This window comes from Epinephelus lanceolatus, chromosome 14 (genome assembly GCF_041903045.1).
Source record: "Epinephelus lanceolatus isolate andai-2023 chromosome 14, ASM4190304v1, whole genome shotgun sequence".
NCBI classification, from domain to species: domain Eukaryota; kingdom Metazoa; phylum Chordata; class Actinopteri; order Perciformes; family Serranidae; genus Epinephelus; species Epinephelus lanceolatus.
In genome coordinates, this window is record NC_135747.1 from 14185678 (window position 1) to 14329856 (window position 144179).

The following is a 144179-nucleotide window of genomic DNA, read 5'->3' on the forward strand; positions in this document are numbered from 1 at the left end:
CGGCATCAGACTGCATGGTTTGAGAGAACAGTCTGAGAAATGCTTCTGATATCCTTGGAGGAGTATTTCCAGAGGGCAGACAATATGCTTATTATATTACAACAGTAAAGTCACAATATGCACTCACTCACGGTCCAATATTTTATGTAGAAAGGAGGTTACTCATGAAGATTTCATCCCAAGTAATACGCAACATTAAATTAATGGCAGAAAGAAGAAAGGTTGGGAGAAGGAGAAAGGAGGGAGGGAGTGCTGGATGTTGAATTTAGAGATTCATTAGTTCACACTGAACTTTGATCGTATTGACTCTAGACGGCAGTAAATTCAGGACTTGGAAAAACCAATGGTAATCAGCCAGGGGCATAAAAAAGGCAGCTTCCTTGGCTTAATGTTATTTGGTTTATTTGGATCTCCTTGGTGACCCCGGTGGTCACAATTAACATAGCCTTGTTGTGCATTTACTCTGTTGCATTGTGGGGGAGGCAATAATGTCCAACCAGCAAGTGACCTCCTTTAAGCAGTGGTCCATTGCTTTTGGAAGGAAAAAAAGCCCTCTCTGGTAGTGTAAAATGTTAATACATTAAAGCCTGATGACAAACTTATTGATAAGTAATTTACATTATTATCCATTGGACTCTGATTGTTTCTCACATCAACCTCAAACACATCTAAATGAAACTGACAAAAGCAAGATCTGAACAGTTTTATTAGCTTATTTATCTACTGTCAAAGCACCTCAAGGCCTTAACTTTCCTCCTTTCAGACCAACCCTGTTTTTATTGGCTCCACAAGCTGAATTTGACTGGCCCCTAGTGTCTGTGCCACAGTATATAACTGCACCAGCTACATCAAATTCCAGTGGCAGTGCCAGTCATGTCAGCCAAGTCTGAATTTTGTGCTAAAACTTCACAGTCACAAGACATGACTTTGAACATTTTACAAAGGAGACATCACCAGATGTAAGAGACTTTTTAAAATCACGTAACTATGACATTAAATATGGATTCTTACCATTTAAAAAACAGTACAGCTTTGTACTAAAAGACTTTCAGTAAAAAGTATATTTTTTATTATTGTGCTACTAAGAGAACAGGCTGTGTGCAAAATCAAACGGATGAATTTTTCTTCCAGCAACCCGCATGACACTTCATCTTATGACCATTTACAGGTGCACTGTTTAAAGTGTTCCTGGCGGAGGTGCCACAACCTGTGTGTGCTTGGACCTAAACAGCATACTAAAAACTTTTCGAAACTATTCAACTGGCACCAGAACTATCAGATAGGAAACAGCCCAGTCAGCCACACCTGAAAGAGACTTATGCGACAAAGTTGCAGGAAAACAGCAGGTTATCAGAGACAACACTCTTCCTGGCCACAGTTTATCTCGACTGCTGCCATCAGGACAGCATTATCACACCATCAAGGCACACACCACTTTCCAAAGACAGCTCTTAGCCATTGGCAATTACTTTTTCGACAGTCAGGGACGAGTGGCCACGTCTTTTTTCCTCATTCTCATCATCATCATCATCATCATCATCATCATCGTCATTCATGACTGCTTTCATTTATTTGACTCATGCTTTGACACGGTTTGTTTGTTAGTTTGAGAGAGAGAGGCCACCATACTAGACAGCAATGATTTCACTAACAGTTATGCAGCTTACACTTACATGTTTTTGACTTTATTGCCAGCAGCACTACGGTCCACTGCAGCTGATAAGATTTTGGACAGGATGTGAAATCCCCTACGGAGAGTTCCCAAACTCATCCTGCTGTTTGCAGTTTCTTCATTTTCCTGATCACTATGAAACATAATGTATGAGGGGTTCTGCTTGACGCCTGAGGCATTTATTTTGAAATGAGTTAAAACCATGTTGCTCTATTTAGGAATGTATTTGAACAAAGTTTGGGCAAGCAATATAATAGCAAAATGATAATGTAAAAATTCAAAATGATACTGAACCAACATAGTTTAGGATGCAACATGTATAGTCTTGAATTACTGTACACCAGCTTACTACATTTTATAGACAATTTGGTATAAACATGTAAAATGCTATTAACTATGCTAAAGGAAAGTATAAAGTATTATGTTTGCATTACAACACATTTATTTAAAGCATTTATTTAACGTCTGCATTATTAGAGTACATGTATTTGTTTATGTATCTGTGTCAATTTACATTTAAAGTAAATATAATTTCATTTCTCTAATGCAAGAAATTGCTCCTCAGTAAGCAAAAGAACCCCAGAATAAGCGTAGATAAACATGTAATTCTCTAAATCATCATCGCATAAGGAAAACTTATTGTAAGGGCAAAAGTTGTGAGTAATGTTTCTATGATACATTATATTTTATAATTTATTATCAAGCTTTTATTTATCAGTAAAAAGCCATCACTAAAGACAACTTAAATATGTTCCTCCAGCGCCCTCTGTCTTCTTGTTGTAATGCCATCTAACATCCATGAGATGTCACCAAAGACTACCCAATCTCAAAGCACAAGCAGCGTGCTCCCACCTCCCCTCTGCCCCCTCTCTGTTAGAGTTCACCTTTTAGTAGAATGTTAATATCATTATGATCTTTAATAAATAAAACTCAACTGAATGTTCTAAGTGGCAGCTCCAGCATCCATCAAATCTAAAATAAATAAAGCAAAACTTTAAAATAAATGTTATATTATAAAAGTTATTCAATCACTCAACCCTTATTTTGCTGAGGATTATCTGGCACAACAAGGATCCATTCAGCCAGTTGTGCTGATTTGCTGCATCACAGTTTGAATATTACAGGTTTAGCAGGATATGGGATTGTGCATTGTACAGTTCCAACTCCCACTGAGGTCTGAATATCCACTGGGAGGCTGGGACTCCTCCTTCCTTTCCCAGCCTGCAGAATGGTGGGAACCGGGTACCGGGCAGCCCAAAATGGTATGCTATTTTTACCACTCTGTGCTCAATCTAAGGGCTGCTCCCTGGAGACCTGTTGCCGGCAGCTCTCCCCAAGCCGCGGAATTTAACCCTAGGACAGCTCTCCCCAGATGTGATGGAAAACATCTGGCCAGCTGCCTAACTACAAGGCCTGGCCGTCCAGCCTCAATGCTGGTAACCCCCAAAAGACTTTTAAGTCCTGGCTAACCCCCTGTTGATACCGCTGATAAACAGCAACCGAGGCCATCGCAGAAATGGAGGATTTAATAGTCTGATGGTTGATTCCAACTGCTGCCTGCACACTGAGGGTTACATGAAAACACTGTTCAAAAGGCTTTGCAAGCATTGCTTGAATAAATAAACTGACAATGACATGTCACGGAATCCCAGAATAACATTTATTACAGATTTTTATTTAATTTAAAAAAAAAGATTACTTGTAAATGTTACACTGAGTTCTACTGAAACATTTCCATGTTGTATCTCTCAGCACAAGTTAACATTAGGCACACAAGAATGCAGACATCATTTTTGCAGCTCTAGCCATTGTTCAAATACAAAACAGAGAGGAGGGGGAGGAAGATGTCATCTTAGCAAAACTGCACTGAAACTCTGCAGCGCCAAGGAAGAGAATACATCAAAACTGGCATACAGCTCGATCGTTCCCGTGCGAGGGACAGTGACAACTAATTTCTCAAAGTCCCTGTGTCATGTGTGACATTAAAAAAAACCCCACAAAAACATACAAACCCAGGTACCCTGGATTGCAGAACATGACTAGACCAAGTTTGGCTGTGTTATTCCCTCACGATCACCAGAGAAACATCTGGTTGGCTTAGAAATCAACAGTACAAAACCCACTACCAGTACATCTAAATAAAGATTATAGTCAACATACCTGAAAATATAGCACTCTTATCACTTCTTTGATGATCAAATTTGGCTTGCGTGTAAATATGTGTGTACCAAATTTGTACATTGGTGTACTAGAAGGTGTAACTGGTTGATTGCTTCAGATACATCAAGACTCTATGGTCACATGTGCTTAATATTTGGTCTTTCCCCTTGAAAAATACACATTAGGCAGAGTGGGACAAGCACTACGATAACTCAAGCTGCAGTGGCAAGAATGGCTATTTCACAAACACAGCAATAAAAAGTAGGATACTACAGAAACCCTTTGTCCATGCCAGGGCCACAGCCTATGTACAGCTTATAGCACAGTGAGCGCGACTGCTGCTGTAGGTTCAAACTACCGTTTTGTTGGAAAGTATTTTATTTATTGCACACAAAAAAAAAGATCAAGGGTTTTGTTTTGCACCACAGAACACTTTGAATCTGGTGAAGACATGATGGAAGGTGTGGGTGCCTTTACTTCGCGTGGTAGGGTACGTTTCCTTCCACTGGGATGTCCGTTCTGCCTTTGTCACTATCTTTTATAGCGTCCCTCATAAAGCAAGAGGATCTTCTTTGATTCATACATGACATTCTATGAGTTAGGGATATGAATTTAATTCACAAGGACTCTTTGTAGATGAAATAAAGCTCACAAGTTATACTGTGCTCGTAGAAGAAATGGAAGTTGATCACATGTGCAGTGCTGTCAAAACTTACAAGAAATTCCCCTATGAAAGATCCCCTATTCAAACATTTTTTTGGCAAGGATGTTGTCAAGAACAGGGTCCATCACCTACATGGTTTCTCTATGTTTGTATTTTGCACACCGACACATGACAAGTCATGGGACCTGTTCAATGGCACATACAGGAGGATACAAAAAAGTGGTTTTACAATTATCTAGCAAATTACATTTGACTTCTCAACAGCCCACTGTTTTTGTTTCAGAGAAAATAGATATATAGAAAATACAACAACATACAATCAAATTCAGCTCATCCTCTTTTGGTTACACCGAGGCGAAAACAAGTGCAGTATTTAAAGTTCTTCAGAGAAACTAAATCTGACAGGCCGAGCCCAAAAGTTCCTGGTTCATCTCAAATTCTAAGCCTTCTGCTTAAAGCAGGAGGTGTTTAAAAAATAGATGAGTCAAGGCCAGTTGAGGCTGAAGCTTGTCACAAAAGTTTTCATGACATTTTCTCTGAGGACTAATTCAACATACAGGCAGAACAATCATTATCACCACTGGTATACAGAAGTCTCTTGTGCCCCACCAAGACTTTTTTTTTTACATCTATCTCCAACTCTTTATCCCCAGTTTTACAAAACACCAGTGAAACATTTTACCAAACTCCTGTGGCATGTAACCCAGATAAGGGCTTTCTTTGCCAAAAAAAGGTGGCACATGGTTACAGCTAAAGTGGTGCCATAGTAAATCCGATAAGAAGGAAGGAGAAACAACAACACAACAAGCCAAATAACTGCACTGTCATTTTTGGGCTCAGGGTGGGCACTGGGGTGATGGTTCTTGAGACAAGAGGTTTTGGAGTGGATGGTGGTTTCGGTGTTTAATCGCGCCCCCCCTCAGTCTGGCGAGGGAGCTGCACTACGCTGTTGCGGGCACCGACACCTCCAGCAGGCGGTTGTTCTTGCGCTTGCAGGACACACTGTTGCCGTTCTTGGGGGCTCCCTGGACGAACTTCACGCATACTTTATCGTGCTTGAACTGCACTAAAAACCTGCAACACAGAGACATTAGCCATGTCATTAGACATCATCTAGGTAGTAGGAAAAGCAAACTGGATATAATTCTGCATGCTAGCGTACTCGTCTGAGATGTCGATGTTGAGCTGCTCGCTGTCTGCAGATGTGGCCCCGGTACGATGGAGTTTAGTGATGATCTCGATCAGATGTTCACTGCTGAGTAAGAAATCTCCTTTGACAGCTGAGGCTGAGCCCTAAATCAAAATGACACAATGACATTTAACTCAAGAATAAGCTGCACAAAACTAGGATATCTGACCAAATGTAACCTCTCCTGTTCCCAAGTTATGATGTTGAGAAATAGCCAGAAAAGTGTTTTTGCAGAACATTATGATGTCACAGCCAAATTCACTTTTGACCTTTTGGACTAAAATTGTCATCACTTCATCATTTTTCCCTATTCGACATTTATGTGAAATTTTGTCGTAACTGGTGTATGAATTCTTGAGTTATGGCCAAAAACATGTTTTATGAGGTCACAGTGACCTTGATCTTTGACCAACAAAATCTAATCAGTTTATCTCTGGCTCAAAGGGGTGGTTTGTGCCAAAGTTGAAATTGAATTGCTTCAAGGCATTCTTGACATATTTATGTTCACAAGAATGAGATCGACGAGGTCACAAAACCTTGACCTTTGCCCACCCGAATGTTACCAGTTCATCGCCAAGTCCAAGTGGGTGTTTGTGCCAAATTTAAAGATATTTCTCTTAAGGAGTTCTAGAGATATCATGTCCACAAGCATGGGACGGACAGATGGACAACCCAAAAACATAATGCCACCGGCCATGGCTATTGCCGGCGCAGAGGCATATAAATAAGTGATGTCTGAATGTTTTCAATCAGAAATCACTCAATTTAACGTAACAGGAAAAAAAGTGACCAGGCATAAGAGTGATGTTTTTGAATCAGTACTTCCTGTAACAAGAGATCTCCCACCAGCATTTAGCCAACAGTGCAATTTCATATAGACTTTCTTCCATTGTGCAAAGGACTGTTGTCTAGTGCAACTTTTCAGTTTGGTTTCCATAGATATTTCAATAACCCTAACAGCAACAACAACTTTCGTGTCTCTGCAGGCCTTAAAGGGATAGTTTGACTTTTTAGGAAATCCTCTTACTTGCTTTCTCGCTGAGAGTTAGATGAGAAGATCGATACTGAATCAAGCCTGCAATCAAAACACACATCTCAACAGCTCTCTTCTCACAACAGGTTTCCCTCACCTCTTTGAGTTTGAGAGCAAAGAAGCCGTCGCTCTGTGTGCTGACTGACACACTGGTGAGGTCTGGCAGGGGAACAGTGGCCTTCACCTGGCCTGTCTTCTGGTCAGCAAGGAGGAAGTTCTTCTTAGTCAGCAGGAAGATTCGAGCTGTACCCTGCAAAGCCAGAGTAGAAACTATTCACCCTACTGTCTGTCATTCTAATGCTGTGCAACAGCAAACACACAGACAAAAACTTCTTTTTGGTGCATTTTTTAAGCATCTATCAGATCTTGAAACTGGGACAGGTTTAAGAGTAAAACAAAACACACACGCCTCCTGACATGTCTGCTATCTGCTGGAACAAAAATAATGCTGGTTGTTAAGATGTCAAAAACATCCGATTGCTGCACAGCTGGGTGAAATACCCATCAAAACAACCTAATAGTTTTGTGCTCCAACAGGCCTGTAGGGGAAAGTGGAGCTTAACTTTAAAACAGCAGGGTCACAATGTAATCACAGCTTGTATTTTGGACTATAGGGGCTGAAACTATTGATGTGTGAGTAATCTTTCCTACCTTGCCATTGGCCCTGTTAATCTTGTTGACCACGTCTGCCAGCAGAACCTTCTCATCCACAGCACTGCTGAGTTTCTGATATTTGGGGTTCTTGGTTATCTCCAGGTAGTCTCCTTTGAAGGGCTGGCTCACACTGAAACAATGACAGTCATATTACATGTCACATGAGATGTTTGTGTTTGCCATGAAATTAAGGGTGCATTCACACTAGGATAGTCCAGGGGACTGGGTTCGATTCACACTGCACTTTTTAAAGCAGACCAAACTGCCTGGACAACATCATGCAGTTACAATAGCTGCTCGTTTGAAGGCGGTATTGCCCGAAACGACCACTGACCAGAAAGAAAAAAAAGTACGAGGAAGAAGAAAACTCAGCTCATCGATTGGCCAGGACTGAAAACAGAAATCCAATGTGGGTGGCCACAAGCAACTATGATATATAGTCCTCTGACCATATATCAATAAGCACCTGCACCTCCTCACTACTCCATGTCTGCCCATGAGACATTTTCCAACTTTTTCTTTTTTTACCTCTGCTGCTCCCACTTTGCGCTTTTGACTTTGTTTTTTTCTACCCCAAAATGCACTGCGCTCTACGTCACTTCCTCTCTTTGGTTCACTTCCTCTCTTTGGTTCGCTAGATAGTCCGTTTGCATTTCCCACTGTAAGTGAACTGCACCAGGGTTCACCTGCAAGTAAACCGAGACCCCCTGTTTTCAAGCGGACCAGGGTTGGACCGTTTGGTCCACACCAGAGTTCGAATGAGCGTTCACACCGCTCCAAACTAACCAATCTTTTCGTGGAAGCAGACCAGGGTTCGTTTAAAGTGGACCAAATAGCGCCAGTGTGAATGCATTCTAAGAGATTCACTAATCTGCTAGATATTCATCTAGATATGATTTTTATATAGCTGTACCAGGGGTCAACAACCTCTTTGGCCAAAAAGATCTCTCTGGAGCTGCAAAACATATTTGAGCCTTAAAATGAAGGTAACAAAGCCTATTAGTCTAAATTTGCCTATCAGCAATTCTCAATTTTCCAAGACTTTTCCTTTTTTGGATTTGGAAGCCAGCCTAGCTAGGGAGACCCAAGACTAGCCATTGTTGCTGAGGTCCGACAAAATCTGGAGGAAAAGCAGCCAGGCCGTAGATACGTGACACACATTTTGGCTGACTAAATGTTAAAACATTTTTTTATTTGGTGCATAGGCCACACATTCTTTATAACCGGAGAATGTAAGAATCACTTTAGGCCCGAACAATAATCAGTGAAGATGATAATGTTAAAAATCAACCTTTATTTAGTTCCATATGGGTATATTTCTTGTCAAAGTCACAGGGAGCCACTGGGGAAGGATAAAGAGCCGCATACAGCTCTGGAGCTGCAGGTTGCCGACCCAAAGAGAAAGAAGAAACAAAAGAAGTGAGTTTCAGGTACCTGCTTGGGTAAAGGGCCTTCTTATCTTTGAAGATCTCACTGGCCTCCAGCTTCTCCTCAAAAATGGCCTTCTTCTCCTCTGTGAATTGGCTCCTGTATTTCTTGCACTGAAAACACGAACACACACAAAACAACAGCAGTTCATACAAGGGTTGTTGTATTAAATATTAAATATTTCGTATTGCCTATCCAATGGTTTCTATTTTTTGGATTCTAGTGTGTTCTGTGGATCTTGTGATGCATAGCTTACGGCATTTAACGTATATATGTCATCAATAATTGACAGTCATTGCCTCGGGTGTTAACAGCACGATAGTGTGGGACTTCTCAAGAAAGGCAGTGGAATCCATAGGAATGCCTGTCTACAAGGTGTGCATGACACAACATTCACTCTGACAGTGTTAAGTCATGACATGACAGAAGACTTCAGTGTGAGTGAAGAGGACAGGAAGAAGCGAGGGACTCTGTTTATATGTGACTGACCCTCCAGAGATGGAAGATCCTCCTCAGTTCTGTGTGAACTCCATCCAGAAAGAGGTAAGGCCTGGTGGGCCAGCTCTTGTCTATGGGTGACATGGAGGGCATGGTGCTCTTCAGGCCCAGGAAGTATTTTTGCATCTGGACAAAGGGACATAAATGCAGGTTTATGACAAAGCTTTGATAAAAAAGAAAGAAGGAAAGAAAGAAAGAAAGAAAGAAAGAAACAAACAAACACTCTAGTATTTTGCTGATACAAAGGAGCAGAATTTTTAGTTTGTATGCATTTATTCTGGCAAGCAAATATTCAAGTCCTCCTTACAATTCTCTGGATGGTGAAGTCATAGATCTTCTTGCCTGCATTTGCCCTGAAGAATTTTCTGTACTCTCTGCGGACCTTTTAACAGCAATAAAGAAAAGAATGCAACTGTCAGTCACCTCTTGCCAACTAATTTGATGTGAAGCAGGAAAGAAACAGAATATGCTGACAGGATGATGACAGTGAAACAAACAGCACACTAGAACGACAGACGTTTGGTTAGTCACAGACATTGAACACCTGGAACAGACAGAGTCAACTCCAAGCTGCTGGAATTAATTAGAATCACAACAATTACTGCCCTGAAGTCAATGATGGTTATGACAATTGACCTTCATGCTGACCTCAATTGCACAAATTGAGTCCTGAACACGTGCCTTGTGCATTGTGGGGATCAATTAACACAATGAAAAGATTAACACTGCGACAAACGACCAGTATGACGACAGTTATTCTAGTCAAACCAGACGCACAAGCAACAGATAAGCACCACAAACTAGGACACACACACACACACTTTATACACACACCTAAAGACAAAGAAATAACAAGTAAAACAAATAATGTTGGGAATACAAGGAGGGGCTGCTTTATAGGGGGTTAGTTGCACAGATGCAGAGGAAGCAGACAGAAGGAGACATTTAAATAAGAACAAATAAAAAAATGAGACAGAAAGCCTCTGCCATGTCAGTCAGGATCTGATGGTTCAAATCTGAAGCATTAAAAACCGAAAGAGGAAAATCACAACAGCAGTCACAACACTGCTGTTTCCTACTAGAGAAAATGTTCTGATGAAAGTTGTGAGGGCTGTATATTATTTTGACAAAGCAGCAGGGCTTGGCTTTACTGCTTCAAATGCACATTTCTAATGCATTGTGTTCCTCAAATACTTTTGCATTCACCTACATTGCACTGGTGTTGTGGCAGAATCTCAAAACCTCTGGAAATAAAACAAAAACTATCTGCATGGCCAGACACCACTGGGGGAAATAATTTGTCTTTTGATTTATGCTTAGTTCACACGACATGACTTGAGCCCTGATTTTCCACTCGCTCTCCGACAAAAGCTCAAGACCAGAGACAAATCGGCGTTGGCTCTGCAATGGCAAATCGGCTGCCAATGAGATATCTAGCAAGCTAGGTATCTGGACCTGTTGGGGACTTAACTGGTGATCTACAGAGAATGAATGCGCAAGACAAAAGTTGAGGACGAAATAAAGAGTTGTAAATTGTATTTATTGCCTATTAATTGTATTTGTGCTTTGGCAACATGTCAAATGTTATGCTGATACAGCCTGTTTAATTGAAATATTGAATTGAGAGGAGGTGGAACGTGGACTATTGCATGCAGTGTCTCTGTATGCTATTAACCTAGTAACACTGCTTTAGCCCCTTTAGACTTTGATCATTTTTGGAAAGCACCTGCCGGACACCGGTTGTGGGTCAAACCGCACATCGCATGACATACTTATCAGTGATTCCTCCTGGCGAAAGATCTTAGAGGGCCTTTCCAAAACCAGACACTACCCACTTCCACGCCGTCACCTTCACAACTGAATGAAGCACCCTCCCTCAAGGTGTAAGGCGTAAACACAGCGGCAAGCTTTGGGACAACCTTCCCTCTCTGTGGTGGAAGGTGAAACTATTGTAACTTTTCGTAACTATGTAGAAAAATAAAGCTTAATCCAATTTTATCTTGTTCATAATTGAGAAAAATAAAACTGTCTCCCATTTTGTGTTCTTCATATGTATTTATAGCACATATACTGTATGTGCTGCTGTTTTTTAGGCCGACCTGAATTTTTGTATATTGTGTTTTTTATCATTAAAAGTAATAAATAACTTGATTAAAATAAATAAATAAATAAATAAATAGAAATAAAACTTTTGTAAACCTCTTTTGGCTTTTCATGTTGATGTTTATAAACTGGTTGTTTTTTGTGAACAGTTATTGTAAATATAAAGTAGTACAATCAAATGAACATGACTATTTTCTACAGACTACAGGAGGATATATTTTATCCTAAATACAATGTAACCTTTAAGATATTAACATCTGTATGATAGTAGACCTATAAATGTGTATCTTAATTTGAGCAGGTATGTTTGGAGCAGTAATAGTCGCCGATCTTTATCTGTATGGAGTGTCTTCCATGATGAACATAATAGTTGCACATGGTCAGTAAGTCGGTATCAGTGCCGACTGTTTGAGGGTTTTATAACTCACTTCCAATCCTCACTTGTTGGTTTGGAATGGCACTCAATGTGGCGGACCACCGTGTGAATGCGGAAATGGAGTGAAAGTGGGTAGGGAGAGGGTGCAGGGAGTGGTTTGGGAAAGGCCCACAGTGTGTGACCCCGTCGCTCTGTCAGTTGTGTCTAATAACGAGACAGCAAGTAGTGTAGTGTTAACAGTACAGTGATGTGATGTCTCTGCTGGTCATATGGTGTGAACTTGGCTTTAGGTGAACTACCCCTTTAAGATGACATCACAGCTGTTGTGTTAAATACATTTCTCTGGGCTCACTGGCATGTCACGTAAGTCCCACAAGGACTGCACTGCAAAGGGAATTGGGATTTCCATACTGGAGGAAAATTAAGGGGAAAATGTATCAAGAAAAAAACTTCTATGATTTAATTCTTCCAAATAGGAAAAGTCAGTTTGTGCCCTTGTAATCTTTGTAGAACTTCTTAATGCCGTGGTGGTGCAGCATAACTCTGTTGATTATGCATAAAACCAATGTTTTACTCGTGTCCCAGTGTGTTTATCCTCTGGGAAATTTGTGTCTGCACACAGTCTAAAACAATGCCATTATAGACAGAGTGTGATCGCAGCACTAGGCAGAGAATGGCTTCCTGTAGAAGTGTGCACATAGCAGATGGATGAGGAGGATGAAGAAGGTCAGAGGTGACGAGTAGGTGGCAGACTTGGTGATGGCTGCGCCGTGGGGCTGGTAGGTACCTTGAGTCCCTGCCAGTAGGCCCAAATCACAGCGACAGCATGCTTACGCCTGGCCTCTTCCTTCAGTCTCCTCAGCTCCCTGCGAGCCTGTTCGGGGGGGTGGGCGGGAAAGAGAAAGAGAGCGAGAACAAATGAAGCAAGAGAAGATGAGAGGAAGAAAAGGGAGACACTACTTTGCTTGAGGTCAGCAGCAAACATTAAAATACACTCACACACACACACATACACACTGCACACATACACACTGCACACCAGCCCTGTGTGACCAATGGAGAGACTGTAAAAGTACAGCTCTAATGCTCCAGACTCCACAAACTAATACAGCACACATTTATCAGGAGGACTTCTGTAACGGAAACAGACTTTTTAGTGGAACTTTGAGAGTAACTGGAGGAGAGCAAAAGTCACAACTCAGGCAGTGGAGGTCACCTCAAATGATCCAAACAGCTCTATCTAGAGAGGTACAAACAGTACTGCGATGCAAAGAGTAAACGTGCATTAACTACACAAGAGGGAAGAAGTCATGCAAAGGGCAGGCAGCATGCACTGGTGAGGCATGGACCTTGGAGGAAGAAGCTGAAAACACACCAAAACATGACATTTCTGTCCCTGGTGTGTGTGTGTGACTATTATCTTCCTGGGAGTGGGGCTGTCCATGTAACCTTGAGTCTCTAACTAGTACTTACATCAGTAAAAGAGACTGAGCTGTCAAGACAGGATTCGGTGGAAATGACCATTTTGGTTCCAGTAGTTTAACTCTTCTTTTCACTTCAGCAACCAGTGGACGAGTGTGTATGTGAGAGGCTGGACAGTAAATGCCTTGCATCATATATGAAATGTTCAGAATGGGTTGAGCAGAATGATGGGTATGTATTTTGTTCAGGGGTGGATGGGAGGAGAGGAGGGGGAGGGGTCGATGGAGGCGGCAAGTCACGGCAAGTCAAGTCAACAGGCTTCCCAAATACCTTGGTGCCCTGCCAGCCGGCCCAAATGACCGATACGGCATGTTTATTCCTCGCCTCCTCCTTCAGCTGACGCAGCTCTCTCCGGGCCTGATGAAAAGCGGTGGCAGTTGCGGGGGAGGTTAATTTCAGTGACAATCAAAACTTAATTGTCCCAGAGTGAGGTACTGTGTAGGTGTGAGGAAAGCATTGTATGAGGAAACATTGACGGAGGACAACAAAGGATGTCAAGAGACAGGACAAATGGGGCGGTTAACACTGACATGTGAGCAACTTTCAGTGCTGCTCGTGTTCTCTGCAAATCTCATGCTTTAAAGGAAAGAAATAAAACACGTCAACAGTGGGAGAGTATGGATTATTATTACATTATCAAGCCTCATAAAAGATGTCTTTATGTTTGCAAAGAACAAAGTCCGCATACAACAGAATAATCTTTAACAGCATCTATAATGAGTCAGGGTTGACAGTCATCAGCAGGCCCGTGAGACCTTTAAATAAAATATTGATTATTAACAGCTAAGGATATGCCAAAAATGATAACTCAGTTAAGTAAATGCTGATAAGATGTTACACATGCAGACTATAAAGTGTGCACAGTGGCTTTGATTACACACAACCACAGGGGCTTTATAAAGCAGCAACATATGTGCCATCATACTGACTCTATTCTACGCTTATTTTGCTGTCAGCATATCAGTATATTAAAAAGAGGCGTCTCAGCGTGAGTTGAGTAAATAACACAGTGAAAGTCATCTGTGTGGTGGGCACTGCATGGCTGAACTAATTCGATTACAGGAGAGGAGGGACACATTTTAAAACACCACGCTGGATAGAGATCAAATCAAAGACGTACAAATCCAAAACATGTGGGCCACGTTAAAGGATCTGAGATAAGCTGGGTTTCATACGTGTAAAAATACAGTTACAGATGGAAATAAAATATCGAACAACCAACCAAAACATATAAAGACAATCCTGCGTGTAATGTTTCTGACACACCAAACTGACACAGAGACGTCGCATGTGTCTTGGCCAAAATGTCGCACTTGAACACACCGCAAAGACGAAAGCCAATAGCCAAGTAGCACATACGTACTGTGCCTGCGTGAGAGGAAAGGACTCATCATACCAGCAAGTGGTGGCGGTCTGTATTCATCATCAAAAAAGGGGAACAAATTTTTTTTGCTGTTGTTTGGTGTGTATGGACTTTGGGACATACAAAACAGAAAACAGGACAAACAACAATGAGGCACATTTAACGTTTCAGCAGTAACGGAAACACCAGGTTCATTCAAAGGGGCTGCTACTCTATTAGGCAGTTTGATAGTGGGAACAGGATGGTACGGGACATGGTGAACAGGGATGACAAGACAGCTGGGACAGAGACACACTACGGCTGGGTGGAAATACCTTGGTTCCCTGCCAGTATGCCCAAATTACTGTCACAGCATGTTTATTCCGCGCTTCTTGTTTTAGACGTCTCAGCTCCATCCGAGCCTGGTGGGACGCGGTGGGCGTTAGGTAAGACAGGTTGTGAGCAGGAAAAGAATCAAGAAAGGGAAAGTGAAAGAGGAAGAGTGGTGGTGGGAGGGGAAGGAAAAGAGAAGTGGCAGTTGTGTGATCAGCATAGGAAGCAGGATCAAAAGAGAAATAGCAGCAATAACATCAAGGATAGCTTTGTTAAAGAACAGATTTTTGTAATACTGTTGGGCAATTAGGCAGGAACACTGTATAAGATGAAAAATCAAGTGTTTAAGGCGATACTGTTAAGACTTCAAGAGCAGCTTTACCCCCCAAGATGAATAAAAAGCATGTATCAAACCCAGGGTGATGCTGTGTCGAGGTAAAAACCTCACTCTCTGATATCCCCTTGCACTTTCATGCATCAGTACCTGGGTGCCGTGCCAGAAGGCCGCAATGGTGGTCACTGCCTCTTCACATCTCTTCTGATATTTCAGCTCTCTCAGGAGTTTCCGGGCCTGATTGAAAAATAACAAGCAATGTTTTAGTGTCTTTTTTTTCTGTCATGATTTTTGCACGCTACATTTTACTTTGAACAGAGAGCACACCTGCCATCCTCTAGTGTAGGACTGCACCACAGTGGTGGCGCTCTTGATCTGCTGGTATTTCTTTTGTTGCTGTGAGAAAGAAAAGGAGAAGATGGGGAATTAACTACACTTAATGCATCACTGCCATCTGTCCATTTGTTTATTTTGCTTTGTGTGTGTGATTTTAAGCGAATTTCCAAAAACGCAGCCTCACCGCATATCGGCGGTACCACGCCGCCACCACTATCTGACTCTTTTTCAGCAGCAGGAAGTGGCTGCGGCACTTCCAGCCACGGTAGATCTTCTGAATGAGAGTGGCCAGGTCTTGCAGACATTGCCTCCTCCTCTCCTCCAAGAAGAAGAGCTGTGGGGAAGAGGAGGAAATTAACTTCATGAGGCAGCAGGAAACGGCCTTATATACAGTGAGATGTTGGGTTGTTAAGGCTGGCAGATTTCAACATCAATTTTCTTTTGGCAAGTACAGCGTCTTTCTGAGCTCTGCAATAAGATAATAAGGAAAACGAAGTCATAAAAGGAAAAGAAAGGTACAGCATAAATTAAACTTCTCCCACTATGGGATCAATAGAAGTGTTTTTATCTGAGCAAATACTGATTCAGCGATATCAAGTACAAAGTCCAATCCATCTGCAGCGGGAAAAAATAACCCCTTCCTGCCTGGGCTCAGCGCAAGACAATAAAAAATGACCAATGTGAATTGACAACATTACAACATTTTATTATCCCTCAGTAAGCCAATGTTCATCTGCAGGTACACGGTATCTTGGGTCTTTTGATGTCACAACTTTACATACACATAGAAAAGTGAATTTCTCAAGGCCTAACTTTATCTCACTGTTAATGTAATGTGAGGTTAGATATGTTAACTTATTAAAGGCTCATAACTTAAATATAGAATAAATGATGTACCCCAAGAGCTTGGGTATTAAAGGGACAGTTCACCCCCAAATCAAAAATACATATTTTAACTCTTACCTGTAGTGTTGTTTATCAGTCTAGATTGTTTTGGTGTACGTGGCCGAGTGCTGGAGATATCTGCCATAGAGATGTCTGCCTTCTCTCAAATATAATGGAACTAGATGGCACTCGGCTTGTGCTACTCAAAAAATACATTCGAAAAACTCAACAGCAATGTGTCGTTCCAGAAATCAGGACCTGATTACTCAAAATAATCCACAGACTTTGTTGCGAGCAGTTACATGTAGAAACTATTTTCTATTTACTACACTTGCTAACTGAAACACTGTAGAGACGGAAGTGTGCATCTACTGCTAGCTCACCGAGCACCACTAGCTCCAACACGAGCACATACGTCTCCACAACAGGTATCTCCAACACTTGCAACTCACAATAAAACAATCTAGATTGATAAATACCACTAGAGGTCGGAGGAAAAATATGTCCTTTTGAATTAGGGGTGTAGTGTCCCTTCAACTCCATAATACTCAGCATTTTGTCTAGAAAAGCAAAAGGAGCCACATTTTGTTTCATGTTTTCTAACAAGAATTTCTCCAAATCTTGACGTCAGTTAAACTCAAAGGCGTGGCAGTCTCTGCACTGAATTAACAGCCAAAGGAAATATTGTCTGGAAAAGTGGATTACAATCCACTCATCTAGACTCTTATGTTTCACAGCTGCAGATACATAAGGCAGATATGTTGATCAGATATAAAAAGCAATTACAGAAGGAAAAAAAAAATTCTCCCACTATGAGATCATGTTATTCCAAGCTTTGTTGCTGGGGAGAAAGTCCATTCAAACGCTGCAGGCTTGAGCAGTTAAAGAGCCTACAAGCGCTGAGTAAAGAAGCTCATTTCCCATGTTAGATGGGATGGCTAAGTGAAACCATGTGTTTTCAGAGTGGCGGTTGCATGCTAATTGCTGAAGTGGGGGCTCCAAGTGCAGCCCACCCCTGCTTTACAAACATCTTACTGTGAGAAAACAGGGCAGCTGAGCACACTGGATTCAACCGTTAGACATTCAAACACAGTTTGATCTACCGACGTACACAGCAGATGTCAAAACTGGCTGCAAAACATATTTAAATGGTTTAAGCTATCTGTTTTCTACCGTTCTTGGGTTCCTGATGAAGATCTTTGAGCGGCCATAGGAAAACTCCTCAGCTGGGACCTGGAGGTCGGCCATCAGCACCTCCACTCCTTCCCTGTGGGAAGCCAGAAGGGTCAGATGGGTCATCCAAAGCATACTTGACACTTAAAGTGGTCATAAACAGCATGACAGCAACTGTATAGACATAGTGAGAAGATTTTGGAAGTGAATGAGAACAGCACTGAGGATGCAGAGTTTGAGACACAGAGAGAAAGAATGATTAAAAGAAGAAAGATACAAATCCAGAGGAACATATGGAGGGAGGAAATAAGGAAAACCACACAGAGCACTGAGGGATGGCTGAACAACAAGATACCAATGTGTGGTAGGAGAGATAGGAATCAGTGCTTTTACCAGCACAGAGGATGAAACACGCAAGTCTGGCTGATATGGAACAGAGGAGACAGATAAGGCTGAAATGTCTCAACATGTTGAGGTTCAGAGAGGGAGCGGTTTGTTTCTGCTGAAGGGTGAACAGCTGGTATGTGACAAGACGGCTGTTAGTGTCTGCGAGGTAAACTGGATACTGTATGTAATAATTAAGTTGGATAACTGTCACGAGAAAACACTGTTTCATATAAAAGATAACAAGAGAGCCTTTTCCTAAAAGTCCCATGTAGACATCTACAACTACCACTACAATGTTTTTATCTTTAAATTCACTGTACAGCATTTCTGGATGCCTGAATTGATGCTGGACAATGATGGGGACTGGGTGAGGCAACGCATCAACGTTACTCGTCTCTGCCTTCAGGTATTCATTGTAATGCATGTTTGTAGTGTTGTGATGGCTGACTGAACAAGACAGCTGAGTTGCTTTGTGGCACAGACAGTCTCATGCACTCTAAATCCAAAATACTTCCCGACAACAAATGACGATCCATATAGAAGACTAACTCTTTGCCTTCTGCTTCACACATTTGATCTTTTTTTTGCCTGACTGATCTCTGTTGTATATTACTCTTCTATCTGGACTGCAGCCGCAGCATTTAGGAACGTTTTTCACAGGCTGCCTCTGCACGCATGAAAGCTGCCATGGGTTTGTCGATCGTGTTCATTTTACTGTGGGGAAGCCAAAATTGTGATCAAGGTTAATATTTGATTAATTGTGCAGCTCTACTTCAAAGATTTCATGTCAGTATGTTTGGTAAGCTGTTACGAAGTTCAGCTGATTATTTCTCCCCTCTAAACCTTTTATTATCCAGGGGAAGCCACCCGAGCCCTTTTCCAGCATTAACCTGCTTCACATTCACACAGCTCCACACAGTCACACCTGGGAGCCGGCCACTGAACTACAGTCTATTAGCGCTGGTCACAGTCACTCCGCTGGGAGTAGTCTGAAGTTCAGTGCCTTAGTTAAAGCTACCTATGAGCGGTTCTCAGTTTTCACAGTGGCATTTTCTCACAATGGCCGAGGAGGAGATTTATTTTGGCAACCTTCCAGTGACAAGACCTCCTTCTCTGCCCCCCCCTCTACCCCACAATTAGTCACTGCTTCAGAATAAACAAGGATTACCTGGCAGGCCCTCTCCAATGGGGCCAGGTCCGTTTGCAGAGCATTTTGTAGCGTTCCAGGCATGGCTCGTAGGCCTGGCGGAAGGCGTAGCCTGCTCTCCTCACGCGGACGTTCTCCATCAGGCCCAGGTAGCGTACCTGATGGCAGACTAGAGAGTCGGTGAAGATGTGGGAGGCCTTCTTGTCATTGGGCTTGATGCACCTGGGAAGCAAAGAGAGAGGTTTATCACATCAATGTTACACTGATAACTGAACTGCTATGAACACTACATGGCTTGTCTATTGAGGACCATTTTCCTTGATGGATTCTAGAAACACATTGTTCATTTTATTGATTGGTATTACTGAATGTATCATTATTATTAGCAGCAGCAGTTTCAAGAGTTTTATTAGGTAAGTATTGTAATGGTATCATAACTGGCATTGATAGCAACAGTAAGATGAAAAGGGGTTGGGTGGATATTGCATTTTAGTCACAAAAAATGTCGAAGACTTAAAATCTCGCACATAAACTCACAATGTCCTGGACTGACAGCGTGATGACTGATATACACTCAGTATGAATGACAGGACTTTACCGGATGTAGTTTGGGTTCTTGGTCAGCAGGTTCTTCATCAGCGTCCCCACTGATGCTTTGAACTGGAATCCAGCGGTCGGTGGTCTCTTCAGGTTGACTTTGGCGGGGTTGCCCTCGGGGAACAGCTGTTTGATGAGACTGTGGTTGGCCTTGTACATGGCCTGCGACAGGTCCCTGTATAACAAGTCGTTGTTCTTGTCTACAAAGCCCTCAACACGGTACAGCACCTTGATATGAAGAAGAAAAACTGAAATAACTAAAATGTATTTTATGCATTTATTTGGATTTGATTCTGTACACAGACCGATGTCCATACCTTGCCGGCGTAGTGCTGGATTCGGAAGCAGTTGTGTGGCAGGCTGTGATCGGTGAGGAACTTTGAATTCTTGCTGAGGCGACTCTCAAAGTGCTGGTGTTCAGCGCAGATGGTGTTCAGTTTGTCCAGGAAGGTCTCATCAGTGACTGTCCCCGGCCTCAGGCACTCCTCGTCCAACATGGCCAAGATTCCATTTTGGTGCTGGAAAAAGCAAGGCCGGCATAAAAAAGTTAACAATCATAAAGTGTTCAACACTAAAAGTTATGTTTTATGTTACTCTTTGTTACTGGCCTTGAATCTTTATTCATTTAATAGTTTATTGGTCTGCTCAAACACTTTCGGAAAGTGCTACAAAGGTAGTCAGACTTGAATGTGGTTTGGTGCTGAACTGGTTTGCATGGTCTGTGATAACTGGGACTTACATTCTCAATGAGGTCACAGATAATAGCGTTGTTGAAATACTCAATGTTGGTCCACTCGATGCCCTGCAACAAAAGAAATTAAGGTCAAAGAGACAATGGCTTTTCTATCTTGAGTTAGCCAAGATGTCTTTTCCACATCAGCAAGACTCTCACAGATAAAATAAGACTCTTGAACCTGCCTGTACTCTTAACACAACACTGAGTGCCTGATCAAGCACCTGAAGGATAGTCGCCTAATCAATCCTGCTCTCACAACGGCCCTCACCAAGTACTGTAGTCCTCACAGTAGAGACCAAGAGAATGCAGCAACAACAAAGCACAGCCTGCCTGCATTCCAGTTTTATTAAACCTCACCCATTTGTGAAAGTGTGATGCAAAGTAGCCACAATTGATGGCAGCCACAACCAGAGTTCTTCAATAGCAGCTCATTCTAATGTGATGTGTATACTGTGTGGTTCCTCAAAGTTTAGGACATCTTTTGTTGTTTTACACTGACATGATCTCCTCCAGGCAATAGCATGTGTTCCTCAAGCTTTAAATATCCAAGCTTGATGAGTGATTAGAAACATTTCTTGTGCTTGTGTTCCTATTTCTGTTCATAATGTTCATTTGAACCCAATGATACTCAACACAAGAAAAAAAAAGTTCTTCACATAGAACTTACAAGCTGCTTTTTCACGTTTTTGACCACAGTCTGTAAATTCTGGCTGGATGATTGGAGAACGTGGCAACGTATGAATCTCGAATGTGTCTCCAACTCTCATCTAAAACCGCATGTTCTAAATAATTATAAACTAAGGTTATACTCAGTCTAGACACATTAATACCACTAGCACTTAACATTTACATGGGGAAGTTAGACTTAATGAGAACAAATGTCCTGGAAACACTAAATTGGCTAGGCCCCTTTAAAGAGAGTTCCTTATTTAAGTACTCTTTGATCATAAACTTTAGTGCAGTTTTTACGGATTATTTAATCAGTCCAAATGTTTGTACATCCATCCTCACAGCCTTATTTGTCCGTGCTGGGAGATGTTATGTTCCCTAAGGTTTCTCTCCTGTTGTCTGTTCCCATCCTCTGAGTGAGGACAGAGCACAAAGCCTTTTCTGCAGAGGAAAGGGAAAACATTCCCCATGCTACCCTCTAAAAAAGGCCACTGTCCCTTGAAAACCCACTTCACCGACATCTCATTCACAGCTGCTAATGGGTTGGGAACGTTGTTTCGGTTGATGGAAGCAATGTGACAGATTTCTCGAGGGGGAGGGTGCAAAAAGGGTGTGGCTTAAACTGACGGGTGACTGGCCAAATTCCTGATTGGTGGTCCTCCCTCCTTTCTCTGGCGCTGTGGTATTTTCCCATGCAGTATACTGGATGGAGGCCAGGAGTGGAATATCATTGGTGCTGGTGTTAGTGGGGATGGGGTGGGGGATGGGGTGGGGGGTGGGGGGGGGGGTCGCCACTGCACATACATAGAGCTCTGAAAACAAACAGAGCTTAAAGGCCCACAACGGGGAGTGTTTACTCTCGCTGGAGTGAGGGATCACTTCCGTCCCCGGGACTCGACAGAGGGGAGACGGGAGAGAATAAACTCAGAGTGTGATGGACGACAGTGACGGGATAGGGGACATAAATGAAGTAGAAATGCGTTTAGGTCATGGGCAAGCACGCAGATTCAGCCGAAGTAGCACAAGAGGTTGAACAGATGAGTGACGTGACCAGGTTGGGATCATGCTGCCGGGAGTTTGCCGTGATGAACTGTCAACACAACAAATTGAGTGCTGACATGTTGAATGATGTAGATGTACAGATGCAGGTGAGAGAGTGTTTCCAGGGCTACAGGCTGGGCTTGATGGGTCATTAATCCAAGTGTCCACTACCAGTCTTCTCGTGCATGGAATATATGTGTTGCATGTGTGAACACAAACCTACCTCTCTGACATATTCCTCTTGCTCCTCACGCAGCGTCAGCTCAATGAAGATCTGCTGCAGCTTCTCGTTGCAGTAGTTGATGATAAACTGCTCAAAGCTGTTGTCCTGTGGAAGCAGCAGCGGCAGAAAAAAACAATTAGCTACTGGCAACATGTGGAATCACAAAGGTGCCTGTTGTCTTACTATGCTATACCTTTTCTTTTGGACAGCAAAAAGGGAAAGCGTAACTTTTCCATATCTGTTAAATTTCAGAACTTATTAAATCTCTGAGCCTGTTTCCTGTTTTTTCTGCGGTTCATCACGAACCACTGCTCCTGCTTCGTTTTCTTGTTTCTCAAAGCTCTGACTGCATTCCTTCCTGTCTGCAAACATTCATAAGCATGGTCACATCCTTGCCAACGTTTGCTATTTAAATCAATTTCCTGCAGTGTTTTATTAAAGAAGATGGTCGTACCAATGTGCACCAACACGAAAAGCTTACAGCATGTTTAGATGAATTTTGCATGACCAAAGAAGGCTCAAGAAACTCAGATTTAGCATCAGATCTGGAGCAGGAATACAATTTGATCTGAGATCTACATCCAGGATGATGCAATCACATTTGCAAAACCTGCAAGCTCACTTCTGACCATTTAAACTAGCCATGTAAAGTGTCTAATGTCAAGTCAACCCTCCCCTGATGTCATCTGCCTGAAAAAAGGTTGTACATTTGATACTAAACTGGTAATAATCGGCTTGAGCAAACTACAACATTCTACCTTCTTTCAAAACTTAACAATCATAATCAATGTGGTCAGTGAACAACTGATACCGGTAAATGTTACTGGTGCACCTTAGGTTTATAAACCCTTATCAGAACAAGTTGCTGTAAACTGGCACAGGCTTCATTAAACATTGACGGAGTGTTAACAGTTGAAAAGCCACTACCGATTTTACGCCCCGTATTTCTCAATTATTATTGTTGTCAATTATGACCATTGAGTGGTGAGTCATGCTTCTTGGCAGATGGCCCTATTGTGTGCTGGGTTAGGATAACATTCATTTGCTAAGGACACAACAGAGGTTAGAGCAGTGTGTTTAGTCTTAGTGCTCAGAGTGAAAGACACAGCAAGGTTTCTCAGTGACCAGGAAACACAACATATCGCCTCAAGGAGAGCGACTTTATTTCCTTTTACTGTGAAACCAAAAGGTCGTCTTCTCCCCTGATAAACACACAACGCACACACTCCATAGCATGTCTACACCCAAGTGGCAGCAGACACCAGACTGAAATATTGATGAAACTGCACTGTAACTCTAAAATATTTCAGCTCCAACTGAGCTGCTTTATGACAAACCATTAACAGCAGTTTGAGGAAGCCACCGACTTATAATTATGTTTAAAGTTAATGTTCCCATTTCTCAAAGGTGTTGATTCACTTGCCCAAAGGTAGGGGGGAGTTCTTGCATGTAATATTTAAAAAGTTAAATGTTATGAGTTTAAATCAACATTTCCAGGGAGAAATAGTAGCCTGCCATACTCCCAGGGAGGGCTGGCTCTAAATGTGACTCATTCTTTTCTAAATCTTTCCTGTAGCTGAAATAAGTTCAAGATCATGAAATTACCACATATTCCTCTTGTCAAAATAAACTGGCACCTGCACTGTTCTTAGTATAATTAGACCAAATGACCACTACCAAAACATCCCAAAGCATCAACCTAATCTGTATCTATTAAAAGAATAGTTTAACACTTCGGGTAATACGCTTATTCTGTTTCTTTCAGAGAGCTGGGAGACAGCTATGCTTTGCTCACACTACGGGTGACACAGCATCAGCGTGACCAGCTACATTATAGCCAAGTTGCTGTTGAAGTGTTGCTCAAACACTTGTCAACGTAGTTATGCTGTGACAGGCTTGTAAGTGTCTGCTACTTGCCACAAAGCAACTCTACTGAATGCCAACTAATGTTTGTAGTTGCACATGCAATGCTAATAAAGCTCAGCTTAGTTAACTATGCTAATAACATGGCACTACAGCTAGAGACAAAAAACATATGACTGGTTGATGCTTCACTGCTTTGTTGAAGCACTAAAAAAGTTGAGGCCAGCTCAATTTTTATATGTAGCGTGTCACGCCCGTCCACAGTGACAAGTGTTGGAGGCAGTCTGAAGCTTCATGTCATCGACTTCAATTAAAAATTACTTGTAGCTTGTTGCAGTGTCGCTCATAGCTTGAACGCAGCATTAGCTTAGCTTAGCATAATATCAAATTCTCATCCGACTCTTGGAAAGAAAGAGAATAACATATGTTCCAAAATAGTTAACTATTTCTTTAAACTAATATCCGTTTATAACCAGAGAGTTCAGACATTCAATACAGCACACTTAGTAGCCAGTTTATTCGGTACATCTATTTAAAAGCAATGCAGTTAAATACAAGAGCTCTGCAAAATAAATGAATCATTCTAAAACAGTACTTAATCTACCCTTTAGTCATTCCAATATTTTGCCCACCCAATTCAGTCTGAATGAGGTGGGCAAAATATTAGAAACGCCTCTTGGTGTAATGTAATTGAATTCAACAGCACCACACACTACAGCCTCCACAATAACCACACACTCCAACACCTCTCTAAAAGCTGAGCCTCACACAGGAAGCTTCATGAATGGAGCACTTGTTGCAGGACTGTTGCATTACACTGCATCGGTTTTAGCTGGGTGTACCTAATAAACTGGCAACTCAGTGCCATGTCATGATTCAAATGATGCAAATGCTTCTTTTGCATCGTTTCAGCCGTGTGGCTGTGCTGCACACCGGTGGGCCCTGAATCGTCTTGAATGAGGAGCTGAATTAAGTGGTTTAGAGTTTAGATCACAGCATGCACACTGGCACAGCAAACAGGCCGGTGCAGGTGTTACTTACTCCATCCTGGTGACCCAGACACAACACGACAGTGAGAGGAGAGGAACTTGAGAGTGAGTGGGGTGAACAAGCAGGGATATGAAAAAGACATGAACATATGGGGGTGGATGGGAGGGGGACTGAAGGCATCAAGCAACAGGGCATGGGCATTTATGAAATCTCCATTCAGTCTTTACAGTACATTCAAACTCTCATGTGTGTTGCATGCACAAACTTATTTACGTGCACTGTGATGCCCAAATGGCTAATCTAATTATTAACATAAGGAAACCATAAAACCAATAGCTGTACTAGCTGATGTAACACAGACATACTGTATATGATGTGTATGATGTGTTGTGCAGTTCTCTTATTTTGAGGAATCCCTTAACGTCCCCAGTTTTGTACTGTGCTGGTTGTAGTGTTGAAATCAACTCACCACAAAAAATAATTTCACCCGCGGGAGCAATAAAGCTGAACTAATCTGATCTGAATGTGGTTTTATCAGCGCTCAGTTTTTGTTGATAAGCTCCTCGCAGGTACCAAAACATGCACGCACACAGCCCAGGGGCTAAATCCTTTAAAATGTAATAAAATGTTTGGCTGGTCAGATTCTGTCTTTGTGGTTTTAAAACAAGGAAAGCTGCGTTTCATCTGCCTTTTGTCTTACCTCGAAAATCTCAAAGCCATAGATGTCAAGCACACCCATGACCTTGTGGCGAGCTTTAGTTTGTGCCTGCAGGGAGACAATATTGTCGATATTAAATACACAATGCAGGGGTGTACTGCCAGTTTAACTTAGCATGAAAAATGAAGAAAAAACAGAACATAAATTAAAGTAATGAAAGAAAATATATTCTGCACATTACTTACTTTAATGCTTTCGTTGATCCTGGTTACTAGCCAGCTAAACAGACGACTGTAGAGATTTTTGGCAAGGGCGTCTCGGGCATAGTAGGCCTGTAAATAGACACGCATTACTGGTGATGAAAATGCATTTGTTTATTTTTATTACATCTCTGCACACACAAAATATCAGACTCCTTTAAAAAATAATCCTAAAAACCAACCAGTTTCCAACAAGTCATAAATTCAGGAAAGAAAAAAACGTTCACAAACACTGAATCCTGAAAGCTAACCACGAGTGGTAACATTAGTCTGAGGTCAGGTTAATTCTCTCAACTTTTCCCTGCTTTTGGACACAGAGGGCCCTCGTTTGCAGCATCCACGTCATAAGAACAGTCTGAGTGAACTCACTAACCTCTAAAGTATGACCTACATTTGAATTTCCAGGAGGAATAAGGCTTATCTATAATGGAGAGGTTTTCATGTAGCATTGACATGGATGAGAGTCGGCAGCCGGAGGAGCAAGTCAGGGGGAAGGAATGGCCCTTTATCTTTTTATGCACTGTGAGAGTGTGTGTGTGTATTAATGTCAATACAAGTAGGGCAGTTATGCATTGGCCTAACGGTTACACATTGGTACAACTGGTGCAAGACGGATTTGGAACTTTCTCTCTGACCTGAGCCACGTTCAGCGTTGTGGACACTTTTTCCAGCTTAGCCTCCACTGTGCGGTAGCTGAATGCTCTTTCCAGCACTGACTGTTCGATCCCCAGCAGCTCACACATCTCCTTCAGATCTGCAAATGCATACAGAAACACTGACAAATACCAAACAACTTCTGCAGAAATCAAGAAAAAAGGGCATAATTCTGACTGGGTCTGAAATGATTCCTCAAGAAACTTGTTTAACACTGATGATCATTACTGTGGCACCGCACAACACAGTAACGCATCACTTATGAACAGGTGATGTCACAGATTGCAGAATGGAGGAAGAGAGAGAACATAGCTAGTGGTGAAGAGAAGAGACAGGCCAGAGAAAATGACATAAAGTGTCCAAATGTTGGGACACTTCAAGCTGAGACCAAAAAAACAACCCCTGTACTGTGCGTCAATGATGCCAATTTTCAACCAGCTCTGCGTCATTGCAACATGGGTGATAACGTTGAATGCAAATGATCAACACTTAGCCTCCCTCTTGGCTAGCGCCTGGAGGTCTCCACTCATTCGCTGGCATAGTATGCCGGACGATGCAAAACCCAGGGACTTCTGCCAGTGAATGAGCGGGGAGCTCCGGGCAGCATGGAGAAAAGCCAAACACTGCTGATCTGCATAAACTGCCCACGCTGCAGTGACGCAAAGCTGGTTGAAAATTGGCAGTGTTTCCCTTTTAAAAACATAAATCAATATGATGGCTGGTTAGGCTTCTTACAAACTGACCACGGCATTTTATTTTCTGTGTTTATTTTTGTGAGCAAAACTGAGTTAACTTTAGGACACACACAACAACCCACACTACTCCCCTCACAGTGATGCATAAAATACCCAAATAAAATATCAGTTGGTGTACTGTATGCAATTTCAGCAATAAAAATATTTATTTTACTAACAAGAAAGCCAATCAGTTTGTCATTTAGGAGACTTGTCTCTTGTCTTTTGTATATTTGCTATTATGCTTTAATAAAGCAAACGTATTTCCTATTGGATAACTCCATTCATTGACAGATTCATCTGCAGAATACCTTGTGATCATTTTATTTCATCTTATTTTATAAGTAACCTTGAAAAAAGACTGCTGAAGACTAAGAGAGATGAGCATATCACGTTGCAAGATGTTTTAAGAAAAAACAAACAGTGATTTATATTTAAAAAATGGTGTGTATTTTCTCAGTAAAAGATGAGTGATGTCCACTGTCATGGAAGGAAATATGTAAATGTAATATTTGCCTAAGGAGAACAGCTATGGGAGTGATGACACACACAGCTCTTGTCACACAAATCATAAAATACAAATATCATGTCAGGATGAGCGCAGAGGAGATCATATCAGTCAACAGGGGGCAGTGGCTTAACATCGGGCCATATGGGCATGTGGGTCAAAAGATTTATATGTAAAAATATTCACAAGAAATTATCAGAATAAAGATAAAATTAAGTAATTGACACAATTATTCAGACTGTCTTATATATATATGTCTGATCATAACTAAACACCCAGAAGCTCAGCTGTTTACGACTACGCCATGCTGCCAATTTCTTAAAACAAAAGTGTAAATAAGTTTGAAGATGTTGTCATGAAGGAGAGAATCTTCACTTCCTCTTTATCGTCCATCAAACCCACCATTTTTGTCTTTGATGCGGCTCTCATCGGTGCCGTTACAGCGCGACTCCGGCTTGAACTCAATGTTGCCGAGCTTCAGCACGGCTGCCACCAGCTCCAGCACCGACTGCACCTCGTCCTCCATGAAGCCCACGATTTGCATGGCATTCTGGGAGGGCAAAAAGGGACGAGTCACAGATCAGCTGATGTTGTTGAACCTTATTAAGAAACATCATCACTGGGCTGCAGAGGGGTACCAAGCTATAGATGCACTGTGATGTGACAGTGTCTATGAAGGTGCAAGCACACCAGTTCTGTGAGGCAGACACATTATCACTGCAGCCTGGAACTGCTGTTTGCCATGATAATGAGTTAGAATAGTCAAACAAGAAAAAAAAAAAGAAAAAAAAAAAAAGATTGGACAAGGCAGAGCTGCACCAGTCAGTAAGCCGTGCCAACCACATCACCACATCTTTTTAACCTCTAATTCAAGAGACGTCCCTTCAGACTGAGGTCTCAATTTTGAGGGACTCAAAGCTAAACTAAGTTATCCGATTTACATAATTCATGGGTGCCAAAGAAAAGAGGAGACCAACAGAAATCCATGAAACATATCAGCTTAATCTTCACATGAAAAACTGCAAGTTACCCAAGTGAATATTTAAATGTCTTGAACTGACTCCCAGTCCACCATACAAGAGCCAAATATGAAACAACTTCCTTCACAAAACAATTAAAGAAGCCAATTGCTTGAGATTATTGTGTTAGAAGAAGCTGCAGCTTTATATGTCTTGTTCACAGTGGTGCTGAAGTGCTCCATATCTGTTAACATTAAAGTGAATACCAGAGTTAAGACAAAATTAAACTTTAAACTAAAGATTTAACTTCATGTTTAAAGGAGTGCGGCCAGCTTTGGTTTTATTGCAGACAAGGCCATGTGGAGGGACTCATTGTTTAGTGGGAATGTCCTCTTGTGCTTCCGGTGGTGAAACGCAGCTGTATGGGGAATACTGTGAAAACTCTATGTGAGAGGTGATGAGAAGCAGGATGTGAAATGCAAAAAAAAAAAAAAAGAAAAACAGTGACAGAACAGACTGCAAAGGCGTGTACAGTAGCTGAGTGGAGCGTGCTGGAGCGGGACTGATAACAATCGAGTGTAGTAGAAAGAGTCCGTATAGACACAACATCCTATGTGTCACTGTTGGTAAGGATAAGAAATAGTGGCATTGTACATATGGCCAAGATCTTGCATGTATGTGCACCAATCTATTTAAATAGTAGGAAGCAGCTGCCTTGCATCCTGTGGTTCTCCTCAAAAATATTGCTGCCACTGTGCTGTTACAGGTTGGTCCATTGTTGACATTTTGTTAAATGCTGCACATGGAATTTCCCATGTTTATATAATGCAAAACTAGTGGTTCAGGGTGACTTTCAAGTTCAGGTTCAGTTCAAAGTTCACCTGGTTTTGCAATATATGGGAGGCCGTGTAGTGTGGAGTGTTTTCACAGTCCAGAAGATGGACTTTAATAATCTACGCTGTGTTAGTTTGTTAAGTCCAGGAGATAAGGAGAAATCAGACCGCCTCTATCCTCTGTACAGGATTTAGATTATCTCGGCATGAGGTAAAGGAAAGTTGTTTTACCACTCCCCAGCAGTTATTCAGGGTTATTCTTAAAATATCAGCTGAAATTGCATCTAAATTGGGGTTAAGTGTAAAATCATTCAGACAAATTTGTGTGCGAACTACTCACCCTGACTGTCCTGAAGTTAGCCGCATCATCCAGCCCATTGACCGCAGCAGAGTCCAGGCTCAGGTAGTTGTACTTGCTGAAGTCACGATCCAGCTTCAGCTTCTCTGTGGCACACAAAACACGCGGTTGCTTTTCAAATTACATTTGTTTACAGCTGGTAGGCTAAAGGCCATGTCAGCCTTATTTACATTAAATGTAAATTACACAACTACACACTCACAGTTGGTGGTGCCTGATTAAAAAAACACAGTCTTGTAATAATGGTTAGAAGCTGCATTCTATTGAAATGCGACACTCATGCCTTTATAGAAATTTGTCCAACCCTCAGGCCACTGTCACTCCAAACACAATTTCTACACAGAGCATGCTCTTATAGTCACCGCTGTGAACACTATTCTGAAAGATCAAATAGCCCTCTTAAAAGCCCCCCCCCTATCTAGTAGCAAAGAAATCTATTCCTCTGGTGCGTGCATGTGTCGGATTTCATTAGTGGCTGCATTAACTACAGCTGAATCAGGGCCCCTCTGATGTGTGTGTGCTCCAGAGTCAATGGCCATTATTTTGTTCTGCTGTGTTCAGGACATAAAAACAATGCCCTCTGTCCACAGAAAGGCAAATAGAGGGAATAGGTTTCACAGGCGAGCCTTTTGTTCTCTGTACTGTTTGTTAGGCAGGAAGACTGGGTCATTAATGCATCAGCCATGTGTTTAGTCCAGCTGCAATCCAGCGGGGAAATACTTATGTAAGATTTTAACATAAGGGATGGCATGCTGGCACTTCCACATGACAGTTTGGAGGAGATAATTACAAACAGGAAATTTAAAACTAGGGTAATATATTAATATTATATCTACATCGTAATATGAGACTAGATTTTAGATATCAGTCTTTTCCTGGTTTTAAAGGCTGCATTAAAGTGATGTACTTTTCTGAACTTACCAGACTGTTCCGTTTTATTATTTGCCTTTATTAATTTAGTCATTATATCCACATAACTGATGATTATTTATCAAAAATCTCACTTTGTAAATAAGTACACAATGATATCAAGGTAAAAAACATAGTGATATTGGATTTTTTCTGTATCACCCACCCCAATTACCCTGAAATATGGAAACACAAACTCTATGATTCAACAATTGCGGGTCTTGTTTCCCCTGGACAAGACTGCTCATCTGGCTACCCTGAAGTTTGATTCACTGCTTCCTGTGAGCAGATATGAGTATATTCTGAGACCAGAAGTTATTCTTGGCAACAAGGCTAAATATATCGCAGCCCCAGTTTGTGGTATGGGCTGATGAACAGGGCCGATTTCAATTTTTCAGTATTTCAAAAATGGCTATTTCTGTCAGATCAAGGCGCCCTTTAATCTTCCAAGTTAAGTTCCCCCCTTATCCACGCCATTTAAAAAGACACATTGATGATTTCATTCTATGCATTCCAGCATTTTTACGACTTACTGAGTGTGTCATCAGAGGCTCCGGACAAAAGCTGATAAAAGACATGGAAGTTCCTCTCTCCCCTTGGCTGTTTGACCACACGTGACTTCTCCAGCAGATCTAAAAGAGTTCAGGATAACAAATGGAAACAATGACACATGGTGAGAAAAAGTCATTTCCCAACAGTAGCCTTCACAGGAACAGGCTCTGTGATGATTCACTGAGGTGCCCTTGAGTAGTAAATACGGGGCTGACGTGCTGTAGTGGGTATTAAGGATGCCCAACATCTGTACGGAGCTCAGAAGGCTTCCTGGTTCAAAGCACTGTATGTATTCAAGTTGCCAAGGTGACCAAGCCAATCTTGGTAATTATTTGTGTGTGTATAAACACACTACAGGAAGTGTACAGCGAAGGAACCACACAAGGATATCAAACGTCAGCCCTTTCTCCCGGGCTGCAGACCAAGTGCAACAGTACCTGATTAAAAGGGAACCCGTCATCTGCTCACAGCATTAGGCTGAGTATGATTTAATTAAAGACCAACAGCAGAGCTCAGCATCTGAGGCAGCCTGTGATCCTCTTCACTGCCAGTCTGGCTGGATAACAGCATTCAATTTGTCTGGTTAGAAAACATCTTATTTTAGGAGAGTTTACATTACACTGAACACTTTGGGGAAAGAAAAAAATCCACATGAACTGCCATTTTAACCACGGTCGAATTTCCAGCCATGAAAAAAAACAAGAACAGCTCCTGGCTTTGTCAATCTTTAGACTTCACCAACTCTGACTCACCAGTCTGTGGGTGCTGAGAGGACAGAAGTGCCACTTTGCACCGCATCTGTGGACACACTGTGAGCACCTAACTCAAAAGCCCTACGCAGAGACCTGGGGCTGTCGAGTTAGCGGAGGGATCAGGCTGAATGTGAATCTGTGGCACCCACTGGCCATGAATCACATATGTGACTCTATAAGAGCCGGCACATTAATAATTCCACATCCATGACTGAGTGGCTGACAGCAGCAATACAGAGCTGCGGTCAAACACGCAGAGAGGGTAAGAACAATACCACTGAAGAACCGCTTCCTCCATTCTAGCGTCTTATTGAATGTTTTTAATATATCTGGTCCCATTTGTTTCACTGTCGTGTAGAGTCTGATTATCCCCATCCTCAGGGGACTGAAGTGACCTTTCACGTTGTGTCCAGCCAAACCCTTCAGTCATATTGTTATTGCTTTTTTTGAGCCACAACTTCCCATTTTCTGCAGTAAAGTATCCTGAACAGCATCTGTTACATAGACTGTATTAAAAATGTGGACATCGCCTGTGGGTCTGAGAAAATGAAGCCACTGCCAAAGTGCCTTAAATCTGCTATTTTTTCTAATGGCCTGCAGGGGTTGACTGCTGGTTGCAAAAAGAAGTCTGATTCTTGACATGTGATTAACAAGTCACTACCACAGCAACCTCTCAGTCAGGTTGTAGGCATAGCAATACATATCTGTGTACTGTGTACATTTTAAACAGTCGTAAACATGCCTGTATTTTTATCTTACAAGTTTTAGCCTTTCAAAGTGTGTTTTCACTTCATGAATGTTGGCAGTCAGGTACAGTCAGGTTGCCAGCATAGGTGGGTGTGAATAGAAATCCACAGCTCCACCCTCTCATCTAAATTCGGTCACTTCTGGCATCAAAAAACCAAGACGGAGACATCAAAAATGCTAAACTCGTGGCCTCAAAACGGTAGTGGGTGATGTCACCATAGCTATGTCCACTCCTTTCATACAGTCTATGATGTATTGCATGCTTTGTTCGCCACGTGTTCCTTTTCCCTTAGATAAGCAAACGCATAATAGAGTAGCAATGTGGGAACAATATCCTGTTATGTTTTGACTTTGGCCGTTTGGCTGCCAAAAACTTCTCACCACTCTATCATTAAAACTGCAGAGAATTGGCTACAGCTATCTAATCCCAGTTGCAGGAAGCAACGAGGGCTTGACGGATGTACATATAGGGGAAAATAATGAGCCGAGGGGCGAAGAGAAATCCGGCAAGGCTTGTCCTGCAAGAGCATCCTCATCCATCTGTCTAGCCAGTCAGCCAGCCAGCCCTGTCTGAGGCAGTCACATGTCAGTGGCTGGTCTTCACAGACAGTCCCTTGTGTTGGACTAACTCGAGCCAACAGACAGAGGTTCATTTGTGTCTCGGCCATCGGCTTGTCTCTTTGTTTCTGTGACCTCTGGCGGAGAAGTCGGCGCAGACATAACAATGTGAACGGAGGCAAGATAACAGAGAAAAGAGCTGAGGAAAGAAAGTCAGTGGGTGGAGGGTTGCGTTCTGTTCGGTCTGGGAGTGACACTGGTGTCAAGAAAGCATTCGTCTCTTTTTTAGGCTATGGCAAAAATACGCAACCATACCTTAACAATTCGTACATTTGAACAGCTTAAACTGCTTATGAAGATAAACAGCAGATACTTATATGTTTAATTGCACTGTTGAGCTGCTGCTGAGAGACAAACGGGTATCAGATTGGTAAGGACATGACAAGAAAATGACACAAATTTGACGAATATGACATAAATTAAGAAAATATGGCCGATATTTTTTATAGTAAGTTTTTTTTTTGGTCAATACTACTCACAGTTGCTGATGACTCCACCCAGGGGATCTCCTTTGAAGTCAAACTCAATATCCATGTACTTCCCCTGTGGATCAGAGTGCCACAGTTAGGAATGAACTTGCATAACTTTAACATACACTGTACATTGTGAGCCAGGTCCAAAACTCAGCTCATGAGTTCAGTTCAGGTCATAGTGAGGATCTCTACATCCCATCTTCCATTCAACTTCGGATACAGCGCTAGCCGCCAATCATAAACTGCTGTGAAATAACTGGCCTCTGTGGAGGGAAAGCCCCCCCCCACCATGCCAAGTTCTTTTTACTTCTGGGGGATTGAAACAAAGCATTTCAGGCTCCCTCTTCCCTTCTGTCTGAAACTTGGATGTTAGAACATAGAGTCCTGTGTGTTTGATTTTTTTCCCCTCCCCTCTGATGTATTAATAGCAGACAGGTCCTCAGAGCAGGCCAAGCTCCACTGGTGAGTGGGCTCCAGCCAAACTCAATAAGCCTGCTGCACTCAGCAAAATGAACTGACAGTTTGAGTCAAAACTCGATGATAAAACGATGACACTCTGATGAACTGGTATCCAGTGGGGAGGCCTGAAGTCCTTGTCTAGAGGTTTATACCAAGGTTACCTAAATATAAACAGATCAGGGGCATAATCCTTTATAATACTCTCTGTTACAACTGCAAGTCTGAGCACTGGCATGTGTTCCTATGTTCCATTGTAGGTAGATGACTGAATGTAGTGTAAAAAGGAAATCTGAAATTAGGATTGGGGAAAGTACATTGGCAGTTAGCCTGCTAGCAGCTACTGGCTGGTATAACCAGTTTCCACTAAAACAAACATTCTGTCTAATGGCACCATACGCTGTGTGTTGCAATCGGACTTTTGGATGTACTGGAAGTTTCTCACATAAACTGACTCACTGTTTGACAAATTTGCAGCTAGATACACATTAGAAAAATCAACATGAACACAAGTGGTAGTGTGATAGAGGTGATCTGATGCAATGTCTTGTCATAAGGGAGGAAACTGAATCAGGCTGCTGCTGCTGCTGGATCAGGCCTTCCTGAAAATACCGAGCCAGCAAATGTGAGAATGTCTTCATGGGAAAACACACCCGTCATCTTTCGTACTGGCACTGTCAGGAAATAACTCGTTTTCTGGATCTGTCTAAGCACTGAATCATTGTTTATGACGCTATCTCTGCCATGGAAGTGAGTATCAGATTTCTTCATCTTTCTGTCAACAAGTGCAATTCTGTTATACTGAGAGATGAGCAGAAAATAAACCCGTGCAAACATATTAAAGTATGCAAGGGACAAATTATAGACTGTGACATCACCCATTGGTTTGTTGACCCCTGTTTTGAGGCCATGAGTTTGGCATTTTGGCTGTTGCCATGTTGGATTTTTGGAGCCGGAAGTGACCATATTTGGACAAGAGGGTGGAGCTGTGGAGAAGCGAGGGGTGGATCTGACTGAGAACCTAAGAAACCGATCGGCAGAGAGCCTGTCGTTCAAAACTGTCATGCCCTTAATTGTGCAAAACTTTAAGCCTTAATAAAATTTAAACAGGCCAAGTTCATTTGTCATTAATGGGGAATTTATCTATAGAAACCAGGCTATATAGCTATTTGTCCCAGGCTATAAACATGATTATTTCTGCTGCGAAGTTGGGCATTTTAAGCAAGTTGCAACCTCCTGGAAAGTAAAGACAACACTGAAGTACCACAAAGTGCAGTTCTTTGACTGGCCACTTGAGGCTGGCTCCAGAAGAGGGTCAATCCCCATAGACACCCATGTTAAAATGCCCAACTTTACAGCAGAAATAAACATGTTTACAGCCTGGGAAAAAATGTATGGGGGTGAATTTTATATAACTTACACATGTACATTTTATTAAGGCTTAAAAGCTAGGCATTTTTAAGGGCAGGGATGCTGGTCACTTGTGGCTACAAAATAACCAAGATGGAGACGCTGAAATGAACTGAAGGCTTCACAACAGATGGGTGATGTCACGGTAACTACTTCCATTATTTTATATACAGTCAATGATTTTCACATTGGGGTATATGGGTATTGAATTTGTTTTGGAGCCAGCCTCAAGTGGCCATTAGAGGAGCTGCCACCCAGGAGGTTGCTGCTTAGGGCAAACTGATAGTCCTGTGTGCTTGGTTTGCATCAGCATCTGACCACACTCTGCAGATGATGAACAGCCGTGTAGGGCAAAGGCCTTGTCCTGTAAGCCATATGTAAAGTGCATTTTACAAAGGCAATTTGCCATGTGTGAGTGTAGTATATCAAGCGTGCAAGGCCTGTTGTAATTGATGCGGTGCGTGGGCTGGTGTAAGGAACAGTTATATGTCTTCACATTATGTGGGAAAGACATTAGAGCACACAAGTGACATGAGCCCCTGAAAGGATGTTATTTAATGTTGCAGTGAAACATGTACTAACATGCATCACTTACAGACATGTGTCTACAAGAAATATCAGTCTTGACATCTCGTGCGCTTCAAACCAGTTCATATGCACAAAGCCCTGCAGATCTTTGCTTCAAACCATCAAGCACTTACAAAGGCTGCTGTTACTTAATGCCAGCAAGTGTCTAGACAGAATTACTGTCATGAGAACTGATCTGCTCAACCAATTGTAGCAGTGAGGTAAATAAAGTGCCATAACATTGTAGCTCCTGCTAAAAGTTCAATTTAGCAGGAGCCAGACTGATGCAAGCACATAAATGACGAATCCACGGTGTACAGAAATTAAAAGAAGCAGAGATAGGGACATAAAAGTGGGGAATTAAGGAACACTGTGGGCATATTTTGAAGGAAAGAGGAAAACATAGATGAAAGTGGCAGATTATGCACTAGTTTGAATGAAGTCTGAATGAGAACATCCAAGCTGTGCATAATATTTAGCAAATAAGTCCTCATTAGAGAAGCAAACGTCTAATTAAACAACACTAGTTGTTTATCAGCTGTGAAGAGGATACTTACAAATCTGGAAGAGTTGTCATTCCTCACTGTTTTGGCATTTCCAAAGGCTGAAAAGGAGGAAAACACAGAATGGGAAATGATGAAAACATTGCAACTGATGAATAATTCATGCTAATCCCTCTAGTATAAACTTATAACCAATAATATCAAAACAAATCAAAGCTTGTTTACAAATATTCTAAATGATACTTATGATCCTTAACATTGTGCTTCACTCTGGCTAGCTGTCAATCATAAATGGGCTAGATGTCAAAGCTATTTGTACTGATGAAGCCTCATAATTCTGTATGGATTAAGCAAAGCACCAGGGCTTTCCAGGCTTAGGAAGGGCTGAACCTTGCTGTCACACCACATTCAAGTCAAAGTGCTTCAATATGCACCAGTGCTTTTAAACAAACACTAACAAACAGGATGTGTAAACGCAGTGTTGTAAAGTATGAATTTTTGTGATCATAAAAGTGCGTCACAAACACGTGTGCACTTGCACGCCTCGTGATATGTGCACAAATTAGTACTTTCCGATCCAGAGCTCTCTCATTTTGCTTCTAGCCACATTTCTGCATTAAAATTCCATTCATGTGTCATGCTTCAGCGAGCTATTAGCATGACCGCTTAATTGCTGATGGCGGCAGATTAATGTGCGTTTACGTCCATCGTTGGATGACAAAGAATGAAATAAAAAAAAAAGGTTCTGAAAACAGCAAAGCAGAGAGTAACAGAGAGCGCAAGCATGACACAGACACATTGTGTTGTAGCACGGTCACTGTGCTCCCCTCTCCCTCTCTTTCAGCGTTGGGGCAATTAGATTGGCGGGAGCTAAACTCTTGCAGATGTGCAGGTTTTTCTGCAGCGACTCAACCCGGGCATACGGCTTCATCATTCATGGGCATTTCCTGTCCACTGCCCCCAATTAAAATACAGCTGTTCCTGTGCCAGTACTGTGCTGTGGGATTGAGACAGTATGTGTGTGTGTATGTGTGTGTGTGTGTAATGGAGAAAAGGAGAGGAAATAAAAAGAGTGTGTTACACAGTATTTATAGGGCTCCTGGAGTTATTTTTGCTGATCAGCTCACTTGTATGTGACAGTAAAATTTCCATGTTTATGTGTTTGTCAGTGTCTGCGTGCTACATCTGAAAGTTATGTTTTGCAGTTGCTGTGTGACTTATTGTGTTGGATAGGAAACTATCAGGGGTTTCGCAGTGATGAAATGAATTTTTCCGGTCGTAATGTATTAAAAAAAAGAAGAAAATATATTAAAGATTGTCATAAAACTCCATTAAATAGCTTACTAATGCAGGGTGGAGGACAGATAGCTGAGGGCTGTGAATATACAATATAAATATCTTAATATAATTTAAGTGTGTGAACTAGAGCTTTGATCAACCCCCCAAAAAAAAAAAATTAAGGCCAGACCCTGCTATATAGTTTCTGTCCAAGCCCGACACAAGCCTGAACCATAGCAGCTGGACCTTTCATAAATTTGGGGTGCTGTTGGAACGTAGCATTCGGTTCAGAGCACCACACTCTCGTAGTGGCACAGCGTACTCTGAGACAGAGCAGCAGCACACCAAGCCCAGTGAATGGTCCATTAACTCTTATGGAAATAGAACGCTCTAACACCTGGAAACTGGTGAGAACCCGACCGGATCCAAGTCTGGATGATTGTTGAGAAATTACGGCCCGGCCCGAGCCCCGCAGGCTGGGTCAGGCTCAATCGGGATCAGGCAGAGAATCAAAGCTCTACTGTGAACTTCAGACGATCCAGCCACTGGATTAGCTTGAGTGTAAATGGCGCTCACTCACCCTCCAGCACGGGATTGGACTGCAGCAGCTGTTCCTTGACCTTATTCACCTCCTGGCCCTTCCCACACACCGCTGCCACATATGACATCACCAGCTTACTGGCCTCTGGAACACATGCACAAGACACAGATAAATATTAGGTTAAAGACTTTGCTAGACATGACAGAGGAACAAGTGCAACGTGCCCACCCATCTCACCATTCCCCATTAATTCCCCCTTACCTCATCTCCCCTGACACCCATCAGGGCAGGGTGTTGGTCATTCATTAGTCTGGGGTACAGAGGAAGAGGCCTCATAATGTAGACCCACTTTGTTCAGTTGACCATTATTGCATCATGTTATCATCATTCAAGTGACTGATTTCACCGGGAACCAAGAGGATGCACTGAAGCAACATGACTTCATTTGGATCGACAGAGCTGATCCCTGTTCCTCCATGTCTTGTGTCAGAGCAGAAGCTGATGCGAGGGACTCTGAGAGAGTGTGCTGTGAGTGAAATGTGTTCCCGAAAATAATTTTCTGGATGAGAAACGCGACACAGGCTCAAAAGGCATCATCTTGTGCAGTCTGAGACAAGCGAAATGCCTTGTAGGATGACTGCTGGCATCGGGATCATCTCTCCTGTCCAGTGAGATGACAGTGACCCAAAACTGATGATGTGTGTTATGTGCCAAGCAGGGATAGAAAAGAGCTTGACAGTAACTGCTGGTACAGACTGCTGATGAGCCTGGCACATAAACAGCTCCAGACATGCTCATACATTTTGCTTAGGGAGAAGAAAGGGTGCAAAAAAACACAGATATCAAGAGTCAGTGTTCTGCTGAGTAACAAGGTACACACTTGCTTAATCTTCACTGCTTTATGTCTCAGGGTGGCAAAATAAACTCCTTCAGTAATCTCTTGCAGACAGTAGAACTATGTTATGTCTCCTGTACGCTATTGCTGGCATCTGATAATAGTGTTCGTCACAGCTCCTTGCTCCCATAGAAACTGCAGCGAAACGGAGCACAAGTAACAGACATGAAAGTCAATGACCCATATCGATGGGTTGGGCACATTTTTGATGGCCTTATTCCACTGCAAAGCTCTGAGGCCGATGAGATTACTGAAATCCAAATTTATCTCCTCAACTTGGCTGAATAGCTTCTTGGAGTGGGGTTTTTAATATCGATGAGAGGCTGAGAGAACCCAAATAAAGGCTAGTGCATAGTGCAAAACATGATATGTCAGCCTGTAATGTGCTTTCAATTCCTTTGTCTTTTTTATTGTTCTATCACTGCATTTCCCTACTGAAATTATATTATATGACTGACAACCTCATACAGTGTCGACAGTAGCTTTTGTTAAAATGGTTGCGTGGCTTCATGGCTCCTGGTGTTTGCTGCCAAAGTGCGACAGGGAAGGCTCCAGCCAGGGATCAATGTGCCGATAGCACAAAGCCATCAACAGCATGAAAACAGTGCATCATATTATCAATAGAGGAAATGGATATGGCATCAGCACAGCAGTGCACAAAGAGACAAAGTTAGGGCTGGGTAATAGATTAAAGGGACAGTTCACCACAAAATCAAAAACACATATTTTTCCTCATACTTGGGGGTGCTATTTATTCATCTAGATTGTTTTGGTGTAAGTTGCCAATTGTTGGAGATCTAGGCTGCAGAAATGTCTGCCTTAACTCTACTATGATGGAACTAGATGGCACTCGGCTTCCTGTGCTCAAAGTACCAAAGAAATACATTCTACATTCTCATACTCAAAAGCAATGTCTCTTTCCAGAAATGATGACTAGGTAACATGTTTGTGCTCATGACAGTGCGAGATGTAAACATTAAATGGTGTCCTCCTCAGCTGAACTGTAACCATAGACTGTGTAAAATTATGGACTACTTATCGTGATGTCACCCATTAGTTTGTGGACTCCCATTTTGAAGCCTGGAATTCAGTATTAGGCTGTGTCATCTTGTTTTTTTTTTCAAGCCAGAAGTGAACATATTTGGACGAGATGGTGGAGCTGTGTAGGAGCATGGGGTCACTCAAGGAGCCCCGCACTTAAAAATGCCTAAATTTAAGCCATAATGAAATATAAACGGGTGAGTTATTTAAAAATCATCCCCCCCATACAGTTTTCATAAATGACAAAATTAGATACAGGGACCCAAACCATTTTTTGTACCAGGCATGCTAATTTCTGCTGTCAAGTCCAGCATTTTAACATGAGGTCTACGGGAATCGCTTTGCTTCTGGAGCCAGCCTCAAGTGGCCATTTGAACAACTGCATTTTTTGGCACTTCCACGTTCTCTTCATTTATCAGCCCCAGAGATTGTTACTTGGCTGTAATGTTAGCTAACTTAGTGTTGGTAGGTCACCAAGCAGTAGATGCACGCTTCCCTTCCAGTCGGCGGGTGTGGTTCAGTAGAAAGAAAATAGTTCCTGTGTGAAACTGCTCACAACAAGGTCTGTAGATTATCCTGAGTAACCTGGTCATGAATTCTGAGAAGAGACATTTCTGTTGAGATTTACAAATGTATTTTTTTGGCGTTTTGAGCACCTCAAGCAGAGTGCCATCTAGGTCCATGATACTGAAGAGAAGTACGGCCGAAATCTCTAACACTCAGCAACTCACAACAAATCTAGAATGATAAATAGCACTACAGGTAAGAGGAATGATATGCATTTTTTGATTTTGGGATGAACTGTCCTGTGGGAAAGCCATACACAAATTTTATTTTTATTTTTGAATGAACATTTTGGCATTTCTCTTGTCTTCACTGCCTTTGTGTCTAATTGAGTGATAAGTTAATGGGAGAATGGGACAAGTTTGACCTTTTTGCTGTATGATATCCAGGACTTTAATAGGTATTCATAAAAAAAGAGATAATGCTGTGATAGTTAAAGTTGATATTTTTTTCCAATATTGCTCACCCCTTGATTAAATCCAGATGGCGGTTTTAATTGGAACCAAATGAACACTGTGATTACGAATCACTCCCACACATAAAGTCTGCTGCACACATGCAAATCCAGTGTATGAGTTTGAAGCTGACGGTGCAGTTCACACCAACATCATGTCTAGCCACTAGTACAGTGCTATAAATGCTTTTGGAGTGGACTCATGGAAAAAAGTTATCAAGGATTCAAGGCTAAAGTGCCACAAGTCATTACTGTATACTTGACTCAGTCATGCAACCAAGTGCAAAGGGTCAAGGTTTAAAACTCTACGTATGAATGTTTGCCTTTGTCCTTACTGAACAGGAAAGTATTTTATGAGTAAATTGCAACTGCTTTCCATAGTTTGTGCTCTGCCAACTCAATATGGCTTTTACCTGCGACACCGCAATGCCAACAAAGACCAGGAAATTCCATTCCTCTTGGGTTTCTGTAAGGTATGTGAAACTGCTCCTGAACATGGCCACTGTATTATAAAAGCCAACAGAAATAAAGGACGAGGGATGCCTCCAGCATCAGCAGGCTCCATTTAATATTTCCAACACAAAAGTCTGATGTGAGCTTTTACATTTCTTATCTGAAAAGAGTGAATGCTGTAAACCAGGAAACCATCTGTATGCTGCTGATCTACTTTGATTTGTCTACCTCTATCATTTTACAACTACTTCATATATAGGTCATGGAAATGACAGAGTCACATTTCATGTACCAACATGATCTCAAAAAACTGGCATCAAGCTGCCTTTACAAAAAGGTACAACTGATCTAAATCTGAACTGTGGCTTTATACATAACAACCCTTATCCTACAGCAGCATTTAAAAACAAGTTTTGACTACAGTTAAAACAAACTTTTGTTCAGCACTACAAACAAGAAGAGCTGAAGAGACAGGAAGACCTGATGGTGCATTTTTAACCCTCCTGGTATCTATTAGCTAAGATGCTCTTGGATCATTTAGAAGTGTTTTTTTGCCTAACTTTACATAAATAAAGACTTTTTTTAACCAGGAGCAGATGCATCACTAATATCAGCAGCTTTAAGGTGTGCGTTTGTGCCAAAGAGACCCCAGGTATGCATGTGTGTAATGGAGTATAGAAGCAGGGTGATGCTACACCGGAGAGTACACTGCCTGACACAGAGAATTACATTTTGCCTGGAATGCGCAGACATTAAAGGGATAGTTCGGACTTTTTGAAGCAAGGTTATTTGACATAGTAAGTGTGTTACATACAGTAGATGACAGTCAGCTTGCCCTGAGTTTGGAGAAGCCGGCCGGAAGCACCACCATGGAAAAAAAGCATTGTACAGGGACAGCAGAAAACTTTTTTAGCCACTTACACAAAAGTCCTACCTAAAAAAAAAACCATCAACAGTTAAAGTGTACACTATATTTTAACTTGCATCGCTTTACCTTGCCTTCAGACAACCCTTTACGACTCTGGAACCATTATATCGCTCTCTTCAAAGCCACCAAACTCCACTGACAAAAACAGTAATTTTACCTCGGTGAACACAGGAGTTGATGGTTGCTGGAATCTACTGGTGCCTCAGTCGGTTAGTTTGTTTGTCTTATTGGGTGAATCCAAACTAACTCTTAAAAATACCAAAGTCACACAATCAAACAAACAAACTCAAAGACTGAGGCAGTGGTAGACCAGCAGCTCCCGTGATCAGTGAGGTAAGATGATGGTTTTTGTCAGTGGAGTCTGGCTTTACAGAGGGAGAACACAAGGGCTATCTGATGGTAAGGTGAAAATATTCTAAATATAATGTACACTTAAAGTGATATTGATTGTTTTAGGTTGCTAAAATATGTTTCGTTGCCACCCCCGTCCACGGCAGGACATTACTTAGCTTCCCTGGCGGTACTACTGCCTGCTGCTCCAAACCTGGGGTGTGCTGTCCTTCATCTACTGTAGGAATTACACTGACTATGGATAGGTACCTTATACAACCCCACTTCAAAAAAGCCAAACTATTTCTCCAAGATAAAAAGGAGTTAGCATTTGGCTACATACCGGTTTTCCCAGCCCCACTCTCCCCTGTGATGAGGATGCACTGGTCCTTGTCCTGGTCCCTCAGGGATCGGTAGGCCTCATCTGCCAAAGCATAGCTGGAAAAAAAAAAAAAGGCACAAAGTTGTAAGCTTCCAAATTACAATAACAAGCCCTCAACTTACATAACATCTTTATTTCTAAGAATTTTCCAGGATATTTTGGGGGGTGATGTAGAGATAGTGGGGTAAAATAAGTTCAAAGAAAAAAATATGCTACTGTGCCAGGCCACATGGCGTCCACCCTAATCAATAGCACGTGGCTTTATTGAAAGTTGGGTTGCATCTGCACAACAGCCACAGCACTGGAGTGACTTGCTAGCTTTATTTAGCTTCACAGGCTGGTTCACATTTGGGATTTGGCTTTGATAGTTGGAATAGTGACCGTTTCCTGTTCTTCTTCCCAAACTTAGCTACACTAATGCTGCTAAAGCTCCTGCACCCAGACACAAAACAAGAACAGTTACATGCTTAGAAGCCTTTTTAAACTATGTAAACTTTAAACTTTCAGATTTTTTTCTGTTACTCTAAAAAAAATATGCAATTAAACATGAATTTGTTATAATCACACCCTGGCAGGTGTTTGAATGAGTCAGTGAGACTGTAAAATAACCCTTGGTGGATTAGTGAAGTTTAAAAGTGGAGCGCCTATTATAAAGCACAGCCTATTGTCATACATTCCAGGACAGTGATACAATGGGAAAGTGGGACTGATTATTGCAGTTTCACCCCCCACTGAATTCCACAACAATATATTATTTGTTCTCTTTATGTAGACAATCCCTTATGATGGTTTGAGAGAAGGGTGTGGATGCTGTGAGGGCCATATCACAATGACAATTTTTTTTTTAATCTTGTGTGGCACAGTGGTCTGTAATTTCAATGCGATACACCCACAAAGAAGGAACACTAAAGGGTGAGGCTGCAGCACCAGATTTTTACAGCTTCCATTTGGCAGGCAAACAGTCATGTACAGTGCTGTGAGGAGTGCGTTCCAACTTTCTCCTCCAGCAGGACATGAGGCTGCAAATTAGTCCCCCCCTCTTCCACGTACTTTGGCATTCATTACTCAGGATTTTTTTCCAAAGTCACATCTGGTATTAGCTGTGATTGTGCCATTATGCTGTTGAGACATTGGGTGAGTTGGTTTAAGACAAGGTAAAGCAGAGTTGGAGGACTGTGTCATGTCTGTACTGGTGGAACATCACAAGAGGGAAACGCGACTACAAGATAATGTAACTCGGAATAACAATTTTAGCCTCCAATGGTTTCGAGAACAAGACAATTGAGATAAACAGATTATTGTGTCACATTTCATTTAGCAATGATGCTCCCCTTTTTTTCATGAACAAGACTCTAAATTAAGGGTGTCCCGCTGTCTCGGGGACAGAGAAACGGGACAAAAGATCAACCTCGTCTACAGAATTGCAATTGTGATAATTAAACCACAACACACTCCTGACACACGCACACACAGCAAGTAGATCATAGACTGGATAAAATACTGGAGGTAGCCACCACATAAACCATCATTTGTGGACTGCCATTTTGAAGCTTGAGTTTAGCATTTTGACCATGCGATCTTGGTTGGTTGGAGCCAGAAGTGACAATATTTGAATGAGAGAGTGGAGCTGTGTAGGAGCGAGGGCTGGATCTGACTCACAGACTGTAGCGACGCCTTGCAGACAGACTGTCACTCAAGCAGCCCCGCACGTAACGATGCATAATTTTGAGCCTTCATAAAATGGGTGAGTTATATAAAACCTTAATGTCCCGTACAGTTGTCATGAATGTTGAAGTTAGTTGGAGAGACCAACACTGTTTTTTTGTGCCAGACCTTAATTTCTGCTGTAAAGTTGGGGATTATGACAGGGTCTATGAGGATTGACTTCCTTTTGGAGCCAGCCTCAAGTGGCCATTTGAGGAACTGCAGTTTTTGGCACTTTGATGTTGGCTCTATTTCTCAGCCCTGGAGGTTGACGCTTGGAGATGATGAACCATGACAGCGACATCTGACAGCAATTTACCTGTTGCAGCAGCAGTTATAATGGCGTCCCAAAGTGTTGGTGGAATTTTATGCTTTCAGGTGTTATGGGCGGCCTAACCGCCAAAACATAAAACCTTTATGGATCTATTGAGTGAAAGCATGTGATATGAATAAATCAATATATGTGTAAATGTAACACGTTTTTGTAAAATGTGAGTTAATTTATAATTTAATAATTTCTGTGGTGCTTTATTCATGCCATTCAACACTTTTAATTAAGCAACTAATTGTATTGTAGAATAAAATAACAATCCTTTATGATTAGGATGGCCAGCATTTACTTCATGGTTCAGATGGTATTTCAAGATGGCTTGGGACAGTGGTGAAAAAAGTTACATTGGAGCCTTGTGTTATTAATCAAGCGCACCCCTTTTCTTTGCATGAAGTCTCCAAAGTAAATGAGTAATCATGTTTAATCATTGTGATCTTAATACTGACCAAAATAATCATGATTATGATTTTTGCCGTAATCAAGTAGCATTATCTTGGGCAAAATGATGAATCGCTACCATCTCTGCAGGAGGGTTATGTCTTAGTATAAGTCAATGCTGTAGGCTTCCAAACCATGAAGGATGTAATCTCCTCGCTTTTTAAATATCAAGCTAAGATCAACATCTTTAAAGTCTTATGTTTCACACTGAGAACAGGGTAAATATAGCTTGAGGTACTTTTGGAGGAATGCATCAAAATAGTCTCTCCCCGGTGTCTAATTTGGTCTAATTCCTTGCCTGAAGGGTGGGGGTACTCCAAGTCTCTCAGGTCTGAGTAATATCATTAATCAGGTATTTATAAGCACTAAGTGTACAAGACATGAATGCAAGGAGGAATGTCTGACATTCACAGATGCTGACAGGGGGATTTCATACAGCACTAACAGTGGGTTGCACCTGGGTATGAAATGGGATATCAAACTCCGAGCATGGCTGCTGAGGTTACATGTACTTGTAGAGGCAAAGCTGTTGTCAGACTCAAGCACACTGCACAACAAAATGTAGTGTGGCACCAACCAGCAGGCTAAAAACTGGCGAGACAGGGTTCAAAGTGATTTCTAAAGGAGATGTTCAGACTGAATTTGAGTCTGAATGCTGAACGGTTATACGGCACCACTCTGCAATTTGTTTATTATCTAGTCCAACTTCTACAAATACACCAAGACATGGAAAAAGACGCTAATGTCTAAAAGAAAATCTAATTTGGGGCACAGCAACGAATGTATTAGTGGAGTCAGTGTGGTGAGGAGCAGAATTTGGAGCATATAATCACACACTGAACTAACACTGACCTCCAATTTGAAAAGTAGCTGATTGCTAGTAAGAAGCCATGACAGAGGGGGCCAGAGATGGACAGCCAGATGAATGCATTCCAGGCCACAATACAAAGTTAAAGCTCAAGCTGGCTAATGGAGCCTAGGGTTCTGCACCATCACACATCGTTTTGGACCAGAGCCCATGCAGCCTGGGCAACTGGTCCTCTCCCTCGTCAGCCCCCAGTGTGGGCCATGCACCAACTAACCCTCAGGGAAAGGGGTACATTAATGCAGAAGTAAGTTCCTTTAAGTCAAGCTGGCGTAGTGAGTTAATGAGCTTGTGAAATTACTCAAAAAGGTGGGTTTTTTTAACACTAGAGGAGGTGCACTATTTTATAGTCTTTACACTGGAATCATGTCGCACACATAGTTTTGCAAATATAAAACCTTCATGGCTTAAAATGTCATAGAAGAAAGGGTAATGATTGAGGTTGTTTTGAGATTGAAGTGTCCTGCCAGCAGTTTTACAGAGGTTTATTTTACAATGGAGGTCTCCAAGGAAATGCTTTTCGCGACTAAGTTAATTTCCTTAGTTGGAGTATCGCAGTTTGCCACTGGAGCTAAATGTATGCAGATGAGCACACAGGTCAAGCAACACTAAAGCCTGATTTATGATAGGGCGCTTGACACTTCTAATGAGTGTCACTTGACAGAAACTAGAGAGCTAAGTGACTTTTTTAATTCATGCTTTGGCAAAAGGCTTCTTTTGTCTCTATGGTAACCAGACGCTATCCTCCATCCTGCTTGTTAAGTTACGCTGGATCATTCCAGTCAGTATGTCCTTCTGACAGCTGTTTGTTATGTATCCATATTTGCGCTACTTTGTATCCTTTTGTATTTTGGTAATGGAGGGATTTGATGAATTCAATGGAGTTAATAGCAGAGGAAGAGTTTTTAAACTTACTTCTACTGAGAAGACAACCGAAACACAAAAAAAGAAGGTGCAGTGCATCCACTAAACCAAACCAGGAAGCTACAGGCGGAATGTGTATTGGTTTACAAATGCAGGACATGGACAAGGAGAGGCACTTTTGGTATATACAGATGTCTCCAGGTTATCTAAAGTTACTGTCAGGGACCAAACCGTTCAGGGCAATGTCTCAATGAAGACGAAAGTGTGACGCAATGTGACCACCCAATAACATTGTGCGACAAAATGTGACAATGCCCCCAACATAACAAAGGTGTGCAACATGAAAGAAAGGTGTCAAGGGACACTCATCACAACTGTTAAGCACCCTACCACAAATCAGGCTTTATCCCCGCAGACAGTAGAGAGCACAAATGGGGGGGCACAAAGACAGCCAAACAATGTTACAATGGATGTCAACAAATGCATGCTTCAATATTAAAAAATAAATTCCCAAATAAATCTGTGTTGCAGATGTTTATAAAGAAAAGAGCTGTATTTAACATGCTTTGTCTCAAAGATATACACAATTTGTTCAGCGAGAATCGCTGAATGTAAAATTAACTACTGAAAAAAAAACTAAACAGAGAACTTTAAATAAAGATCTTAGGTGCCCCCAGTGGGACCAAATGTTTTCATTCTGTCTGGCACAAGCCTCTCACTCAGAAATCCCCACTGCCACAATCTCTGATCAGAGCCCGTCCCCTACCCTCTCCTTTACACCACGTTTGTATGGATGAGACTTGCCACAGGACATTATGTCACTGCTGAAAAGGGCAGCACAGCGCAGCAGATGTCTGCTTTGTGAAAACACTCTTGTTGCCTGACCTGATCCTGACAATGAGCAAACCATCACACAATTATCTCGCCCCCAGTGGAGGCCAGTGGGAGGGGGAGTGTACCAGGAGAAGGTGAGGGGTGCAAAAATAGGAGTGGGAGGTCCTCTGCCAGACACACACACACATAGAGAGCTAATCACATGAATATGAATGGCCATTGCATAATCACAATATGAATAGAAAGCAGCAGAAGTGAGGGGCCACACCCAAAATTGTACAAGTGCAGATGACATAAATCTTTAAATCTTAAACATTTAAAAGAAAAAAAATCCAAGCCACAACTGACTTCTCACAAGAAACTAATCTGTATTTTTATTCCCACAAATAAAAGCAAGAAAAACAGGATAGAATTAGAATTCATGTTCATCCCTGTGGCTACAACATTGTGCTATCATTAGGACCATGAAAGCAGTATGAACAGCAACTGGCTGTACCACTTCACAAATGTGGAAGTCGAAATGATGATGAAGCACCAAGGTCACCATCAAAGGCAGGGGAAGTAGTGAGTGAGGCACCGAAATCCCAGAGGCCTCCCTGATCAGTGTGTGGAGCTGGGTGTGTGGGGATAAGGCCTTGGACCATAAGTGCTGCTTGGCACCTCCTCTTCACATCTGCCTACAGGCTGTAATTTGGACTTGCACGTGGCAGCGGTGAACACAAAGCCACACTGGCATGAGGTAAGCTGTACAAAATAGTCTAGTCAGTTCTTTTTACTACCAACCTCTGGTAACTGGGACATAGGAGGAGATGATGGGCCTGTGTGTGACCTGAATCTTAAAAGGGTGGAGTACTCTGAGGGCAGATTCAGCACACTTTTAAGTCCTGATTTGTAGATGCTAATGAAGCTGTAATGTATGGTCTGGAGTGTCGCCCACCCAGCTCCTGGGAGGACTTTTGCAAAGAATAATAATCTTCCTCAGTGGCTCTTGGCCACGTCTTCATACTGACATTGAGCACATTTACATACACTCTTTTTAAAGAAAGTACAACTTTGTTCATTATCCAGCCATATAATGGATCAACTCTGTTCAGTGCTTTGATGCTAAATTCAGCTATGTTTCTGGTATGTGATGTGTGTGCATGGGGGGCCCTGTGATCTCAGTATGATCTGGCTCCTCCAGAGGCAACAGGAAATCCGCCCTGGCTCTGACGGAGCAGCTAAGGAAGCAACGCTTTCCTGATGCTTTATGGCCAGGTGGATGAGTGGGTGGCTGGTGCAAGACGCAGACACACACATCAATCTCTAAACCTAACCCCTACTTACCTAACCTTAAACTTTGCCTAACCCTAACCTTGACCAATAACTCAAAAGTCAAATTTTTCCCAACTGGGAACACAGCTTTTGTCACAAATTGCACAAGTCTGAAATGTGTCCCTAAAGATGGCTTAAGTTTGCCATGTGGACACACACACACACACACATATTCAGTACAGTGGCATGCATTCAGAGTCTGTTGGAGGACCTGCTGATGTGGTTCCGACAGATGTGGTCCATCTGTGCATTGCCCAGTTCATACCAAAGATTCACAATGAGATGAAACCATTTTAAAGAGTTGCAAAGAAAAGTTACAGCAGTGTGAACTGGCCTGTGTCACCTTGACTCAAGCCAGCTGGAGATGTCACCTGCAACTCCCCCAGCAGCAGGTAAGGTAAGGCACATCACCTGTTTCAACAGCCAGTTGGCTCATAGTGAAGCCAGTTGGCAGTTAAAGACTGCCTGTAGACTAGGGTGCATGTTTGCTTGCTGCTGCATTCTCTGACAACAGCCCCCTGTTACCACCAAACCTGCTTATGTCTCATTTACATCCCTGTAGTTGTCAACATGCTGTCAATCTCCGTCCTCACAGTGTGTTGCTGTCAGGCATTGGGGTCGCTGCTGCTGCTCGCTGCACGTGTGCATGTCACACACATAGCCTACTCACTGAAATATTAACCGACACTGGTTATTCAAATTATTTTGGCGTATTTATTATGATTGCGGTCCATCTAAGGGTTGTTTTGTTTATGTTTTCACCATTTCATCCCAACTAGAGATGCAACTATAGCAAATGTCCACTGTCGTCATTCATATTTTAAGAAGGCACAATTTATATTCTGCTACAAAACAAGGCTGAAGAGCTGAAAATCACAACACAAGTACAGAGAGCACCCATCTCATCTAGACGCATTGGTGTCAACTGGCAGGTTTTCAGATATTGAAGACTGGCGCATTACAAATAGATGCAAACTTCAACCGTCTGAACTGGGATTAAGTTAGGCACACACACACACACACACACACACATACACACACAGTACAGTAGCATGCGTTCACAGATTGCTGGAGAACCTGCTGGTGTGGTTCGGACAGATGTGCCCCATCTGTACACTGGCTGTGACGATGTGTAGCTGTAAAACAGGTGGTAAAAAAAAGACCAGCACAGAGGGCGAGAATCTAGCAAACATCTGACCCATGATCATGACAACAGTCTCATATTCAGATGAGCACTCTCGACTGCAACTTACAAGGTGCAATAAAGAATACCTTCGACTCTCTAAATTAAAAGCTCTGAGTGAAGCACTGCTGCCACACATCTCTAATTAATTCAACGCTCACTCGAGGTTGCCTCAGACCTCTGCTAAATTACTCACTGATACTCCCCCACCCATACATCAAACTTCGAGGGGGTCCAGGGCTTTAATTTACTTTGCTGCACAGCAATTTGGTGTTCCACAGCGGGGGAAAATACAGATTCAAGTTGTTTGTCTGATCCTTGGAAAAAAGCAGGAAACAAGCATGCTGAGTAAGTTAGCAAAACATCCTCAAAGTAATGCTCAAACAAAGACTCTACTCAGCCTCTTTTAGCAGGTTTGTGGGAATCAGCATGCAGCATATTAAAAAATAGAAAAAAAAAACCCGAATATTTAAAGGGCTCCCAATTATCGGGTGTTAAAAGGCCTCAAGAGTTGACCGGACTGTCTGAGTCATGGGATTTCATACAATGATAAATGAAGGCCTTTTGCCTTGGGCTAGAAGATGTAGAGGAAAAAAAAATGCTTAGGGAAAAAAAGCACATAGCCACATGTGCAGAGCCACAGACAGGATAATGGAAACAGAGGAGCAAGACGTCTTTTTATAGCCCAGAAAGCACCAGCTCTGTCAGGTTTGAGGACTTCCTCTCTTAGTCCTGCTCTACATGTCTCGGCCTTCTACTGTGGCAGTGTCTCCGGTCACTTCAGGCTCTAAGAGGCCTGAGTAACACATCTTGACACTGAAGCATACAGTAGTCCTAGAACTGAAGAAGCTTCTTGGATGAGAGGCGAAACATCTTCAAGAAACGCAAGCAAGTCCAGTTGCCTACGATATAGCACTTAGGATTATCATGACCTGGATGACTGAGAATCTTCACCGACAAGTGGTCCTGTTAACATCCAAACAAAGTGACCTTCTGTGAAACAAACTGTGCTAAACTGTGCTAATTTAATTGAACTCTACTGTAGCTGCATAGAACAATCTCATCGCAGTGTCATATCTATATATCTATCTATGACTTATCTCAAACTTCGATAAAGGTCTTAAAATCTACTATACACGTTTGCAAGGGTTTCATAACTTATAAAAGTATATGTGTAATTTTTGAGCCCTACAGGCATTACAATGCCCCTGCACACGCTCGCACGCACACAAAGGCTGCACAGTAATAAACTGTTATGCCTAATTAAGTACAAGATCACTTGGCAGGTCTTCAATGAAGCAAAAGGCCTCAGGGTGACCATGTGACCCACTGAGCCCATTCAGACAACAGACAGAGTCATTGTGGGTCTGACCCACAGTGTAAAGTTGGTCCCACATCAGCACCACAGTGGTGGCTTACAACTTCTCCTGCTCCACACCAGGAAATGAGGAGGCCACAGATTAAGAGGTTTTGGTAGAAGGGAGTAAAGTTGCTCAGGGATTCTTTTGCCAGAGCCAAAATAAACAGTTTACCATGAAATATTACAGTTGAAAGGTAAGAGATAAATGGCCCTGTTTCAAATATGGTGGGTTGATTTAACACCTGTAAACTGGGTCAAAGAAACTGATTTGTTGCACGGTGCGTTGCCAAAAATTGCCTAAAACACTGCATGAAACTCTGAAGTAAGCGAGCTGAAACTGTTTATACTTTTTGTAATTGGGTTTGTGTAATAGCAAATCATAGTAATGATATCACATCAGGATTCCTGCAGCAGAGGTGGGCAAAAAGATACACATTTATCCCAATGAAACATCAGGCTTTGGTGAAAAAAGAGCATGCAGTGATTAATCAGTGAACTGCAAAAGCTGTTATTGCTGTGGACATTAGTTGACACAATCTTAATCCAGCTATGATGTCTGGCAGATTAGATTTCCATTAGCATTTACAGTTTCTCTGTGTAATGCCAGTCTGACCCTTAGGGCCCATAGTAAGGCCCTTTGGGAGGTCTTGGCCAAATATCCACAACCAGCTGAATCCTCAATCCGTGCAAATCACTTCCAAATCAGTTTGTGCACCAGCCGTGGTTATGATGCACATTTAAGTCACATTTAAGATCAAAAGTGAGAAACAAAGCAGTTTAATTTAATTTCTGAGTTTAATTTAATTTCTATAAAACACAGTGGATCGTGTTTAGAGTTTTCAGTCTCCACAATCTATCTCTACTTGCAAAGTGTAAGTGCAAACTGTAGTTCCTGTTACAATGTACTTCCCTAAAAAAAAGATAAATCTCTTCAGATGCCACATATTTTCATGTCTTATTTCAGAAAAGGAGTGTTGCACATTTGTTGTAAACTTAACATCCTTTTATCTAAGAGAGGTCTGACTGATGCTCAGTAGGCACCTCTTCTTCTCCCTCTGCTTTTAAAGTGACTTTAAAAGTTCTTCCTGCAGCAGGAAGTCCTCGTCCTGGCAGGGGACCCTCTTTGACAGACTTCAATCCTTTTTTGAAGAGCCTCCAGAGTCTCACTGGCCTCTAGTTGGTAGTTCTCTGCCTGGACCCTCAAAGTCGTTTCGTGCTGGAGCAACTGAGTGAGCTCCAGGACGTCTCGAACAAGAGCTTGCCGTTTCTTTTCCGTCTTCTTCAACTTCTTAGCGAGCATCTGGCTTTCAGCTGAAAGCTTCTCTGTGATCATTCAGGCTTCATCCAATCTGTGGAAAAGTGCCTTCCTGATTTTAAGGGCTTCCAGCTCACTCCTCTCAGCCTTTGCCCTCAGTTTCTTTTCGTTCTGAGGCTGTTGGTCAAAGTCTTTACAAAAGGCCTTCTTGATCTCAAGTGCCTGAGGCTTTTAGTCTCTGCCTGGTTCTTCAAGTCCTTTTCTTTGTGGAGCACTAGCTGCAGCTCCAGGATCTCATGATGGAGTTGATTCTGTTTGGTTTCTGAGACTTCAACTCGGCTGAAAGAAGCCATCTTAAAAAAATAGTTTCTGTGATCTCCACAGAAGTCTTTTTCTGTTTTGAGCTGCTGGTTGAGATCCTCCAGCTCCTGTTTGGCCACGGTAAGCTTGGTGACAAGCATCTGCTTTTCAGCTGTGTGCTTTCTTTTTGTCTCCTCGGGTTGTTGAAGAAGTTCCTCCAGTGTTGAGGGGCAGGCTGCCTTTTCTCTGCTTATCTCATGGTTGTTGATGACTTCAGCTTTCTGAGGCTCATTCTTCAGCTCATCTATTTCTAGCAGCATGGCCTCTTGTTCTTTTTTTGTAATGTTGTGTTAGCTCCTGTTTCTCCAGCTGAGGGGCCTCCATGTCTTTGGTCAGGACCTTAATCTCACCCTGAAAGATGTTACAGAGGTCCATGTTCTGATGTTGGGCACTAATTGTCTCCATTCTCTGATGTATTGAATTTGCTCACTAAAAACACTTGCAACTGTTAATACATTGTGGTTAATGTTTGTCTGTAAAGACCTGTGGTTCCCCTACTTGGATGACCAAGCTGTTGTCTAACATTTGATATATTTATCAAATATTAGCTTTCTCATTTCTAGCCAGCAGGATACCTTGTGTCATGGGTGGTACAATTGGGGTCAATTGTAACTCTGTGTTACAACTGACCTCAACACCATAAAAACGGTGGCTTAGCAAGGATGGCTTTTGTTCAGTCTAAATTACGTATAGCCTAATTTATTCACTGTGTATTTCATGGCATTGTACAGTGGGTAAATCTTTTGCATCTCAGTCTGGAGACCCTGGTTCAATTCCAGCCATGCTTTCAAAATCTTCAGTGTCTATGAATCAGAAGTTGTCCTAACTTACTGTCTAATATGGACATATTGGCTGAAAATCAACATATTTTTGAACTATTATTTTTGGTTTGTAATCTTCAATTCAATTAAATTTTATTTATAAAGCCCAATAACACAAATCACAATTTGCCTCAGAGGGCTTTACAGTAGGGCACCATATCTCTTGCAAGATACATCGCGACTGCATCCGTGATTGCTTTCCACCGGGCCCCTTTCTTATCATACGGCAGTATTTCCCCTACCATTATATTGCGAGTCCAAGACAATTAGAACCGAGCCTGGACCGAACCTGCAGCATGGCACCGAACACACAGTCTATGGAGCAGAGCCTGTGTTGCGTTCAGGCATTGTCACGTAAATAACAAATTCAAGCACTTGAACAGGGATATTTTCGGAGGGAGCAATACCTCTCCCACTCTGTTTGAGATGCTGCAGTAAATTGGTAGTACCACTACCTTGGGTAGCAACAGCCTTCAAACACACTTTGCAGCGGGGTGCTGTTTGTTCTGTGTCTGAAGCCACAAAACCAAACTCGTTCCCTTTCTTGGGAACGAGTTCTTCCCTGCTCACTGCCATGATGTTTGTGTATCAAGCGCGCGGGGGGGAGGGATGAGCCCATTCTGAACTACGGGAGCCCAGCGGGGAGCGTCGGACGTTAAAGAGAAACTCGATTTTCATTAAAACAAATCGACCTAAACTACAAATTATAATTAATCAATAAAATCGATTTATCGCCCAGCCCTAGTTTACAGCAAGGGCAAAGTATCCTTCTTGAAACAAGTTTTACGAACAACCCTGTGAGGAATGCCCCCAACTATGTAAATGAGACTGAAGTTTAAAAATGTTTTTGTTACTAGCTACAATATCAACGGATGTGACAGCTGGCTAGAAAGCTATCAGCTAACTCAAGTTTGCTAGCTGTTGTGTACTATATGTAATCATTCTACCGTTCTTTACAGAGGTATTGGTAGCTTAACAGCTAAAAGATAGTAGTTAAGTGGCTGTCAGGTTGTTTATGCTAAGAACAGTCTCACAGGGCCACTAGCATGTGGATTTAATTTCTGTGTAAGCACAATCAATGAGATGAACATAAATCATAAACAAACTAATTGGGGGTCACTGATTATTGCAACAAAACAATTTTTGTGCTGTTCCCTTAACTGACCTCTCAAAACATTTGATACTGTCAATCATAAAAACCTATATAACTACAGTCTTTAGGTCTCACAATTGGTTCTACACCGACCTTCACCTTACCAAGCCCTAAAGGCCTCCTGTGAATGTACAGAGGTTGTTCATGCCCATTCATTTTGAAAGAGAAACTGTCAAAGGAGGAAACCAGACTTTTGCATTTATAGGGCTGGCCACTGTTTGCTGCAGCACAGTGGTTCCTAACCTTTTTCCTTAAGGGACCCCTTTTCCATCATTGAGTAAACTGACAACCCCTGACTAAGATACATGTTTTATGGATATTCCCTGTTATATTTAATGCACAACGATAATGGTACAGAGCAACTAACACACATCTTCTTACTGTCAAGATATATGGTTCCCTGGTGGACCAATATTCCACGCAGCCGAGCTGATATTAGTCTTATCTATTTGCCACCATTTCGGTATGCCTCTTACCGGTTGTTATGTAACCTGTGTACACAGAAAGAAAAAGCTCAATACCTATTGTTCTGGCTATGAATAGAGAGAGTTTACAATGGTTTTCTGACAGTCACGGATAAGAGAAAATCAATAAAATAAAATCTTATGCTTACAGAAGCAATGAATGGCAGAGCAGGCAATGTTTAATCAGTATTGTATTAATCTATCAGGTACAGTAGGTGCGTTATCTTTGAAAACAACAGAGGAATTCATAACTTTTCACTACTAATGATTGCCACCAGGATGAGTTTCAGTTCAGATTCAATTTGCAAAACAGCACAATCGATAAGTTAAATGTGTAATTACAAACGTTCTCTTAACTAGCATCAAGGCCCTATGGCAACTGCAAGCCTGTATTATATGTACAAAATTTTAATATATGTACTGTTTTGGCATTTTGCCTTTTTGTCACAGCTTGAAATGGTAGTAACAGGCAACATGAGGAGGAGGGGGGAGGTGACATGCAACAGAAGTGCCATGCCAAACTTGAACCAGGGATACTGCAGTTACTCTGTGTGGTAACTGGGATAGTTCTCCTAAGCGACAAATGACTTCAGATCTTAATCTAAGAACATTTTCAAATCTAACACCCTGCTCTCCTTGGGATCTATAAGCTCTAGGGGAGAAAGAGACCAGTGTGTGTGCGATTGTGTATACATGTGTTGTGTGTGTCTCAAATAAAACTGCTGTCTGTATGCACAAATGTAGCAATTGATTATAAATGGCTGCATTATCCAATTGAATACATTTGCATTTTATTCTTCGGCTGAGGAAGTGGGTGGAAAAAGGAACACACACACACATACACACACACACACACACTTTCCCAATCATGTCTCTCTAGGTTCACCGAGCTTACCATTACACCAACACACATGCTGGAGAGGACTCACTCTGCCCACCTGAGTCAAAATGCCATTTCAACAAGTGCCCACTTAAATCTACCTACGTACAGGTTCTGTGCTGCAGCTTATGTAGGCCTCCTTGAAAACAGTCTTTCTTATATAACACCAAAACAGTGTGCACGTGGCATAAGGCTGGTTGCTGAATAACTGCAGCTGTAATGGATAAACTAACAGAGAGAATACACTGATCAAAACAGATATGTACTAGAATACAGATAAGTGCCTGTCCATGGTTCATATCTTTTATATGACAGTAAAAAACAAGGACAACAAACAAAAATGTCTTAAAACTACCACTCATGTCTTATTAATGTCTTCCTGTGCAATCCATTTCCCCACAGCTTGAGATTTAGAACAAAGTCTGACAACAACACTGCCTTCACACAGCTAATTTCAGCTTGAGAAACTCATTTATGAACAAAAATTGAAGGTGAAAGCAGTATTCTTGCAGTAAAAACAGCATTTAAAAGCAGAATTTTGGAAGTAAGACCAATATAAGGTAAGGGGCAAATGTGTTTGTGTTAGCTGTCCACCTAAATTCTACAGGGCATTTCCAGCTTTTACTTATTGCTGTTTGATCAGTGTTCCAACTGACAATACTGGAAAAGTAAACACAGGTACAATGCCATGATGCAGTAAATGGCTCCAAAGTCCATCCTACCCACGGACAGAGTAGTCTTTTATCTTGATCCAACATCCTGCATATAATACAACATTTAGTGTTAGGGTCTGTTGATCATATCTGAAATGAAACCTAAGACAAATTGGTCACTGGGAGTTTTGTGTTGCACAACATAGCATCATGCAGGCAGGCACTCAGTATAAGTAGCTTCCTCCCACATGTGATCTCTGGTCTTCATCAGTGCTTTTGACATGCAGGGCACCGGCCTTCCCTGGAAAAGTCAGTTGCAGCAATTAATGGTTCAGTGTAATCTGTCCTTTGTGTTCTTGGCTGAGGATGTCTATACACGCTGCCCTTTCTTCATTTTGTGCTTTATTATGGTTGGGCTAGTCAAGGACTTTAATGTCATACTTATTCTAGAGATAAGACAAACTTTTTTACTGTGGAGTAATACTGTAGTAAAGCAAGAGCAAACTAGTGACGGATTTAGAGCTACAATCACGTGACCTGAATATCATCATGCTATGTGATAGGATATGCAAGGACACACATACACCTTAAGGAAAAATTATAATTAATAAACAGCTCATAATAGTCCTACATGTCAAACATCTCCAACAAAGCAGATTTCACAGTCGAGCTGTCATAACCATGTGCACAGCGGCTGAAAACCCCAACATACGCCTTGCACGGGGCCTCTTTGCTCCATTAGCCAGTTGGGATGCCCCCCCTGTAGCTAATGCTCTAGTGGCACTGGGTATTGAGCGCCGAGAGCATCGGGGGTCTCAATACCTCATTAAACATTGGGGAAATACGATCCTACCCTAGAGACGGGGGACTAGCTGCCTGTCCACACACACTCGCGCACACTTCTCTCAATCTGTGTCTGGCGTGGGCGGCAGGGGACATACAAAAGATGACTCCGGGCCATCTGTAATGCTGCTGTGCATAGAGAAAGGCCACTGATTAGTTCGTCTCTAATGCTTCGACTTTGTGTAGAGAGGGGAGGGAAAAACACCTGCCAGTTAATTATGAGGCGCCTCATCTGGGCAGAGAAGCATTTTGCTAAATTGGCCGGCAGAGAAACTGATGGACACATGAGTGGTCCTCTGTAAAATCCAGCTGGAGAGTTCATTCACATTTTCAGAAACATGCACAGCCACATCCATTTTTTTTCTCTCTTATTTTCAGGTATCTTTGTTTTGATGATTAAAATCATGATACAATTTCAAATGGATTACATTTCAAAAGGAAACCAATCACAAACCATTCAAATGTCTTACAACTTTTCAATTTTATAATAATGTTGGACTGAATGGTGCAATTTCCTGACATAATTTGAATATTTCTCAAATATTTTTGGAATAATACATCTGTGACAATCTCCTGATATTAGATTACTGCTGTCTACATTTATAACAAGCCTCCTGTAGCACATGCATTCTTAGTGATGTGTGTCCTTGTTTTGTTTTTCCAGTGAGATAACTTCAATTCAACTGATGAAAATCTTCCAACAGACTGTGACAGTCTTGGTGAACTTCACTTGACAACTACATGGAAACATCTGCTGTCTTGACTTTCCCTAATTGATCAATATGTACTGTACTGGTCTCTGGCCTGGACAAGAGCCATTACTTACCTGCAAAAACTCTAATTAACATGGAACTTAACAGGCAATTAGTCTACTAACAACTTTAGAGATGGAGGACCAGCTGCAGTTTTCCCTCCAGCTGATGTGCGCGCACACAAACACATACCTCTATTTGTCTGGGGATTACTGGAGCAGGTGTGAGATGGATGAGCACCTGCACATACACACTGTTCTTTTACCTTGTGCTCATACAAAAAGACACATACACTAGGTATTCCAGACATCCTTGGAGATGCTGGCACACACAACATGAGCCAATGATGATGCAACTGCATTAATTTAAAGCAATTCTTTTTAAAGAACTAATCCTGCTCGGGCACCTTTTCCTGGCTTCAATCAATAACCTTAAGCTACATTAATCTTCCATCTTATCCAAACAGACTATCCGGGATGCTTAGACAATTCCCACAACACCAAGTTAGACAATGAATAAACTTTCGTACACAAACTGTGCTCTGTGTTCTGTGGACAGAGAGGACCAGTGATTGTTTTAGGGGACAACATGTGTTTGACATCAGCTGACATTTTGTCACAGTGCACAGCTTTTTACAGTGACTGACTATATAAGCACATTGTTCTGACATGAAGTCACAAAAAGCAGATTTGTGGCAATTTGTGACAAGGTTGTATACAAAATCTTAAACCTTTGACTCTAAGTGGGTGCTGCTGACTGACACGGTAGTGTTATTTACACTGCCTGTGTGTGGGTGTGTGCTGGTTCTGAAGGGGGTTTAGGGGTTGAGCAGTTAGCTGTTGCTTGTCATTTGTTCTGTAAAATATCTCTGCAGTGACACCAGGGTGAGAAATTCAATGGAGCCAGTACAGGACCATGCTTAAAACACTAAAAATGTACCAACGCTGATTAAGAGTAGCGATATGACCTATTTTGCTCTTAAATATGTTCATTAAAAAAAAACCCTGAAGCTTACAAGAGCCTTCCATCAGGCTAGGAGATTATTATCGCTACAAACGATCATGTGACTATATTCTTTTTGTTATGGAAACTTATCACAGCACTAATTTTGTCCATCAAGCTTTTGTCAGCATTCTCGCAACAGCATACAACATGATAACCACCAATGCATGCCTTCAGAAGTTTCATACTTCAAAACATAGTTCTTCAGCTATTCATACAATGCTAATTTAGTTCAATTACTATCATGTTAATGTAAAATATGTGAAAGTGTCATGCTTTATTAGCTTCATATACATATCTCATCAGGCAAATCCAAGCCATCCACCCAAGTGAACATCATTAGCCTTGATGCAACCTGCTCTGAGCTGCCGACTTTAAACTGTTTAAGAGTCTGATGAGGATCAAAGACAGGAAGAGGAAGACTCCTCAGACCTCCTGTTGTTACCTTAATTAAAGCTCAACACTGATCCCCTTCAGCCACTGTGGTAATAATGCCCTTCAGCCAGTTGTGGCTCAGCCATGCAAAGAACAGGGTCATGAAAAACTGGTTTGGAAACATGACAAGGAATTGGAAATCATTTTTGACTATAAGTATTGACTGGACACTAGATTTTTCTGTGTTTTCTTTCAAACAGTATGTCCTCTTCATCGAAAACTAAACATTTAGCGCAAATCAAATCTTGTTGCACATTTAAAAAAATCTACTGAATGGACATATTTGCCCAAACTTCTGTAATTTCAGTGTATCAGATATTTATGCATTGTTTTTTTTTCCCTCTGCCTATCTCAAAATTCAAAAATAGCAGTCTCGGCTTTAAGGCACAACAAGTGTCTGGCTCTGCAAAGCTGCATGACTGCAGAGCAGAGCTATAGCTAAAGCAAAGAATTCAATACATTATAATGCCAAACTCTCACAAACACAGTATGGCGAGGCGGATTCTCATCAACTTTTTAAGTTTCAGTTTTTTAAATTGGTTCAAAGAAGTCTGGTGTAGGCTAATGTCTAAATCCATTTACTGTTCTCCCTTTGCATTTTCTGTGGCCTTGAAATAACTTACACAAATTAATGTGAAGATAAATGTTTGATTTAATAGGCCTAGGGAAAAAGGGCAAAAGATTTGCCTTGTGCTTAAGGCATGACACACCATGCATTTAAATCACCTGTAGCGATGCTTACTCGCTGCTCTGCTTTGAATACCAGTCAGGTCAAATGTATTCAAATTACAACATCCAAATGTGTTTCAAAACCACAACTGTCCAGCTGCTTCTAGGTTTATATATTCTAATTCCACATTTTGTCTCCATGGTTGACAGGACATTATCAATATGGAAAAAGTTAAGCACTAACACTGCACGGTTAGAGATTCTGTCTACTGTGGAAAGCATACTAAAATGTATGGGTTTTTTTTGTGTTTCTGTGTGTGTGTGTGTGTGTGTGTGTGTGTGTTCACTGAATGACGTACATGACACATGGAGAATGTATGGTGCAAGGAATGCTATGACATTATTTGTTTCGTACCAGGAATTAAATGAGAAGGTCAGTGTCAATTTCCTCTCTGTGTGCTTACCATAGACGCAATATCTGACATGTTCAATGTAAGCTTATCACAAACTTAGAAAGCAGAAGGACACGACTAACCTAGTATACATCTCCAATGTCTTAGTGACTGTGTTTACAAGGTCTTTAGTATCCCGGTTTTGATTGGGTTTTTTAAGTATCCCGTTTTTGTGTTTGTGCATGTAAACACCATATCCCGAATTCAGAAACCGGGTTATGCCCTTTTCCTGGTTTCAAGAAACCTGGTTTTGCCACCTGGAGTACTCCGATAGAAGCCGGGATACTGGAGCATGTATACGCCTTATCCCGGTTTCATGAATGGTTCAACTACGTCACACAGCCGGCTGAAGGATGCCCTACTCATTCTGAAGTTTTCTCTCCACTCTGAATCTGTAAACTCCATGAGAACGATCCTATCCCACCAGTCACGGCTACGTATTTTCATCCACTGTTGCCTTGTACTGCGTGGTGGCAGTGACAGCCAAATACCTATCAAAGTTGGTGACGTATTCAATATTTGTTGTCGCTCTCTCCTCCCATTGCTGAAGATGAAGTGGATGAGCCATAGCTGTAATGCGACGTGAGTATTTACTAGCGCTAAGCCCGCTAGAAGCCACAGAGGTCTCATTTTTGTCTTACTTCTAAATATAATAAATATATCACATTTCCCGCTCAATCTGTTGTAAACAAAAGACGTAAAAGACGAAACACACGCCTGCGCAGATAGGATGCAGTGATCAGAAAACGGGTTACTGGTATTTATCATGTATACAGGGATATGAATAACCGGGTTTCTCTGTGTTCCATGTAAACATCATATCCCGGATATGCTCAAAGCCGGGATAAGCCTCAAAACCGGGATACTAAAGACCTTGTAAACACAGTCACTGAGATGCATGTGTGTATTTAACTTGTGTAGAAATAAAATAGCCATTATAGTTAAAAGAAGCATTTGGCTCACGCAAGCAGTACCATGAAGATCTCGTCTCCATAGTGATGTTGCTAGGTTCACGTTAACCATGCTCAATCTTCGATGCTAATTAACAAGATACAAGACATAAACAAAACTGTTATGGAGCTGAAGAACATGTTTGTCCTTTGACAGGCTAACGCTGGCCATTTCAACCAGCTACTGATTGTGCTAATTAATGCTAAACATGTCATAGGGCTGTGGACTTTGAAAATGTCAGTGAGCCAAATGGATCAAATTCTGATACTGAAGAAGTTATGGAGCTCAAAAAATCTATCCACTGACATACAGACCTTTATTTCATAATGTAAGTCTGTAGGAAAAAGTCTTTTTGGACCCAGTGGCATCATGTGACAGTCCTGGAAGTTGTTATTTCACAGTTTGGCAACTATGTCAAATTGACTTCAAAGCCTGATGCTTTTCCTGGGGGCTTGGCTTTAAAAGCACAGAGATGAAAACTGCCATCTCTCTTTTCATCTATTAATGAGACAGCTCAAATCTCAAGACAAAACAAATAAAAGAATGAATTAAAATTAAATAGATGATACAATGGTATAATGTAAGAGTGACCAAAGCTGAGGTACAAGAGAGCATGAACTGTAGAGCCATTTCGTTGGCTATAAATGACATGGAGTTGAGAGTAACTGGGCTGTTGCATTTGACATGACTGAGGATTTAACATTACTTGAGGACGATCGATGCAAAGCCACAAAGCTTGGTCCAGATGGCCTGACCGGAGGATTAAGATCAATTTATGTAGCATGTTGAAACAATCTGTCTTTGACTGGCATTTCAGGTCTTTGACAAGAGTCTGTCCCACTAAACAGAGCTTAATCTTCTTTACTTAAAGACTAATGGTAAGATGACAACATGTTTAAAGGATCACATTTCAGTGTATAGAAAGAACTTATTTTTGCCACTGTATGTCATCCATCACCAGAGATGCAGAAGTTGAGAACAGAGAGGGATGTTGCAGGCTTCTTTCTATGTGACAGTACTTCTAGTTTGGACAGTTTTCTGGTTGTGTATTCCACTGCAGCTGGTTCAGTTTTAGAAGGTAATGGATGGAAGACATATTTCATTATATCTTAGTCACTCTGGTAGCATCAACCTGGCTCTGTGGATCCACAGATGGCTTAGACATTGTCTTGTTTTTTAAAGTTTAAATCAGATGGAACGGCAGACAGACACCAGAGAAGTGATTGAGTCTCACGAAAATAAACCAAAACCTATTTTACTGAAACACGCAACAAGCATAATATCTATCATTTCTTCATCAAGAGCCAGCCAGCCAGAGTCAGCAGCTTTAAGAACCAAACCAGTGTTTTGGCATGTTTAGCTCATATAAATCCTTCATAGTTTACATCAGTGCCTTTTTAAGGCAGCTGCTAGTTTCAGTTCATGTCAGTATGGTATGAAAATGATCTGGCAAAGGCTTTGATGAATGGTTGGCTATATAACCTTCAGGCTTCTGTAACTATCTAAATTATATTGGAGTAATACAGTCAAGAGCAAAGACCATTTTTGAAAATGCATGTCCACTGCCAAACAGCTACGTTGTGTAAATGCCCCAATATTAACCATCCCACAATCCTCCCTCTAGCAGCATACATGTTAGTTATTGTCAGAGTTTAATGAAGAGGCCCTGAAAGACAATGACCAAGTCCAAAATACTTGCACCAATCTTGCCGAGCAACCTTGCTCTTACTTAAAATTATGGAGCACAGAAGTGACTATTTGGTTAGGAACACCTGGGAAAGTTTGGCATCTGTGTTTCAGAATTTTGGTTCAAAGGCACTCTTGTAAGTTTTCAACAAAAAAGATTTTTACTAAAAATGACATTAGACTTTCTTTATCCCACTCCAGTGCAGCATCTTTGTTTTAGATATCAATCAGCAAGCTGGTCTGTCCAATGAAGTGTGTTTTCCAAGAGCACAGCCAGAACATGTCCTAGGGTTAAGCCAATAAACGACAGAATTTTGAATGGGGAATTTGTTGTGGGTGATTAAAGTTATCATCGCTCAACGGGTAAATCGGGACACCTCCATAAGACTTGATGCGCTTCTTTGAAACAAGCCACTGACCATAACCATGAGAAAACCTCCTTGTACACACCAGTAGTCCCTACCAGTATACAAAAGACAAAGAGGGGAGACACAGGCTCTGTAAAACTCAAAAGGGAGAAAAAAAGGGAGCGAAACAGCCCGAAACTGTGTCATGTCAGTTCTGTATAGCGGGCTGTAAAGTAAAGCCAAGGAGCTTGCTTTTGTCTGCAGGGAGTATGTCTGTTCTGGGACAAGGGCACTCTCGCTCTTTCAGTCTGCCTCTCTGAGGGGTTTTGCTGCAGCCTAGAGACACAGCAGGCTAATTGACGAGTGCCGGGCTTTGTTTTTATCTTGGCAGCCTAACAGCAATGCTGACTTAATGTTGCCAATGGACAGATGGCATGCCACGGTGCTGAATGGCCAGCAAGAGCACCAGACTGACACTCCATGCAAGTGTCCCTCTGATCTCAGCCCCCTCCCTACCCCTCCCATTAATCACTGGGGCCAAATTGATAATCCTTACAGAGGTTTGCAGTACAGTATCTTCAACACACAGATGCCACTTCCTGCTCAAAACATTCAGACCAACAAAGCCTTCAAAAACACTTGTGAAGTGCCAGCCTCACCAATTCTGCTCCGGCAACAAAACAAAAGATTTCACATGAAAGGAACTAAATTGAAAACCACACAGTCAAACTCGAAATGCTTGAGCCATAAGTGGGACATAATATGTGTATAGATATAAGCTTGTTGTGGTGGAGACTCAGGGGGCGGACTCACATGTGTGGACTAAGTTCATAGAAGTTCCTGTTGCGATACTCCTCCACTTTGTCTGGCGTGTAGATGGGCAGGGACCTGTAGGGGTTCATGGAGATCACCACACTGCCAATGTATGTCTGGAGGGTGAAGAAAAGAAATCAAACAGTTAGTGTGAATCCACATTTTTCTCGCACAGACGGGTACCAACAATTTTTCCTCCCCTCTGTCCATTTGGGTGTTAATTGTTAAGTCTAGGTGGGAGGAATTTTGCCTCTGTCAGCTTTTCCCAGCTGGGTATTTCTAATGCATTGTTGAGACATGCAATGCCTGAAGTGAAACTGAAGAAGCGTTAAACGGAAAGTTTATGGAATCTGTGGGCTGGGCAGTAAACACAGACTGCATAGAGGTCAAGGTGCTGCAGGAGGGTTTTAGTAAGCAAGCACTTCACCAAGTGCAAGTGTTCACGCTGCCATATCAGTACCTTACAGGCCCAGATATTATTAACACCTAAAACTAAAAAAAAAACATTTCAAAAAGAATCCAATTAAGTTGTATGCTGCTTCCCATTAAAACACTGCTTTAGTCAATTACATAATACGAAATTAAAATGCAAGATATCTAACATGTCATCAGTGGGTTTTTAATCAAACATCCGCAAACAAAAAAACACTGCTTTCTCTGTTTCACATAACAGAACACCTTTATGTAACATTCGCACAGATCCTGTTCAACAGATAACACTTGTCAGATATTTCTGAAAGCGAATATAACCAGCCGTCATCTTCATCATCCTCCCACACACCAAACAGAGCCCAGAGAGCACTTTCAAAACATCAACCTGAAACATTTTCTTTGCTTTCCATGGTAATGGCTGTTGCATAACCCACTCTGACAAGAGTGGAGCATAGCCTTCCCTGTGGCAACACCACAACCTCCCACAGCCTCTCGTTCAATAGCCCACCGGAGGGAAAATGAGGCCTTTTTGAGTGCAGAGGACAGGTACAAGAGGGAATGAGTGTGTGCAATGTAAACAAAGTATCACGTGTTAATGAGGGGTTCTATCGACCAAAAGCTAAAAGCACATGAAAAGTGATTTTTGAGTTTTAATTTCAGCCTCTGCAGATCATTAAGAAAACCACAACTTAGTAATGATTATTTCATGAGACAGATCACATCATAAAACTGCTTCCAAAAAAGCTAATTATAATTATTTGAGCCATTAAAAAACAGCCATGGACTGAGAACTTTTAATCCTTTTCATACCAAATCCTAAACAAATGTGTAGTCTACAAACAAATAACCTAAAAAATAAAATGCATATAAACCTTTCCTATCAAATGCAGTGAAATGTTATGAGATTCAAAGCACAAAAAAAGTTAAACTTTTCTCCTCGTGAAGGCTTTCTTTGGACCTTCTCCACTGAAAAAAAGGTTGGAAGGTGATTTTAGTCAAAACTCAAAGAGTATTATGTTCATCAGCAGAGATCAATAACGTATGCAGGTAGTTGGACATTTTCTGCTGTTTTCTTTCTCTGGCATTTCTACACCTGCTGTCCTGCTTGTTATAAAATGCCATCTGTTCAGTCACCAAAATGCGATCTGCTTGGATGATACATCACTTGCCCAACAGATACATAAACTAATCATTTTTTGTCTTTGTCACGCAGTTTTTAAACTGCAGTGTTGAAAAGATATCACTTCAGCATGACAGTTCGGGAATCTGTGTACAAAAAAAAAGATTTAAAGGGTGACTTCGGTATTTTTCAACCTTGACCCATTTTCCAATGTTTTTGTGTCTAGTGATAAATGGGAACAGCAATTTTTGAAACTGCTCCAGTATTGCGAGAGAACGCTGCAGCCGGCAGCAGCAAAACGGGCTGCAATGTAACAACTGGGTGCATTTATGCACTAAAAGTGCTTGTTTTTGTCACTTACATGATCAGATTATCAGTCTAACTGTCGCACAACATTAGGGAAAGGATCCTGACAGAGACAGACCTTTTTGTGTTAGAGTAAGATCCTTTTTATTTAACCAGAGACAGCCTTGAAATCACTATCACCAAACTCACCAGACTCCATTTAAATAAACAGCAATTTTAGCATGTACAGAGTCAGCATATTTTCACATCTAACTGAGTGATTAAAGGTTTATTTCAACCAAACCAGAGTTGGTAATTGCTGGAACAGGGGAAAGACAAACCAGGACAGCTTTTGTTAGTTTTATTTTGTTTGCGTCGACTTGAATGAAGTATGTTTTATGATGATTAAATTACTGTTTATTTACATGGAGTCTGCTGGGTGTGGCAGTAGAGATTTTGGGGCTTTAGGATTTTACTCTTTAACAAACAGGTCTATCTCTGAAGGGGTCCTTTCTATAATGTTGTCAGACACTTGTAATAACAATCAGAGCCTGTCAGTGGCAGCGCAGAGCCAATGGTTAAAACACATCAGGTTTCAGGAATTAAATAAACGTGAAAGAACTACTCATTGATTCTTCTTGCTCAGTAAAAAAATACGAGTCAGACATAAGAAGCAGGACATCAGTGAACAGGGTGACTTTCGTTCTCTTTGATTTTCCATAAAGTTATTGGATACATGATGCGCTGTCCCACTGGAAAACAAAGCCATGTTTCTTCTGCTGTGAGCTGTCATATGATAGTTTGGGGTGGGGGTGGGGGCCATTTGTGAGGAATGACGCCGCATGAGGGAAAAATACATTCACATGCATGGGTTGTACACCACAGATTTATTGGATAAGTATAGGCTTCAGTGCTTTTCCTGGTCATCACTCTTGAGGTGCAGCTTATGCCACCAAAAAGCTTCCATTATAGACTTTAAACCAAGTGATTTACCTATCCATAAAAATGCCACTTTTACTTTGACTTCACAGCCAGCACCAAACTGAAAAGCTAATATCAGAAATATTAACATTTTTCACCTCTTGGAGGAGCAAGAGGGCAGAACGGTGCATGTTTAACTAGTCCCACAACATTTAGGTCAGCACTACACAGGAAATAAAAAGCTCAGGGCTTATAGTTTAAGACAGAAAATTGAGGGCATCTGAAATGTGAAAACACCATTCCCATTCCTCAGCAGGATGTGGGCTGCATCTCAGCAAAAATATCTAGCGCACCACTAAGGCAATCATCACTATATGAGGTGACATCATCCCTTGGGCCCTGAGCCCTGAGAGCCAACAGCAACCAGAGCGGAGCTGTAATCATCTTGGCTGACGGCTAGAGCAGCAAACCTGCAGAGAAGACACAAAGCCCAGAACCAGTTGTCTGATGCAGGGATGATGGTTCAACAACCCTCTTCTTCTAGAGATAGCCAGCCAGCCTGCCAGTCCCTTCTTGTCCCCGAGCTCTGGATTTCATGCCTCATTTAAAGGCATCATCTGCATTCCTTGGTGATGTGATTTATTGATTGGGTTGGTTACTGTGGCCTCTGTATCTGTGCCACTTCTGTGGCCAAGACTAAATTTGGTGAGGGAATGAAAGAACAATGGAGTTATGGAAAGTATCTGCGTGTTTTCTGAAGGCAGCCATCTATATCAGTCTTTGGAAGCAGGGACAAGAAGAAGAGTCTAATCCAACACAATGTTGTTACACAACTCAAATGAGGTTCAGTTATATTGATACAAATACGTTTTAAATATGGTAGACTTACGTAGATCTCATTGTGGTCGAAGCGGTTCCTCAGATTCTCAATGAACGAGTCTTCAGACAGGGGTTCTAGGAGGACCATGTCGCCAACCCCAATCATGTTGTCTAGAAGTGACGTCTTCACCTCCATTTTGGCTGCAGGTGTCCCCCCCTGCACAGGAATACAGAGAAAGGAGAGATACATCACACAGGAGTTTTGACAACTCTTGGTGCCATACACCAATGTTTGAGTGGGGCCCGTGTTTCGTTCGTATCGTGCACACACACAAAGCACATGTACATACGCTAGCACACAACCATCGCAATGCGTGCCACTATGTTAAGTGACAGGTGGTGACATGGGGCTGGATAATATTGAGAAAATCAAATGTCACTATATTTTTGACCAAATACCTCAATACTGATATTGTGATGAGACTATAGGGTTGACTATTGGTGCTTTCGCAACATATTTACACAATGAAATTTGTCATAAATAGTCATCAGTAATGTCGATACAATGACTATGTGGTAAGCTTGAGCGATATCACTGTATTATGGTATACAAGGGTACTTAGGAATGCCGACGGTATGATTTTTAATACGGTCAAAAATACAGGATGTTGTAAACAGCACATGCCACAGGTCGGTCTGGACTGGTGGGAAAGGCAGCTGGAATGAGAGTGGTAGGGATAAAGTCACGGGACTACAAAACTGACAGCAGGGAAATTAAGCCAGTACTTTTCCTACAAAATACCATCATATACCATACACCCCGATGAAATACCAGGAAGGTATGACAAGGTTAAGCCAACTAAAGGCAAATAACAGAACAGCTAGAGCGGTCTGTAAGTTCAGAAAAATATCACTTTACTGTAATGCAGCCTATTAAACCAGGAAAAGACAACACTTACAGTGTTATATCTAAAATATAAGACGATATCCAGTCTCATGTAAGGATATCGGTTTACTGCACAGCTTTATGGTGGTGATAATGTGTTGACAAACATAACAATGAACCTGCAAAGTCAGTGAAGAAGGAAGTTGCCAGCAAGAAAACACTGATACAAACAATTGCATGATTTCAAATATTTTTTAGAAATCAACTCTGCCTTTGTTTCATTTGTTAGCAGAAAGGGAGTATAATGTCATAATGTTTTCATTTGTGTATCTGAAACTAAGAATTGTGTTTTTGTTACCTTTGAATGAACCCTTTATATCTACATAGGGAGTGGGCTCTCTTCCACAGAGCCCGCCATGTCGCACCACTGTGTTTCTACAGTAGCCCAAAACATAACAAAATGCTGGCTCTAGCTAGGGTCTGTCACATTTTTGCTTTACCTGAGGGCCACCATAGGTTCTCTACACACTTGGAAAGGGAGTGGTGAGGGATAGAGCATTGGGTTAGTCATGATGTGCAACCGCACCACTAGATGCCACTAAATCCTACACACTGCTCCTTTAACTCATTTGTTAGAATCAAGAATGCACAAAATGTGTTATTGGGAGAAATGCTGGTTCAAGAAATATATCACTCTATTACATCCATTAGGCTATTATTTCATGTTTGCTGTCCATTATTCGTGAGGTCTCTGGCGAAGCTTTTTAAGAGGCGTTCTCTGATCAAAAAATAAACAGTCCTAAACATAGCCAATGCAAATAAACTCGGGGGTGGACATGTTTGTTCAGCAGTGGTTTTGACTCCAGGGGAGGAGCGGGGACTTTTGATTGGCTATCCAATCCAGTGGCATGTGAGAATGTCCCATAGGCTATTACATAACTAAGGAACTTTGCCCTTGACCTCTGCGTCTCTGTTCAGCTGGAATCTGCTCCTGTTCTCTGCTCTGTTCCAAAAAATAGTAAACTGCTTCATAGCTTTTTTCTGTACTCCTCCTGCTTTTAGCAGCAAAATAATATTTGTAGCTGATAAAAGCTCTATGCTGGAGTGCACTGTGACAAAGACTCTGCTGGGGATGGCAGTTTTCAGTCCAATGTTGCCTCCCATCTCCTTTGGGACAGTAATCCCAACGCTATAGACCTGGAGATAAAAGAGGGGCCTGGGATACATTCAGAGCCTTGATACAGGGCTTTGCTGCAATAAAAACCCAATGGCTGCTGTTGTGACAGGCTGTCCACAACAGGCTAATAGATGAGGCCATGTGGTAATCTATTGTTCACTGCTCTTAGTACAGATGTCTTTTTTCAACCTGAAACAGACACTGGCAAATACAGAATAAAAATACGTCAAAGGTACATATCTATAACGCACTCTGATGGTTTTTAGATATGCTTTTCAATAAACAACATAGTGGTGTGAATGAAATTAGAGGAAGCCCCACATGGATTAATATAAAACAAATATCTGATAATGCAGTCACAGATGTGGCGTGTGAAGTTCGTGTTTGGGGATTAAACAACTGGATAAGAGGATAATACAGTATGTGATCTAAAACAAATGGCTGACAGCCAAAACAGGACGACTCCAAGCACCGACATTTCAGCACAGAACCCCTCACCTTGTCTCCAAGACATAACCCTCTATCAGCTGTCGAATCACCTTGGAGCAGCAACTTTGCAGCAGTATGACATTTCTGCAAAAAAAAAAAAAAAAAAGATTCCCTGCATAGACTTCCACTTCACTTTTTCCCCTGGCTTCTGTTCCCCTGCAGGGCACAATATTATTGGCCCATAAAGAAGTTGCCTGGCTCTTAGTGGGAGGCGAGACTCAAGTTCCAAAAGGCACTCACTCTCACACTCAGCGTGAAAACAAATCTTTGAAAGGTGGGCCGAGACTGAGGAAGAAGAATGTTGAAAAATGACTCTGCAATTAAGACATTGTAAATGGCTCGATCTCGACTCAGAGGCATGTACAAAACAGGGGGAGAAATATTTGCTCACTTGTCAACCCCACAATCTAGCGAGGTTTGTTACTTTGTGCCCGCCGACTCGTGCAATGTGCCGCTCTGATGGCATTGTGCCAAAACATTTGCAGTGATAGCTCATGTCTACCAGCTGCTTTGGTTGTCTGTAACGCAGTTTTAAATCTAAGTTTATTTTCTTTTCACATAGTTGCTGATTCTCATTCTATGGAGGGACGAAAAAGCAATCACCTACTCTGAGATCTCAACGCATTTTTTCAGTGGAGCATCAAAATGCAACTGCTTTGATACAACATTACAGTTTTTTTCATTACTCTCAACACCACAGAGTATTACTGTTTAAATATATCCTAAAATAAGGATGTTTGATCACATGTCTATGTACCGTTCATGTAAATACACTGAAATTAACAAATCATTAATGACCCTCACGGAATATTGGCCATTCAGAGGATCAGACAATGTATGCATTAGCCTGCCACAATCAATATCAACCAATTACTACAACATAGATGAGTACCCAGCTACTGTAGACTTACTTCCTGGCACTAAATGCACGAACAGTCTACAGTGAAAGTGCTGAGTCTCTGGCATGAACAAACAGGAGTTTAAAGGACATAGCCTCCTACTCCTCCTCAGTGGAAACAGATGCTGAAGCCCCGATTGGCCTGGGGGGCCGAACAGTATGTGTCCATGTCGTCTGAGCGCCCGTGCCATTCTGACCAACAACATATTGCATCTGTCTGCAGCGTGGATGCTGCATGCCCTTAGCTTCTCTGCTGATAACCCACTACCCCAGATTTTGAACTGGCTTCTAGGCAGCCAGTGACACAATCCCATTAATAAGAGTTGCTGCCTGCTGTTAACTGTTGTACTGGATCCAAAGAGGGAGACTGAGAGAAAACCTGACAGCCTTGATTAAACTCCGGGGATTATCCTCACTGCTGAGTGGTGGAAAGATGAGGAGTATAACCAGTCTATGTGGGTAAAAACAGATTTGTTGTGGTTTGCCTCAATGTACACTTGAAGGACAAAAAACTCTCACTATTATTATGATTTCCGTTTTTATTATACACTGGTTTTATCGGTCTAAATCAAATTGACTCAAGCATAAACCTTTGGCGAATGACTGTAGATTAGAAGTGTCCTGCTTTATCAATCTCTCTGATGCAAAATACATCAGAGAGATTGATTAAATCTCTTTGATGCATGTTTAGGAGGTAAGCATCACATGTGCCTACACGGTTTAGCTGCTATTAATCTCAGATCTAACTCTCATGAATCAGTGATGTAGCAAAACTTACGGTCAAATACCCTCGTCTGGATGCGCGTCACCTTTCCTGCTCTCCAAAAACTGACTGACTGGCACGCTGCCTGTGTGTGGCAGATGGGACTTCACACATCATTTATGTTTGGCAAATTAAGTGCTGACTTTATGCATGAAAAACATTGCATTAAAAAAACATCTTTCAAACGGCTGGATCTGTGTCTCAACTCTAATAATTACTTTTTGCTTGGACTTCCTGGGACAACTCTGCCATTAGTCATCATCTGCTAACAGCAATATAAATTCAACATAATACCTGCTGCTGGCACTAAGCAGTTCCCTCCTCCCCTTGATGTCACGCTATGTGCAGCATGCTGGCAAAATCAGCCAGAGCCCACCTTGAATGTCATGAGGAGGACACTACTGAGTCACTGCTTTGATCCTACATATGACATACAGTACAAGTCGTGGAATTTCATTTCAAATTGGAGCTTGATCTATAATTCCCACAGATTAAAGTGCTGTATTTAGAAGTTGCTCAGCAGAAATACAAGTGCGAGATTTTGTGTGATGGGTGGGCTACGCATGCATGTCACCACCAATATTACGAGACACACTTTGTTTCCTGCCTCTGACATTGACCTAGATTTCCCAGTCAGATCAAGCTACGAGGACAACATGAAAAACACCATTAAATGTACATATATTATTTACAGGCCCTCGACTGAAGCCACGTGTTCTCTGCTGTCCTTGCTGTAGCAAGGAGAAAAGTTGCTCGACCAAAAGGTCAACAGCCGTGCAGACATTTACATGCATGCTGAACACTTAAGTAGTGAAAATATAAAAAATGCGGAGCCAATTAACCAGCTGTTATTTGTTAGGATGCTTGTACTTGATTAAAATTAAAGCAGCTCAGAGTGACTAGCAGTTTGGAAATGGTCAATATTTTCATTATGACTGACAGAGCAAGCTTGCAGTCTACAATGACATGTGGTCTGTGAGAAAGCAAATGGATATCGTGTGAGCTACAATGAGAGATGATTTGCGTCATTCTACCTGTACTTGTTTGAGAACACAGGGGCGTCTATGTGCAAACAAATGATAATGAAATGCATTATGCAGCGTAATAGTGTGTAAAATTCCCCGCAGATCAAGCTGGCCTTGTCGGTTGGGGTTTGGGGGGGGGGGGGGCTGGAGAGTCACAACATCACAGGCTGCTGGCAATGATGGAGATTAAAGTCCTCCCTAACAGAGCAGCAGCAGGGCATGGGGCTGTGCCAAAGAGCAGGCCAGAACAGACAGGACAGGGGTTTAGAGGGGCAGAGAGTGAGCCGCTGCCTGAGAAAGTGACCTGGAATCCGGAGTCCTAAACATCGCTCCAGGTGCAGATCTGTGCATGGGTGTGTGAGCAGAAGAGGCTGGCACAAGGACAAACTGGCAGTCCATTCGCAGGCACGCTAGAAAGACTCAACAAACTGACAACCGTTTTGAGAAATTTGCTCTTAATTACTGTTGAGTTGATGATTTCTGTCTTCTGTCAAAAAGTGCACACATTTGCGAGGCCAATGGAGTTTTCATGCCACACAACCTTCCAGCCTGGTTAAACATAAACCTGTAACCCAAACAAACACTGCCCTTTATTTACAATGCAGCTCAAACAGCAGGAAGACATCATGGCTGGCAGATTTACAAAACATGAAAACATGAGCCTTCTGCTGGCAATCAAAATGACAAAAGGATTAAAACAACCTTAATGTAATTGAGCAGGGGTGGGTGATATGGCAAAAATCACACCATAGTTTTACATGACGGTAACAGTATACATCATGATACAGTAATTTTTCTGTAAATTCTATTAAAAAATAGTTTTTAAAAACATACTTCTTCACATTTGATTATTCTCTTCTTGTGTTTAGAACTTGAATTAACTAAAATGCTTTCAGAATTGAAGCTTTATGGCTCTTGAGTACAATAATTTCAAGTGTTAGAGGTTTCTGTATTTAGGCCTACAACTTCTTTCCCTTCATGTCTGTTCTAATCATGTTACCTTGGAAGGGAGCTAAATTCGTGAGATCACATGAGATTCCAACCTTGGTTTGCTACATAGCCTGCCTCAAATACAGCTACCACAGTAAAACCAAAATGGCTTAATCTCTACCAGTGGACCGTGGATGTATAAAGAGAAGTGGATACAGTGCTGGAGACGGACCCATGTTCATTTCTAAGACTGTTGCTCAATTGGGGTATGAAGCCAAAAAAGCTTGATTTCTGCTATGTGAAATTATCCAGATCTTCCACCTTGTGGATCCCATAGAGCAAGCATACTAAAGACTTTCTGCGGTCAAGTGGCTAACTTCTGGTTTAGCCCTTGTTACCTTGAACGGGCATAAAAATGATTTTGTGTGGTTCTTGTAGACTGATGAGATGCTATCAGACCAAATGGATCAAATCTCGAAAGTGAATCAAGTCATTCTGAAGGAGTTGTGATGCTCAAAAAAGAATTATTAACTGATTTACTGATGTTTCTTTCACAATATAAGTCTACAGAAAAGGTCTTTCTGGGCCCCATGGCATCACCTGATAGACCTGGAAGTTGTCATTTAATTTGTTTAGCTACTATGTAACATTGACTTCTAAGACCGGTGCTATTCTTGGGGGCTTATGGTGGACTCATTTCTCCCATTGCATGGAACATACTGTCATATCCCAACCCTAACACCAAGCCAAATATCCTTGACTCAAAAGGACCAGATGACTAACAGCAACGAGTCTGATGATGTGTTCACATTAAAGGGCATTTATTAGCCTCTTGCTATGAGCAATGCAGTCCTACATGATCACAAAATAATCCGCCAAAGTTGGACCACTTCTAGTAACGTCATAAAAGATGTCTGTATTCATTTCTTTTTGCTGGATTTGAGGTGGACAGGACTCAGTTGGAAAATGGTGATGCACCAATGAGGTTTTAGCAACGTCTGAATCAAAATGCAAAGATTTAAGGCCTTTTTCACAACAGAAATTTTGACTTGTAAAGGCCGTTCCTCTTTTGCGGAGCAGTTTATACTCAAACAAAGAGGCTTAAAAAAGTGGACTGTACAACACATTTACCTAAGCTACAAGAGCTTCCTCCATTTTGAGCTCTCTGGCACTCCGTTCCCTCAAAGGGTTAGCATTGTCAAGACAGCTTGCTATTAGCTCTGTGGGTCTAATGTCCGATTTCTACTGTGTAGCACGGCATGGCTTCACTAAACTCAACTCACTTTTTGTTGGTTTTCCATTGGCAGAAGTTGTGGACAGTACCTCGTACCTGGTACTTTTTTTGGTACCAACACAGCCGAGGTTCCAAGCAAGCTGAGCGGATACTATAAGGTGGAATTAAAACACTGCAGACCACTGAATGGTTAAAGAGAATCGTTGCATCATTTTTTTTGCACTCAACCTACATTAAAAAAAACTATTCCATTCACTGGGTGCACTATGTCGTACATGTGACAAAGTGCAAACGTTTATCTATTTGCTTGACCAATGATGAAAGGATTCAGTGAATGTTGAGCTGAAAATTATATATCAGAGCAGCTTCACGCTGTGTCACAACGGCAATCAGCTGAGAATTGCGCCTACACTGAAGGGGGACTATCTGCAGTGGAAAACGCAATAGAGTAAAGAACCTGGTGTCAAAAGTGAGTGTAGTTGAGTCAAGTCGTACTATGCAGTGGAAATGAGGCAAAAGTTCCCCTAAGTTCAAGTGGATGTGAAAAACTGTTATAAGACTGAGTTTTAGTCTTAACTCTGTGTGCAATTATTTATTCTAACAAATGGAGCAGATTAATGTTCTTCTCCTCATAAGCAATGGGGCATTAGTGTGCTAAGACGTCCCTCAAGCATAATTATCTCCCTTTGCAATATAAACACACTGCAAAAACCAAGAGTGATTTATACACCATGAATGGACCAAGTAAAAGCTGTGAGCTTGTACCACTGATATCAACTTCAATCATGAAACAGGTGGCAGTTAACTTTATAGTGGGCACCTTCATACACTCACAGCTCCAAATGGCAACGTAAAGGTTTGAGTCCTGTAAAATGTCATTAGCTACAGAACATAAAGCACGCTCGTATCTGTGCACACAGCCCGCTTGTAAAGCTTTAAAAAGGAGAGATAGGGTGGAGTTTTATATAAATACCCTGCCTATGGACTTCTAGTTTGCACAATTAATAAGGCCAGCAGTCCCCTTTTCGATCCTCAGGGTCCGAGCTGTTGCACTTTACAAGTAACCACAGCTCCAAAGTGGCCTGCTTGCTTATCGGCTATCGAATAAATGCACACAGGAGAACCCTGCAACTTCTCACTGTATTATAGTACATGACTACACTCAAATGTTCCCCAGACTGCTCTGCATTAGCAGCTTCGGCGTCGTCTGCACAACAGGCAGTCAAACACTTGGTCTGGCTTGGTTTGCCATAAGTGAATGGAGAAAGCAGCTGTAGAGGGCTTAACAAAGCAACGCTGAGCTGAATGAAAATGTACAGAGTTATTACTTCAGCTCCACAGGGAGACTCAGGACGTAGAGTTTAAGCAGTTAGCCTAAGTGGAATGAGTCAAACGGCACAGGGGAAACTTCTTTAGGATAGTGGATTTAAAGACAATATGTGATCTTTACCCTTTCAACTCCAAAGTAACATAAAGCAACAGAAGGAAAACACTAATGAGATCTAGTGTGTATGAGGCATTTAATTGGAGAAGCGACTACATATCATTTAGAGGACTTTTGATGCTTCCTGGCTTCAGAAAATTCTCCTGTAACAGAGGCTGCTGAGGGCTTCTCATGGTCCAGTCAGTGGGGTTGCACATGCGTGCCCCTGTCCACCTCTGTTGATGCAGGGCTAACACAAAACGCACGCCTCACTACGCTAAGCTGCATGGGCAGACAAGTGCAAACACTATTCATCACCATGGCACTGGCTGGGGGGACTTTGGTCCTCTATACACACCACTTTAGTCCACTGCATCTCACCCGACAGTGTTCATGAAGAGGGTTTTGGCACGTTAAAAAGACACTGATGCAACTTAAAGCAGAGCGGCCAGCCAGCTCACAGTGAGGAGTGCTACTAGAGAAGCCAACAGTCCCACACAACTGTCGTCTTCCAAGTCTGAGCTAAACGGTTGTTACTTTTTCCAGGAGCCTCTGTGCAACTCTGAAGGCTTACCACACACTACCTTTCACAGTCATCTTACATCACTGTTTGTTTGATCAGCGCGGGTAATAAAGTCCCCATCTGGCTTCCCGGCTGAGACTCTGGCCAACAGAGGCGGGACATATTTGTGGAAAAAACACAAAGAGAAAGACACCATCCTTTATATATTTAAAAAAGGTCTTATCTTATCCTCTGAGGGATTTCAAGTTCACAAATGGAATTAGGAGTTGAAAAACTGCAGGATTCAAAGCACTGCCAAGCTAGAAACAATCTCCCATCACAAGGCAAGCGACAAGCTGGAACATTTAAAGCATAACAAGACTGTGAGTTTGTAGCATTTCCACTGAACTGATGTTCTGAATCAGATAGGGCTCAATACTTTAGAAGCATGAATGTTTTATTATGGGAATATGTGGGAATTTATAGTTTGGGTTAAACTGCTTCAAGCTAGAAAAAAAAAATCAAAGTCAAGGTAAAAGTTATGTTTAGACTGGGCACAATCTGCAGCTTCAGCAGGCTCTGACTCAGATTTAAAAACCTATCACACTTAATGTTTCCACAAAAAAAACCACACACATACTCAGAAAAGACAAAAAACATTACACACATCCATGGTGATTTTACAGCTCCATGTCTCCATTTAGTCTATTTTTATCCAGTGCAACCACAGTGTATTTTAATACTGTAGTGATGTAGCATTTTCCAACATCTACTATAGTTTTTCTTCCCATAAGGCATTCCTCTCCTCGTTTGATTTTATAAGTTCCAGGCTGGATCCCACAGGGGATCCCAGCAGAAAGAAAGCAGGTCAACTCTGACAAGAAGGCACTTTGGGATGTTTCTCAGAGAGGTGAATAGTTTTATTCATGCAGTCCATGCTGAGCAGTAATTTATTCCAGTCAGCAGCATTAAGATCTCTTAAAACCAGGGGCGTACTGGAGGGTAAACCCACCTTCAGTCAGTTTAAAGCTGACATTTGATATTTTTTACTGTATAACACAGATCCAAGTGAATCCACAGATCAGAGGATGCATAATGTAAGGATATGATTAAAATAGGGGGATTTTACTTTGAAAGATCCCAAAATGAAAGGTCAGGGTTTACTGTTTTCATTTAGACCCTTTAACTGATGAAAACGCCCATTTCACAGAGAGCTTTCTGTTCACACTGTGTTTAGTCGTGTGATGATGTTTACCACAATGTCATCTGAGAAGACTGAACTCTGAATGATTTTTTTAAAGTTGACACATCTGCTGCTGTCCTGTGCTGGGGTCTGCAGTGGTTCTCTTGAAACACAAAGATGGTGCTTAAACCCTGCAGATGTATGCAATTAGCGACCACACTTTGCATTAACACTGCTAAATGAGCCTTGGTTTGGGTTTAGAAAAGGCAATCAGCAAAACTGAAGTCGGACATACCAGTTTTATCCTACAACTACTAACATCCGTGCACAAAGAAAAAGAAAGATAAAAAAAATCCCAACCCCCTCCTGCACGAAGTGAGGAGGAATGAATGAGCTGCAGACGGTCTAAAGACAATGCAAAGTTAACTTTGGAGAAAAGTTGCAGCGAGTGCAACAGTGTGACAAATATGACCCAGACGACGAGAAAAACACTCGCAGTTGTTACATTTTTAGCAGCAAGCCAAGTAACAGAAGATGTCAAACTTACCTCTTTATCTCTGAAAGAGTTGTTCCCTCTCGTCCTAAATCCACTCTGAGGACAAAAGTAGGATCCCAGAGGTGATTTCCCAGAGTCTGGAGTGGCTCCTGAAGCCCTTCCCCGCTGTCTTTTAGTTTAACTCGTGTCTGCTGTGCTGGATGAGGCTGAACGTGGCTCTCATCTGGATCTCAGCACTTTGAATGGAGCTCTGGATGGACTTGAGAGTGCAGGGTCCGCCGGGCGTAGGGAGTGGCTGGAGCGGCGTCTCTGGGCTTGTCCAGCGTACCCTAATCACCTCCAGCGCGGGGGGAGTTGGGTTAGTGATGCGTTCAGATGTTGTCGGAAATATTGGAATGTATGTTTTGGACACATGAATCACGCTTTATGACTAGTGGAAATACAAAGAGTATGGCAAACTCCATTTCACCAACCGTTTACCATTCGTAATATTACACGGACACCCACACAGCATAACGTGAATATATTGCCCAAAACTCTCCTCAGGCCAGAGCGTGGGCTTGTCTTATAAATGAGACCAACATTCTAGAAAATAGATTAATAAATGATGGATAGTACAGACCTATTTCGGTTTATTTTGCTTAGCAAGTGTAAATGATATGAATCACTGGGCTTACATTTCAAGCTTTGTACTAAATAACTGACCAAATATATTTTAAAGTAGTTTCTGGACTGAGTGCCAAGATTTACGAGGTGGCTCGTAACGCAACATTAAAGTTTTCCCTTCATATTATTGCATCCCACAGACAGATACACCGTCCACCCGACAGCACAACACCCCCCTCCTGTGTCTTAATGCTAGATAGCAACGACTTGTTGACCCGTTATTTAATGATACTAACTCTGGGTCAGTTTGCTGTGTCAGTATTAAGGGTTAAACGCATTTCTGACGGCCAGAAAACTGATCCTTTTACAGTTTTGAGGGGGCTGAAACATGTCTCTTCTATTCATTGACCCGTCAACTAAAGGAAATTACTTCGATCTGCACAGAGGGGTTAATTACAACGATTGATCTTATAGTATCCCATTCTGCATGATAGACAGATAGTAAATACAACTACATGGTATTAAGTACCACATTTGCGAATAAATGTACCATGTTTACCTCACTCCGACAATATTTTCTCAGTTTTATAACAGTTTGTGAACTGTACCCTCCCCACACAAGTGTAATGACCCACATAGATTCAGTGTTAATGCGCATGCGCTGCTGCGTTTACAATTTCCTCTTCCCGGAACTGATTGTACTGGAGTGAAGTGGTATTAGTTTTTATTTCACAGACTGTTTTTGCTCATTAAGAGGATTTAGGTGAGTTTATGTCTGTCTGTCTGTGTGTAATGTAATCAAACGATGGTCATATATTCAGGCTTAATGTCGCACTGCGTCGTGAAATTAAAGAAAGCTGACTGTAGTTAGCTAACCTAGCACCAACGTGAACGTTGTTGGCTGAAGTCAGACATCCACCATGGCTTTAACCTTTTTAATTGGTTAGTGTCACAGTGTGTGCCATTTTGTCAGATCTCGTGTAACCAATATTGAGGAAATTAGTTAACTATCGTCACGTCGTTCAGATTAGCATTATCATAACAGTGAACACCTGTGGACAAACGTAGGGCTGTTGCTCTGAGTACTCAGTTTATATTATGTTGGCATGAGTAACTTAACGCCCAGCAGTCAAAGATGATGGCATAGTTACAGAAGTATCTGTGCTCGTTTTACCTTGCACAGTGTATGTGAGGTCATACTGTACATAACGATACATCCACTGTGCTAACTCCAGTGCTGTTCCCTGACCAAACTGTCAGTAAGTTACTGCACCTAAAACAATAAGAGTGTCAAACATGGCTGTAAGATGTTGAATTTTATTAACTGTTTCACTTATAATCAAAATATTTTCAGAATACACTTTTTACTTTTTATGGGAAAAGGTTTTGAGTGAGTACTCAATGCGTTCAAGTAAAATGGGATAAAAAAAGAGACATTTTCCTAAAGTGAAACCAGCATGTTTTTAGGCTACCAGGTGCCATGAAATCATGATTTTTTTTCTACTGTGTGCCACCCTGTAATGTTCTAGATATTGTTTAGCATTTTGTCACAAGCATGTCACTTAAAAAATACTGAAGATGATTTAGTGAGTCCTTGTTGGTTACAGTGGTCCAGAATTGAACAGCATTGTTACACACACATGTCCATTGTAGACTATATGCCACCAAGAAATAGACAGCAGAAGAACAAAGAACAAAGCATGGCAGAAAAGTTGAACTTTTTTTTAAACAAATAACCACAAGTTACATTAATGATTTAATGTAGTAATGACTAAACTGATAAATGGATTTATCATTTAAAAAAACCCACAAACTTGACAGTCCCATTTTACCTTACCAGCTCTCCTATTTCACCTGAACATGTCATTTAGGTGAGGAAGGGCTACTTGACGTGTTTGAAGGTCCAAAGTTTCTAAAATATTTTACTTGGCCACAAATTTTCTTCACAGAATTATAGAAGAGAACCATAAGAAGAACACTTGAGGTAGTCATTAGAGTTAGGTGAGGTCATTATGTGGTTTTCTTGGTAATCTACCAGAAGGTTGCCCACATTACCTCACTTCACCCTGTGTCTTAAGTTGTCAAATAAATTTAGGTGATGGGTATAATAGTTGTTTTCAGCCACGTGTATAGCCTTACAGTTTTTTCAATGCATTATAGGGAAATAGAATTATCTATTGTATGTTTGTCTGTCTTTTTTAATGGACCTGGAGTCTAAATAAAAAGGTTGATTATAATTTTCTTTTTTATGCGCTAATCCTGATCTTATTTCTTTTCCGTTTTGTCTTCCAGAGTGTCTTTTATGAGTAATCAAAGGCAGCAGAAGCCTACGCTATCAGGCCAGCGGTACAAAACCCGAAAAAGAGGTGAGAAACTTTAAGGAATCCACAGTAGGATTAAAGCTATCTTGTTTAGTCTTTGATGGTGATTTTTATCAAACTAGTAGGTCTCCATTTGGTTTCACATGGAGCATCTGCTTGATTGTCTTCCGCTTTTCATAGTACTGACTTTTCAGTCCAGCACTTTACCTGCTTACAGTTACAGACACAGGAATGTTATTGTAAGGTTGGTTCAGTGAAGGCCACAGTTGGGTTGATTTCCGGTTTTGCTGTTCTGGTGTTTTAGCTTAAACCGGTTTGGTTAAATGCAAATTGGCTAAACCCACATCTGTCGTTATGACATGTTCTGGCAAGTTAAAAAGTAGCCTACATCAGCAACCTGTGCTGACAGTGTCATGGTTCTAAATCCAACTTGTATTGCAGTGATAAGCAATATGACAACTTGATGAACATGATATCATGTTTGTTTATAAACAGACTAAGGGAGAGAACAGTGTCTGACAGGCCGTGAGCCGAGCATGGCCACATGAAAATATGCATTTAGTGGAACGTTTGTGTGTTTTTGGGAGTGACGTGACAAGACGAGACAAGACATGGCAGAGTCAAGACATGGCAGAGTCCCCCAAGAAAATGAAAACTGCACCAATATGGCAACATTTTGGATTTGAAGCAGATGAAAGAGGTGTCCTAACTGGCTGCAGGCAACACAGTGTACTGTCTAGAGCTGAACTTTTGCCTTTTTTATGACTGTTGCTCACTTCAAAAGCCCACAACCCTACTGAAGACCATGCATATTTGTTCACTGGCTAGATATTCAACACATTTTTACTGCCACTGTGCATACTAAAGAAGGGTGTCTGGCTGTGCAGCAAATACATTTGCAAGGAACAGAATAAGTGATTTTTTTTTTTTTTTTTTTTTTTTATGGGTTTGAAACTGTCTTTTAGAATGTCCCCAGGTCATAAGTAGGTGGTGGGGCTAAACTCAAGTTATGTCTTTTCAACAGATGAAAAGGAGAAGTTTGATCCTTCCCAGTTTCAGGAAAGCATCGTACAAGGTCTGAACCAATCTGGCACTGATTTGGAAGCTGTCACAAAGTTCCTTGATGCCTCTGGTGCCAAGCTTGACTACCGACGCTATGCCGAGACTCTGTTCGACATCCTGGTGGCTGGCGGAATGCTGGGTAAGAAGCAGGACTCTATTTGTTTCATACCTTGTACAGCTGAACACTAATCATGCCGTGAAACTAGTAGTACACAGGAAGGTTTTATTTTCTTAATCCAGTTTTATGCACTTGTAAACACACAGTCATGGGTAGTAAAACAGCTGATTGGAGGTATGGAGCATAAGACTCACAAAATAAGAAAATCTGTTTTCTCTCAGCCCCAGGAGGTACCTTGTCCGATGACGTGACCTGCACTGACTTCTGTCTCTTCAAAGCACAAGAGGACATGGAGACCATGCAGGCATATGCCCAGGTGAACACCATCGAATTCCTGCTCAGTTTTTACTGTCGTCACAGGGAAGTTAAGAATTACAAATAATGAAGCATGTTGTGTTTCCTTTAGGTCTTTAACAAACTCATCAGGCGTTACAAATACTTGGAGAAAGGGTTCGAGGAAGAGATTAAAAAGGTTTGTTTTTTGCGAAGGGCATCTTTATAGGAACACGTAGTATCTGTCCAGGTCAAGTTTGAGAATTCATGACCATGTTATTCCAACTCAGATATTAAAAAAAACAAAACAATAATAATACATGTCTGACTCAATTGTTTATGTGTTTGCTCTTTGGTAGCTGCTGCTGTTTCTCAAGGGCTTCACAGAGTCTGAGCGCAACAAGCTAGCCATGCTTACAGGAATTTTGCTGGCCAATGGCAATCTCTCTGCAGCCATTCTTAGCAGCCTCTTCAATGAGAACCTGGTCAAAGAAGGTATGTACTTCTCTCCCTCATAGGTTTGCCTTGTTCTGTTGTTCATTGTTCTGCAGATGAAGTCCGCAGGTAGAAGTAGTTGGACTGAGGTTATATAAGATGTGAGAAGGAGGTAGAATCATCTCATACCTTTTAGATTAATCTTTAAAAATAATATAACCGGTGTCTTTTTTTTCCTTCATGTCTTTAATACCTGTGATATATTTTTATTAATACTGAAAACCGTATCCTCCATCACTGTTGCTTTTTCTCTCACTCTCTTTCTCCTTCCCAACATCTGCCTTTTTAAAAGGCATATCTTAGTGTTTTCTCAATGATTTTCAAAGAGTTATCAAACATTTTAAGGATAAAAGCATAATTAAAATAAATTTACATCCTCACATGTGCTTAAATGCTTTAAAGTTATTAGTCTAAGTAGCAGAGTGATTAGCAATTGTGCCAACAATTACTGAGAAACCAACTAGACACTACTGCAAGATCAGATCATGTATCAGCACATTTTCAGATACCTGGTGAAATCATTGTTTAGTCTGTTGTTGAAAACACTGCACACCAGCAGTCTCCCATCCTAAATCTATCGCAGACATAATGCAGCAATGAAACAACCAATTTATGCTTTGGAGTTGTATATAATGGAAAAGCAGTAGATGCCTCCAGTCATGTCTGATATCAGTGCCATCTGAGGAAAACGCATCAAGCATGTAAAATGCGGTTTCACTCTCAGGATTTCCAAGTCATTCAGTTAAGTAAATTGAATTGTTTCTGCACTACATAAACATTATTTATGGTGTCTAGATGTTTTGTTTCTTTGTTTTTTATGTAGCCATTTATTTTACTCTAACTATAAATTATCCTTTGCAATTCCAATGACAAGATTAATATTACACACTGTAAACAGTTGGGGAAATAAGTTAGTTGTCAATCACAAATGCAATTAATTTGATTCCTTAGACAGTCTGCAAACTGGCTTACAAACTGACATGCCAAGCTACTCTCAAAGAACTAGTGCCAACAAAGAGCAGCTGATCAAACTGTAATTCAACCAACACTGGATTTTTGATGCCAATACTGATATTGACTAATGTTTTTTTTTTTAAATTTATTTACATAAACGCTTAAATAAACAAACATTTTTATAAGTATTCCTTATCTTGATGACCCAAGAATTGTGACAAAGGTATCTGCTCAGTGGGATATTTTACTCATGGGCTGATATTATGTCTGCAGTAAACTGGCATGCTTTGCCTGGCACAACTTCAAGTCAAAAGTTGCACTTGAACCCACCACAAAGACTTCAGCTGACACACACTTACGTTTTACATCAGCATGAGAGAAAATAATCAGTTAATAGTCTGCATTCCTAAACCAAAAAAAGAAAACCTGAGGACCTAACATTATAGAATGTAAAAAAAATAAATAAATAAATAAAAAAAAAAAATAGCCCGTCATTTGTGTTGTGAATTTGTGTGAATATGTGTAAACAGCGATACGTGCTTGGATTATGAATTAATAATGTCTGTAAAAACATGCAGATGGCACTGTTAGGTATCTCTTTGACCTGGCGTTGTCAGCAATTGTCTTTACATATCAGAAAAAAACTATGTCTGATGGACATCTATATAGTATATAGTATACCTGTGGTTCAAATTAATTTTGTTCCCTGCCTCCTTGTTGTTTTAAGGCATTGTTCCAGTTAAAACCTGTGTAATCACATCTTGTGGCGTGCATTTGTTTATCCATGTATTACTCGAGCCTAACGTTATCCTGGCAGGTCTGTTAGCAACAGCTGACGCACATTTTTATGCATTTGTTCAGGTGTTTCAGCGAGCTTCGCTGTAAAACTCTTCAAATCCTGGCTTTCCGAAAAGGACATCAACTCTGTCTCTGGCAGTCTCCGAAAGGTTGGCATGGACAGCAGGCTCATGGTGAGAGCGACATCTTTAATACAAAATTTTTGTAAGGCTAAGATGAAGCATTATGCCTCCTGATGCAGTAAGGGTCAGCCATCTGCCTGTGCACTCTAAATATGGTTTGATGAATATAAGATAAATAATTTGCATGAATTTAACAGAGTTCCAGGCTATGGTGGCGTCCAGCACTCAGGCAATTAATGAACAAAGGTGTCTTAATTGCTGAAGAAGGTTTGTCTGGCTGAACAGGCTCTTCCTCAATATTGACTGTGTGCTTTTTCAGGAGCTGTTCCCTGCCAACAAGCGCAGTTGTGAGCACTTCTCAAAGTACTTCACAGACGCCGGGCTCAAGGAGCTTTCGGACTTTGCCAAAAACCAGCAGTCCATAGGTGCTCGCAAGGAGCTGCAGAAAGAGCTGGAGGAGCAGATGTCACGTGGGGACCCCCTCAAAGATGTAAGCCTCGTTAGTTTTCCAGCTGCTTTTACATCATCCAAGTCCCATTTTGTGTGCCACAGCACTGAGGGTGGCACTTAGGATTACTTTCTTCTTAACCTCTGCCCCCATTTGTCTTGAGGAGAGCTGGAGAAAAGGATGCAGTGAATCAATGACAAGTTGCACAAATCCACTCAACCTCAGCATATTATCTGCTCCTGCAAGCCTCTGTACCCTGCCAGGGTTCTCATACTTAAGGCTCCTGCAGGATTTGATAAGCAATAAGCCCTCAGCATATGCTGGCCATGGTTTTTCCTGCTTTGCCAATAATGTGTGTTCCATCTCTGGGCCCTGGGTCTTACAGATCATCGCCTACGTCCGAGAGGAAATCAAGAAGAACAACATCTCCGAGCAGACGATGATTGGGCTAATTTGGGCCAGTGTAATGAGCTCCGTGGAGTGGAACAAGAAGGAGGAGCTGGTCACAGAACAAGCCATCAAACTTTTAAAGGTGACAACTCTGTTATATAGCTCTGCTTTTCCGCTACCCTGTAGCAGTCATGACGACACGCTCCGAAATGAGAGATCTAAAGAAACATACGGATGACATTCTTGAATTGTGATCTTTCAAAAAGATGTTTAAAAAAATCCAGGCTGCTGTAGGATTTGAACTCCTCTGTAAGAATTCGAATAATATCCTATCAGATTTCTGTACAACCCTAACTCTAATCTTGCCTGTTTTACATTCTCAGCAATACAGCCCACTGTTGAAGGCTTTCACCTCCCAGGGCCTCTCTGAACTCACACTCCTGTTGAAGATCCAGGAGTACTGTTACGACAACATCCACTTCATGAAGGCCTTCCAGAAAATTGTTGTGCTGCTCTACAAAGGTACATCTGTTTGTGTCCATGAAGCTCCTGTTTTCCCATCCTCACATTTGTAGTGAAAAAATTTAGTTTTGTTGTGGGAAGCTGATGCCAGATGGCCAGAGATTACAGCCAAAAGTTTGTCTTGATTGATATCGTCAACCTGCCTGGCGACATTTGTTTTTCAAGCACCTGCGGAAATATTTGTGCTGTTGGCATCATGTTGAATAGATTTTTTTTTTTTTTTTGTTAATATATTTCTTGTTTGTCTCTATTTGAAGCGGATGTCTTGAGTGAGGAGGCAATTCTGAAGTGGTACAACGAAGCCCACATTGCCAAAGGAAAGAGCGTTTTCCTTGAGCAGATGAAAAAGTTTGTTGAATGGCTCAAGAATGCAGAGGAAGGTAAGCATCTCACGGTCTCCGTTTTTTTCTTTTCTTGCTTTCTTGGTGGGTGTTTTTGATTCTACTGGCAAAACATAGCATGGGTGTGTGCTTGGTGTCATTGTTGCTGAATAACATATGGATGTACCTGATGTGTCCCCTGTATTCTGCGCCTTTCTTTTCTGTGTCTTTCTTTTCTGTCCTACCTCTGCATTGAAATGACCTTCATGGTGATACTTAAGCCCAGTGCATACCAAAGATTTGCAATAAGATGAAATCGTTTTAAAATGTTGCAGAGAAAAGTTGCTGCGGTGGGAAGTGGCCAGTCCGAGCTCGACGCAAGCCAGCTGGTCAAATCGCCAGCAGCTGGTTTTTAGAATGTAAAGCACGTCACCTGTTTCTACAGCCAATTGGCTTGTAGTGAAGTCCACTGGTCAAGTCAAAATGACTGCAGACGGCATGTTCACACGCTGCAGCAGGTGCCCCATACCCGCCGAGCCCTCTGTCTTGTCCTTACGGTGTGTCGGTGTTGGACGGTGGGTCGCTGCTGCTTGCTATATGTGCTTATGCCCCCAGACACATTCTCACTGACTGATTAATTGGTGCTGGGTTTTTTTTAGAACATTGTGGTGTATTTATTATGAATACAACCCATCTGATGTGCGTTATGTTTTTCTCTGTTCCATCACTACTACAAATGCAACTGTAGCCAGCATCTCACTATCACTATCCTCATTCATATTTTAAGAAGCTGAAAATTATATTCAGCCACAAAATAAGCCTTAAAATTTGGAATTCAGAACTGAGTTGTTGCATAGAGATGATACACCATCATCTAGTTGCATTAGTGTGAACCAGCAGTTTTTTAAGAATGTTGCAGAAGTTGACTGATTCATTTGGCACTGTGACATGCAGCAGTGGTTTCCCGTATAAAACAAAAAATGACCAATGAGCTTCGCGGGGGCTAACGATTAGCCGGTCAGGCCAGAACCAATGAGGAATAATAAAAACAGTGGCACGAGCAATAGACAAGTCCTGCTATCAAGTCTGCTATTGAGACTGTTTTAAATTGAAACTTTTTCTCAATATCACCCAATGTCGTAGTTTTGTTTTACTTCACTCTGCCCCACCCTTAAAACCCCATCAAAACAAGTATGCTGGCATGACTAAGCACCATTGTGGAGTTAAAATGGTTAGATTCAGGCAGATACGTTGGCCCTCTGGTGATTGGTTTGGGAAAATCAATTCCCTGTGCCCCCACAGAAATCAGTTGGAGTGGGCGCCATGTCAAACTGAAGATAGAAAGGGAGAGTAACAAGATGTCAAGTCTGTCTGATGTCTTGCAAATGTTTGAGCAAAATGCTGACTGATGATTTCTTTTTTCCAGAATCTGAGTCAGAGGAAGAGGAGGCAGACTGAGGACCTCCAGCTATAACTACCATCTTGATTTGTATTTTTACATTAACATAGCGCCAGATGCAGTAGAAGGACCTGCAAAAGTCTGTCTGTATTTTGTTTTTGTTTTTTTCCTTCTCTTTTCCCTACCTCTTAATATCTAGCTCAACTGTAATGTAAGGGCTTTAATATTGTTTTAATTTTCAACATGTTTTCTGTCTGAATCAATACTCTTCTTTATACTCCAGGAGGCGGTTGCAGTGCCACAGTTAGCTAAATGGATTGAAACCCCTGTCATGTAACTAAGGGGGACATTTTTTGGACAGAGGGTGCCCTTTAAAATAAGCCAGTTTGGAGGCACATTTCACAGCTATTGTATTTAGTCATGGGAGTCTTATTTGCCAGAGGTCCATCTGTGTAGCCATGATATCTTGGTCCTCTGAAAGGCAAACGGTTTTTGTAACCTCAGTTTACACTTCTGCCAATTATGTCACTGAATTTTTTGCCATTTTTTTAGATTCTGTCTCTGTTATCGGCGATGGAGATGTGCCATTTTAAACAGCAATGGTTATGGTTGAGATGCCCCATAAAAGCAAACTTTAATTGTTTTATACATCCTATGTAAAAGAACCATGCAAGTGTTGTATTTCTTTTCCTTTACCATACAGTTTGACTTTTTAAAATAAAGGGAAATTAATGGTTTTCATTACTGCTGGATTTACTATTAACTATTTTAGTGTGAAGACACTTAGGAGAAAATTTTGGGAAGGCTCTTGTAGAAATGCATCTGTCGTGCCTCAGATCAACCTGTGTTCTCTCCAAATGTTCCATTGGTTGATCTCCTCTAGCCTCACCTAATCAAGTAATCAAGAAAGGCAGCCTTGCATGCGTGACCTGAGGTGCAAACAACCATCTCATTCACCTCACTTCTATCCCACTTTAAATGGTAATTACAGCTCAGTCGAGCATGCAAAAATGTGAGTGAGATGGTGATTCAAGATGTTATGAAAACGGAGGTCCGTGCACATTCATTACGGCAAGTCATCTTACAAAGTCTGAAAAACAGGCAGTTCGTTTTAATGCCGTGCCGCAAAACAAATTCAGAATCTTGAGTGCGTATTTAACTCTCATGCATGGCAAGTGATGGTGTTAGGAAACTTGAGTTTGATCTCTCCAATCAACCCAAAAAAAATCTACATTTGAAACTTTTTACATCAGCAGCGTGAAATCGAGACCATGAGCTCTTCCTCTGGAAGGGATCCATTCGTGCACTCTTGGGCATTTTTTTTTTTGTATCCAGAGGAAAATTATGAAAGCCAGCACCAGCTATCATACAGACAGTTGTCTTAGCTTTGAATGCTCTTGAGTGGTTATGGTAAGCATAATACGAAAGTAAAGGGGAGGCTGAATGAATTATCTAGACGTTGGTCACATTTTCTCATGTCTTTACAGTGGCCTTGCTGCTGCGTAGAATGAGTGATATATTTAGTCTCACTCGTGTATTTCAAAGGAATACTGTACAGTACAGCAGAGCACTGAGAACATTATTGACTGATTATCAGTTTCATTCAGTACCAACAGATGGCAGTAAATCCTTAAGAGAGGCCTCCTCCTTCCATTAAAGCCCCACACAGTTTAAGAGTCAGGCTCAAATAGAAAAAGCCATTTTGAAGAAACCAGACTGGAAAGTATTAGACACAGGCACAACTACAAAGTATCCGACACGAGTGTTTTCTCAGTCCCAGGAGGATTTGTTTGCCTTTTGGTTTTATTTAGTCACTCTAAAGAACATGAAACAATTTGGGAGAGTGACATGCTTTTGAGATTTGGGTGCGAGCGCGTGTGCGGCGCTGAATGGCAATGATGCTGCCCATCCCCTTCCTGTGCAAAGCATTGGCAATACTATCTTTGTGGGACTGTTATCTGCTTGTTACCAGCGCTGCCTCACTTCACACCACACACAGAGAGCTCCTCCCTGCATGTCATTTCGTACAGGCGCTGAGCATAGCTGCGTGTTGAAGAAGGCTCTGGTATAATGAGCTGTGCACACTGTGTGCCCTGACACATCTGTTTGTTTTGCTCCCGTTATTGAGCAATTACATATGCTGCTGGATATACAGTAGGTATCCCAAGGTTTACCTTTCTTCACAGTTATATCCCAAGGCATGTCAAGGTGTGAAAATTGGAGGCGCTAAACGTACTGAGCAAGACAGTCTCCTACCTTGTGTCTCTGGCAAGGAGGCCATAGATGTCTGAATTCCCTCAGTGGCTTTTTATACATGGTTTCATCTCATCCTGCACCATTCATAGCAACAACAAAAAAATTGTAATCATTCTTTTCAATGACATGAAACGTGTCGGAGGAAAAATAGAACAGAACACTGTATTAATTTATTTTTGGAAAAATTCTGTCTCAGCTGGACTTCCTGCTTGAACTGAACAGACCAGCACAATGTGCCAGGGAATGCCAGGGGAGTTGTGGAGAGCAATTATTCTGGATTTCACACTGCGGCTTTGGTCAGTAAACATGACTCAGACTGCAATGCACAACTCATCTGAATAATGCTGTCAGAAAACACAGGAAGACAGTGCAACGACTGCTTTGAATGAGGAGAGAGCGACTTGAGATAATTACTCTGGCTTTTGGGGGGGAAAAAAAAGGAACAAAACTACCCGCCTCCGACCGTGCCATGATGTGCTGAGCACAAAAGATAAACTGTTTTTGTTTTGGGTAAATTGTAAGTGATATTTGTTTGCTTTGCATTTCAAGCAGCATTGTTTTGCAGGCCAGTTTTTTTCTTGCTCTGCTGCTTTTGTATTTATGGAAGACCACTCTAATGCTGGGCTTAGCACCCAGGTGAAATATGGAAATGAGGATCAACATGTTGACTCAGTAAATGCTGCCAGTTTGTCCCCGGATCAACTTCTGCCAAACATCCTAAAGCAGTGCATCCTCCCGTCCTCAATGTGGCCCTATTATGGACAGCTGAGCACCTCTGTGGCAGGAAATAGCCGCTAAGCTCTTAAAACCAAGAGGGCTGAGGAGTTTTTTTTTTAGGTTAAAGGCTGACAGCCGCTGTTGTCTGTCAGCTGTCCCCCACTCGGCTCGTGTCGCTCTGTGTCCCTTGAGGTAACACTGCCATCCTCACCAGCTTTGTCTCCCAGAGGTAGGTAGCACACAGCTGCCTTTTGAATGTTGTGGCCTGGAAACATTATTCTCAAGGTTATTCATCATGTATAATATTCCTGTTTCAAAGGCAGCTTAATTAAAGATGACAAGTACAGGTTTGAACCTTTTAAACCATGGCTGCTGCCTGACTGAAAGCAATGTATGGTGTCTGGACTTGTCTCCGCATAGGGGATACCAGGGATGGTTGTAACACTTTCAATTTGTCCAAGCTACAAATCATCTGATTTAGGCCCCGTTTATACGACAACGACGTCAACTGAAAACGGTAAACTTAAGTTGCGTTTTGGCCGATCGTTTACAGAACAGTGGTGTTTTGGGTGCCTGAAAACGCAACGTTTTGAAAACAGGTTCAAGAGTGCAATTTTTTGGAAACGGCAGCGTCTCCGTTGTCATGTAAACTTGCAATATGCAGTTCCTCTGAAAACGGAGACTTTTCGCACATGCGCATTACAGTTCCAGTCACTAGGCATGCGTGAGAAAGTCAACCATCACAACAACAATGCCGAGCTCTGTTTGTGCTGCTCACCCTGTTGATTTGAAGTGAAGTGTAGATCGGTTACTGTAGCAACACCACCTCGTCATCCATCCAGACAAAGTTGTTTGTGCATGCTTTCGCCATCGTGTCTTCTTTGTTTTGGTTTGTAACCACCACGTTGTAGAGGAAGGCACTTAAGCGCAGGTGCATGCCATCATGCCGTGGTGTTGCTTTGCAAATTTACACTGCCACTCATTGGCCTGGCATGCATACTACAGCGTTTCCAGTAGATTTTGCGGCTTCACGTTAACGGGGATTGTTTCAATAACGTCGTCATATAAACGCATAAGTTTTTTAAAACACAAAGGACAGACTTTTCCGTTTTTAGAGAAACCGTTGTCGTCTAAACAGGGCCTTACTCTGTATGCTGAGTTTAGCCCGTAGTCCTCATGTGACGAACAAGCACCCTGCGGCAGACAGCCAAGGTTATAAGGAAAAACCTGTTTTGAGAGAAGAAACTAATTCTTTTTCATTTATTTTTATTTTTGCAAGAGCATTATCTGCTTTGTATTCAAATTCCCCAAACTTTAATCACAGTTATTAAATGCCTATGTCGTTATCTTCCATGCACAAGTTGTTAGCACTTGACTCACACATGTACACTCACACATACATTAACACAAGAGTGCAAGACAAACCAGCACAACACACACATACTAATATTCACTTCAATCAGGGGAAACGTTTTTTTTTTCTTAAGTGAAAAGAACATATATTTACTAGTGCGCATGAGTATGAAAAATGTGAAACCTCTTTAGCAATTAGACCCCATATATATTTAAGGGGGGCTATGAATCCAAAGTAGAACATCCCCCCTCGTGGTAAAGTTTGAGTGAACGGCAGGACGTGGGTGGTATGGTAGAGCAGTGGTTAGCATTGTTGCCTCACAGCAAGAGGGTTCCTGGTTCCTGGGGAGGTTTGAACCCAAGGTGGGGGAGCCCTTCTATACAGACTTTGCATATTCTCCCTGTGTCAGCGTGAGTTTTGTCCAGGTACTCCGGCTTCCTCCAACAAGGACATGCAGGTTAATTGGTGACTCTAAATTGCCAGTAGGTGTGAATGTGAGTATGAATGGTTGTCTGTCTCTATGGGTCAGCCCAGTGATAGTCTGGTGACCTGTCCAGAGTGTACCCCGCCCCTTGCCCAATGTCAGCTGGGATAAGCTCCAGCCCTCCCGTGACCCCCAACAGGATAAGTGGTTATGGAAAATGAATGAATGAATGAGCACAATGAAAGTCTTCCTGAAGATGATGCATTTTTGCACATTCTGTTAAATTTTATTATCATGCTTAAATGTCTGTCATTACTATGACTGACAGTAACTAAGGTACTTGACTCACACACACCAGTTATGTGAAAAAGTCATTTAAGTGTTGATTAAAAAGTTGTCAGTATCTCACGTTTTTGTCATAATCCTTATTTCATAATGTTCCATTTCACCCCAGGCTATGTTACAGGTAACCCAGACAATGGGGTGAACGGAAACATTTCACTTCTTGTGCTTGAAACTAAACCATCATTTTCAGTTTGTGTTACAGAGATAAAAGTTACACCATTTTATAGCAGACACATGTAACTAGTTTGTATCATATTTTGAATGCACTGTCTTAAAAGAGCACCATGATACTGTCAGAATGTCAAAATTTTTACAACCATCCCCAGTCTCTCCTTTCTTAATCTCTAGCTCTTGGACAGGGATGTCCAAGCTTCATTGAATGGGGGCCAGATTAGATAAAGTAGAAATACCTTGGGGCCAGCTGCTTTTCATGTCATATGGGTTATTTAAAAGAAAAAGCTCATACAGCTGAAACGAATGCAACTCTTTTCAACTTTCCCCCACTCCTCAAAGTGGTGGCCTCGCTGTCAACTTCACAGTTCTTTGCTGTGGCAATGCCTGTTTATCTGTTTATGGAGACGCATTAGTTCTGCCTTTGTAGTTCCTGTTTGCGGCATGTCTACAAACTATATAATAGTGCTTCTATTATGAGGTGAACAGAATAATACAAAGCAAAGTTGCTAGTTAAACCAATACTGTGTGGCAGGCCACATATAATATGTTTTGAAAGTCAAGCCACAGGCCATTTAAATTTGGTCTGTGGGAAACAATTGGCCCCCGGGCTGGCCTTTGGACATTTAATGGGTGGAAAACCTTAATGAAATGAAGGTAATAATAAAAGATGCCCACATAATTGTATTTAATGTACAAGTGTAGTGGACAGTGCACAAGTGTGTGCTTTTTAGTTCATCTAGACCCATGTAGTTGTCACATCTGTTGAATTGACAATAAGGATAAATTCTAACTCTTCCATAAAGTGTGAGTTAGAATAACATAACTGGATAGAGCCAGGTAGGAAAGCAACGTGTTAACAACAGATATATTGTGGTTGAAGAAGAGCCAGAGACATATTGGTGCAGTCGCAAGGGAGGATGTATCATAATACACTGCTTTTCTTTTTGCATTTCACTTCTCTGTCTCAAAACCCCATCTACTAACCCTAGTAATGTCAACAAAGGAAAAGGTGTTTTTTTTTTTTTTCATTTGAATCCCTTTATGTCTTCACTAGAATATGGAGACGAGATCATCAGCAATTTAAACATTGACTGAAGGATCATTTCAAATGTCCCAACTGGGGCTATTGTTCTTTTCAAACAGATCATGCATGTTATTCAAAACTGAGGATTTGAAGGCAGAGATGAAGCATGAAAAGGCTCGGCTATCCTATAAAAAAAAACTCAAACAAGACAGCTAAACAAATGGTGGAATCAGAAAGGTGAGTACTACAAAATTGGATGAAAGGAGTTATAATTGAAACGGTGGAACGTGCAAGTTGTGCAGACAGGGTTCATTGATCTGGCGGTCACCACAGCCTCAAATAAGAGCATCTTCACCCCCTAAAAGCCCCTCCAATGGCTTACGGAGACCACACTGAGTGTGTGTAATGGCCTGGCTGTGAGAGTCCAGGGATTTAGCAGCTAGACTTGAGTCAACACTGAGGCTCATCACAAACATCATTACTTTCTCCTGGCTTGTCCTTTTCCCTCTTCAGTGGCGCAGGTCTAATAGCTGTGTACAAACGACTGGGAGCAAAGGGCTGGATGGCCTACTTTGATAAAGAATGATTGACTCAAGGGCAGCTTTTTACGTGCTCCTCGCTGGCTCCATATCCACAGGAAAAAGCTCTTAAGGCGTCTTGAGGAGCATACATTACCATCTCACCTGCTCCAGCTCTCGTTGCTTATTCAAGAGTTTCCACTGATTATTCACACATCTAATCATCATCATCAGGGCTTAACAGGCTACTGCTGGTGGTACAGCAAGTGTATTCAGTTGAAGCTGTGCAAAAAGTGAAAGGGAAGGGGTGGGCACTTTGACAGAGCCCTCGTGGGAACACCAAAGCTACATCACAACACTTTGGCTGTGACAAACTGCTCTGATAACTTGCAAATGGAATGAAAGTTTGCATCTCCAGAATGTTTTTAACGAGTCTCCCTGGAGTGTGGCATAATGACTGTGGAACTCGGCAATGGAGAGAGACGGAGAGAGAGTGTTGGGTCTGCATGCAGCTCTCAGCTTTCTTTTGCCCGTTTATGCACCAGCGGCTCTAGGGACTCAGACAGGCTGTGGAAAGACATGAAAAAGCCTCTACAAAACTGTTTGTTTATGTAAGGAATGGCGGAGTAGGGAGGAGGAATCCACTTAATATTAAATAACTACTTTAAAAAAAAACAGAGATATAGCAAATATTCAATAAAACCCACCCAAAAACAAAAATATTGACATTTTCAAAAAGGTAATTAGCAAAACCTCCCCAAGGACAGATTAGGTAAGCAACAGGAAAAGCTTTTTACTTACCTTCTTATCAAGGCTCTGAGTTCTTTTGCGCTTAAATGTGCTTTGTGCCTATGTAACAACTATATTGATTTAATTCTGTGGCAATACATATTTTAATGTTTATTTTCTCTCCCTCTCAATACAAAATTGATGAGAATGATGCTTCCTGCAAAGGAGAATAGCTCACATCGAAGCAATGACATTCCATTTGGCATCACAAGGTAATTACTCTTTCAAGGTTTCCATTTCCCCCCCAAAAAAGGACTTCTTTTTTCATTATCACCCAACAAGGCAGGGAAGAATCAATGGTCAGAAAAAAAGACAAAATAAAGTAGATTTGAATGTGTGGGCATAAACTACCCAACATCTTTTGTTTGAACTATTTGCCATGTAGCGGAGTAATGGTTTCCTCAGCAGAGAATGAAGTTACACTACCTCTGTGTGTGTTGTAACCCAGGCACCTGCTTCTCTGTGCTTGTTATCATAGACGGTTCGGTGGTGCATGCATGACAATCCCCGTGTGCATCCTGCTGGCTAGCTAATTGTTACCACTCTTCACCGCGCTCATACAGTAATTATCACTGATAACAGCGTCATCACGGAAGCATAACGACTACCCTCCTGTTCCCCCCCGGGTAAACAATTTCCGCTCTGTCAGCACTGTTGCCATTGTTAGCGCTGTTAGCGCTGTTAGCACCTTTAGTTGCTTCCTGGTTCAGCCACCTTCATGCTGAGTGCAGCCAATCCTGGCCCAGACTCTAAATCATAGATGTGCTCTGAATGTCATGCACAGCAGAGTCACTGTTTGATCTAATGAGCAGTGAATGCAAAAATAAAAAGATTACTCTTATGTCAGCGCTGTCATTTCAATCAGATCATCAAGCAGAATCATTATACGTGAACAGATTGTGTTTCAGTGAACAGCAAACAATCATGACTTTGGTTTGTTTCAAAGACTAATCATCAGGGTCCATGCACATTCTGTATAAGAGCACATGTACCACACTCAGAAGCCTCATTTGTGTGATTGAATTTATCCACAGAATGAGTGCAAAACAAGTGTAGTTGAGAAAACTGGGTTCAGAGTTTTCAGGCTGGCCAGTAAATACTGTATCCTATAAAAAGGCTGGAATTCCTTTGTTTTATCAGTGCATCAATGGCTAATGGAAGTCGTGAACCAGTCCCAGTTGAGAACTGGTTCCAAGTTGTGTGATGCATCAGAATCATATGCTTCAAGTTTATCAAATCTCTTCATCATTGTTTTTCAGACAGTTGGGCATTGCAAACCAGTGTTGCATGGTAACTTATAATGTCTTTAAAAGATCATTTTAAGTAAAGGTGGAAACACCTGCAACACTGAATCATCTTTCTACGCAACATGGGCCTAAATTCCAGGAAATGCCATGCACTTGACACTCTACATGCCGCTGCTTCCCAACCGAGCAGCTGAGCTTACTGAGGTTAAATATCCTGTTATACTAACATTAGCGCCACGCAGGACAGCTCAGCAGATGTTCTCTTTGACTAAGAAAACCCAAATGAAAATGCTGTACAAATATTCTTTCATTTTATCCATTGTAGATGATGAAAGATAGATAGTGTTCAGACTCAGAGATGACAAAGTAGTTGTGTTGACACTGTAAACCTGTGTAGGCCTACTCTTTTATTGATCAGGAATCAATAGGGGAATCAATGAAGAATCAGACCCATAAGCAGAATCCCTAATGGTATAGGTATCAAAAAGATCTTATCCCTATAGATAGTAAGAAAATATACATGATTTTAATTTCAATCAGGAGAGACACGTTATTATGGTAAAAAAATATTTATTAACAAGTGAACGAATGAATAAGAATGTGGAAAGTCTTTGGCGATTAGACCCCGTAGAGATGGTTTGATTTGAGGAGGGTGATAAATCCATAGTCAAAAAAGGAACCCCCCCGGGGTCTAGACACTGGTGGTGGTAGAGGTGGTGAAGATGAGATGAGAGGAAGATGGAGAAGTGCCGATGATCTGGATGAGTAGAGGAATGAGTCTTTGAGAGCTTGTCCTGGACTCTGGATACGATGGCTGGAGGTGACCGGGGTGGAGGAGGGCGCAAAGATTCTGCCTAAAATGATGGCTGACAGCAGCAGAAGAGAGAGCAGATTTAAAATTTTGCAGTGGCATCCTGATTGGCTGAGAGATTGTGGCAAAGTGTGATTGGATAACTAGAGGAGTGAACACCCATAGTCAGCTGATTAGAGGAAGTAGTGAGAGTGGGATGGGGAAAAAGGTGAAAGGGTGAGCACGAGAAAGGTCTTCCTGATTGAACTTACGCTGAGCTTCATAAGTTACAGCCCATAGTTTATAGAAATTTAATTGATCTGTTTTGCTGTCTGTCTTCTATGATATGATAATTCAATGATAATTCAGACTACAGTATTTATATTAAAATCAATATAAAAACATATTTACTGTTTAAATAGTAATTAAACCCCCAAACCACTTTTTTTCAGTTGAAAACCAATATATATATATATATATATATATATATATATATATATATATATGTTCTGAGGGGGGCTGTTAATTGATTCAGGTCCGAATCTTGACATATGATTTTACATGCTGTGTTATGAATATGCACAGTGACTGCCCTCTACAGGCTGAAACCTGCCTACTACAATTGAATTCTGCTATTGGCTGATCTAGTGCAGAGTGAGGTATTTGGAGGTGGCTTTCGTCAGCAACCCTGGCCTGTCTATAAAAGCAATGTCTCTGACTCTGCAGACTGTGGTGAGCAGTCACTCAGTCACTCACTTACCATAAAAAAACTTTAACTGATAGCCCTGGCTTTTATTTGCTTAGAACTCAACTCAATGGAACTGAACTCAAACAGCAGGTATTGTGGACAGGTGTCTATATGGGACTATGGTCATTTTTTGGCATCAGAGGTTTACAGCACTCAGCATACCTCTGCAACACCACTCTTTATCCTCTCAAAATAATATTCACAACTAGGATTAAGTTGATTGTTTTGATTGTGAACCCTTATGGATTTAAGGAATATAAATAGGAATGTACATGTTTGGACATTATGACTGCTTTAGAGGTAGGTTCAACACCTTTTTTATTTTCTTTCTTGTTCACCAGGCTTGTAAATCTAAATGAGTTATGGTCTTCTTTAGTGCTCATGGTTTCAGTGAAATTAACTGACAGACTGAATTGTGAAGAACCTAAATGAGCTATCTTGTGTAGCATGTCCATATTAACGAAGTTTTCACATATTTGTATGCGCAGTCAAAGCAGCTAAGTAATGTTAGCCCAAGCAGGTAGCCGATGACTTGGCCTTGAGAGGTTTTCTATCCAAAGAACTTCTCTAAAATTGAACTGCTTTGCAGCATCAATTGCAACCAGACCCTGCGTCTGTGTTGCCACACTGGGCAAGTAACATGAATTTTCTAACTTGCAAAGCTTTCATGCACAGCAACAAAGAATGCAGCTGCTGTCAACTCTCCAACTGTCCGCTGTCTTCTTCTTCTCCACTCAGCTGAGCTCCTATCCTAAGTGCAACAGAAGCCCTGTGAGCAAACGGCCAATAAGAGTATTAATGTAGCCTAATCCATTCAAAAGACGTACAGAGGACTAAAATAAACACTCAGTGGTATACAGTTCACTCAGGTAGGCTAACTCAGGCAAGGCTACACCAAGGCAACAAAACACCAGAGGGACAGAGAAATCCCCTGGAGACAGATTAGAGATTAGATTACTTTTATTTTGTGTGTGTAAACCTAATTATTTAAGCTTATAGACGAAAGGCAACCACAGAGAAGAAGTGGTATGGATTCATTCATATATGTACCATTATGAGCTAATGGATACACTTAATTCAGCTTCTTTATTTGTATTATAGTCTAGTTGGATAGACTCTCCAGTAAAATCTAAACTAAATTCAGGGTCTGACTGCTCACATGGGGTCATGCCTCTAAACATGTGCCTGTAGAAACTCGGAGTTCATTTCAGAGGCTTGATCAGTTCCACTGAAAGGAGAGATTGTTCAGCATTTAAACCTCTGTGGTCACACCCTTGTGTAAGTGTTGCTTGAGTTATGTAAGAATATGAATCACTGTGAAATCTTAGGGCAAAGATGTTATTACAGATCTTTAAAAAAACGGAGAGGTGAAGTCACAGTTCCTGTCTGCTGAGGGATGGTTGTCACAGCCCGACAGTAATGGATTCCTTCACACCTCTTTTAAAACATCAGTCTCTGGTCCCCAAAATGTAGCACTTGGCCTTCATCAGTGTATAAGGCATGTTTTGTTGAGTGATTCTTTCGTGTTTCTCTCACTGTACATGTTTAAAGATGGCATTCGTAATGCTTTTTAATCAGTGTATTGGAAATGCTGTATCTGTGTATGGTGACGTGTACACAGCACACCTGCAGTTTAGGTTTCAAGTTGGATTTAGGTTAGACACGGTCTTCATATCCTACTACAGAAAAATAATACACTTTTCATGTTGCATTTGGCCCGGTTGACACTGGTGAAGGCAATGCATTTTTATGCAGCACATTTTATACAGAGGGAAATACTCAAAGGGCTTTCCATGAAATTAAAAGGGAAATAAAGAAGGAAAAAAGATGTATTCACAACAGATAGGAAACCATGCACACTGCTACTATTCAATTCAATTCAAGAAACTCGTTAGTGAAAGAAAAAAGTGAGTTACGTGTTAGGCCCTTAGGAAGACTGTCCTTAGAATGATGAGCATAAAAATCTAAGGCAGCTTCACTACATTTTGAACTGACACTGTGCAGCCAGTGCCATGATCTGAGAATTCTACAGTGCTTACAGCCTGTAATCATTTTCGCACACATGGACCAAGGCCATTCAGTGTTTTGTAGACAAATCCAAAGAAATACCCAAAGTAAACAAGTTGCCTTACAATAATGGTGTTTCCCTACAATGCATGCATGTTTGAATCCAGCTGTCCTTAGAAGTAAACAAATTTTCTACGTATGACCCTCACTCTCTGTGTAAACTCCAGCATTGGGAAAGATGTGCAGTTCTCAGCCTGATTGTTGTTCACACACTCACTGTGATTTTTTGTTCTTGTTTCATAGGATATTTCATCATCTCATTAAGTCTTAACATTGTCACCTGCTGTGACATGAGGGTGGGGGGGGGGGTGGGGGGGTGGGGGGGGGGGGGGGGGGGGGGGGGGGGGGGGGGGGGGGGGGGGGGGGGGGGGGTGGGTGTGTGGGACTCTTGTGCAAGGCTCGCAGAGAAATCTTTTCTTAGGCTCCAAGAGAAAATCATTTTCTTGTTAAGGTGAATATATAATTTTTTAACATTTATGTAAAGTTTTCCTGTATTTAACAAGCAATAGACTGGCCATCAGATCAGATGTATTACATAGCCCTCAGCACACATGCCGTCATGTCATGTCAGAGAAACATTTCAAACCGACTTGGGTTGTGAACCAGCAAATTTAGCAACTCTGTCTCCAAGATATTACAGTCATACAGTAGGCCTACTAAATTGTTTTTACCAATTATGTTGTCATGACAAATGTAATCACTTCCTAGATTATGTTCAGAGGTAATTTCTAGGAGAGGGTTGCATGTGGAATCGGAAATGTAACCGAGCTCATCTAAGCAGTCAAATCAAAAGTCTAAGATCCTAAAATCTGTTCTAAAATTAACCAGTGAAGTGAAGTAAGGAGAGAGACAGTATCACACGCAGAGAGCATGAGAAATCGTCGGTTCTCGATGACCTGGAAGCGCCGTTATGTGACGGCCTGGGATGAGAAAGATTATGTGGTGCATCGAGTAAAATCCATCATATACATCACGACTCACACAAGTCGAGTAATTAATATCATCCCTTTACTGTAAATGATCTCTCTCTCACTCGTGCATCCATATGCACATGCATCAGTGAAAGTCATGGAAACAGACTGATGACGTGAACCCATGCTATATTACAGCTGCAGGCCTTTGCAATTTCTCATTTGCACTTGGACTTGACCCAAGTTGACCCAATGCAAAACTTAACTTCTGAATATCTGATTTCCTGGAACACTTATGTTGGAAAAAGATTTGTTGGATAACTGAACCAGAATCTGGTAGAAAACTTCAAGTTGTTAAAGTGACCTGCTGCTGTGAAAATTGCTTGTAATTGACCCCCCCTCCCCCCCCCCCCATGGAGGAGCACCTGCTGATCTTTGGTTCAACTACTATAACTACTGTGTAGGTAAGACATCTTCTAATATGTCACCACTTAATCTTATTGAGATCCTCAAAACACTTTTCTGTCAAAAATAAATAAATAAACGGATTTTTGAGATGGACATTGTGGACAGTGTGAAACACTTTTTCAATGCCAGCAGAGACGCACACACTTATTTTGGTGTATGAGGTAGCAGGAATGTACAGTGTCTCCAGGGAGAGGTGCAGACTATGTTAAAAATGGTGTATTGATTTGAAAACACTGTCAAAAAAAGAAAGAAAGAACTGTAATTTTCAGAAATAAGTCAATTTGCAACATCAGATTAGTAGGTCATTAGCCTGAGTGAAGGCAATAAAGTGAACTGATGTTGGATCTACAGCCACAGCTGTTGTAGTCAATCATCACTCTTAAGCTGAAAACACCGGCGCTGCCGTGCATCAAATGACGTGCGTCAAGTGCCGCCCCTGTTCACAGAGTTAGTGCTGCAGCGTATCAACAGACCTAATGTAACTAATGAAAAATTATTTCATGTTTAGCCTACTCTTTTTCACGATAAAGCTGATAATACTGTCAGGTTTCTATGGCTACAGATTAAACTACCAAGCAGTAAAGTCATCATAACGATGAACACATTAACAAATCAATGAATTATAGCTAACAATATATCATTCTGCAGTGAGTCATCCTGTATAATGAGTACTTTTGGTACTTAACGCACATTTTGATGCTCATACTTTTAATGTACTTAAGTGACCAATACTTGTATTTTTACACCTTTTTTTTACACACCTTTTTTACTTGTGTAAAACATGAGAGATGAAAAACATGACAGATGGCGGCAAGAGCAGATTGTCATATCACTTTCTACATGTTTATACTTGTTGAACATGTGTATTTAAATACTGGATTATTCACAAGGGTTTAATTGCACTTACAGTAACGAGCACAGTTCAGTCAGACAACTCACGTATAAGTGTTTATTTCAAAAGCAGATCATGGTTAGAGTTTGGCATCTAGACTCCAGCCTCATCACTCCCCGTAGATATGTTTACATGGGATATTGGGAAGTGATGATTAAATATCTCCCCCCTAGCCGAAGCCTGCAGGTGGATGCTGGGGTGGAGGTGGGGCTGAAAGAGTGAGCGGCAGTACTGATGCAGGGCAGCGGCGGAATAGAAAATGTAAAGGGAGAGCTGGGAAGATTTTGCAGCTTAAATAGACCGCCAGATTTGGAGGGTGTGTTTTGTTTTTGATTGCCTGAACTAGCTCTAGCTAGCTGAGTTATCCTCACTTTGTCTCCACTGTGGCCTCTCTGCCTTGATGTTCGCTGACTTCAGTCTGTGTTGTGTGTGTGTGTGTGTGTGTGTGTGTGTGTGTGAAGGAGCTCAGCCCCTGCATATTTGAGAGGCTGCTGCAGCATGATAATAAATGACACCAAAATGTTAACAGTAATGATAAAAGAGCCGATAATGTTGGAGCTTATTCATACTGTGGTCTTTGATCATTTAGCCCTGGGGCCAGTTTGATATCGGGTTTCGGTACCCATCTCTAGTAATGACACACACTTAGGTTCTTGGATATCGATGTGGCTTGGTTTGAATCCTCTGAACTACTGCCCCATCTCTGATTTGTTCAGTTATTCAATTAGTGACTCATAACTTCATGAATGAAGTGAAAACAGACAAAATATGCATTTTCACTAAAACCTTACTATTTAAAACTGAACTGAAACTTGTCTGTGCTCTCTGCAGTGCCAAACTCTAAGGTTTTAGCAAGAAATGTATGTGTTTGGGAAGTAGTGAGGGAACGACTGGGCAAATGAGACTCGGGTTATACTGCACAAGTTGTGAGAGTTTGTAAACTTTGTTAAAGGTGGTCCCCAATCAATCAATAAATCAATATGTCTGCCGTTTCTCATGTAGGCATGCAAGAAAAAAAAGTTTTCCTTACAGATTCAAAGTAACACAGCATGACCAAGTGATTTAAAATTGGCCATTTTGTGGGTGATGTATTCCAAGAAAGATTTTGCATGCAGTGCTTTCATTTGTAATTAAGGATTTTTAAATTGAGGTGCTGCTCTATGTATTAAACTAGCAGATGTGAAAAATTCTACCACCACTAATTCAAGTCTGATTATCAGGCTACTGTCTGATAATTTATATAGTTTATTGTTAACCAGGGATCGTTGTAGACTGTGACATCTTCCAAGAAACACACAATTCATACAGGGCTGATAAGGTGCATTAGGGGCTGTATTTCTATGCAGGGATGGTGCAAGACTCTGGACTAATGTTTACACTGCTGCTGTGTGTAAACAGTCATCTAGATTTACTCTTGTATGAACTTCTATTGTAATTAGGCTTAGAAATAATTTGCAGAGATTTAACCCCGACAGTTACCTAAATATTGGATGTTTTGTGTTCACAAAGACAGTTGTCTAACAAGATCGAAATGTTGCTTCGATTGGAAAAGTTGTGTTTAAAGTGATTCTTGTTTGAGCATGAATGCAGCATCACATGACTCTATCACATGTTCAAAATAACAACAGCAGAACACAATATTTGATATTACTTTTAAATGTGGTAGTAGCACCTTGTGTCTTGGTGGCTTTTCTACAAGGTGCTTGTGATGCGCCTGGGGCAGTACAGTATTGACAGTTACTGGTATGATGAGATATATGGAAATATATACATGCAATTACATGGTAAAAATGAGTAATTAGGCCCTCAAGCCTTTTGCTGAAGCCTGTTTTATGGGAAGTGCAGAATGTGATCTTTCTTGCACATTTTCCCCCTTCAGGTGGCCACAATCCTCCGATCCCTACTGATGACCAGGAAGACGTTGTCAGTGTGGATGATGAGAATGTGCTTCAGGTCCTTGAGCCTCACAGAGAAGACAGGAATGCCAGACCTTCTTCTCCTCCACTTCAGCAGTTCCCAACACAAAAGCTTGACACAGGCTGCTCATATTCCTGCTTATTATCCTATTCCGCATGCTGAACCTTATGCTTTCCTTTTCGCTTTCCCTTCTATCTTTTCGTTCATGCTTACTCCCTTGCTGCTCCTGTTTCTGCTCCTCATGCTTTTCCTTATGCTGCTTTTCCTGCCAATCTTTCTGCCTTTTTAATGCTGACTTTCATGGTATTCCTGGACTGGTGCCTGGATTGGATTTGCTGGTGTGGTTGAAGAGGATGGGATCTCCACAGACTCTTCAGCAGAGGTATCTCTCTGGAAGAAGCTGCTGTATCTTCCTCAACCTCCAGTCTCAGCTCCTCCATAAGGAGAGGAAAGGAAGAGAGGGATGAGAAACAGACTGCTGCCAAGAGGCCGAGGTGGTTTAATGAGAGGGACTCAGAGTTACTCCATAGTGAGTTACATGGCTGACAATCCTCCTGGAATCATCAGATCCATCAGTATGTTCACATTTATCTCTCCGTTTTTATCGCACAGGTATCACACTAAAGCATCTGGCAGAATGGCTACAGCAGCCTTTTTTTTACCACTGATGACTGGCCTTTGCCTCTGGCAGGACTAGTGATAGCCTTTGCGTCTGGCAGGGCTGAGGACACTCCAGGTAGCATCTTGCACTGAGGCCTATTTGAACTATCTCCACATTCTGGCACAGTGGCCGTATCGACTTTTCATTTATCCTAAGGGCTAGTCTTTGCATTTGGCAGGGCCAGTAATGCCCCAGGTAACCCTTGTGTCTGGTGAGGCAGGCACCTTCCTTTTGGTCCTGTGTTCAAATGAACACAGTCTTTCTTGTCAAATTACTAGTGACTCCTACTAAGAGGGGTCTGGGGTCTGCACAGTCACAAGAGTGGAACTGGTTGGTGGTTAGCTGTAACCGCCTAGTGAAGCTTGTATGTGGCTGTCTGTGGGCCTTCCCCAGAACAATAGTGACTGGACTGTTCCACACAAGGTGAGAGAGAGAGACAAAATGGGAAAAAAAGATGTAAAAACAAATTCTTCCTTTAGAAGTCAACATGAGTCAGGTCAACCTTGGCCTGCTGGAGCTGGAGATCAACCCTGGATAAAACAGGGATCACCTACACGATGGCTATTTACTTTGTGCAGGTGAAGAAGGTAAGTACAAGTATCTGACATAAAGTGTCTTCAAAAAGGCTCTATAATAGAGACAGGGAAAGTTATATATATTATTGTGTGAACCAGTTTGTCCTCTTTTACTAACTGTTTTTGTCTTTCTTGTCTTCTCTTGTCTTACTTCACCACCTGAGCTGCTACTGTTCACTGGATAAAAAAGGTGAGTATGAGTTTTTTGAATATAAATTAGGGGAAGCAATGTATGTTATCGTCTTAATCTGTTTGACTTTTTGAGTAAGTAATTATAAATGAACAGAGATTAGTGGTCTATTATGCCTTTTTTAATCTTTATTGTACTCAACCAACTAGGTTACTGTTGTTGATTATGATCACAAAAAGTAAGTGTGAGCATCTGTCTTCTGAAGAAATGGACTAAATTGTACTGTCATTAAAAGACAGAGAAAACTGCTACTATGAGATTATGAAAACTAGCTACATATTGTATGCCACACCTGTTTACCCATGTATTATCATTTATTATAAATAATTTCTTGGTCTTCACAGCCATTATTTGTCTTTCTCAGTTGTTAATCTCACTCCGTACCCTCAAACATAACAACCAAGTAGTACCTGGTAAACAAAGGCCATGTCAGTGAGGCTGTTGCTGGGACACCGTGGTCATCTGATGCTCCCCAACAAAGAAGGTAGAGAGAGGAACAACAACTAGAAATCAAATAACATCTGAGGAAGGTCAACTATCCTTTCTAGTGGCCAGTTCTATGTTATATTGGTGTTGTATTATAATGTTCCTGCTGCGTTGACTTCTGTCTACTTGTGTCTTGTCAACCTGGTCTCATTCTGAAGTTGGGCTGTGACTTCCACATGAGACAACGATGGAAAAAGCTATCCTTGCACGTCTGCATGATAAGTGGCCGGGCAAGATCAGAGTGTAATGGTGCCTGATGGTGTCAGATGGAAACGTGCCTGGACAACAACGTAAGCTAAGTCTGACTAGGGTGGGCAGGAGGGGCGGAGGATTGGTCCAACAATCACCAACTTTCACGCAGGAGGCCGCTGTTTGCTTCCTATATCAATAGTCCTATTCAGATAGGATTAGTTTAACATGGAGACGGGGGGTAAAGTAATTATTACCAGGGATTTTAATCCCGTCTGAACGTGCCACGTCTGTAATCATTACGGATTTTATGTAAAATGGTCCGGAGAAAATACCTCGGGTATGTTGTTAAAGGACAAAAATGTCAATTTGCCGTCTTATAACGACGTAGTATATTCATTTTGAAAGAGACTGTATGCAAACTGTACATTCCCTGTGAAAACAGAAGTTTGAAAAGACACAATGCATGTAACAGGCTGACACAGTGACCTTGCAGGTCATATGTAGACTTGGAAAATCCATGACCAAGCAGCAATATGTGACAAGGTCATAGTGGGAATGTGTTGGTCTTGTCCTATACAGTGTGGACCCTGTACCATTAGATGGCTATACCCTTATCATGATGCAAGCATCTTGGCAAATAAGAAAAATTACAGATAAGCACCAATTTAAGAATAATCTATTGCAAGGGTGTCAATGTAGTGCAGTCCACAGCATCATTAGCATATCAGAGATCATTTCAAAGGGGAGCTCCACTGATTTTAAACATCAAAGTCTGTTTATAGGTCTCAGAGAGTACTTTGGCATATGTGAAAAAAAAAAAAACACAAAAAAAAGTCTGTTGTGGTCCCACACACATAACAGAGGAGTACAAAGAGGTACATTAGAGAACAGAATGGGCTCAGAACACACGGCACAACACAGAACAGCATGTAAGTGTCATCACCTTATTATTGCCTGTGCAGTAAGGGATTCCATTGGCGTACAGCTTGTTAAAGTCACATTCATGCTGAACCAAGGAAATTATAAAAGACGGAAGGGTAATTACATCAGCGACAGCATTGTAATTTTGCAATGGTGACAGACTTTGGTGCCACTTCTATTGAAATTAACGGGGCGAGCATGGCAAGTCCCACTATAACCCATCATATCTGTGCTGTTTCACCTTTGACTGAAAAATTCTGCCACAAAATAGAGATGACGACTGGATATTTTTAATCTAAATGTGGGCTTTTGTTTCCTTGATATTGGTCTCCAAACAAATCCTGACTCTGTCCATCAGCTGCATATTATTGTAAGCTCTTTGATATAAAGTTAGCTCACCCACGCTCATTGGTCCAATACATAATGATACATGTCTAAACGGGGCAGGTCTGACCTGTTATCACTGAGCAGACTACAATTAACCGGATCACAGATCATTATTGTGTAGCGCATACATACAGCACGTATGTATTTGATTGTCAGTAAATAAACCTTTGAACTGTTAATGATATATGGTAATGTTTAGGAGGGCTAACTTCAGCCAGTTATCCTGATAACCTTTGTAATTTACCAATACTTGTTACTTTATTCGTCACTGAACTCAATTGCAGTGCATTTTGTTTAGCTAACGTTAGCCAGCAGTATCTCTGCTGAGACGTCCTACGTTAATTTGGGGAGGGGGCCATAGTGTTGGTGAGTGATAGTTAATGTTACAGCCTCTCTAGTTTTATCAGTGACTTAACTATGTGTGTGTTGATATCGACTCGATGATTAGCACAGATGTAAATCACTGAGGCAAACTGTAAGGTATCATTATCCTGTATCTGTATCATTATGTATCATTATGTATAAAAAAAGAACAGGCTGGAGTGACTAGGGCTCTATGATGAACACAGCAGGGTGAACTTACACACCTGGACCAGGTACATGTCTGCAGTCTGGGGAAGATGGAGGCAGATGATAAACTTCACAGATATTAACACAGAAGTCTGCAGAGGGAAATTCTCTTATCTAACATGCATAAGATCCATGACACATGATGATGGTGTGGGAGCCAGATCACAGGTACTCACAAATCACTTATGTATGAGAACCATCTAATTGACATTCAACCACTATGTTATGCTCATCAGAAATATATAATAACCATTTGATATACACTTATGGACAAAAGTATATGGACAGCAATGACCACAAGTTTTATGCAATGGGAGAAGGCATCATTTTATTGTACCTTGTCGTCTACTTTTTTGTACCAGGCGATTCCCAGGGGGAGGATAGAGTGAGAGTGAGCTGCATAGCATATGGCTGTACACCTGTCCCCTATAGATCTGGGACATGACAATGAAAGTCAGGGGGAACTTATGGAAACACAAATACTAATGAGCAGTGAGAGATGGCATGGCAGTGACTCAACCGCATCAATTTGCATCAATGGCTTCTTGCACAGCAACATGTTAGTGGTTACTCTATCAGGTGAGTGTTTATTAGCAAGAGGTGCAGACAGGACCACTGATATTTTTACTCACTCTGCCACCAAGGACTTCCTGTTTACAAAACCACTAAGCTCCTAAAATAATACAGGGAACACTTACTACTTTTCTTTTTAAATTGGTGAAATCATGTGACAAAACAGTGACACAGAAAAATGATGCAGGTGGTGCACATATATATACTGAGTCTGAAATTAAAGGCTGAGTTATGTGTGTGTGCATGTGTGTATGGGAGGCAGTGATATGTGTCGGTATTTTTGTGTGTGAACTGGACACGTCAGCGTAAAGAGTAATTAATATGAAATGAATGGGGGAGAGAAAGAAGGGGAAATAGTATTGACAGTAATCTTAGAACCCATCGGCAACAGCCTGATATTTCGTGACATCCGGTGTAGCAAGCGGATTTCCGGGCCAAGACTTTCTCCTCTGTGCACTGGTCACTCAGCTGATCTCTATAAACAGATAACTGCATATGAATGCAGATAATTTTTTAAAAAGCATCATCAGATAATAGCTGAAATTGCATTTTGGCCAGAGCATTCCACCTCTCCACACGATGTTCAATAGTATTTGGACTCCAAATAGAAACCAGAATCATGTCCTGTTGCACTACAGATTCTGCATACATATGCATTTATCCATTTATAGAGATAATTTGTGTAGTAGTAGTAAATACATGACAACAACAGCAACATTACAATAACGTAGAGACAGTCAACCAAGTCCACCCCCTTTCCTTTTTTCCCCTCTCCTTGTTTTTTTCTTTTATATTTTATATATACTGTGCAGGATTTTCCTTTAAAAAACAACAACTTGTAGACTCATAAAGAAGTAATCCCTCGCAATCATTACCTTTGACCCACAAGAAGTGTGTGGCGGTGTATGTATCCACAAAGACTCTGCCGTCTACCTGTATTTTCTTTTTCTTTTTTATTATTTTGCTGTGTTCAGGATGTTCCTGGGTGCAGTGCACAGGTGAGGTCAGGACTTTATAAAGAAATAGTGACCGGGTGCCAGATCGCGAGCTGCACGCATCCAAGCAGGAAAATCACAGACACAATCCATATAATGCAAATACAGCGAGGCGTAACACAGAGTGGACAAAGCTTGTTCCAAATTGAATTTGGGGTTGGCTTTCACTTTCACTTTCAGCAATGCTTTTTACAAACGGTAACCAACAATTCCTGTGTAGTATACTTTGAACCACTCCAGACCCTTGAGAATGGAGTCTGCCTTTGAAGGGTTTAAAGTGAATGTTATGAAAGAGGTGACAAAAATGTGTAAATTCTTTTCCAGCCCATGTAAAGTAGTGTGTGTGTGTGTGTGTGTGTGTGTGTGTGTGTGTGTGTGTGATCTGGAGATTAGGGTCGTGCCAACTTAACTAGGGGTCAATTTATAAGTTGTAAGTGTTGACTTAGTGATATACACTGCCTGGCCAAAAAAAAAGTCACCACCAAAAAAAAAGGTCATACACTCTAATATTTCGTTGGACCGCCTTTAGCTTTGATTACGGCACGCATTCGCTGTGGCATTGTTTCGATAAGCTTCTGCAATGTCACAAGATTTATTTCCATCCAGTGTTGCATTAATTTTTCACCAAGATCTTGCATTGATGATGGTAGAGTCTGACCGCTGCGCAAAGCCTTCTCCAGCACATCCCAAAGATTCTCAATGGGGTTAAGGTCTGGACTCTGTGGTGGCCAATCCATGTGTGAAAATGATGTCTCATGCTCCCTGAACCAGTCTTTCACAATTTGAGCCCGATGAATCCTGGCATTGTCATCTTGGAATATGCCCGTGCCATCAGGGAAGAAAAAATCCATTGATGGAATAACCTGGTCATTCAGTATATTCAGGTAGTCAGCTGACCTCATTCTTTGAGCACATACTGTTGCTGAACCTAGACCTGACCAACTGCAGCAACCCCAGATCATAACACTGCCCCCACAGGCTTGTACAGTAGGCACTAGGCATGATGGGTGCATCACTTCATCTGCCTCTCTTCTTACCCTGATGCACCCATCACTCTGGAACAGGGTAAATCTGGACTCATCAGACCACATGACCTTCTTCCATTGCTCCAGAGTCCAATCTTTATGCTCCCTAGCAAATTGAAGCCTTTTTTTCCGGTTAGCCTCACTGATTAGTGGTTTTCTTAAGGCTACACAGCTGTTCAGTCCCAATCCCTTGAGTTCCCTTCGCATTGTGCGTGTGGAAATGCTCTTACTTTCACTATTAAACATAGCCCTGAGTTCTACTGTTGTTTTTCTTCGATTTGATCTCACCAAACGTTTAAGTGATCGCCGATCACGATCATTGAGGATTTTTTTCCGGCCACATTTCTTCCTCGAAGACGATGGGTCCCCACTATCCTTCCAGTTTTTAATAATGCGTTGGACAGTTCTTAACCCAATTTTAGTAGTTTCTGCAATCTCCTTAGATGTTTTCTCTGCTTGATGCATGCCAATGATTTGACCCTTCTCAAACAGACTAACATCTTTTCCACGACCACGGGATGTGTCTTTCGACATGGTTGTTTAGGAAATGAGAAGCAACTCATTGCACCAGTTGGGGTTAAATAACTTGTTGCCAGCTGAAAGATAATCGCCCATGCAGTAATTATCCAATAGGAGGCTCTTCCCTGTTTGCTTAGTTAAATCCAGGTGGTGACTTTTTTTTTGGCCAGGCAGTGTAATTGACTTTCCAGCGGGCAAGCTGTCAGAGTCCTGGATATTACCGGGTTTTGGAAACTGTTATGTTGTTTAATGGCTGTTCTGAGACATGTTAACTCTCAGGTGTGTCCCAATTCCATCCTGGGGACATCGTGGTCAGTCTGATGAATCAATTCAATTAGGTGTTGTAACTGGTTTGCCGGGTAATAATGAAGGAAGTTTGGTGCTTCTAATCCACCACGAGTTCTGATTCTCTGTAGTGTGGAGACTTTTAATTTTATTTTTTAATTTGTTAGTTTTTCTCATTAAAAAAGGGTAACTAATGAGTCCTGGGACTGAAACCATTCATCTGTAGGGATAAAAGGAAGATGGTGTGTGTGTGTGTGTGTGTGTGTGTGTGTGTGTTTTGACTTTCCATGTGCAGTTTAATCACATGTTGGATCTCACCTCTGCTCACCGGCTCATGAAGTACTCACACTGCTTACAGAGTGCAAATAGCCTTGAGCTCATGTTGATACGAGGGGCAAACCATGACTTCTAAAAACTGTATCTGCACGTACATGTGAGTCTTTTAACTCAGGTGCAGACTGGTTGGAGACACACTCACACCTGCGCTTACCATTTCAATTGCAATGAAGGGAGACTTTTTAATGGCCACTACCATGGCAGGTCAAAGCTCTTTGAAGTCTGGACATCAATAACTGGAACTAGAAGTGAAGATGCCATGCTTGTCTCAACTTAATTGTGTCAAAAGGAAACAGCTCTTATTGGCACCTGACACGTTTTCTGCCGTTCCTGATGGCGATCTTGAATTTTAGATTGCTTATGTTAACAATAACCACCTTGCAAAGGCTTTAATTATCCGTTGCTTTAGCTCTTGCTTGTTGTTTACCTTTATATAGCACTTGTTCGGGTCGACAGCTGGCGCTTCAGCTGCGAACATTTCAACATGCTCCTCGGGGTCTCGTGACAAAAATTCCATAGTCATTGGACTATTACCTGAGCACAAATATAAGGCATTTGCCGCTAAATGTATGCACAAATTTTCCACAATTAATGAATATAATGTTACCTCCATATTTTAATTCTACTTCTCTCTGTCTGTCTTTTTGCTTTTCAAGAAACATTACAAGCAGACATTTGAGGGAACATAATGAAAAAATGTGTGACAGCAACAATATTTTTTCAGGGCAAGTCATTGAGTTTTGCTTCTTTTATATCCGGGATGAAGGAAGCGTAATTGCACATCTAATCTGCCTTGCTTATTCAAGCTGAGGTCGCAATCACAAACAACAGGAAGCTAAGCTACATTGTGAGAAACAGAGGTGATTATACAGAAATCGCAGGAACTTTTTGCTCCTGTACACATTTTTTTTGTATGATTTCATACCCACCATCTTCGGTTTCTACCTGAGGAAACACACAAGCAGAGCTGATTCTCATGTGCTTGTTACTGATATCGACTTTTCCTGTGGACAATTTCTTTTGTGTGTGACACACTATGACATGCATTACTTTCATAACACAAATGCAGCAACCCTCCTTCAATAAGTAAATTAATAAATAATAACAGGCATGGTGAAAAAAATATGTATGTTAAACACCAAAAAACAATTTGCTTGAAGGCAGAGTATAGTGTATGAAATTGATTGATGAAACAACTCTACGTTACACACATACTGTATGGAGAGAGTCAATTTCCATCCTTCTGCTACGACTTGCTTTCATGTGATGCTCCAGGATCCAGTTATGGTTACGTATTGCACTGAATATAGGCCAACACAATAAGGACATTTTGTCTTTGTCACTGATGAGATGAAAGAGAGGTGAAAGCCATCATGCCTTATTGATTTTGCCTTTCAAAGCAGGAGATGAAGAGGAATAAACCAGGCAGGGAAAGATTTTTAAGAGACAAGCGAGACTGGGTGGGCTGCAGCTCAATAGCAGGTACATGGCCATAATTGTACATTCGACAGGCCTATTTTAGCACATGGTTTTGTGCAGCACATAATATTCACTTTGCACCTTTTGAGCTGGATCCACTGAGTAAATATATGGTTTTATTTAGTGAATAAAAATACACACTCCTCCCAACTTTGATTTCACAACAAAGCCATGGTTGTGTAATCTGCACTACTGTTTGTTGGAAATTCTTTATTAGCAATAACCCCTTGAGACGTACCATCTCGTTTTCAAGGGAGGTCCTTAATGCATGAACACAGTATAAGCACAATTAGACAAAACATTAAACCAAGAACAAAAATAAGATAATAAAGATAATTGGTGGCTTCAAACTGAATTGTGTGACCTTAATTACTCAATTTAAAAAATAATGTGATTGTCATGTGTTTGAGCAGGCTACCCCCCAGCTGTAACCATGAAATATACAGGTTCTCTCCTCTTCTCTCCATGCATCATTGCACACCACTGGGCATGCAGGTCAAAACCATCCCAATTAAACCAGCTTCATGCTGACATTTAGTACATCTGAGCAGACATGTTATTATGACCAAAAAGTCATTAATCATGCAGTAAAATATACTGTAACATAGAACAATGTTGGCTTTCATATACTGCAGACGATAAATCTACAGAGCACACAGAGAAGAAGAAATAGGTTTCGAACTGTATGTCTTGACCTCGTAGTGCATCCCTGCTTTGATCCCAGGGTTATCCAAATCAAAGCAGATTTGCATAAGTAATGTAATGCATTCAAAGTCACAGCCAGTACTTTAATTTGCAGTGAACTGATCTTAACACGTTCCTTAGGCCCCTGTAGTTTTAGAATTGTAAGCTGGGCATACACTGCAGATTTGAGCCCATTTTAGAAATGTTGTTTAATTCCAAACAAGTAAATTGTCTGTGATGTAAAACCAAAGCTCACAATTTATTTTCTCACACTGTACAGTCCAATCTTCAAGCCACGACCTAAGTGCTTACACTGGACGTGTAAAAAAGAAAATAAAACAGCCCCTTGGCCCTGGTGGACAGCTCTGGCTATTGAGAATTATCAATAAAAATTATTTTGAAAGCTCAGAAGCAGGTAGAAGTTTGTTTGCCAACAGAGACACAGTTCATACTAATGGAGAGAGGTTTAAAGTGAGGGTGCTTTCACACCTGCCCTGTTTGATTCGGTTCAATCAAACTCAAGTTCATTTGCCCCTTAAGTGCAGTTCATCAGGGCAGATGTGAACACAGCAATCGCACTCTGGTGAGCACTAAAACAACCGGAGCAAGACCTTCTTGTAGAGGTGGTCTTGAATGAATGTGTTCCGACCTCGATCCGACCCAACTGTAGTCACATTATGCATTGTTTGGGTTAAACAAGCATGAGCATGTTACAGTCCTGGAGGATTATAATGTGCGCCTCCTCCTGTTCTGCCTGAATATGTGCATTCGACGCATCCAGTGCATCAAACATTGTTTTCTAGTTGGAGCACCACCTCGTTTTTAAAGTGTGTGGTTTGCCTAAAATGGATAATGCAAGCAATATAGTCCACGATGACCAGCACTAAAATCAACCTGCGTAGTTGTCCCTCCATTGTGACATTAGAAAGTGTTGCATTTATCTTGCAAGTGTACTCTTCTTCAGTGTTTTGTTTACTTCCTTGATTTTTCCTGCATGCAAATTCTGACCAATCAAGAGGAGCTTTCTCACAAAAGGTATTTTATCTGGTCCGTTTGTAAATGCTGTCATGAGAACACAAACCAACTCTAGGCAATTATGCAACTTTGTAATTAAAATTAGTCCATGATTCAGACCAAAGCAAGCAAACTCTTGGTCTGAAAGCACCCTAAGTCTCTCCAAAAATGGGCCAGTTCAAGTTTTGATTCCATTTCCCTCTCTCTGTCTCTCACACAGGCACAGACACGCACACATACACACAAGTTAACAGCACCAACAAACTAGTTGAGTATACACTGCACAATTGATTTAGTGAGAAAAAAGGTACTGATCTAGAGGATGGAACTCCTAGCTTTGCTTCAACTGTGAGAGAGCCTAAAGACAACCGACGGAAATTTCAGACATGTCAGCAATTTATCCGAACATCCGACAGCTGGTCGGGAGCAGTTGATCAGGCCATGATTGGTCCTCACTCCTCACCTGTACACCATGCAATAAACAATGCACAATGAAGCTAGAATTTGGTCTGATTCTGAAAAGAGTTGTTTGAGAGAGGCTCAAATTATACAGTGTATTCCCGGCTTTATGGGAGGCATTGAGCACAGTGCAGGATCTCAACTGTTAGTGACCTTAATGTAACATAATCGTGACAAGTACTCACAAACATGATTCAGTAAGGCTCTCACTGTTGAGTGCAAAGTAAGCCTTTCTGTTCCCTGAATTTTTCCCCATGGATTTTTCACAAAAGCTCCTCTTCACCCTTGTACAACACAGATATGACACTCTTCTTGAACCAAGCCACTGCCAACCTTCAGAGCTTAAAATGAATGCGACTGAATAAAAAGAGTACATTTCCCAAGTTTCAAGGTAAAGATTTTTGTTTATTTATTTTGACTAGTTCATACCCATTGAGTGCACAGTTGCCCACGTACAGTTTCACATGGTGTGTGTTTGGGATACAGGTCATAGGAAATTGCAGATTAAATAGTCAACTGAACCCATTAAGAAGAGCAATGTATTCAGACAGAGTTTTTGTGAATTTTATAGTACGATTGCTTTATTGAAAGTACAGTAGTGCCATTGCCAATAGTGGGATAGTTAGTGGGCTATAACTGTACATTAGTAGTTGAGGTAGCACGTTGAAAGGCCGATAGTTAAAGTGTTTATATGCTGTATTGACTTAAAAGTGGGGCGCACTGGTAGTTCACATGGGAAAGGTGTGGCTAGCCCTTGTTGCAGCAGCATACCATACCATGACTTAGTCATACCAAAAATTAGAAAAAAACAACAACATTTGGCCACAGGGGGAGCCACAGTGATCGGTCACATTTTAGCCATTTTTAAGCATTTTTCTGTTGTTATAGCGCCACCCAGTTGCCAATTAGAGTTAAATTTCTCCAGTCACCTTGAGGCGTCCTGTTCTACATATCTACCAAGTTTAGTAAAAATCAATATGGCGGTTAGGCCTAGATAAGAAATTAGCTCTCTAGAGCCCCCATTTTGTTTGATGGGGTCAATAATGGAGGGGTCCCCTCAGATTATGTGTGGTCATATGCCTACAAAGTTGCGTGGTGATCGGTGAAACCCTTGAGATGTTATACACCTTTATGTGATGAGCCACGCCCTCCGCAATATTCATTCCCTTATAGAAGCTCAGTTTTAGTAAGTTTTCCAACTTCTGCCAAGAGGGAACTTTAGATATTGGTCCCTAGATTATGTTCACTGAGTTTCATGCAGATCGGTCAAACTTCCTAGGAAGAGATCGATTTGAAGTGTTTTTTCAAAAAATTCAAAATGGTGGAAAATCTTTATAAGCAGAAGTTATGGGTTCTTGAGGTGAATTTGTTCCTCATGAGGAGAGGCATCTCTGTGCAAAGTTTCATGTCTCTACGACATACGGGGCATGAGATATGCCCATTCAAAGTTTGCAATTTCAATCGGTTGCTATAGCGCCCCCCTTTGGCCAACTGATGTAATATTGCTTCATTCTCATCCTCCCATGACCCTCTACCACTGTGCCAAATTTCACATGGATTGACCCAGTCAGTGAGGGGAAAAACGCGGAACAAACACACAGACACACACAGACAGACAGACAGACACACACACACACACACACACAGAGTTCGTCATTATACAGTAAGAAGATTGTTTACTGTATATTCATTTAATACACATGGCATTTGAGGCATTGTTGTGGTGAAACATTGCAAACCCACTGCTGAATGCAGCAAGAGTTCTTACTGGCTAGCATTTGAATTCTTGCAGTGTGCACCTATGAAATTTTCAAAATGTCAAAGATGAATCATGTCTGAGGAAGTGGAGGCCCCAGGTGTGACTCCTCCTCTGCCATCTTGAAAGTGTAGGAGACACCGAGGAGCTCTTCTGAGAGCACAAGTAGCTGTTTATTAGCAAAGTAGGCCACAAATTTTAACATGTAGTCATCAATTACCAGCACATTAACTTAGCTCAACAAACTATCATCTTTTTTTAGGTTACTAAAAAAGTTTTAGGGATGCTTAATTGTTGTTTCTCTTGCAGCTCCAGGGATTCTTTGCGATGCACAAAACTCATTTGCATTTACATAAAGAGTAGCTGCCAGATTATTGATTTAATATATAAACGTAAAACACTGGCGAGGATTGAAAGAAAAAGGAACTTCAACAGCGCAGGTTACTACGACAAAATCTTTTCCACACAGCTCCAGCTTCACCTCTGTCTCCAGCTCCTGACACCCCACTGACACCACAAACTGCATTCTTACAATGGAGACATGATTTGCCAACTGGCCCAGCAGCTGGAGTTTTGTTCAAAAATAAACAGATTTGCATTCTAGCATAATCATTATAGCATACTGCTTCAGAGATATGTATTTGGATAGTGGTGAATTCACCATCCTGGTAGTCTATCTTGTTTATCCAGTGTTTGTAGGGGTATACAGCAAAAACATATCTGCCTGATCATTTATTAAAGGCAGGTCACTTCTCTTTACCCTATAACATTTCTTTTTACTCCAGAAAATGACTGCAGATTTTTTTGCAAAATTGTCCATTTTTAATGACAAATTTTAAGCATATGACTGCAATTTAGATAATTCATTAACTCATTCATTTTCTGTAACCACTTATCCTGTTAAGGGAGCTATCCTAGCTGTCATTGGGTGAGAGATCCTAGACAGGTCACCAGACTGTCGTAGGGACAGACAACCTCATCTGCATGTCTTTGGATTGTGGGAGGAAGCCGGAGTACCCAGAGAAAACCAACGCTGACATGCAAACTCTACACAGGGGGCCAGTGGATTCAAACCCAGGACCCTCTTGCCGTGAGGGAGCAGTGCTAACAACTGCACTCCCACGCTGCCCCAAGTTAGATAATTAATCATATTCAGTTAAGAAGATTGGTCATAGAGTCTGTGTGACAACAGTGTAGTGTTTTATCTTGATGGAGTGACATATTAGGCCTCATGCAAGAAGCAATATATGAACAAATGTTCTCTTATTCTTGTTTGCACCCTCATTTGTTCTTATTTTGTTAGTACCCACTGATTTCTGAGATTCATCAATGTTTTCTTATTTTTGCTCTTGTCTTAGATAAGAGAACATTTTACGAGTGGTAGAGGGCACTCTTACCAAGATAAAAGAAAACTTCTAATTTCCACAGTTCATAAATTGTTGCCCAAAATTAGGAAACATAAGTTTTAATTTTAGAAGCATTTATAAAACACATAAATATCATATGAGCAAATTTGATGATGTTTTAGAGTAATTACATTTCAGGAATGAAGAAATACTACTATACTTTTTCCATAGATCCCAAATGCTGAAATTTCAGTTTTGCTGATCGGTAATTGAATGTAAGTACATTAACTCAAGTACTGTAATAAAATACAGATTTTAGGTACTTTTACTTTACACAAGTATTTTAATCTCATGCCATTTTCTACCTCTACTCCACCACATTTCAGAGGGAATTATTGTACTTAAGTGCATAAACCAAAAATATGAAAATTTTAAAAAGTGGTGCTGAAATGATGAGTGTATTGATTAGAAAATTATTTGGTAGCCATTTTCATAATCTTATAAATAATGTTTCATGAGAAAATATTTCATGGTTCCAGCTTCTTTTAATTAGTTTTACTTTTTATTTATTAAATGTCTTCAAACTTTTCATTTGAATGCATGCATGAGTGCCTTTACTTTCAATACTTAAATATATTTTTCTGATTATACTTGAATACTAGTAATAGAATATTTTTCAATGTCATATTAGAACTTTTACTGAAGACAAGAATGTGAATATTTCCCCCACCACTGCTGTTGACACGGCAAATGTTTTGTCATTGCTGGGTTTTTTGATTTTCCTGTAACACCAGTAGTGACACTCTGAAAAATCCCATTTACTTGAAGTTTATTCAATAGTACATTAATTTCACTCCTGCTGAAGTTCTTCCTTTTCTTACAGTCTTTTTTGGTGGCATCTCTCCAATTCTTGGGCATGTGAATATTTGCGCACAGCACAATACCTGCTCTCATATATTGTGTAAGGGGTGTTAGTTATGGTAATAGATTATTTATGATCAAGTGGGATTCATCCTTCTGCACACCTGAGCAGATTTGGATGGATAAGAATGTTTAGTGCATTTGCAGTTGACTTCTCTTATGTTTTCTCTTACCAGAAAATAAAGAGAAAATATAACCTTAAGAAAATGTTGCTGCATGAGGCTCAGTGTTACATTAGCAAAAATCTATGTCAACAACATTTTAATCCCATAAAAATGTCTTTCCGCTGCAGTAAAAGCTGGTGAGTGGTACCTGCAATCTGCCTCACAAAGTTGTTACCTCAGAAGTTAAGAACGTGTCAACTTGAAGGCAGGTGTGTTCCTGAGACAATCACAGCAGAGGTGAGGTGGAGCTGACTCCTGACTCTGCACTGCCTTTTCTACTCACCCACATTAATAAATCCACAGCACAGGTGCCACTTGCCATCTGAGTGCCATTTTATACTAATAATGTTGTAAAATACCATAATAGAAATATTTATCAACCAATTTATCACCTGATTTTGCAGAATAAGTTGATGTTTGTTGTTTGAGGTAGTTACACCATCACAATATGGTAATTTAACTAGAGGAAACCTAATAGTTATACCTCAGTCTGCTGTACTCACTTCATTAATCAGAAGAATGCTGTTTTTCGGTGTTAAAAACAGTGAGTGGTTTAATAATAATAATAATGATGATTACAAAAAAGTCAAGCATGGACTGAAATGCTTTGGGTTTGGGGCTGTGCCAAACAAAGGAGTGTTGTGACTTAGGTAATAATATGCTTCTAATTGTATTTTGTCTTTTAAAGCACACAAGGTGCACTGAGAGTATGAAAAGACTGAAATGGGAACGAAGGATTCAAAATATGAAAATGAAAACAGCATAGTCTGACAGCATTATTTTCTTTTCATTGTCACTTTTTTTAAAAAAAAAAACAACAACAACATGGGGCATTAAAGTATATGATGTTTTCTCAAAATTGTCCCTATCCACTGGAGTACCTAAATAAAGGAGGCGACCCTTTTTTCCATATCAGCCGCAACACAGAGGGTCTGACTCAGCCGAACAAAGATGTCAAAAAAATCCTATGTCTCTTCATCCATAGGATGAGGGATTTGAATTAGAATAACTGTTGCAGCTTGTAAGCTGGGTGAATGTATTGAGAATCAGAATAACCGGCACGGTTAGTGCTTCAGCAGGCACCCAACAAGCCCTGATTTATCTCTGCTGGCTGATAGGAGACAGTGGGACTAAGTCATGCAGACGGTGTGTATTTAAACAGCCGCATTGTAACTCTATAAACCACACAGAAAGCATCAGTGGAACTGTAACACATTCACACAGGCATACACAGGAATTTACTGATGTGCAGGCACCAACACACTCAACAACAAAGTCATTCATTTATACAATCAAAATGACAGTGGGCATTTTATCATGAAATGTTTGCTGTAAAGCAAATGTTTATGCTCTTCCAAGAGAATTACATTAGATTACACTGGAATGTGATTGTTGTGTGTGTGTGTGTGTGTGTGTGTGTGTATCTATATATATGGTCAGATAAACTCTGAAGACACATTAATAGCGGCACCTCCAAGGGATAGCTGGGGGGGCCACGGCCACCCTGATAAACCAGGTCTCACTCTGTGTGACTTGTGACTTGCAGCGTCAGACAATGATGAAAAAGCTGTCCTTTAATGTCGGCATGATACATGGCTGCTTTCCATTCTAGTTTTATGGTGCTCGGCGCTGTCAGGAGGAAATGTGACGGGACAAGAACGAAAGTTAAGGCAGTGAAAGTCTGGGTAACGTGGGTGGTGGATGGGTCCATCAAACCCTGACTTTCACCCGGGAGTGTGGTGTTCACGTCCCATAAGATTATAAAGCCAAACCCTGTTCTTTTTCCTAAACCTAACCACGTGCTTTTGTTGCCTAACTCTGACAAAGTGTGTGTGTTGCTGGAGGAAAAAAACGTCAATTCACTTTGTGGTACTGACGTAGTCCGTTTATTTTGAGAGACTTTAACCTTCAATAACGGTTGTTATAACAAACTTTGCACTGCAAAGATGAACATATTTCCACAAAAAACATTTAGGTTAAATTATGAGTGGTCATCAGACGAGGATGAAGGGAAGGAAAGACGCTTACTTGCCCACTGCCAGAGTTATGACTCTTACTTTGTAACGCGTTAGAGTATTTTGATTACTTTTTGCAGTAACGAGTAACCTAACACGTTAGTTTGCTGTTTGAGTAATCAAATACTTGTGTACATTTTCAAACAAGCCATCAGTTACTTCCGTTACTTTTAGAGCGCTGGTCCTTCAGCTCCGAAACAGCAACGACTGTCTTTTGGTTCTAATAACGGAGATATCGTTAAAACTATCAGTTCGAAAGAAGCTATGTGGTAGAAGAAATGCTGCCGTTGTCTACGGTGGAGTCCAAAACATTCCGCAGTATCGTCAGTAAAATCCCCACGACTCAAACGGTGGGGGACTCGCTGACAGACAGGTCAGACTCAGGACTTGCATTATGCCTGATACACACCACACGACTTTTCTGCCCGTTCTGAAAGTCACTATGTCACATGACACGATTGTGGAGTCATAAAATTGTGCCGTGACTTGGCCGACAGACATGACACACTACACGATGGTACTCACCAAGACGTGTGTGATGTCATCGGGCTATTCTTGTCTGCGCGGGACTGTTTTCTTCATCCCGCTCCTGCCCACTCCTGCTGAATTTCTGACCATTACTGCCTGCAACCGCAACGTGTGTGTTACACTCCCACCTGCTCCCACAGTGTGTATGTCCACTCCCGCCTGCTCCCGCAAAACTCTGAGAATTTATGCCCGCACAATAATAGAGATGCATTGATTTTGTGTCTTCTCCCGTCCCGCAGGAGAAAACATGTCATTTTATAGGCTATTAATAAAGAGATTCATGGGGTTGTTTGTTTCGTTGGTCTGCGTGTCTTTTGACGCACTGGTCAGGAATAGCGCTCCTATTTAGTTGTTTTCATTTAGTTTTTAATGAAATAAAGGCCGTTTCATATTCTATTCTCCTCCTCTGTATTTTATTTATTTTTCTACCTTTATATAATCATGCAGTGATTGAGGTTAAGGTCTCTTTTCTAAGAGAGACCTGAATAAGAAACATGAATGAGATAAAGATAAAGCCTATGCTCAATAACACTGGCATCATCACGCCTCTTTATGTAATTAACAAATAGCAACGAGAGTAGGCTGTGAGTGGCTCAAATAACACTAATAAATTACATAAAATAAACAAAGTTAACGAATGAAATGAATGAATTTAACAAATGAATCACTTGGCCATAATATTGCTGTGGAGGAAGAGAATGTTGAATTGAATTTCCCCTCAGGGGGATTAATAAAGTAAATAAACTTAAACTTAAACTTAAACTTAACTTAACTTAATGTTGCTGACCGACTGCGGTCCCAATCCCGTGCGTCGGGATTGGGACCGCATCCAGGCGCATCCAGGCGCACTGGATGCAGGGGATACTGAAGATGAAACGCGCCAGCTTTGAGAGCGCTGGGAAGTAGAGGGCTCAGTGTGCCTTCAGACCTTGTTTGAGCTTCTTTTCCACATCATTTGTTAACTTCATCTTGTCGCTATAGGCTACATCCTGATCCTGCAGTGTTTTATTTAGTCGCCCGTTCCCGCCCACAGCAAAGTTCAAACCGCCCGTTCCCGCAAGATTTGGGTTGGGTCCCGCTGGGTCCCCCAGTGCAGCCCTCTACTGTACACAAACATATAAGCTACTGAATCCTCCACAACAAGTTTCTACAAATGTTTCACAATTAAAAGCCTAATTAGAAAATGGAGGGACTCTCTCAGCCGAGGTTATAAGGGGCTTTTAATTTGAAACAAATTCAGGAAGTGTTGAGTTTGAAATGATGGCGCAATGCATCAACTTTATCAAGGCAATGGGAGGATAAAAAGTAAATATATAAACACACAGAGGGATTAATAAATAACGGCCCATCTATAATGTAGTCTGTGTCAAATGAAGCTGGGAGCCTCTGCAGTTGTGGTGAGTAAAAGCCCCGCCGCTATTTGTTAATGTTATTACTTTATGTCTGACTGTGAGGATGTACCATTGTTTGCTAGCTTGATGCTAATGACAGTAACGTTAACTCAGCGGGTTGACAAAGTGCCTCTGCTGTTTCACACCATCATTTCCCCCTTTTACTCTGTGTGGTAACATCCCCAGAGGAAATATTAAAAATGCTGGGGTGTTGTTGTCATACAGTTGTCTACGGCAGCAGATCATTCTGTGTTTCTACTGGTCAAAGTGACGGCTGTGATGGGAGAATTGGATCTCAGTGAAGGGCAAGTGGTCCATAACTTTAATTTTGGAGCCAAAAAAATGTAGGCTTAGCGCCCTGTGGTCCATCGCCCAATAGGAAATGTAGAATACTCAACAGTACTTTAAAAGTGCTTGAGTTACTTTTCTCAGGGAGTAACTTTGTAAAGTAACTGGTTGCTTTTCAAAAAAGTAACACAGTAAAGTAATTTGATTACTTTTAAAGTAACCCTTACCCAACTCTGCTCACTGCAGACCTCCAGGTGTCAACCAGGCATTTCAAAGAACAATGAATCACATATTTATACAGAAACACAATGCGTTCACACAAAAATATTAACTGAACAGAGATTAGTCAATGCACATCATACAGTAAGTATTGTTAACTGCACAATAAGAAACCAAGGTGTATCAGTATGTGATTCTTTAACTCTCATATTGACATACTTGTAGTTTTCAACTAGCCCATACACTACAACAGCATAATGCAATTCTGAAATTCAGTTATGACTTCTGGTTTTGGTGTGCCACCCCAAGATTTTCAGTGGCCCCATTTGGCCATCCCTATGAAACACTTCTGGAGGCGCCAGTGCACATCCAAAGCTTGTTTGGCTGCTGATGAAATGGGATGGAAATGGAGATAGATACACCTTTTCAAACATCTTTATGTGTCACCCCGGTGACATTAACAAGGTTGAAGGTGTAACGAATCGAAAAGTGAACTCTGTTTCATGCTCAAGATTGTGTATAGGGAAAGCAGAGCAGGCAAACTGTGAGACTGTTACAAAAGCACACAGTAAAGAGGTCTGGGTAATGATGTCATCACCAAGCCGGGGAAGAAAGGTAGTCCTTTTCTTGAGAGCCTGGCAGCTGGATGATATGAATAGAAGAGAAAATATCAGGCCTCAGATGAAGAATGAGATAGAGATATAAAAGATGTAGTGCATGCTCTCATCAGCCAGCCACCATGACTATAAAGGTGAGACTCCCTTCTCTTTGAATAAAACATTCTCTTTCCAAAGTGAAAAGAGCTTGAACCAGCATCAATGAATCTATCAGGCCTGGCCAAAGGTTTTAAAATGTATACACCCTGTGCACCACTGTGGGATGCTCATCTCCATCAGATAGGAGAAAGGAAATACATTTTTACCCTCTCTGTGAGACATTTAATACATGGAGCTGAGAGAAGAGGCAGGTCTGAGTGAATACAGAAGCTGACCTTGTTGTGCAGCGCTTTGTTTAAATGTCTTTACGTGGAAAGAGAGTCTTTAGTTCAAATGATAATCTTGGGTAATTGACCTTTTATCTGGCATCTGTTTCAGGCGTTCAAGTTGCTAAAGCAGATCTCCTGAAAGAAATACTAGATTTTAAATTGACTAATTAGAACGATATACACAGGTCTCATGGCCAGTGACATTCAGTAATGGATCTAATAAAAAAAAAATACATAGATAAGAGTGAACCTGTTTAAGCGGTATTGCTTAGCCATTTGTCCTCTCTCTCTCTCTGAGAGTGAGATGAAAAGATCAATAACAATGTCATGGCTGTGTGCTACAGTCAGGATGTGGTATCTTCGCTTAGCATAGAAGAGTGAAAGCAGCTAGCCTAGATCCATAAAGCCTACGAATCAATGTGTTATATCTCATTTAATACATCAAACAAAAATATCTGTAACTTTTTCATGATGGACAACAGCTTATCCATGCACCCGGCAGTATGTCTGTGCAGTGTCTCCAGCATCAAGCTTGACTTGCCAGCTTTGGTCAGTGAGCACAGGTTATTGTCTCTGATGCAGGTCACAGTGGGTACAGGCAGCATGCAATCACACATAGCAAATTCACTGTGACAACATGCCCCTGGGAAGCTGTGTGCAGTTATAAGTACATCATGTAACCCCCTAACAACATGTGAATAAGTCAGCCATAGTGATGCTTGATGGGCATTATTTTTTCCTTTTGAGAGAGCCAGGCTAGCTGCTTCCAATCTTTATGCTAAGCTAAGCTAACCACATTCTGACACTGACTGCATATGTGCACAGACATGAGATTAATATTGATCTTTTTGTCTCTATCCCTGAAATATAATTTGACAAAATGTTAAACTTCTCCTGAAGGTCAAGAAAGAAAAAAGATTCCCGCACAGTGTTGCCAAACTTGCAAAATATTTAATGGGATAAGGCAGCTACGTTTCGGTCATTACAACCTTCGTCAGGCAGAGTTGAAGCATTGAGTAGAAGGCAGACTTAAATGATAAACAACTCAACAGGAGTAACCAATCACAGGCCAAGTAATCAGCATCACAAGATGTGTGTGATTGGGGACAATCAACAAGGTACAACACATCCAGATGACATGAAAGCAATTATCACCATGAACAAAGATAGTTGAAAGAAAGAAAAGATATATCAAAAATACATTTAATACTCAAAATTCAAAAAGAACAAAACCAAACAGTGTCAACATAAGGACCTCGGTAAGAGGCAACACTGTATAAAACCTAACTAAGCTACAAAAGAGACCAATACAATGAAAAGTATTAAAGGGAGGAAAAATATTTTAAAGGGAAGAAAAAGTGCAGATCTAGAATCTAAGTCTAGGAGCAAATCTAAATTATGTCAGCAGTAAAATAAAAAGGGTAACTGCTGTCACAACAAATATATCATCAAAGAGCAGTGATTATACAATAGGTAAATATTTAGAAAAAGATATAGTAAACATATCTATAAATAGAACTCCAGATGATCCAATCAGTGTAATAGGCTCTGCCAAGAGGAGCTTCAATGTCTGGATAATAAAAAAGACAGCGTTATTTTAAGGTACATCAAAATGGTGACAAGGTTAGGATACAGCAAGAATTATTTTGTTTTTAAACTTCTCCTGAACAAAATCTATTGGTGTTTCCACAGGAGGGAATTTTCTGTCATGCAGTATTTGAGGCATATGGACATTTCTTACTCATGAGTTTAATTCAAACAGGAGAGTCATTTTTCTTTCTTAGTGAAAAGAATATTCATTTACTTGTGCACATAAGAATGAAAAATGTGAAAAGTCTTTGGCAATTAGACCTCATCGAGATGGTATATTTTTAAGGAGGTGATGAATCCACAGTAGAAGAGGCAATCCCTGTGAGGGTCTAGATGCTGGTGGTGGTAGAGGTGGTAAAAACGAGATGAGAAGATGTGGAGAAGATGGAGAAGTACTGATGATCTGGATGAGTAGAGGAATCAGCCTTTGTTGAGCTTGTCCTTGGACTCTGGATACGATGGTTGGAGAGAGCAGATTTAAAATTTCGCAGTAGCATCCTGATGGGCTGATAGAGATCATGGCGAAGTTTGATTGGATAACTAGAAGAGTGAACACCAATAGTCAGCTGATTAGAGGATGCAGTGGGAGAGGGAGGGAGAGAATTAGGAATGGATGAGCACAGAGAAAGTCTTCCTGATTGAATTAACGCTGAGCGTCATTAAACTGAATGCTCACTGATATGCGGTCGACCAAATAATACCTCGAAAGGACCTTCAGCTCAATAACTTCAGTCCAGTAGTCTTTCTCCTTTAGCTCACCACCAACTCCTGTGGGGAAATATTGGGCTTAACTGCTAGCTGCTCTGCTATGGCTCATTTCTTCTCAATGTTATATGCACACAGACAGAGGCTTCTGTCTGTACTCGGCTTTATTTTGCCCATATTTGCACGTGTTTTCTAAAAGCTTACAAATACAGATAAAACAGAACAGTACCACTGCAGATCATGTGGGCAGTGTAGCTTAGTTCAAGTGAGATAATTGGCGAGGACATCTAAAAAATGGCAGAATGGAACACGTGTAATATAACGAAAAATTCTCCGTCCACATGTCACGTTGTATTTAATGACCTCACAGATCACCACCGTCTACAACACTGCCTCAGTCAAAAGGTACATTATTATGACCTCCTCCATGGTCGCCATGTTTCTTGTAACATGAAACTTTTGGCTCTGCCCTCTAGTGCCATCTACTGGATGAATCTACAGTACAGGCCAAAAGTTTGGACACACCTTCTCATTCAATGCGTTTTCTTTATTTTCATGACTATTTACATTGTAGATTCTCACTGAAGGCATCAAAACTATGAATGAACACATGTGGAGTTATGTACTTAACAAAAAAAGGTGAAATAACTGAAAACATGTTTTATATTCTAGTTTCTTCAAAATAGCCACCCTTTGCTCTGATTACTGCTTTGCACACTCTTGGCATTCTCTCCATGAGCTTCAAGAGGTAGTCACCTGAAATGGTTTTCCAACAGTCTTGAAGGAGTTCCCAGAGGTGTTTAGCACTTGTTGGCCCCTTTGCCTTCACTCTGCGGTCCAGCTCACCCCAAACCATCTCGATTGGGTTCAGGTCCGGTGACTGTGGAGGCCAGGTCATCTGCCGCAGCACTCCATCACTCTCCTTCTTGGTCAAATAGCCCTTACACAGCCTGGAGGTGTGTTTGGGGTCATTGTCCTGTTTAAAAATAAATGATCGTCCAACTGAACGCAAACCGGATGGGATGGCATGTCGCTGCAGGATGCTGTGGTAGCCATGCTGGTTCAGTGTGCCTTCAATTTTGAATAAATCCCCAACAGTGTCACCAGCAAAACACCCCCACACCATCACACCTCCTCCTCCATGCTTCACAGTGGGAACCAGGCATGTGGAATCCATCCGTTCACCTTTTCTGCGTCTCACAAAGACACAGTGGTTGGAACCAAAGATCTCATCAGACCAAAGCACAGATTTCCACTGGTCTAATGTCCATTCCTTGTGTTTCTTGGCCCAAACAAATCTCTTCTGCTTGTTGCCTCTCCTTAGCAGTGGTTTCCTAGCAGCTATTTGACCATGAAGGCCTGATTCGCGCAGTCTCCTCTTAACAGTTGTTCTAGAGATGGGTCTGCTGCTAGAACTCTGTGTGGCATTCATCTGGTCTCTGATCTGAGCTGCTGTTGACTTGCGATTTCTGAGGCTGGTGACTCGGATGAACTTATCCTCAGAAGCAGAGGTGACTCTTGGTCTTCCTTTCCTGGGTCGGTCCTCATGTGTGCCAGTTTCGTTGTAGCGCTTGATGGTTTTTGCGACTCCACTTGGGGACACATTTAAAGTTTTTGCAATTTTCCGGACTGACTGACCTTCATTTCTTAAAGTAATGATGGCCACTCGTTTTTCTTTAGTTAGCTGATTGGTTCTTGCCATAATATGAATTTTAACAGTTGTCCAATAGGGCTGTCGGCTGTGTATTAACCTGACTTCTGCACAACACAACTGATGGTCCCAACCCCATTGATAAAGCAAGAAATTCCACTAATTAACCCTGATAAGGCACACCTGTGAAGTGGAAACCATTTCAGGTGACTACCTCTTGAAGCTCATGGAGAGAATGCCAAGAGTGTGCAAAGCAGTAATCAGAGCAAAGGGTGGCTATTTTGAAGAAACTAGAATATAAAACATGTTTTCAGTTATTTCACCTTTTTTTGTTAAGTACATAACTCCACATGTGTTCATTCATAGTTTTGATGCCTTCAGTGAGAATCTACAATGTAAATAGTCATGAGAATAAAGAAAACGCATTGAATGAGAAGGTGCGTCCAAACTTTTGGCCTGTACTGTATGTCAACATAAAGGACGTGGCAGTATGAGGGCAGCGACATATGTAAAGGAAGTGTAAATGAGCCTTTAGTTAACTTTGCCTCTCTGCTGTTTGACACTGTAGTGGCTATATCAGAGATTTTTTACTCAAAACACCTGTCTCTGGAAAAACGCTGATGACAGCACAATGTCACGGCTTAACTGGGGCAATAGAACAGAGGTGTCGTTAATGCCATTAGCAACACCTGTGCTTTTCCTACTATGACAAGTCAATCTGGAGAATGCATGATGTGAAGAAATTGCAGTGGGAAAGCAAGCTGCTGAAAAGCTGATGCTTAGAGTGGTAGTGTAAGGACTCAAATGTGCTTAAGTGCACTGAGAAGGAGTTGAGGTGTCATTTAAGTGTCTAAACTAGAGTTGGGGTAAACTATCAGCTGAGGACTGAGCCCTTTAAGTACAAGAATGGAGTTGAGTTGCGTTGTGGTACATAAGCATGCATGGATGTCTATCTTCTACAGTGTATATGAACACAAAGTTAAAGCAGCTGGCACTTATTATGTTAAGATGTATGTGATATTTGGCATCCTGGGTCTGGAGATTCACATGAGAATAAAAGGAGTTGAAATAACAATTACACCTAAAATGTTAACTTGTTTGTTAATCTGTAGTTAAGCTACTGAGAAATGCACTCTAATTAGCCAATTACACTCAGCTGTGTCCCCACCTCCAATGAATGGTTGCCATGGTGACGGTTACTGCTGAGTGACTGCTGGGTCAGACAGACAGTTTATTTTTTTTATTTTTTATTTATTTATTTATTTTTTTTAAAGATTTGTTGGGCATTTTTGTCTTTAATGGACAGAACAGTTAAGTGTGAAAGGGGGGGAGAGAGAGAGGGAGAGACATGCAGCAAAGGGCCATGGGCTGGACTCGAACCCGGGCCGCTGCGGCAACAGCCTTGTACATGGGGCGCCTGCTCTACCACTAAGCCACCGGCGCCCCAGACAGTTTATTTAATAGAGATTAAGGCACCAATCAAATCTAACTTATCATTCAAAGAGCATGGTTGCTATTGCCTACATTTGACACCCTGTGAGAGAGTGGACTCTGCTGAACGCTTTGGTGTAAAATATGTTTTTGTGGTATCAAAAATGTGGTGATTAGAGTGAATTTAAATGTCTCATAAGGCAAAATGGTTACGTGTTTGCGCAGATAGTTACACTGTTTGAAAGAAGACACAATTTGCTGTGTTTTGATAAGATAGGATGTCCTATTTTATCAAAACGCAGCAAATTGAAAAATTGTGGGAGTAAGAGGAAGTTGAAGAGAAACTCCTAGGTAGAGTTGAACAGCTTAACCTTACTCTGTGTGTGATGTTACCCACTCTTAACATTCTGTCCTTTCATTTGAAAAAAATCCTGAAAAATACCAAAAAAAGCAATAAAAGCAATTCTGATAATGTCCTCAATGAGCCTAACATTGGACTATGTTGACGTAATTCAGTGCAGTCAATCAATTCATCCATCCATTTTCAACCGCTTATCCAAAGCTGGGTTGAGGGGGCAGCAGGCCGAGCAAAGCATTCCAGACATCCCTCTCCCAAGCAAGGCTTTCCAGCTCCTCCTGGGGGACCCAGAGGCTTTCCCAGTCCAGACAAGATACGTAATCCCTCTAGCATGTTCTGTGTCTGCCCCAGGGCCTTCTACCAGTGGGATGTGCCTGGAACACCTCTAATGGGAGGTGCCCAGGAGACATCTTGATCAGATGCCCGAACCACCTCAACTGACCCCTTTCTGAGGAGCAGCTCTACTCTACCTTACCCTATCTCTAAGGCTGAGCCTAGCCACCCTTCTGAGGAAACTCATTTTGGCTGCTTGTATCTGGGACCTCATTCTTTCAGTCATTACCCAGAGCTCATGACAATAGGTGAGGGTTGGAACGTAGATGGAGCTGTAAATCGAAAGCTTTGCCTGGCTCAGCTCTCTCCTCACCACCACTGTCTGGCACAGCACCTGCAATACTGCAGATGTCGCGCCAGACTGCTGATCCATCTCACACTCCATTCTACCAGCTCCCAGGATCACAGGCACACGCAAACCCCTCCATCATGTTAAAGTTGTGATTCTTGAAGGGGATTCGGTGTAGTGAGGAAGAATAAGAATAAACCGAGAATGTAGATGCTGTTGCCTAGCAATTCTATGAATCATCTGCTGTGAAAAGGGCCTATTACACTTATGGGTGAATTCATTAAATAATTTTGCTGCTTTTGCGGCTGCTAAACCTGCACAAATATGACTATGGAAACTGTGTGATAGGTGAAATGCATCCCTCCAGCAAATAGCATCAAAGTGCTCCTGTGCTATTTGCAAAATTAAGTAACATGCATGCATTTGGCACAAAACTGGTGCCTTTCTATGCTGCTGCAAAAGTCCAATTCACAAAGATCAGCCCTAACAGTGAAATCATATGCACCTCCAGAGAGTTGGTGGTAACTGAAGTGCACTGCCAGACTGGAATATTAAGAAACTGAGAACCTCAGTTTTCTTTTTCTCTGTGCCATTGTTTTGCCTACTGTGCTCTTGGCGCAAAGGCAACATTGATACTTTGCCACATGGACAACTGCAGTCAGCTGTAAAACTTAATGGGAGCCTCTGCACTGTGATATCATTAGTCCAATATCTTTTGTGAATTGGACATTGAGACAGGGCTGACAGTCACTGTAAGTGATGCGCAATAGCGTCTTTGCGTATGAAGTTATACATCAATGCTCTGCTCAGATGGAGGGCAGGCAAATGGAGGCTAAGACTACTAACACTGCACGAATGCCTATGATTTCTGCTGTTGATGACTGTTCCAACTGAACAAATTGGGGAAAATAAAGGCCACTTAAAGTCCCTAAGTTCACATTTTAGTCTGGAGTGCAGTCAACCAATTTTAAATGTAAACATGAAAGGGTTGAGTTAAACATGTCTGGAGTTGGATGCAGTTACAATTTACTGTAACTTCTCTGTGTTTTTAGGCACAACCCCTGTTTCACCAGACCTCTGGAAAGGGTTGACCAAATGGGTCGAAAATAGTAGCTGAAGGTAGTTAACTTTAAGTTTGTTTGACAGCGGTGCATCCATGTACAGAGTTAAACTATATAAGATAGTCATACTCAAGCACATTTACTCATTCGGCCAAAAACAAGACAGCAGTCATTTCAGTCATGGACCCGCACACAGAATAGTCATAGTCCACTTGACTCTTGTACAGTTTTATTGACTCGCTGTGTAAATTAAGTAACATTAGCAGGTCTGGAGGATGAGGTCATTTGTAACGACAGTTGTGTCTGCACAGGGCATAATCAGTCAGGTTGTGGGGAAAATCACTTTTCTTCATTTTGTATGGATTACATCCAACACGAGTTTCAATTTTCTGACAATACCTCCATCCCACCCTTTCATGTAGACACATTTCTCTATAGCCAGTTCACACATTCTATGGACTCATCACTTCCTGCCCTCTACCTGAATTTTGCACGTCATAATAGTCATGTGACTGCAAACAAGCTTTTCATGGTGTTCATCAGTGGCCTCAATTCATTCTTCATGAATTTGCCTTTCAGTATTTATAGAAACAGTGCAGGTTTAACTTTGAAGTCAATAAATCCCAATTACAAATACTGCTACAAAAAAAGCAGGGTCACACTGGGTTTAACTCGAATTATTAGCATATGTATATGTGCAACATGAGACTTTTCAGTAAAAATAATGACACTAGGATATGACAGCTATTTAGTAGGATCAATAATTACTAGTAAGTGGACATTGAGATTCTTTTTTCATTAAGTTTTTATATTATTTTGTCCACACCCGTATAGCTGACAGCATCATGGTTTAATTTCATTATATTTTTAAACCTCTTAGTGCAAAATATTGTGAGCAGCGTGGCATCTCCCAGCACCATGCTGCTAAAAGCTCTGGCTTATAAATTCAGCCAACTGTCAGAAGTGCTGTTTATATTTTTCGACTATCACTCTGTCACTACTTTCAGGGAACATTGTGGCACTCAAGGCAAGAAGCCGCAGTGTGCAGCCAAACATTTTGATTGTTTATAACAGCAGCCAGTGACATCAAGCCCACAAGCTGACCGCCAGCACGTTAGCCAATGTTTTTCTACGAGGGTGGCAGTAAAGAGAAAAAAAATAAAAGTAAAAACAAAAAAAAATTTGATGTGATGAAAATGCCACTGCACTGCGGAGGAAATGCATGAAAATTCATCTGGAATTTTCACGGATGACCACAGTTTTATAACTCCAGTATTAAATCTGCACCAGGCACCTTTACACTTTAATGACCTCAAGTGCAATGACAGATAACTGGTTTAATTTTGAGACTTTATTTCCATCTCATTCTCAGTGTTCGGTAGAGGTCAAGGTGGTAAAACAGCAACACTTCCACTAATAATAATATTAATAATTCATAGCCGGCTAATTCAAACCACTACTTTTATTTAATCCAACCTCTGGGAGTCCATCTCCTTTTAGTATGTAGTAAAGAAATACAGAGAGAGAGAGCCACAGAGTATATCCACCTCTGGTGTATAGCAATCGAAGCTTAACCTAAGTCCACTTTAATCCCTCTTCCTTGATTGATAGCAGCCTTGTGAGACCTGTGATGCTCCAGCTCATTGTTTATATGACAACAGATGAGAAATGTCTGCCTTGTCAAATAATTACCTGGAACAGCCTTGTGATATGTGTGTGTGTATTAATGTATATCCATGTCAACAACAGCTATCACTGACAGTGTGGGCTCATTAAACATTTTGAGGTAGCTCTTTGGTTGTCAGATTCAGTTTTCATCACTTTAATAGTACTCTGAAATGCATAAATTATTGATATTTCTGACTGCAGGCCAGTGGACCCTGTTGTGTGTCGAGTTCCCTTCAGAATTCATTTCTAATGAACATGTGAACAACAAGGTATACTGTATACAGGTTTACTGAGGGAAGGACAAAATGGTGTGATATGGATTTTAATCTCAAAGCGAGTTGAATTATTTAAGTGGAGGACTTTAAAAATGTATAGTATAGTATTGCACATGTGCAAAACATTGTATGGAGAGCAAGATTTAAAGATACGGGAGTGGAAAATGTACAGAAGAGTTGATATACTGTGTCCTGTATGCATGCATATACAGCTCAAAGGCACTCTGGAATGAGGTTCTCACCTGCAAATTCCCCCTGGAAGTCAAAAGGAAAATAGACTACGCATCAGTGTTATGGAGTGTGACGGCAGACTCACGGTCCTACACTTATTTATGGTCTTAATTTAGATGGACTGAAGACGCCTGTGGTAAGATTCTCACAAACGTAATTTACAAAAAACGCCATGCTAACTGTGCAACTATCAGTGACAATGTTAATGGTGTAGATTTTTATGAGAATATATTTACTTAATAATGGAAACTAAAGCTTTTTATCTAAACAGAGTTATGAATAATATTATTTAACTTGCAAAGAACATGGCGTGATTATGATAACCTTCTACTGCTGCTGAGGCTGTACAACAGTATTGGATTTTTTATGTAATAAAAGAGCCCCAATTATACAATGAGGACCATGAATGAGAATTAAAATTCTTTGTCAAACTGCTCATTAAGTTCATGAGTTCAAAACTGAGTCTTGACAGAGGTTTTACAATCTTCCCCGAAGTCTTTCATTGATTTTTCATACAGTACACTTACGGTCTGAACAGGGAAAAAACCACAGGAAGTTTCACAGAGTTAGTGAACCTATAAATGTTAAGCAGTAGGAGCTTCTGTGGTCTCTGATGGCACCCGTAGATAGCTCCCACCAAGCCTCCCTCATAAAATCAATAACCTGAACCATCCGTCAGATTCGGTGTGATAGACGACTTCACACCCTGAGTGTGTGCCCAGTCTGCCAGAGTGTTCAATGCAAGCTGTAGGGTATATATCCTTCCTGTGATACGTCGCTCCAAGATGTCAGGAGCTGTGCGATGGCACGAATAATGAATGTGCTTCATTCTTCTTTAGGCTTTTTAGTAATGACTGGCTAGCTCAGAATAATCACCCAGCTTTGGAAAATGCTCATTTTTGTCTTCCATGCTGATCTGCTGCTGTGTGCCTCCAGGGACCCGACAGCTTGAAGGAATCACAGAGTCTTCCACTGAGCCGAGTTGAAAGGTTTTACTTTACATCATTTTTTCGAACCTGACTTTCAACCTTCCAACTGTTGGCCATATAAGGAGAGAAACACAGCAGCAGTTCATTAATCACATGCCTTGACTGCAGTACCTTATGAGCAATCCAGAAAGCTCTGATATAAATGATCTTTTTTTCTGAGCTCACAGTGGGGAGAAAAAAAAAGTACAGCAGCGTTAGAAAATGAACTGGCTTTCTGTACAGGTAACACAATACCTGATGTTTACAGGAGAATGTGCATTGACAGTACAGCACCCAACAAAAGATAACCCCCCATACACTGGTGAGAGCAACACTGAACTTTGAGCCTGTCTCCCAGAAATTATGTTTATATACAGAAAGTTTGTTTTTTAAAGAGAAATTTGAATGCCCCCTGAGTTGTTTTTGTCTACATTGAAAAGAAGAACAGTTTTTAAGTATGAAAAAGGAGATTGAAATAATGAGGGGATAATTCAGTGGAGGACTTTCATATGATGTTATTCTTAATGTACTTTCAACAAAATCTCCCTTTGAACCCCCGAAAACAAGGAGGACTGATGAGACAGAGCGACTATTCTTAAGCAAACAACATCAGAGAAAGTCATCTTTTTCCGAGCTGCATGGACCTGGCCAGCTGTTTGGATACAGATCTGTTATTAAAAAGTGATGTTTTTCTGGTGTACCAGGCCATTATGTGTGCTCTCATCTGAAATAAAAAAAATGACTCAAAGGCACACAGTACAGACAGACACTGACTTCTGCATACAGAACACAATCATTTATTTGTACCATCACTGTGCTCAGGCTAAAGCATTGTGATGATAATGCACCAGGCTGCTGCAGTACATGTGATTCATGCAGTTAAAGCTCGGGTGGGCAGTTTAATTTCGGCTTTATTGGGCAAAAATCTCAATGATAAACTTTGAGCATATTGTTATTCAAACGGACTGAGAGGAAACTAAACTTCTGCACCTCATCTTGGTTGTTTTTATGCTTTAGAAAATGTCTGTGGCAGGAGACTTTGGCCAATAACAGGTCATGTCAGAGAGAGGGCGTTCCTAACGGCTGTTCTACAAATGCAGATGCACGTGCACGTCCATTCAGTGAAAGCGTGATTCAGTGGTGAAGAATCCTGCAAATAAAATTACTATTCTAGCATCAGCTACAAATCCTTACACTGCAAAACAACCCCAAAAAGGAGGATTGACTTAACAAAACGAGCCTAAACAAATCGATATCTTGTGTCAATACCGGCAAAGCATTTCCTGAGCCAAAGGCTCATGACTGCAGCTTCATGTTTATGTAGCCAACATTAGCTAGAGCCTCAAATCACAGTGAGTCCAACGCTTCACTCCTCAATGCTGCAGACCAACTCACCACGAGGAGAGCTGGCAGCAGCTCCAGAGACAGACCCTCAGTCAGCAGTCGCAGCAACCTGTGTCTAGCCAGCACAAACCCTATCGTCAGGGGACCAGAACAGGAAACTTTCTGTAGCTGCCATCACACAGTGTTACAGCTCTGATGTGTTTTAGTTTTCTGTGTCCTTCATATGTTTGAGTATTGTGTGAGAGTGAGTTCTCTGTATGTGTGAGGATCTCTGACTCATAACTACAGGTGTGTCGCGCTGATTGGCCGCAGGTATGGGTTCGTTCTGGGGATTGTCAACTGGTGATTTGAACAGGTTGGACCTGGCACTGCTCCTGTCCACCAGCCCACTGGGACACCTGGTGCTGGGGGTTTGCATTAGCTAATTTTGCTACCGACTGAAGATCTGTCTCCAGAGCTGTTGTCCACTTTCCTCCAGGGGAAGCAGTCCACAGCTGCAGGGAGCAAGGTGAAGGGACCATGAGGTGGCTAGCAAATTCTTGTATAATTTTTGGTCTGATAAACAGAGAGACCAAGAGAGCAGGGCTAGGAGGGGCTGGGTGAAATAACTATGTGCAAGTGTACAATGAAATAGGATTAAATAAATCAATGTATGGGAAGCACTGGGTTACCATATGAAACCTGTGGTCATCTGGTGGGAGGGGCTTTAGACAGAGAGGGGCTAGACATGAGCTGCATGAGGGTGTATTTTCAAATTCTGGCTTCTTTTTCTCTTTTCTTTCCAGATTTCTGCCTACCCTGGCTTCAAAGTAAGATATTTTGCCATGATTTCTGCAATGGTGCAGTTTTACACGACCTGTAAACATGGAGACAAAGCAGCACCAAAATAAATCTTCCAGTTCGTTTTCAGGGTTGGAGTCCTACCTGTTACTGGAGAGATAAGGCACCTTGAAGCCCTGTGCTCACTATCTCAAATATATCTATGTCACAGACTCACAGATCACAGATCTTTTCTTCTGATATCCTGCGGTATTTCTGCGGAGAATGGGACCGTTTGAGTTTGTCATGTGGCTTTTGCAAAAATTCAATAAAGAAGATCATTTCTCTCACATTTCACCCCTTATCTGTTGACGCATTTCCACTGTTCCTCTCCAGCTCTTTCCACCGTCAGTATTCATTCACAAATTTGGAATCTCTGTAATTTCCGATTTCCCGCGCCGTCAAAGCCCAAAACCTCATTACCATCTCTAAACATTCACTTAACCTCCTGCGTTCAATGAACCAAACCGCTAGTTGATATTGATCTTTAAATGTCATAGCTGTGTATCATTTTGTCTTTGAGGTTGAGCGTTGCCCAAACCACCACTTTTCCTTTCACCATTACTGATCTTTGCTGTATATTTCCAGCTGGGAGAGCCTTTTTTTGTTTCTCTCTTCACCTACGCCAGCATTGAAACTCACAAGGTAGATCCTGTCCTTACAATTACAGCCTGTGCCTGTGATGAAATGTCTGCTTTCTGTATTTTAAAGTCACAATAAACATTACTATTCATCTCAGTTTGATCTCACCAAGTTAAAAACTGGTGTCAACTGCCTCCTACCACATAATAGTGCCAAAACACTTGGGTTCACATAAATGCATGCTGGAGCTTTTTTTGAGGCCAATGTGGATTGCTGATGAAATTACAAATGAAAAGCAATGTTGCTGCCTTCTGAACAAATTAAAATTCACCGATCACTAAACATCATGTTTGATTGCTTCCTGTATTCCTCCTTGGGAAACTGAAGTATATTTTCTAGAACTGTGGATTATATATATTATTACATTTGATCATTGCACAAACCTTCTTGGTTAATTCACTTATTTATACCTTATGAAGATAACTTTCCCAGCTCCTCAATGACTTGCAAATGTATGGATGTTCAGCAGTGAGCTGAAAATCTACCCTACAGATTTTAATTTAGTGTACCTCTCAGTTTTCAAAGCCTGTGACTGCTGGTGTATTTGAATAGATTTCCCTGCTAAATTCATACATTTCCCTTAGTATCATTTGAACTGGAAGTCAAAATAACTTTTGAGTACAACTTATTTCATTTCCATTGTATATTGCTGAATCCACAGGGTACAACACTAGTACATGCATTAGACAAAACATTAATTTGCAAAAGCAAATTAATCTACAGTTGATTATCCACACACTCTTATGATACAACCTAACACACCTTGTGTATTTTTGCCCAGGACTCAACTTATTATAATACCCACACTGTACTTGATGAGTAATTTGAATTATTTCAGCCCTTAGTCTGCAATTTTCTAAAGGTTACAGGCAGTGCAGATGCATTTGTGTGCAGGCTTGTGACAAAGCTGGCATCATTTTAAAGGTTAGAAAATATATAAGTATGGCATTAACTCCTGGACCCCTAGAAATAAAAGCTTCTCCTCGAGTGCCCTTTCCGCTCCTGCGGGAAGCTGTTTGTATCTGAATAATCAAAGCATGCACACATAGTCTTGTAAGAAGGTATGGTAAACACATAGGCAGCCTAGTAGTTGGCACATTACACACACAGAACAGAGGGCTTTTACTGCTTCGGCACATGTTACAGAGATATTATGGAGTGACAGTAATGTACAATAAATTGATACTTAATTTGAGAAATGAAATGCAATTTGTGGCTGTTTGAGGGCATATTGATTTATGCCTCATGGTAACTGCTTGGTGACAAATTGTAATGGTTGCACTGACAGATCGTCTCACTCAGCTACACTCAGGCTTCATCTGTGTACAGTGCATGAATCCCGTTAAGTGCCACGTTTTGAGCCGACTCCGTTTTTTAACGGAATGCTGACATCAGCAAAAAGTCATGCGAGTACCGTTTTAAGGGAGAGTTGGGAACAGTGAGGCTGTGTGATTAGTCAAGAATAAGAGCCTGAAGTTTAATTAAAGCCATCAGGCAATTAGGAGCCAGCACGATAGTGCTTTACAATGCATTTCTGTCTTGTCCATTACCCAGGCTTAATCAAAGAAGTCTCTCTACTGATGTTATGAGCTATAAATGTTACAGCAGTATATGGGTCAGCCACATGGAGACTGCTGTTGAAATAGAGCATTTGTCAATTAATTGCAGACACATCATTTATTATTTGTAATGCTGAGGTTTTTTGGGGGGAGCTTATCATCTAAATGCAAGTGAGCTGTAAGTAATTAGGTTGTATAGATTTACCTCAATGAAATAGGTCACACTGGGTAAACATCAGGCCTATAACACAACATATTTTATTGGGAAACCATTATTGAAATGGTTGCTGTGTCAAAATGATGCTGGGATTGGCTGCAATGCAAATGTTAATTCAGTCTACTGCAATAAAATGTATTGTCCTTCATATTGTTTCCCTGTAAGCAACTTCTAAACTTTGAAATTATGGTATATTTATTGATGGCTAACGTGTTTCCATGGGTGATCGATTGCAAGGGTGTGAAGGATGAGGAACAACAGTGGGCAGGTGCCGACACAGTATCCACATTGATCTGCAATTGCCTGTGTGCCAGACACAGACACGCAGTAATGGAGTGTGAAAGTGGAGAAGATGAAAAGTAACAGATGAGGAAAAATGAACTTGACCAAGTACACAGCCGCCGCGAGACCCCGGGATTCATCGTAATGATTCAATAGTGTCAATATTTATTACTGTAGCT

The 144179-nt window shown here is 41.3% G+C and overlaps 2 protein-coding genes across 6 annotated transcripts; one reads left to right on the top strand and one right to left on the bottom strand.

Annotated features, from left to right (window-relative positions):
• Positions 1 to 3310: 3310 nt before the first annotated feature.
• myo1b (myosin IB) lies at positions 3311 to 81335 on the bottom strand. Of its 4 annotated transcripts, XM_033618020.2 has the most exons (32): positions 81196 to 81335; positions 70209 to 70355; positions 66562 to 66677; positions 44094 to 44188; positions 39125 to 39229; positions 37321 to 37367; positions 34337 to 34400; positions 31722 to 31820; positions 30262 to 30365; positions 28532 to 28679; positions 26869 to 26987; positions 26219 to 26305; positions 26016 to 26081; positions 22463 to 22567; positions 20533 to 20595; positions 20111 to 20311; positions 19795 to 20021; positions 19218 to 19418; positions 17663 to 17756; positions 15789 to 15938; positions 15596 to 15664; positions 15419 to 15505; positions 14937 to 15023; positions 13530 to 13616; positions 12565 to 12651; positions 9606 to 9680; positions 9290 to 9424; positions 8807 to 8913; positions 7370 to 7502; positions 6816 to 6968; positions 5659 to 5789; positions 3311 to 5570 (listed from the first exon to the last, which is right to left on the bottom strand). In XM_033618020.2, the coding sequence occupies exons 2-32, from the start codon at positions 70332 to 70334 to the stop codon at positions 5438 to 5440; spliced, it is 3501 nt and encodes a 1166-aa protein (XP_033473911.1). In that variant the 5' UTR covers positions 70335 to 70355; positions 81196 to 81335; the 3' UTR covers positions 3311 to 5437. The 4 variants fall into 4 exon arrangements, with proteins under 4 accessions (XP_033473911.1, XP_078030505.1, XP_033473913.1 ...); XM_078174379.1 differs by lacking the exon at positions 13530 to 13616; XM_033618022.2 differs by lacking the exons at positions 13530 to 13616; positions 14937 to 15023.
• Positions 79830 to 91171, top strand: LOC117251574 (eIF5-mimic protein 2-A-like). Of its 2 annotated transcripts, none has more exons than XM_033618027.2 (12): positions 79830 to 79848; positions 84043 to 84116; positions 85096 to 85272; positions 85473 to 85567; positions 85658 to 85723; positions 85884 to 86019; positions 87835 to 87944; positions 88213 to 88383; positions 88727 to 88873; positions 89115 to 89253; positions 89511 to 89633; positions 91000 to 91171. In XM_033618027.2, exons 2-12 carry the CDS (start codon positions 84053 to 84055, stop codon positions 91029 to 91031), a joined length of 1260 nt encoding a protein of 419 aa, XP_033473918.1. In that variant the 5' UTR covers positions 79830 to 79848; positions 84043 to 84052; the 3' UTR covers positions 91032 to 91171. The 2 variants fall into 2 exon arrangements, with proteins under 2 accessions (XP_033473918.1, XP_033473917.1); XM_033618026.2 differs by lacking the exon at positions 79830 to 79848 and adding an exon at positions 82399 to 82513.
• Positions 91172 to 144179: the final 53008 nt, after the last annotated feature.

What these genes read in the sequence shown, in the direction of transcription:
- myo1b (XM_033618020.2), bottom strand. Translation starts at nt 70,334, where the DNA reads ATGGAGGTGAAGACGTCACTTCTAGACAACATGATTGGGGTTGGCGAC. An exon ending in TATGAACTTAGTCCACACAT is followed by an intron (nt 44,189 to 66,561) that starts GTGAGTCCGCCC and finishes TTTTTTTTCCAG; the next exon opens with CTATGCTTTGGCAGATGAGG. An exon ending in GGGTGGAGTCATCAGCAACT is followed by an intron (nt 31,821 to 34,336) that starts GTGAGTAGTATT and finishes GAACTCTTTTAG; the next exon opens with ATCTGCTGGAGAAGTCACGT.
- LOC117251574 (XM_033618027.2), top strand. Translation starts at nt 84,053, where the DNA reads ATGAGTAATCAAAGGCAGCAGAAGCCTACGCTATCAGGCCAGCGGTAC. An exon ending in TGAGAACCTGGTCAAAGAAG is followed by an intron (nt 86,020 to 87,834) that starts GTATGTACTTCT and finishes GCATTTGTTCAG; the next exon opens with GTGTTTCAGCGAGCTTCGCT. An exon ending in AAGCCATCAAACTTTTAAAG is followed by an intron (nt 88,874 to 89,114) that starts GTGACAACTCTG and finishes TTACATTCTCAG; the next exon opens with CAATACAGCCCACTGTTGAA.